The sequence below is a fragment of the Solea solea genome, chromosome 2 (genome assembly GCF_958295425.1).
Source record: "Solea solea chromosome 2, fSolSol10.1, whole genome shotgun sequence".
In the NCBI taxonomy this organism is placed as follows: domain Eukaryota; kingdom Metazoa; phylum Chordata; class Actinopteri; order Pleuronectiformes; family Soleidae; genus Solea; species Solea solea.
This window is the reverse complement of record NC_081135.1, coordinates 32,641,933-32,761,242: the sequence shown is the minus strand read 5'-3', so window position 1 is coordinate 32,761,242 and position 119,310 is coordinate 32,641,933. Positions and strand designations below refer to the sequence as shown.

Here is a 119,310-nt window from a genome sequence, read left to right as displayed (position 1 = left end):
CCTAGTGTAGTCACTTTCATTTGCCTTTTTTCCTCCCATTTTTTTCCATATGAACCATCAGAGACACTCACTCAAATCAAAGCACAAGAGCTTAAAGAGAATGATTTGAAAAGAAAAAGCTGGTGGATGGACATCTTTATGTCAGCTTAAATAAATGGATGCCCCCTGCAGGCCAAGAAATAGAAGTGCATGACCTAATTCTATCACAGCTGGTGTTGTGTGTGAATATACATATTTTTTTCAACTTCAGTCATAAGACAACATTTTTTTCTTTCTGCTGATGTCTTTTCATTGACGATTACAGTCACAGCTGCCAAAGAGAGTATAATCAAATCTGGTTTGGAAAAGAATTCAATGGAAGTCTGCCATGGGTGAAGATTCCTCAAGAGAGGAATCCTTCACGATACTCCATCATTTCAACAAACATGCCACTGCAAGTTGGATCAACTCAAAATGAGATTTGCATCCTGGGAAACTCAGGACGATACAAAAGTTCCAGTAGAGCAGAGTGAATGGGTGCGGCATCGCTGTAACCGTTACCGGCTGCTGGCGACCTACCTGAGAGAATGACTAGGTTTCCAAAAGGTTGTTTAACAGGTTTCTTAAATGAGTGTAATGTAACATACTTTATTGGAAGCCAGTGAAGTTGCTGTAGAATGGGGGTGATGCGGTGGAGGGAGGGGGTTTATGGAGCTTACGGAGTGACGTTTTGAAGATCGTTGAATAAATCGTTCTAGCAGGTGGAGAGGGAAGAAGGTGGGAGGCTGGAGTTGGTTTTATTGGAAAGGTAGAGCTGGGTGTCATCCGTGTAAGAGTTTATATTATATTTACCGAAAATATTGCCAAGGGGGAGGTACATGATGAAAAGGAGGGGCCCCAGGACAGAGCCCTGGGGCACACCTGTGATAGGGGTCACATCTCGTGCCTAATGTCCAAGTGAGCCCATGTGAGAACACAGCAGGAAATGCTGTTCTGCAGCCTTCGGCACACTCAAGCCAGGCGTAACCCCTCACCTGGAGAATCTCTTTCTATTGTGAATGTGTCTGACCCAGACAATCACAGAAACTCTGAGAATAACCAGACCTAGTTTTCCAGACTTTTTCTATAGTATATGCCTGAAAATATCTTAAAACACGCACAGTTCTCAGTCTATAGTTTCTTTATCTTTACTTCATTCCCCCATGCGATGCAGCTCTTGCCCTTGTCTCATCCATTTTATCTTGTGTTGTTCCAGGATGCATGTTTGTCTGAATGACTGCTTGTTAAGTGTAAAGGAATGCATGTGGAACACCCTGAGATAGTCTTTATGGGGACGTGAACAATGGTTTTGAAGTGATATGGAGACAGTATGTTCTACTGTAAAAGAGGAAACACTAACTTGGGGTGTAGTGTCTGCAGTTTTAATTACACTTACACAAAATCACACAAAAACAATATGTGTGCTTACATGTTGTGGTATAGTCAACTATAGAACTGAATGATTTATTTATTTTTGGCACAGGAAATCATCCAGTGTAACACCCTGTTGTAAATTGAGGAGCGATTCTGGCATTTATTTGGAGTCATATGTCTGTCTAAATGTTTAAAACACAGATTTGGTTGCATCCACCGTACAGTAATCTCTTTGAGACGTTGCAGCACAGGTCTCAAAGGTCAGTCATGAAAGCATACTGAAGTCTGGATGTTTCCTCAGCTCACTGATAAAGCATACTTTTAAAATGGAATGCTTATTATATCAAATAAAGCCATGGCTTGGGACCCAAAATGGGCTCCATTTTGAGAACCACTGGAGATCCATAGCAGGTTCAAGTGCCCCATGTCACAGGCACGTTTTTATTTCAAATTATTTGTGCAATATGTATTTCTTTGATGAGAATTTGGTCATCCGCCTGCTTCCTCACACGTCTTGTTTGGTTCTGTGATATATCTATAAGACAAACAACGAACAGGTTCCCTGATTAGTGTTTGAGTTGGACCCCCGATGCTTGTGATTAACACCAAACAGTCGCACTCTGCTGGTCATATAGCTGTGATGCGACGATGGATGCCCGGCAGTGTTTGATTTGTGTAACCTGCTCAGCCTGGATGTCTGGTTGCACAGTGGGAAAGAGGGAAGCAATGGTACCCTTTTGTCGCTAAATCAAAGGCCCCCACTGAGGGGGAAATAGCATGCTGCGGCCAAAACAGATGGCGGTGGATCTTTAAATGACCCTTTTTCACAGAGCAGCGTGTGTTAGACACGCGCTCGCTCTAAGGCTGTCTTATACTTTATAGTGGAGCGGTGTGCGCGGTGTTGGGCGGTGGGTAGTTTCTGTGATGCTATCAATTCTGAATCTAATGGCCCCAATTTTTTGAAGTGTTAAGATTTCGCACACATACCGTCCACACTGTGTGTTTGCTTGTTTGCTCCTGTGAGTGCACGACGTTTCACGTGTGCAACAGCATCAATTTTCCAACCAATAGGCCAATCCTTCCCTGCCAAAGGAGTGGAGTTGCACTTTGTTGATTGTAAAATCAATATGAGGGCTCTTCTGGTCATCCAGGCTGATCCCTCCCTGAGTGAACGACAGCCATGTCCCTCCCAGCAAAATGATTTCATTTAACTGTTATTTCATTTCACCACTTGAGCCTCTCTCCACTCACTCAGTCACTCCCAGGACAAAAAAAAAAAAAAATCTATTAAATGGAGTATTTTTTTTCTTTTTCTTATTTGGATATCCATTGGTATGACCTGTGCATCATCTGCATGTGAATTCCTCCGAAAAAGAAGCTTAACAACAAGTTCCAACACGCTGTCTGAAGTAGTGAGGAGCCTTTGTAGAATAGGTGTCAGATTCCAGTGCTTAGTAAGAACGCTGCCATATCTGTCATGCTCAGTCTGTGTTGGTTAGGGAGCGTGCACATGGGGAATGAGGCGCTGATGTTGTGGTGTCTTTAAACAGATAGTGTCCAAAACAGAGAAGAACTGCACATTTATGTTAAGTTTTCCTGTAGTATTAAAAGGAAAACCAAGTATTCATGAACTCCCATCTCAGATTATTCTTGGGTTTGGTTACACTACAGGTGATGCTGTTTCTACGTGCCATTATAGGAGGGATATTTTGACAGCTTAATCCCTTATCTAACAAGTTGTTTGCACTTGTTTAGTGTTGACAGACAGTAGTTCTGAAGAATTGCTTTTACAGTAAATCATCTTAATTTCATGTACTGCATTTGTTACATTGCTGGTTGTTGCTGCCAGGGGACGCTGTGGTATCATGAGAGAGGATGAATAAAGAAATATAAAAGGGAGAGCGAGACACGTGCTGTTGTAGTCAGCTGTGCTTGGATCTTACTACTGGCCAAGAGAGTAACATGGTGAAAACAAGATGGGGGGACCAATGCAAACATCAATGTTTTTAGCAATTTTAAACCAAAAACTTGTTTATTTCATTTTGTACATTGCGGTAGTTTTTCCTCCTTTACACTGTTTTACAATTGTTTATACAGCAATGTCACAAATTATAGGCAATTCCCTATTTAAACCACAATTGTACGCATTTTGTTCCTTTTTTAAAATAAACAACGCTGCTTTCACCGCTTTGTTGCATAATTGAGAAGTGAAGAATCTGGAGGACCTGAAGTCTCCTCCTATAATGAGGTCTGCACTTGGGATGCTTAGGCTTGCATCACTCCCAAATGGTCACATTGTTGGCAGCCGTTTCATGTCGAAATTGAATCTAAAAAGACAAATTAAAAGTTGCCTCCGTCGGAACATATGGTCCCCTTTAACACTGGTACAGAACAGTATGTTCCTTATTACCAACCACCTCTTGCAAGCTGCTATTGGAGCACACTTTGTGCTCAGTCACCCTGCACTTCACTCTGTTTAAACATCATCTAGCTCATCCAACTGACAGATGGCAGGAAAAAAATCACATCACATGCTGTCTGCTTGTGACTAAAGTCATGTTTTCCTTCTGAAAACAAGGTATAATTTAGTTTTTTTTTAGCTGGTCTGAGACATGATACTGTATATATCTACGAGGTGGAAGCTCATAGGGGATCAGGGAATCCTTTCCGTTTAGCATGAGACGTTGCATTATTTTCTTTGTGTCTCTCTCTTTTTGTGGTTAAAATGTGAGATGTTTTATTGTCTTTTGCCATTTTGGACAACATTCACCACACATTCTTTCCCCTACGATGAGAGCAGCTACTCACAGACATTCACAGAGACTTCTTCCCGGTCCTCCTTGGCCTTGGGCCCACTGGATTTGAGCTGAAACCAGCAGGGGAGGACAGGAAACTGACAGGATTACACCGACTGGGTCAGCTGTGCAGACACACAAATGTGAATACAAATAGGGGTGTGCCCAAGGCTTGAACTGCGTGGGACTCTGACTATGTAGGTTTCAAATACAGGATTGTGTTTGGGGGGGGAGATAAAAAGGGAAAGTATGGACTGTGGGAGTAGAGCTTTGCACTTTGAACAACCTCACATACTCTTCCTAATGGGTTTAATGAGGTCACATAGGAGGCCGATGAGGGAGGGGGGGAAAATAGAGGCTCTCCGCTATTTCAGGTATTTTTGTCACACAAAGTATAATGAACATAAATACCTGTATGTCTGTAAAATCAGCCTTCATTTCCTTGTGCTTTAGTAATTTCAAAAAACAAACTTTTCAGACAAATACATAACAAACAACAAGTGTGTTTACAGACAGGCTGGGGAAACCAGAATGACCCATGGATGACTCTGAGCACTGTCTCACCTGGGAACTTAATATACACTATGAACTATAGTTGTTTCCTCCCCATTGAGCCATTTTTGAGTCATGTGGTGTCTCTAATAATAAAGTGACTTTGATGTTTTAAAACCATGACCTCGTGGTGGCTCCTGTGTACTTTTAGTCAATTGGATTTGTTCTGTGTTGTTGTTTAGCAAAAACAGCCTCCAAATTAAAGGCATCCATTCATATTTTATTCCTGGTCTGTATTTAAAAATGCAAATTCCTAAAGGAAAAAACAAAATGGTTAATTCCTGTAAAAATACACTTGCTTACCTTGGAGTTCTTGAGCCGAGTTATAAATAAAAAAAGCTTTAAGATTTTGTTGTGTAATATAATAACTCAACAAAAATGTATACTTGGAATTATACTAACACAACAAACAGTACTTCTTCCATGGTGTCAGGTAACGTGATGTTCCCGGTGACCTGAACTTTGTGAGTTGCTGCATGTGAATGTGGACACACCTACTGCACAGCTGTGGACCATCATGTCATTGGAGCCTCATTTGAGCACTGTGTCTCTTTATGAGGGTCGTGTCTTGAGAACAGTCTCTAACAAAGTGAAACACTGGCTTTTGTTTTAGGAGGTGATGGAGATGAGATCATTATTTATAATCTTGACTTAGGTGAAGGGGGGGGAGACTTCATTTATAGATTCCAATAAACAAGAAGTGTATGCGTCCTGAGCCAAAACAAGAGACAGAATTCACACCACTGGAAGCTTCGAGCTGAGAAGATTACTTTTGTTCTGCCCCTACCATGCCTGTGATTGATTAGGTTTAAAGGGGAAGACGGTGCGGGTAAGAATTCCAGGGGAAGCCAAATAAAGGCAATATTAGAGTTAGGTTTCATCCTCCTCCTTGAGTCTGTTGTGGTTCCATCTGGGCTGGAGTAAATAACCTACAGCGTCATGCAATAAGTAATCTGTTGTTACCATAGTCAGTCACAAGATGGCTTCAAAATCTTGAGGAAAGTCTCCATATTATATTGTATATTCACTTGAATACGTCATTACAGTTGATGTAATGGTCCGAATACTATCGCCCATATAGTGCATATTTTTTTTTATCATGAATGGTAACATTCCATGAAGGTAGAAACAGCATATTTAAAATATAATTAGTTCAATCCATCTGCTTCTGTGCAGAAAATGACTCCTGTGAGTGTTATTACATTATAGAATTAGATTTTTTTTTTTACGCCTCATTCCAGTTTTACTGTTGTAGATGATCAAGGTGACACCAGAGTTAATTACTTCATATACTATGTACAAGCTCTATAGAACACGCTCCATCCTACCTTTTTTTTTATGCATCTATGTATCTCAAGCTGTCTTTAGACATGAATAGATAAGTCTCAGATATTGTCCAGGGAGTCGTTTGTGGACATCCATCCTTACATGAGACCCCTTCTCTATTCCAGGAAAATGTCCAGGTTTTATTGCATGTTTGCTATGAATCTGATACTAAGGAAACAGACAGAGAGAGAGACAGAGAGACAGAGCGAGAGAGAGAGAGCCAGGCATGACGGCATGTTACATTTCGTGATATAAATTATTTATTTACATTTACAGAAAAATGACCCCATCAAGACAACGTAGTAATAACTATTGGAAATAGAACCCAAGATACAGTAGCTGACGTCATCGTCACAACCGAACAGAGAGCTCTATAATAACATTGTGCCCTCTGTCAAAGGTCTCCTATAACACAAGGTGCAAGGCATCACGTGTAGCCCCGAAAACATCCCCACCCCTCTACCTACACCACCACCCACCCCCCCCACCCCAGACCATACAACACACACACACACACTCACTCACACACCTCATTTAAAGCCCCTTACCCTGCTTTGCACTACCCTGATTTTGCTTTAACCCCTCATCTACAAACGACAGATACTGGCTAGCTCGTCTCTACCAAAGCTCACACTTCTAACTCTCACTCACACACACTCAGACTCACACACACTCAGACTCACACACACACATTCAATATCCTCAGTGTCCCCAAACACCTCATGGTTCATTTTTTTCAGGAAAACCCTGGAAGTGGGTGGAAGCGACAAGGTGCGAGGAGACACGATTCGGTAACTGGCGACTGATTAAAACATGACTCCAAGGGTGGGGGTCGCCGGTGACCAGTGCTGCAGCTCTGTCCTTGCCATGTCCCCGTCCTCTGCGGGCATTCCTAGAGTTCGTACTGGGCGAGAGGGCGAGGAGTGAGGGGAAGCAGTTCCTAATTTTCAGGGTTGGCCTACAAGGGGGGGAACATCAAACGCCTTAGCACTCCGTCAAAAAACGGAGGAGGACCGTGTGCCCGGGCTCAGATAAGTCGAGTGGAGGCGCGCATGGTGTTCTCTGAACTGAAGTGGACATTGTTCTGCTTCTGCCGGTTGATCCTGTTGGTCCGTGGACACTTCCTGTACAATGAGAAGAAGAGGGTTGAGGAAAGGAAGCATGGCTCGGGTTAGCAGTGATACAGCAGGAATCTGCAGCTATGGAAGTACAGAACAATACATTTTATACATGTGATAATGATTTTTGGAATTCTGCAAAAAATAAAGATCACCGAAAACAACCTCGTGGCAGAGGTAATAAAAAGTTCTTGCACTACCATGGAGTTCTCAAATTTGTTAAATTCATATTACTGTAATTAATTCTGTCATTTTTTCTTGCTCGATTTGTGGCAACAAGACGAGTCGAGCTTGATATGAGAATAGAGAATAGACTGCGGGCGTTTGCCTCGACTTCCATGGGATATTTACACCGATCGCAACGGAGTGGCGTTTTTTCTGTCGCCCAATCGGCACAGTACGAAATAATTAAATGTTTGGAGTGGGGTTATTTCGGTATAATTCCTAATGGAAACGCCAGCAAATATGTAACGAACCAAACCATTCCACGGTTTAAGATGCGACAGAAAGCCTTGTTGATGCACCAATGATTCTCCACATATCTCAATTATTGAGCTCTTAAAGTATCACCATTATGGCCATTGGCCTAAATACACTTAGACATGCACACAGGTGGTTAGGCCTAACAGTAGGATTAGGATTGGGATTATAAAATTAGAGATAAAATGATGCTCATATTATTTTTTTCATATGCCACTCCTCACTCACATGTCCTCATACATAAAGCAACTATTTTTGATGTTTTGAAGTACCACTAGTCCTGCAGTTTGAGAACCAAGGTAATAGTATGTGATTAATGTTATACTTTCATTCTTTTCTATCTTCCTTGGTGTTCACTTTGTATCTGTGAACACATTTTCATTTGGAAAATAGCAGACAGAGTTTAAACACCGTGTCCGCGCTGAGTTGTAGTCTTCCAACACTATTGATTTCAGACCACCTTTAAATAATTTGAAAGATTTTACTACACAAAGGTTTTAGAGTGAGATGACCAGTTTGATGTTGGAAGCCAGTTTAACACAAGAGCTGGGCACGACTAGAGACGAGTCTGCTTCCTGTCACACACAGGAAGTACAGGACAGAGGTGGCCTTTTTCTGCTCTCGTCTCTTTGTGTGTTAAGCGATGATTAACGATGATTTACTAAAACTGAACATTCACAGAACTCACGAGACAAAAGCTCTGTCGGTTGAACAGAGACGGGACAGTGAGGTGAGCCGTTCACCGAGCGACTGAATGTCTGTCTAAGTAGTTTCATTCATCCCTTTACTCATTTATTCATTCATTCACTGTAGTCTCAATGGTAACAAGTGAGAGCCATGTGTTGCATTGTGGTCTATAATAAGGCTGAGCATTTTTTTATTATTTATATTTTATCTTTTGCATTTAAATGAATACAGCCGAAGCAGCAGGACACATTAATGCGGCTGTGGCATTATTCACCGCTGTAATTTTCTCTCTCATCTCATTCTGTACCTTTACTTCTGCGCGCTCGTTCATTTTGTCCCTCCTCAACCTCCCCCCTCCCCCCTCCTTTGCTCAGAGGAGCAGTATTTTTTCTTGCCCAAACTCTTTTAAAATCTTTTATTGAATGTAATAAATTGCTTAGGTCAGCCTGGAGGGAAAAAGGCTGCAGGGGTGTAATTGTGTGTGTGTACATGTATTTATATCTTTGTGAGGGCGTTTTTTTTTTTTTTTCTTAAATGTCTCTAAGGACATTTTGACCCTGTGTGGACATTTTGTGTGGGCTTTTTCAAGGTTAAGACCTGGTTTTAGTGTTAGAGTTAAATTTGGGTTTAGGTGACGGTTAGCCCTGTGTGTGTGTGTGTGTGTGTGCATCTTTTTGAGGACAATTTGACTGGTCCTCAGAATTTAAAGGGCAACCTGGCGACCCACGACCCGCCTGACACCCCGTACCAGGGAGCTGTAGCATTGTTCTCTTCTTCTATGGTAGGAATGCGTCCTATTCCCTGTGTGCGTCCAGACTTGTACCGCCACCTGATGGTAAAGTGGGATACTACAGGACCCTGACACGGGAGTAAACCAGGGTCTGCGATATGTGACACACAATGCGGCGTGCATGTGTGGGGAAGTAAACCAGGGTCTTAAATGCAGTATGTCTATCTATGAGTCTCCTCGCTAAGAATGCTGTACAACAATGTGTGCGTATGTGTGCGTGTGTGTGTGTGTGTGTGTGTGGACATGACTCACCTGGTAATGCAGAGCACCACCACACAGATGATGACCACCTGGAGAGCTCCAATGATAGAGGCAATGAGGACGTAGTGCAGTTTGCCGGAGCCTGGCACCACATAGAGGACGTTGTACTCTTTAATGTCACACTGAGGTCCCTGAAAACCTGAGTGACAGCTGAGATCACACACACACACAAGTGAGAGGGAGAGAGAAAAGACGAAACAGGTGATTTCTTTGCACCAAGAGACTGGTTAATTGTTCTTGCCTTTCTAATGGAAACGTCAGCTCCTGTTTGATAAAGACACTGTGTGTGGAACAATGCCTTTGTGTGACAACACCATGACTGTGCTCTTTCTCATGACTGATGGGGCTCGCAGTGAGGAAGAAGTGGCCAGGAGAGAGAGAGCGAGAGAGAGTGAGCATGCTCCAATGATAACCACACCTCATCCTAGGCTCATGAAAGAAGCGCCAGAGACATGCTGCATTGTTATTGGTCAGCTTTGGTTGTTGCCATTTTGCCACGGCCCACTGGTGGACATTGAACGTATTGCATGAGGACCTCAGACAGGGCCCAAAAAACAAACACATAACACACACAGTCTTTGTTCTGAGAGGGACAAATGACATTAAAAGATATTAAAATATGTCTCATTTTGTTTTAATATTATATGTCAACACAACATAGGGTTTCTCAGGTACGTCCAAATCAGTAATCACAATTATTTTGCACAGAATTTGTGATTATTTGTGATAAAGTCATTGGTATAAGGGAGAAAAATATTTCACTTTACACCACTGTACTGATGTGCACATGTAGAATGAGCCTTGAAGGCTTGGCAGCATTTTTAACCTCTCAAGTTTTGGAACCATGAAGCGACTCCGTGTCTCTGTCACTCTTTTCCTGGCCTGTGTGCAAGAAAAGAATAACTTACCCTCTGAGTGTCATGAGTAAGCTGGAGCCAATCCCAGCTGACACTCCCACACAGTCCCACACAGTGCCAACATTAAAAGACCAACTATTTAGACTCACCTACAGATAAGAGTCTAAAATTAATCTAACCTCAAACTGCATGTCTTTCAGCTGAGGAAGCAAGCAAGCTGGAATATCTTACAACACAGACATTAAGAGAGCATGCAAAGAAGGGGTCGCGTCAAACTGGGATTCAAACCAGGAACCTTCTTGTTGTGGGACAACAGTGCTGACCACTGCACTGTCATGCTGTGCCTTAATCATTCCAGTTAAACGCTGTCCTGATAAACTGTATGTGTATTATTATTCTGTTTTGTTATTTCTAATAAAAGACCGTATTTTTCATTTCCAATGCTCATCACAAAGTCACCTCACTTTGAGCTGCAGTGACAGACGTGTCAGACGGACACGAATGAAAAGAAAGTATTTTATGTCGTTAGTGTTGAGAACTCTTCTCTCCACGTTGAAAGCTGTGTTTAAAAAAAACAACAACAGTCTGCAACATGGAAGCAGAGAAGACTATATCACTCATCGTCCATGTCAGGATTGTGCAGGAATGATGAGCGGTCGAGAGCTGCTGGCAGGGTTTTTGATCTCGCCCCTCTTAACAGTGGCTTGGCCGCTGCAGCACAGGGTTTCCATGGTGATCTATCCAGGTCAAAAGCGAGCTAGACCTGAGTTAACATGAGATCATGGTCTGGCAACAAAAAAAAAAGAACAATGTATCAAAGTGTGAAGCATCTCTGCACAGTAATCACCTTCACAACAGACTCATTTGGTTCTCATTTAACAATGCCTTTCTAATAATAATAATAATAATAATAATAATAATAATAATGATAATAATATAAAAGATGTACTTTAATACTTTATGTATTATATGCATTAAGGGAGGAGGGAGGTCGCCTCCAAATATCCTTTATTTTATGTTACATTATTCTATATTATATTAAGTTACACTGGCTGTTATTAATATCAAGCATTTGTATCTGGCGTTTTCACATTTAACCAGTATATTATGGACACACACACACACACACAAACAATCTTAACCATACACAAATAAGTGCCTAACCCTAAAACCAGGTCTTAACCCCCCCAAAAAAAGCCCGTTATAGATGTGAGGACCAGCCAAAATGTCCTCACTTTGCCAAAAATCTGTATGGTTTAGACGATTTTAGGTCCTCGCAAAGCCCCAAATACAAGAACACACAAACAGGGAGGGAGAGAGATGATCTTTCTCCTTAGAGACAAGCTAAAATGGTCCTCCCTTTTAATCTCTCTCTCTCTCTTTTATACCTGCATTTCCTGTCTCTGGGGAGGTTGTTACCAACCACCACCTGCATATCCTTGTTCGGTACCAACACACACACACACACTCAGTCTCATTCTCTACCCCTTTGACCTGACAGTGTGTGAGATGAATGGCTGAACCTTGTGTTTTGGGAAAGGGGTGCACACTTTGTTTTCCACACACACACACACACACACACATGCATGTATGCACTGCCCCAGCAGAGAGACCATTGTGTCTGGATTATGGCCTCTGATTAAAAACACCAGCAGGGGGCAGCAAAGCCCTTTGATGCTCCGTCTGTGCAGAGCAATTTTCTGGATGCAAGATGACTGCCTGGCTGTGTGAGCTGGGACAAGCCAGGTTAGAGAGGAAGGAGAAAGCAGAGGGAGGGAGGGAGGGAGGGAGGAAGGGAGGGAGATACCAGGACCCTGTGACTGCTACACTATCATGCTGTAAAAGACAGCAGAGCAGAGAGCACACATGCACACTGACCCTGTGTAAATGTAAATGCACATCTAAGCCCTCTGTCAAGGTGCGTCGTGTTTGCTTAAGTGAATGTTATCTACCGTGTGGTAAAACTGTTGATTTTCTTTATGAACTTTGGTGTGGGAGAGTGAATGGTTCAGAAAATAACACAGATTTCATTTGTTATTTCACTTGATCTCTTAAACACTATAAAGTTGGCGTTGAAGATTTGGATTGCAAAGTATCACATTGATATTTTGTGTTTACAGCCAAGCACCATATCATGTGCAACTTGTGAAACCAAATCCCGACGCCTGCGGAAGAAAAACGACCGACATCTACATCAAGTGGACAGAAACCTGACATGGGTTTCCCTGAAAGGCAGCAGAATACATGACTGATGAAGAGCTCTGCCATCTAACTCAAGCAGGATCATTAAATCTGCGGGGGTTCAAAGACAGAACGAGTCTTGTGAGTCCTCTGGCTCAATGCACGGTTTGTTTATACCCATACTTCAGTCAGCTGCACTGCACTGTAAAAACACTGGAGCTGAAATAAATATAGTTTCATCGATTATCAAATTAGACTTCACTGCCTATAATATAAATATATATATATATATATATATATATATATATAAATATATATGTATATATATATATATATATATATATAAATATATATACATATAAATATATATACATATATAAATATATATGTATATATATATATATATATATATAAAACATACTGTAAGCATAGCCTCATAGATTGGTATCTATTTAAAAACTATGATGATGCTCAAATTATGTCAAATTTAGGAAATGATGACCTGGGCATTTCTGCTCAGTCTTTAAATATTATGATGATAAAGGTTCATTAATGTTAAGAATTGGGTGTTCCTGTAGCCTAGTGGTTAGGGGACATAACAACATGCTTTCTCTCAGGAAGGTTTGCTGTCTGACATTTCACCCTCTGCATTCCCTCATGTCCTGTCACCTGCCCAAAAAAATACATATCCTTATCCATCACTCATCCTCACAAACTGTGTAGTACAGTCATCGTGTGTGTGTGTGTGTGTATATACCTGCAGGAGGGCTTGGCCAGTATACTCGGGAACTGACACTCTCCATGGACGCAGTAGTTTTTGTAGTCATCTGGACAGGGGATGTAGAGCCCGCGGGCCAGGCCATTCCTCGGGTCCTCATTGTTCTCTGTTACACATGCAGAGATGCACACGTTCATAAATACTGAATGCACATATGCTTTAGACCTCTTGTGCATATAGTATGTGCGTAGAGATGCATTATTAAACTTCTATACTGTAATGTTTCGACCAGGCTCGGTGAAGGTTAGAGACGGATCATGATCTGGTGTAGTATGAGAAAATATCCCAGCGACTTTAGACCCATGTTTTTATTCACATTTAACCAAAACCATCTTTCCTTGACCTTATCCAAAGCGATTTTCTATTTATATATATATACATATATATATATATATACATATATATATATATATATACATATATATATATATATATATATATATATATATATATATATATATATATATATATATATATACACATATATATGTACTGGCACTGTGACTTGACTTGCGATATAGCCTTTTAGGTAACTTAAAAACAAAAAAAGATGGAACATTAACACGTGAGATACAATCAAACATTTTCACTACTATGCTTGAGATTAAAATCAAGAGGATTGAGATTAGAAGAGATAAACATTACCGGTAAAAGTGCAAATGTGATTAAATAGTCAGTGCGGCTGGGTGCATTAACAGAGGGGATTTGTACACAGTCAAAAACACGGCGTTAGTTTGTAGCTCTGATTCTCATTAGATCAAGGCAGCTGTAGGTTGCATTGATCTTGTTAGGCAGCCTACAGCCTTATTGGATGAAGGCAACCTAAAAAATGAAGCTCTTATTTTTTAGTTCAAAGTAGACAGAGGGAGAAGCAAGACAGTAAAACTACAATCACTCTTTAATGCAAGGATGAAAACACCACTTTATCCTCCACATGAGGGTCGCGGGGAGGCGCTGGTGCCAATCCCAGCCGACGAAAGGGGGCGAAAGGGCGGGGTGCACCCTGGACAGGTCGCCAGTCCATCACAGGGCCACATATACAGACAAATTTAGAGGGTCCAATTTGCCTAATCCCCAAATCTGCATTTTTTAGGACTGTGGGAGGACACCAGAGAACCCTGAGGAAACCCGCGCACACACAGGGAGAACATGCAAACGCTTTGCCGACATACTTTTTATCACCTCAAGGCACCAATTACATTTCATACAAATATTCTTAATAATAATACTTCATATACTAACTGCTTTTGCAGATACCTGGACGGAAATGTCACACGTGATGCGCACTAACCTGTGAGGTCAGTCCGTGCAAAGTGTCCATCGCCACCTTTGTTGCCGGTGATGATGTCACCTGGAAAGGACAGAGAAGAAACTGATCCCAGGTCTGTATAAGCAAACTCCTCTGACTCCTGCAGCAAGCCTCCATTAGCAGCTGCCAGGGTATAGGCAGAGACAGTTGAATGCAAATCACTGTGGCAACAAAAGGGTCCACGAGGTGTGCGCACCTGTCTCTGTAATGCATATAAATGTGAGCCACTTTCTTCAAAAGTCAGAGACAATACCCTCTAATGAATTATGCCGAGCAACGTGCGGGAAGCAGCAGAGCAGAGCTGAGCAGAAAGGGAATCAGCGGCTCTAATGTATTTTTGCTCACCTTTTTGAGTTTGCATTGAATTCCCCTTTTCAGAGCAGCTATACAAAGCTCCCATCCAATCATAATCATTTTATTGCAATTGATTTTCTTTTTTTTTCCAGTGGTCAGTGAATTTATTTGCTCAAAGTGAGTGTGCGAAAGTATTTCCTAGATTTATGATGCACGGAGTCATGTCGTAGAAGGTGCCTGGAACTGCAGTCATTTTTTTCCACCCTCCCTTTTCTTTTTCCTCTTTTATTGGCTTGTAAAAACACTAGAGGCAGAATAAACCAAATAATAAACAAATGAGCAGAAAATGGGAATCACACGTGTGACATTTTGAAGAATTAAACGCTTAATGAGTGTTGAAAGCGAAAGTAAACCTCTTATTAATTTGACTAGTTCCACACTACGGGGACACGGAGAAAAGATTTCAGCACATCCGAACACAAACTATAGTAGAAGGCTAAACTACTACACCAGGAAAAGAAAAGTGAAATGTGAAATTGTTTCCTCAGTGACACATGGGGGAAACATTATAAACCAGCAATCTTAAATGTCAAGGTGTCATTTTGAATTGTGGCTAACATGGCGTTTCTGAATTCTGCCGTTTCACAGCACACTTTGCTCCTCTCGCTCTCTCACTTTCACAGAACGAGTGGAAACGCGATCAAATCGATGACAATGGTCTGACCTGGGTGTAGGTGTGTAACATGGGAGAATACAGATTTCTATTTGTGTTTCCCAGAGCTGGTTAGCCCTGATTGCTTTTCTCCCCGTTACTTTTCAAAACTTTTCAACTTGGTTCTCACATCTCGATCAATTGCCACTCGAACACTGTACGTACTACGTGCAGAATAACCAAAGTTTTGCCAGATCTTAAAGCAAGAGTCACCGGAATGCAACGGTACCATTTGACGTTGGTGCATCAACGTTTGAAATAAAAAATATTAAGCATATTGAAAAGAAGAATGCCTCTGTGCCTTTGTCTTCTCCCACATGGATTAGCTGTGTTATTCAGTTTAAAGGATTTAACCGCACAGATTAATAAATAACTTTATCCCTGGAACCATTTCAGACAGTCACTGCATTCAAATAATTGATGGCACACTAGAAAGAGGGGATTACCATTCTGCAAAAAAATAATCAATACATGGAGGAGTAAAGGCCGTTTGTGGTTTTCGGGGATTATCTTTGCACACTATTCCCGAATATGGCAGAGTGAAAGTATATCTGTACTGATGAAATGTGGTTGGAAAAGCACACTGTCTGCATTTAGCTCTGCAAGCTGCCTCATTTGCCTCATTCACCCTCATGGCCTCACTTCAACTTGAAGTGAACACCTGCTTAGGCAGACAGAGCGCGCGGCAGTCTGTGTGTGTGTCTGTGTGTGTGTGTGAAGGTGTTTGTGTGTCTGACCTTGGCAGTGGCCCAGGTACTTGACCTCGATGCGCTCCTGTTTCTGACAGGACGCCTCCTTCACCTGGCAGGGGTTGTCATAGGAACGGCCGTCCGAGGCACACACCGGGTTGAAACTGATGTGGGAACAGTCGATGTTACACACGCACCTGAGGAAAAGTAAAAAAAAAAAAATTGTATTAGTGCACGAAGCTCCCTGGAATTTTATTTATTATCTACGTCAGGATGTGAAATAAATGAGATCTGAAATATGAATGGAAATGAGCGCGTCTTTATTCCGGGGAGACTTATGTGTGTGTCTGACTGCGAGAGACACAAAACCAAATTCATTCAGGGATTAAAAATGAGATAGAGAGAAAAAACAAAAAAAAAACCCGGTACAGCTTGTGCTCAGTGAGGATGCTGGACTGTGCATAGTAATGCTGTTCAAACTGGGTTTTGGCACATTCAATTTGACACAATGGAATATGGATTAAACATTGGGCAGCACAGAGAGCTTTGGTGACAAAAGATGTACCCTTACAAAGACAGGAAGCAATTAATTCTGCTCTAGTGGGAGAATTCTCCTCCTTCCCTGCACCTCTCTCATGTGGTGTGCCCCAAGGGACGATCCTGGGACCACTGCTATTTCCACTATGTATGCTCCCTTTTGGCTCTGATATCATTTTAAGTTCCACTAAGCAAATAGCAGCCAGTGGGCCTTGTTAATGAGGCGGGCCATGTGTTTTCTATTACTCTCACTATATCATACAAGTCAAAACTTGCCTTTACAGGATGACATTTCACACAGTAAATCTGTTGCTTATCCATATTTCTACTTTTATTTCACACTCAGGACCCATGTTCTGTTTTTGTTAACGTCTGCTGCTCATTGTTTTATTTTGTTTTGTAGAACACTTAACGCTTTGAAAAGTGCCGTATAAGCGATTACATTTTTTAAAATTATTATTGTGAGGACATTGTGTAAAGAAAACCAAACAACACTTTTCAAACATGAGCCTCATTAAATAAGGCTGACTGTGCTCTAAATGGAAAAAATAATAACTTGTAAACCGATGCTATTGCAGCACAGACAAAGAAGCAATGCCAAATGTGTTTTATTTTTGTTAGTTTTTTGGTATTACACCAAGTAATACATCCTTCAGCAAAACACAGCTGAGAAATTCCAAAAGAAAAACTTTGGAGCAGTGTGTGTGTGTGGCCTGTATTGAATTTAAATGGAAATTTTCTTTTATTTCACGAGTACCGATTAGCCTTGAATTAATGTATTCGCTCGTATTGATTAAGTACAATTTGCAAAAAGCGTTCCTGAAGAACTGAGTCGAAGTCTAATTACAAGCGCGTTGTGTTCTCGTGTTGCCTTTAAGACGAGTCATGTTGTCTTCTCCGCAAATTAAATCAGTGACTTCCCTCCGCACGGCTGATATTTCTGCCGTGTTTCCGTGGCAGCCGGCAATGCGTCCGTTTCTCACCGGGTCGGGAGCTTACTCGGTGCTTTTTAGCCCTCGCAAATGAACCAGGCACATCACACAAATGAGTGCGTGTGTGTGTGTGTTTAGGGCATACATGTAGTGTGACCCCTTGAGTGTGCGGCAGGCCTGATCAGCAGAAATTACGAGTAGCAGCGAACACTCGATTCTGTAATTATAAATCTGTCATTATTCTCCAGGTCTTTTCATTCTCCCCTGGTGCCAAGATCTCAGTAAAGCACCGGCATTCAGCGGTCTTGCAGCTGCATTTGCATATACACCCACGTGGGCATCCAACGCATTAAACATGGGCCCACACACACTCACACACACACGCACACGCACGCACACTTTTCTGCAATCAGCCATGGTGGCTCGTACTGCTGACACTAATGTTGATTGAAACGCTGCGCACCAAAGCGTGGCAGTGCTCAGCTACTGTTGTAATGAAGGATCAGCAATGTAAGAATGATGTGAAGAAAGGCTTCGTTATGCATCTGAGGGGACACAGCTGTATGAGAGCGCGCAATATCCACAAACCCACAAGACATTTAAAGGGAGGCGGCGACATAGACTATGACTGTGAGGCTTCTTCAAAAAGCCTGTGACAGCGTCTTTGAGTAAAAGCAGAGGTAGGCAAATCTGACAATTCAACAAAGTTACATATACAGTCTATCAGTGGTGTAAACTCTCATAAAGCAGAGAGGGAAAAGAAATATCAGCGGGAACAACAGCAGCAGCAGATAAATCCATAATCAAATTAAGGTTAGGCAGTAATTAAATAGCAATAATGATTGCAATATAATTTTCTTCAACAGGAGTTTAATTAAAGTTAAAGTATTTAATTAAAGTTATAACATCAATGTTGTATGCAAATGTTCATGCCTTGCATAAACACACTTCAGCAATGTGAGAACCAAAAAATTGCTTGGTTTCATCAAATTTCTTCCAGGAGGCGAAAATCAATCTTTAATTATGTGACATTCACCGTGATGACCGTGGTTATCTTCTGTCTTTCTGTTACTATGGAATTCACCTTCTATCACTCACTGTCAAGTGCCCACAGAACGGCAGATTCAGGCTCACAGACGCAGTCTTTGACAGCGACGTTTGGCACAATTATCAATCTCACCAAATCAAAAATATCAAATAAATACAAAAAGAAACAATAAAGAGTGGTGAAGAACAAACGGGAACGCGGGGAGTGGACGTAACCAGGCACAGGTGAGGGGGAATCAGGGAAGTGGGAGACGGAGGCTGAGGGAGCAGGAAGGGAAAGGGAAGAAAAACTACAGGGATTAAAACTAAGACATGATGGTACAAGACACTCTTAGACCAAAAGGAAACAGAAATCCAACAACAAGGTTCCTGAAGTCAAGTTTCAAAGAGGAAAAACCAAAAAAAAGGCTCACAATAAGAGACTGTGGAATAATGGAAAGAGTGGCATATTTGGATAACCATTAAAACCACATGTAATAATCTAATCTAATCTACTCTAATCTATTCTTAAAAAACACAACATATTGCACTGAATGTCCACCATATCTGTCAAAGTATAAAAAAGGATAACTTCATTGTTTCGTCAGCAGGTGATATCTGCAGTATTAATTGGAAATAAATAATCAGCCATAAAAGAGTCCATATTCTATCTATTATTATTAATAACAGAGACACTATCTGACGGAGGAGTTGTTAAATAAAAAAAAAAACAAAAAAGGAAAAAAAAAAAACTGTGAACAACACATTATTTCTCCTTAGCTTCCATTTTGGGGTGTCAAAACTAACACCACAGAAAATCTAACACAAATCCTGCGTGACATTTAGCAGGAACTGAGGAGGCGTCCACAAAAATCCCATCCTCAACTCCACCAAAATCATGCTGCTAATGTATGTGCGTGCCAGTCAGTGTTGTTGACCTAGCTGTGCTTTCACATATGCCAAGAAAAAACAAACCCAAAAAACCCAAACTAATCAGCATACTCTACCGTGAACAACACACGTTACATTGAAAAGACACGATATTATCATAAAAATGCTCTCGTGGCAATACACAGCGCTTCTGTTTGATTTAGGATGATGACCTCCAGGTAAACAGTAGCCAGCTATTATTTTGAGAGAAAACAGCAAGAGCCTTTTATCACTGCCCGGTAAATAGAACCTTCTTGTTTGTTCCTTCATTTCTTATCTCATATACACATTAGGTGGGTTTTGATGCATATTTCTGATTTGTGCATAAAACCAGACGCATGATCGGCATCTTTAAGTGAATAAAAGACAATGTCTAGAAATGTGGCTGGACTGGAAAAATAGTGGAGGGATGTGTGTGGACTAAAAGAGGAAATTACAACATTCATCCACTTCATTGCTACAATAATAAACAGAGGCAGCACAGTCCAGATGGAAGTTGCCACTTGTTATCTGTCTGTATGACGTAGGTCATGGACGTCAAACGTACGGCCCGCAGGCCAGAATCGGCCCACGAGAGGGTCCAACCCGGCCCGCAGGATGAATTTGTGAAAATTGCACATGATTACAATCAAATTCTAACGTAAAATAACACTATTTTTAGCTCCAGTTACCTGTGGCTAAATCTTCTCTCTCATTATCTTGTATTCAAGCTTTCCCATCAGAAGTTTTGCCTCTGACAGGTTCACAACAATCCAATCAGAGAGCTTGTCGGTTGATGACTTCAAATTCAATATATCCCAAATAAGCAAACCAGCGTGTTGATTATACCCAGTTATTTCCCAGTATTCTTCACTCAGCTCATCATCGTCACACTCCTCTACCCGTTTCTTCCACTTTTCTTCCTCTGGTCCTCACAATTTATTTGCTTAACCGCGCCATGCTTAATGTGAAGAGGTGAATAGTGAGGGTGTGTCAAATTCACTCCCGGATTATTCACAATTTCACGGCGTTTATTCACATGGCCGCTGCCGACGCGCGAGGGCCTTCAGAATGGATGAGCGCACGCTTATTTCCACTCTATTGAGACAGACGCAGGTATCCCACAAGCACGATTTTCAACGCTCCCATCAGTCAGAATCTGAAAACCATCTGCATAGCAACACACCACTGGAGGCGAGGGAGAAATAAAGCGGGTCAGGTCTTTGAAAATTATATAACCCAGACTATAATTTTGCTACAGCCTGCCTCGGGCCAAGATTAGTCTTACAATTTAAAGTGTCGGCGTTATCATAAAAAGTATCTAAATGAGAACAGATTTAACATGAAAGGAGGCAGTGAGAAGATCTGTGGAGGGCTAAGACGGAGAGCGCAATCATGGGAGTTTAAAGGGGAAATGTGCACACATCTGTGCACATGTGAACGCACACACACAGATGCAGACACTGTCACACACGGACACACACACACTGCCATCTCAAGAGGCTGCTGTTAGTCTGAGGCTGATGTCTGGTCGCCATACATTTTTAATGAGGCCTCTCACTTTCTCCATAATAGGCACTATACCACTAGACTGCAGTGCGTCAACACATCCTAATGCTACTCGTGCACACACACACACACACACACGCGTGCACATGTGAACACGCGTGCGCGAGGCGGCGATCACTTTCCTTTTCATCTTGTTTTGTGCTGTTTTCTCTCTCAACACCAAGTGATTACTTCACACTCTCTGCTGAGAAGTACAAAGGGGCAGACAAGTGTTAAATGAAAGTTGGTGCCAAGTGTGAATGTACATACTGTACGTGTGTGTGTGTGTGTGTGTGTGTGTGTGTGTGACGTGTGCGTGAGGATACAGTCTGAGCAGGAAGTGCCTTATTGATTAGCTCCCTGTGATTTGCCTCCCATCAAGCCCTCCCCCCAGACTGTCTGCTGGCTCTCAACTGAAAAGGCCACTTTACACACATGTAAACACACGCAAACACACACACACACACACACATGCAGCAGCTGACACCACTGCCTCGTGTTGTGCATTTTTCCTTAGTAGCAAACCTGCGAATGAGGGAAAAACAGACAGCTATTTATATAAAAAGCAACATTTAAGAAGAAATAAATGTAAAGAAGAGAAGAAAAGCTGCACAGTAAAAAAATATATTATAATATAGCATAGATGAACTATAGATGCCATCATTACATGGAGAGGTTTGCTATTGTTTCTTCTTCCACATTCGCAGTGAAGACACATCATAGACCTTAACCATCACAAACTCAATGCCTAACCCTAACACCAAGTCTTAACTCCCAAAAAGTTATTTTAAGGGGTGACAGAATGTGATAACCAGCCAAAATGTCCTCACTTTCCCAAAATATCTTAACTTCCGAATATGTTTTGTTATATTTATACGCCTTTTTTCGGTCCTCACAAAGATACCCATACAAGAACACACACACGCAAACTTGTTTTTATACCTTAGTGAGGACACACCATTAACCTGACCTTAACCATCTCAACTAAGTGGCTAACCCTAACCCTTTACCCTAACCCTAAAACCAGTTAAGTATTATTCATGCATAGATAATTGAATTTGCACATTTTGCTCACTGACTACTGTGTTAAGCAGTAATCCAGTGGATATTGTGAGTACGTGTGTGTACGTGTATTTATATCTTTGTGAGGTCCACAACTTTAAAGTGATTTTTCGGGGTTAAGACCTGGTTTTAGGGTTCGGCCTTTAGTTGTGATGGTTAAAGTGAGCGTAAGGAGCTAGGGAATACATCATGTCTATGAGTGTCTTCACTACGAATGCTGCGCAAACATGTGTGTGTGTGTGTGTATTGATCTACAGCTTCCCACATCTCCTGCTGCCCTGTGACTTGCCCCCAGCCAAGCCTCTCTCTGGTATTCCCTTCTGCTGTCCACAGACTGGGCCACAATAAAAGACATAAGCACTCGTTTGTCAGTAGGTCTACACCCAGCGTTTACACAGCAAGTGTCCCTGCAGCCGCTCTCTATGATTAGCTCACTGTCTGCTCCTCCTCTACCTTAATTCTATCAACACTAGTGGGTGTTATTGATGGGTTTGAAAGCATGCTCTTTTTTTTGGGGGGGTAATTACACTTTTACACCACAAATGGGTGTAAATGGTGTTCTCGTGACACTCTATTGATCCTTAAGGGGCAAATTGGTCTTTTTTGTGTCTGCAGCCTGAAAACAGAGCGCTGCGGAATGGCGGTGCGAGGACTGCAAGGCTCTGAACTACGACAGGTAACCGTATAGCTCCGCTAACAAACACACTGCATTTCACGTCAATATGCATCTTAATGTTTCCTTTTCTATTTCCCTCACAGGAATCCAGACACAGAATCCAGAGAATGTTATTACGTCAAGTTGTATCACAATAATTCAATAAACAGAACAAAATATCTCCACATGGGGACAACGAAGAGCCTTTTCTCTATGTTTACAGTTTGCGAAAAGCAATATGCATTAATTCAATGTGAGAGCCGAGAGAACCAAGTTTGCAACCTCTCAACTGCAACGGCATTTTCATATATTTTTCAGTCGCTTGGTGCTGTGCTCACTGAGAGCTGTAGCCACTGTTGTAACTGAGCCATGTACAACTTTTCCAACAGGGATGGCAGTGTGAAGGGCATCTTCCTGTGCCTGATCCAGACACAGACACACACTGCTGCGATTGTCAACTATGTCAAAAACAAGCACCGGGGAAATGTGTCACAGTGGAACGTGCTGCAACTAACAATAGTGTCACAAACAACAGGAAGAACACATCACAACACGTTTGTCTTTTCCGCGACGTCTTCCCAAATGTTGACCCCGGCTGACCACACGTAGTATTTTATCTTTATAAGCACAACACGCTGGAATAATTCTGTCATTGCCTAAAAGAAGTCTCGCAGGCACCATCTTGTTTCTTTTAAAAACCAGAAGAGGCTGTGTTGTGTCATGAGTTATAAAATGAGTTTTTCCTCCTTCTGTTTACCCTGAATGAGCGAAGAATTTTGGACGAGAGGGTGAAGAGGTGAAGGTGGATGCTGAGAGTGTGAGGACTGGCAGGTCACCGGTGCATGACATCTGCTATCAACGAGCCACGCCCGACAGCATATGCTGCGTTATCAACTCATCTCACTCTGCATGAGATCATTATTTGTTAAATGAAGCGTGCTTGCATTGAAGAACTAGTCATTCAGACCGAAAAGACTTCAATCTACACAATCTAACGACTATCAACGACCACTACATTGTAGGTGAATGCAGCATTGGCAGGATACCACAACAATGACATAGTAACAGCTGAAGTGGATGGCAAACAACCACCACAGCCTCACATGACCTCATCTTATATTCAAACTTATACAAACACTAGCAGATTCACTAGTGGCTCTTTCACGTCCCCATGACATCGACATCATAAGTTTGTAATATCACTTATATGCCCATATACAAACTCATAATATCAACAGAGTAGTATTTCAAACATTCCTATTGGTTTTATACTCTATGCCAGGGATGTCAAACGTATGGCACGTGGGTCATAACCGGCCATAATTTGGGTTTTTGAGGTTTGTTGATAGTTTGTTCTGGAAAAAAGATTCTTCATTAAATCTAAAATTTCTTTATACGTTATTATGCTATTATTTTACTAGTCCGGCCCACTTGAGATCAAATTTTGCCTTATGTGGCCCCGGAACTAAAATGAGCTTGACACCCCTGCTCTACACAGAAGACAGAGACAAATGGAGCCTTTTGTCTTTACTTTAGTCGTCTGTCATCTGCACGTCGCAGGAGAGCTTACAGTGACGGACGAAACCACTGGGAATGATGGAGGTGCAGTATGGAGACAATAGACCAGTCAGTCAGGAAAACTATGAAGAGTCAATATGGCCATTTAGAAATGTTGGAACATTTTCGAACATTCTCTTCCCCAAAAAAAGCTTCCTCTTTGGTTAACATCCCAGGTATAGACAACAGCGGTGGTGCAAAGTCCTGAGTTAAATGTTCATCTGTGCCGTCATGCTGTGTCGGAGCTCCAAAACACCAGTGAGTACGGTAACAAGAGCTGGTTTTAATCGGAAATATGTAAATATTAATGGGAAGTTTGTACCACTACCCTCTACAACTTGCTCATGTTTAACTATGGCTCACAATCCACCAGAAATACAGTCGTTTTGTTTCAAACAACATAGCGGAAATTCCTCCACCAACGACAGCACAACTGCCGTAGTGTTTTGTTTTGAACAATGACACCACTTTTTCAAAAAAAGAAAATGATGCCCAAATGTCGGAGGAAATAATGTGTTGTGTCTGTGGTCGCCTTCGTTTAAAAAAAATAAATAAATAAAAATCCTCTAGTATGGCACAGACAAGCCCCACACGTCCTTAAGCATCAGGACATTTCCCAGTCATTCATTCCTCTGAAATGTTTAAATAAACATTAGAATAATGAATAACTGAATCACTTTATAGGGTCACTTCACCTGCTCTTTGAATACAATCCCCTCCCTCTCTCTCTCTCTCTCTCTCTCTCTCTCTCCACTCACATTTTGATTAAATGATGGTGTGCTTAATTAAAATCAGCTCCCGCTTGATTGGGCAATTCAAGTGATCGGCTGCTGTCTCCAGAAAATGACCCTCTGTGATGCTGCAGTACCTGCCGGAACATTCTCACTGAAAACATCATCATGTGGCTTTGGAAGCATTAAAAAGTCACTCGTGTTCTCCGTTTTTATGTGCCACTGTGTGTCAACACCTTCCTGAATGACATACTGTACGTTACTGACAAATTGTTTCCCTTTTGTGTTCATTGTTTCCTGTCACACACTCACCGACGGTACACTCTGCCGTTTGTGACCGTGTGAATTCTCCCCCCCGGGGATTGGAATTATCAATAGTTTTTTTTGGAGGAGCATTTAGGTGCATTTGTGGAAGTGGGCGGACTCCAGCTGTTTGGTATTTGAAAAAAAATATGCATCATGAATCTGTTTCTTGGCATTACTGTTATTGCACACCATGGGCACATTATCCTTCCATTACATCGAGTAGTTTGATAGAGTCATACTCTCAGGGCACTTCTAATTCTAGCGTCTGGGATTTCTCACAGGCATTGCCTTTCTTTTTTCTTTTTTTGGCAACACCAGCTGATCCCTGTTCCACACCAAATCTGTAACGCTGCTTCATTTTAAAAAAAAGCTCCCTTTTTGGAAATGATATAGAGTGCAAAATAAAAACAAATAAAAAGCTGATATTGTCTGGTTCAACATTTAGGCCGCCATCTAATTAGGTTCAGTAGCCGCATGTTTATTGTGTAGCCCCTCAGGATGTTTTTTATAGTGCTGCTCGCTTGCTAAACGTGCGTGTATGGGGGCGGGGCCAAAAACATATTGCCTACATCCATCTCATCTGTAATAAATGGTTGAATTTATGACAAACGTTGTTTCTTTACTGAACTACTTTCCTGCCCGTGACAATGTGTGTGTGTGTGTGTGTCAAAGTCATTTTTGGTCCGACGTCCACAAGTCCTGTAAGGACATTAATTGGATTTCCAGAACAAGCGAGAATCTCCTTTCTCTGTGTGCTCTGCTCCAGTAATTGGGGTTAAATGAAATGGCCAACCATGCACTAAGCCTCAGTGGGTGTTCGTCCGCGGGTGTGCGCGGTATAAAGGCAACATCTTTATCTTAATTCTCATTGTTCAAACGCGCTCCAATGCTTCACATCGCAAAAAAAAAAACAACGTTTTTAAAATAAAAAAAGGTAACAAGGTAACCTGCTGTGTCGCATGCCTTTAATATTCAAATGTGCAGCAGATCACATCACTCCTCTGCTCGTGTAATCGCACGAGTTCCCTTTTGAGTCTCTCTCCTTAGACATCAGAACAGCCAGCACCCTGGGAATTTTTAAAACTTAAAACTTATCTTTTTAAGATGGCTTTCACTTTAGGATTAAAGGGGATATATATGTACAATTATTCATGCATTAGACCTTCTGCAAACCTGTAAGAAAAACTCTAAAAGATGTAACATCATGCATGCAATAAACGCTCCTCGATAAACTAGTGACGTCCGATACCAATACCAATATCACAATCTCAAGTATCCGATACCAGTCCGATTCGTGCCATTTCAAAGACATAATTCGCCAAATGTGTAACAAATATTCTTCTCCTGTACAGCAGAAATAAACAGGCCACATACGAACGAGTGTAAACACCTGTTAAATATTGAGATTTTAGACATTTCGCTGGTAGTTGTTGGAGATTAACCCACGTTTTTAGGATTGTTGAGTAGTTTTAACTGATCTACAGTTCGGCACTGAGTTGTGGGACGTCTCTTCCTGTGACGGCACTCTGACCAATCAGTGGACGGCAGTCTGGCGACGTCATGCATAGTACCTGCTCAGTGTGCTTGGAACCCGGCCAGAGCAGGTACTAAAAAAAAGTAGTACCAGGTACTACGAGCCGGTGGAAACATGCCATAAAAAACACAGTAGTGTACCACAAATACCACAAATACTGTATATAAAAGGCAAAATAAGGTTTTATTAAGCTCAGCCTTTATTATTTTTTTTACATATAATTATTCTGTTTGCTTGCTTGATTTTATTTGATGGTGTAAAGCACAGTGGGTTGCATCATTGCGTAAAATGTGCCATAAAAACAAAGACTGTGATAGTTTCTGCAGACTCACCAGACGTCCTCGGCGTCCACGTCGCACTCTGCCCCAAACTGGCAAATGTCACAGGTGGATGTCTCCTTCTGTCCTGCCTCGGCGGAGCCCTCGCCTCCTGTAAGTGAGAAAAGTACCAAAAATATGTCACACCTGTTTCATGTAGGACAACAACACCACCACCGCTCTGTTCTTTGTTATATATATACACTGTAACCCAGCTGTTTCAAGTGGAGTGAGGAAAAACTGTAACAAAGCCCTGTGACAATGCAATGGGACCACGAGAGATCCACCATTACATATACATCAGGTTTTATCCCTAAATAATCCCGCAGAATCTATCACCCATCATCCATCCATCCCCGCCTCCCGTCATCTCCTCCCTCCCTCCCTCCGTCTGACTCTCATCCCTCACGCCCCAAATCCCCACTGATCTTTTCGGAGTCCCTCTTTTATTTCATCGGGGCGGATTTTTCTCGCGCTGCAAGTGCGACGACTCCGGTGTGGGTGCTGGCGTCAGGCTTATGGCGGCTTAGGGACCCTGCCTGTGCGTATCGCGCCTCATGAGCCGCCGAGGGGGGAGAAGGGAAAGACAGAAAAAAGCAATCTGGCCAATCTCAAATTGCATTCTCCTACCACAGAGGACTCCTCCAGTCTCTGCACACTTGTACTCGTCTTCTCTTTCCCCCTCGGCCCTCTTCTCCATTAGACAAGCTCTATTTTTGTTTTTGTCTTTTTTTTAAATTTCAAGGACCTGTGAGGACACCTTCGGAAAAGGAGATAGAATTCGGCATAATTTGAATTTTTAATCTCCCCCCAGCACATACACAGACATCCATACTGCATGTCTCCCTTGTATTGCTGCTTCTGACACGTTGTTATGACTCATGATCCCCATGTGACGCGCTGAACCAGTGGGAAAGCACTCTTAAACATGATTTCTCCCCCCTGCCAAGCTTAAGTCGGTTTTGACACTCACTTCTTTAAGGTCAGTTAACTTCACTCTGCTTGTTTTGAATGTTAAATGGAGTCAGTGAAGAGCCTCCTCCATAACACTCAGCTGCTGGGTTCAGATTATCCAACGGCTTCATTCACCTCCTTGCTCGTGTCCAAAAACACACAATACAAGCCCAGCGAGATTGAAAAGTTCCTTTGCTAAGGATGCGAAGCTCCTTTCAAACACCGGTACCTTTACTTTCACTGTGTGTGTGTGTGTGTGTGTGTGTGATGTTTTCTTCCCCTTTAGAAGCTGCAGGTGTTGGAAGGCAGCCATGGCAGCGAGGCTGCCGTCTCCTCTGAATGCTGAACATTTGCAGTCAGGTGGCAAAATGTACATTCTGTATTCACAGCTTTACTGTCAGGTCATGGGACTGGCACGACTACAAGGTGTGAAGCTGTGTTGGCACAAAGCCCAGGGTTGGAGCCTCAATGCCACATCAGGATAGTGTTGACTGACACAAACCCTGAATATACTTGTGCACGTGTACATTTTTAGAGTCAAAACAGTTGGAAGACAGTTCGACTTTTGAGTTAATGTCTCTTATTTGACAAGATGATTGTGGAAGTAGCCCTTTTTTCTGCTTGGGGATTAAAACCGGAGTCTCGTGTTGGAACGGAGCACGAAAAAGGAAAGGAAAAGCTAGCAGTGGGGTGTGCAACTACACTGAAAAGGTGGAGCTAATTAAAAATAATGAGCTGTGTGAGTTGTCTCTCCACCATCTGTCTGTGCAACTGATATCATGGAACCCGAGTTATACAAAACTAAATATCAGTCGTACCGCTGAGATCCACCAGCCTCCAGACAAACCATTAATGTTTATACTCTTCCTGAAGGGAAACGCTTGGTCGCACATCTTATCATCAGTGTTAAAAAAACAAAAAAACTACTTGTCAGGTATCCTACTATCCAGTTCCACCACCTTTAACACTCTCATAGGCTGTATGTGCCCCCGACAATGTCATCGGTGCCATATCATAGTCGCTTGTGGTGCCGCATCCTCTTAAGTGGCTTATTAAACCTACTGCAGCTCCATGTGCATAAGAGTAACAGTCTAAGGATGTGAAATGTGTCATTGGTCACACACCTATTATGAAACCAGTGGTAAGAATGTAATGGTTCGGACAAGCTGAGCCGCTGCAGCCGAGCTTAAAAAAGCCAGGATGGCGCATTTACCACAAGGCGACTCGGGCGACGCATTACTTTCACTCGGCCCCGCTATGCCATCGCTGCATGCTGAAAAAGCGAGAGGCAAAGCCTATAATTGGCTGGAGCCTGAGCTCCAAGAACAGCTGATTAGTTCACAGCAAGTTAGAAACGCCATTAAATTGTAGGATAATTTATGCACAGGAGACATATGCAACCACATCACAGTCGGAGAGCTGGGCTCAGACCCACTGGACTGCTTCGGTTCACTTTGATCCACGAGTCCCTTTTTGCCTTTGGTGGTTCTGCATGACTAATCTAACTGCAATCACAGTGTGAGCTTATGCAATTACATAACCACACAAAAGGCAGCAATTTAATGTAAATAAATGTGCGCACAGGTGTGTGTGTGTGTGTTTGGTTACACTCATCAGCTGCTCTGACAGACTGTGACTATCCGGGCATGCCTCACCTTGGATTTCTATGAATTTAAAGTGTTCGGCCTATAGAGGTACTTCTGATGCAGAAATGTTATGCATTATAGTAGATTTTGAAATTCCCAATGTTCTATTTAGTTAAGTCTCTAAGTAGATATGCTTTCAAGGCTAATTTTCATTCTTGTTCTTTCTTTTTTTTTTGCTTCACACTTAAGTGTAGGATTCTGTCAACACTGGCAAGTGCTGCAGATTGAATTAGCCAGGTGTGACTCTGACCACCGACGTAAATGTAATTTCCCTCATTTCCACCTGTCGTGTATGTTGTGGTGTGTGAAATTTTTTCCGCCGAGCTCTCGCAGGCGCTGGAGCCACAGCCAGCCTCTCTATAGACCCTCTGTTAAATGATCATCTCCACATAAAGGCATGTGCAGGCAACCGTGTAAGCTCTCCCACGACTTTCCTCTCTCCTACACGAGAGAGAGGGTGACGGGGAGAAAGTGAGAGACAGACCAAACATGATTCTGCAACACCTCCCTGGATGTCTTCCTCTGCATGCGTGCATGTATATTCACAATGCAAATGCCATCATCGTCTTATTTTTTCCTCTTCTCTCTGTCACACTACAGCTGGTACATCTTTACACACACACACACACACACACACACACACACTCTTACACACTTACACCCAGATCCCAGTACATGCTGCTGCAGGCACAATTACCAAGGGTGACTAGGGACAGGCAGAGTTTCCCACTCCTGAAATCCCTGATAGAGTCTCCTGTAGCACTAACACAACATCTCCCCCTGTTTGTGTGTCTGCTAATCCCTGGAATCAACAGACACGGCTGTGTAATGACTGAAATGATTAGCCCTTCTAGTGCCCCCGCATTCGCCCCCACCCATGTCCACATCCCAAGCAGTATCGATCCACCCTCGTCCAGACCAGACTGGCCTCCCAGTCTCACCTTCATCTTTCTCAGTCACAGTCAGCTCTCTGTCACAAATGAATTTAGCTACCGCGTGTTTCGAGAAGGATTCAGAGGAGACGAGAAGCGAGGACGACGAGTCACAGGCGCGCAGATACGCAGGAGAAACCCGAAATGTGGCGTATGAGTAGCAGCGGTGCCGCGGGGCTCCCTCGCAGGTTAAAGAGCAGGGTTTTCTAATCCTATTACTGGTCTCTGGAGCGCCGCAGTGTTGTCAGTGCTATGCAGCCACGTATGCAGACAAGTTCATACGGAACAACAACAGAACGTGGCGTCTAAACGCAGAGGATCCACCGGGGGGGGGGCGAGTAATGCACTCACCGGGGTGCCACAGAGGATGGGAAAAGGTTTATTGTGAGGGAGGAAACCAGTGTGACACACTCTGAGGTTGAGTGGTTTCGGCTTCTGAATCCTGTGAAGCACAACCAGAGTCTACATTGTCGTCTGGGCTAGTGTGAATTTCTTCAGCTTCCTGCAATCTTCCTCAGTACCTTAAGGGCCCACTAGGGGGCCCCTCCCCCTCCCTTTGGGAATCACTGCTCCAGACTATCATCCAAATATGGCCTTTCCTTTAATGCCAGGCCACTTCTTTCTGTTTCTGCCGTTGTTTATTGACTGACGTTCCACACAATTGTGCTGCCTGTAATAAAAAAGGTTCCACCGCAGTCTTTAGACAATTTTATGATAAACACAAATCAGGGAAATACTGCGTGTGAACTACTTTCCCAGTGCATTCAGCGGGAAGACGCCGTCACGGAGCTACCCACCCATCCTTCTGATAAGCGCTGCTTTGAGATGCAGAAAATTACAAAATGTGCTGAATATTCTTCAGAACACACTGAGGTAAGAGAACATTTGTTGTTGTGTTTCAGGAGGAAAACAGCACGCGAGAGTCCTTTGAAGGAGCTCCAGGGTTCAAGGGCTGAGATGGAACGCACTGTTGCCAAAGTGATTCACCTGTCACCGCAGCTCAAGGGCTGCTGGGAAAAAAATAAAAAAAAAATTAAAAAAATAAAAATCCCATGACACCGGGGCGAGGGTTTGTCAGGCGGCACATTAGAGAGGAGATGTTCTGTGTTGCAACAACAATGAAAGTGAAACTACAGTATGATTTATGTGCTTAAGCTGTGATGTCTACATACCTCTAATCTCAGCCTCAGTTCAATCCAGATTTCACAGATTGCATGTAGGCTGTCGTCGTTCAAGTGATTTTGCAAAGATCAGGGGATAAATTACAGTAGTGAGATCTGAACCATCGCAGTAACTCCAGCTAAACGTGACTAAACTAACAGAGTGACGGCTTCTCTTATGCTTTCTTCCTTCTTTTGGCCTCATACCACTTTTCAGTGTCCGATACGATACCCACATTACAACCTTGCGTATCTACCAATACTGATATTAGTTCAATATAGTCTTCGTCTCTTTAAAACAAATTATAATAAGAGATTATCAAACATTTTAAATCAAGTACCACCTGAGAAAACATTGACAATGCAGATTTATTCTCAATAAGATCATTTTCTCCCTCATCCTCCTCCTTTTCCCCACATATACTTCACCCACTAGTATAGTGAAATTAGATTAAGACGGAGCGAGATATTAGACTATTATTATTAAATAAATGAATGAATGTATTATTATTCGTTATTTGTTTCATTTTCTATGCACTCCGGTCAACATTCCTCAGCTCCACTATGATCACATACCCTGGTTTATACAGTACTTCAATATTTCTGATTTTCTCTCCAAGTACCACCAAAGGAAGCTCGGGTACCAATGGTTGTAACACATACCACAGTTTGAGAACCATCTAGCTGTATGGCAAAAACTGTATGCGGCCCTCACTTACATTTCTGTCACACGATGGCGGCGAGCGGACATTTACATCATGGTATTTATATATATATATATATATATATATATATATATATATATATACATATATATATATATATATATATACACATATATATTATAGTGAAACAAAAGGCTTGGAACAAAATAGAGAAAGGAGAGGAAGAGATATTCAATTAAACGAGCATACGGAGAGAATGAGGGAGCATTTCTGTCAGTGACCGTACACACACACACACACACACACACACACAGGAGATGTAGGGCACTCTAGCATGCAGCTATCATACAGATGATGAATGGAGCCCACACACACCTGGAAAACAGCAAAAGACCACCACGACCTTGGTTGCGAACACAGAGGGAGAGACAGGGGGAAAGGATGTTGGTAGTAGGGGGACGTGAGAGAGATGAAGGCTGATGCATCCTACACGCGGCTGTGTGTGGTAAGTAAAAACAGAATCAGTGTAAAAACCCCACACATGACTCACTATTGTTACTGAGTCACTCCGTTTTTTTTTTCCCAAGTTTTCGACTGGTTACTGACTAAATCCATTCACGATGCTTTGTTCCAACTTGTCGAAGCGCTACGGGGGAGTGTGATGATCGCTGTGCTCATCACAAAATGATAATGCATCACTCAGCCTGCGCGACTGCGAGTGCACAGGGTCAAACGCTCTGAAAGAAATTGAATGTAACGCTCCATAAATGCCCATATACATAGTGTAAATGTCCACTTAGGTACAAGAGAACAAGGAAACACCTTGTAGACTGTAGATAGTGCACTATAGTATACATGTAGTACAATATTAGCCACACACTTATTGTAACCTTCTCAAAGCTGTTGTTTTAGGTCAATTACTCGGTTGCATTGACTATTCCAAAAGACTTGTGTACAGGATACTGGATAAATTAATGTACAAAACCAGCAAAACGAAATGATTCCTATTGACAGGCGTGATGAATCGCACCACGCGCCGGGTTCTTCCCGTCAACGGTCACGTGAGCCGTGAAAGGCGATACAGGAAGTGATAAACACGAGGCAAATATTAGCAAATGGCCTGGGATGAGGAGGCAGAATCTAAGGGTATACAGTCACATCACATTAGCATCACATGCTGCTGCTGCTGCTGCTGCTGCTGCACACAGTTGGAGTCTCACTCGTCTCCAATGTAATCTTTGAATTGTGTGGGGAGCTCCATTAAAAAGACGACAATGCTGACAATTAAACGATGAAATCCATCAATCAAAATGACATTATCAACGGGCCACTGCCCCAAGTGGCCGATCAGATACGGTGAGCTGGGCCAGAGAGTGATCCATAAACATAATGGACATTAGTATTGAGAAAATGACAGATGAGACTGCCGACAGCGGCCAGGATTGAATTTCTGTTCTTTTTCTTCTTCTATTTTTTTTTTTTACCCTGCAGGACGCCGCATTGCTTTTTCTTTTTCCTCTTTTCTCTTTTTTTACAAAGTCATTTGTCAGCCATGAGGCAGATGAGGAGACGCTGAGTTCCTCCAAAAAAAAAGTTTGATGCAAATGACTCAATGAATCAGGGCTATAATGTGTGTGATATCAATGTTAATGCCATCAAACAGGTTTGGCAGTGAAACATGAAACAAACTACGTGTAACTAATAGTTATATAACTAAGTTATAACATTTTTTATATTATTCATATGTATATAAATAAATATATATTATACATTTATTATATAAGTTATATAATAACTAACAGATGGACCTGAAATGGATTTTTTGAGCTCTTGGTGACTGCCCCTGTATCATAATATGTTTTGTCCTTGATCCTGTATCATATTTGTTGGATGCTGCTCAATTCATGTGTTGTGTATGATACTAAGCTCCATCTAAAAGTACATTCCACCAACATTGCTGTCTACTTCTATTTATTTTCTATTCATATAAACGGACGAGCAGAGAAAACCTTGCAGTCTTTGTTGAACGCACTTGTTTGAACTTGTTTGGGTTGAGTTGTTGTTGGATATATACGTATATATATATATATATATATATATAGCTCAGATGTCCACAAAAGGCTTTGTGGATCCACTTCATGAACAGAGAGAGCCATGACGTCGAGCTACAGTGGAACAGTAAATTTTAATGGGGCCAATTTTGGCTTCACTGCTCCATAGAGACGGGCAATACAACAATAATGATCACAACATAGCTTTGGTCAGTAACAAAGGTTCAATACCCTGCGATGTAATGTAACATGTAAAATATGTTTAACAAGTGCTTGTTTTTTTATACACATATTAAAAACCTCAGTTGAGTGGTTTCTTAATGATCAATCTTTAATTATCTGGCATTTATAATAATATCATTAGATAGAGATTTTCGGTTCCATGTGGGTCTGGCAGTCCACACACGGGTAAATCATTTCCCTGCAATTTATTGTGCAACCTGAAGCATGCACTTTTGACGGGGTGGATGCACATTTTGGGGTTTGACATGACCACATAGGGTCTCTGCGTGGCAATATTCATCATTCATTCATCACATGGATGTGGATTGGAGATACAAGTAAACTATGAAGTGTGTCATTAACTCTTCTGACCCACTTTATGCCACCGGATGTCCAGGTTTGTATTCTATTGAAATAACTTACTTTTAGGAATTTGATGAGTGTAAAAGTATCCGGTCGTGTCGTACAAATGACATCAACATACTTAATATCACCCCAGCATATGGTGTACAGCAATGCAATCAAATCTGGATACAACAGGAAACAGAATAGCAGTTTTAATGAGGAGTATTTGCAGAGCTTCGTCTGCTCAGAATATTTAAGCCCTAACAAATAATGCTGCTGCCATTAATGAATCTGAGGGATGCTGGCACAAAACTTGACATGGCTCTATTATCTATCTATTTGTGCAACAGCTATGTCAAAGACAAGCTTCCATTACTTGATTTGGATTCAAACGTGGTCTGACATTGACGTGCAGGGTACAGCAGCCTCTCCAAAGACATTGCTAACTTTCTTTGCCCTACTTTTCCTTCCTCAAATCATTTGCCCTCTGCTTACAGGCTCCACGGATCACACCCTTGGATAAGGAGACAGATCCTTGCACTTTCCAAAGCAGATGCTGCCTAATGAAGGCCACAACGTGCACAAGTACACACACGAACACACACAGAGTGACCTACTCAAGCCTTTAAATCCAGCACTAACAAGGTGCACCAGCAGCCAGGTACATCCACCATTGGCGGTGACCGTGAAGCTGTTAATGAATCCGTGAACAAGGTCCCCAACTGGGTCAGAACCTTTGTGAATGGATTAAAAGGAGGAGTTACGGCTTTAAAACTTCATCTTTGCCAGCTTTGAGAGGATTAGACCCCGCATTCTCCTCTCCTTTCGCCTGAGTGGCTTTTTCAATCCCGGTCACCACATATCTGCAGTCTACTGGAGCTCTGCAAGAAAAAGTAGAGGTTCTGCAGCAAAAAGCTGCAGAAAACAAGGCCCATTCTCTGCATACTCAAAGAAAACAACAACTCCTGAGTTGTGTGATAAGCTGGATGGATACTTATTGAAGTGTCCACACTCATGGCTAATTTAGAGTGTCCAATTGTGGGCCTATAATCCCCAAATCTGTATGTGTTTGGACTCTGGGAGGAAACCGGAGAACCCGCAGAAAACCCACAAACACACGGGGGAGAAGAGGCAAACTCCGTGTGGCAAGGCCCTTGTTTCCGTCTGGGTCACAAAGACACTGATATTAGGAGACAAAATATTTATAGCCACACTTTGCTATGAGCTTTCTTGTCAAAGGTGTGGAAGTGAAGATCTAACACCACCTCCATGTCTGTGGGTTGTCTGTGAAGAGCCAGGGAGCAATTAGTGGCTCACAGTCATATAACAGTGGAAAACTGCAGTAAAAACAACCTCCAGCACTCTGTAAAGTTCACCTAAGGACATGGTATATGGAGCTTCTGCTCATTTGTGTCTAGACATCATAACATCAAATAAAGTCATTTTGTCTGCCATTTGCAAGTTTTTTTCTTTGGGTAGAGCCCAGTAAACTTTCCCCTGATACCAGATGTTTCACTCACAGTATCTTTGATATCATTTTCCCGTCTGTCTTTTATCAGGGTAATAAAAAGGATATTCCATTATTCTATTCATATACATTACTATTCCAATACATGAATACAGTATAATGCAACACAATTCTCCCTGTAAAACATTTTCTGTTTTAGAAAACAAACCAACAGAAAATGTACAATGACACAGGTCAGTGAATGCACAATGTTTTTTTAAAAAACCTGACAATCTGATCAAATTCTGACATTTCATTCTAAACCTTTGGGAATTAACGCACAACTAAGCAAGTGTCATGCGACAAGTCTAATGTAGATCACAATGTAGTGGCCTACACCATTAAGACATTTCTGTGTTTGCCACTTAATCAACAACAGGACCCTGAATCAGCATGTAGGTAAAAAGGGAAGCGTTCTTCCCTTTATATTTGCTATGGTTTAAAAAACAACCTCATTCCTGTTCCTGTGTCCCAGAAAAGACTGTGATTTTAATCTGGAAACATGCTGAAGCAGCCCAGAGCAATGCACATTGTACTTCAGATAACACAGGGATGCAGGCTATTCCTAAACAGGACATTGATTCTGCTAATGCATTGTGACGGAGTCACAGCTCTGGCTCACAGCACTCACTTCTCTTCAATAAGCATTTTTCTTTCATCAAGCGCATTATGAATTATTCATCCTTTGTACTTAATGTTAAACGTTTTCGTATCAACAAGACGCGGCTGAAAATTGGTGTTTCTCTGATTATTTTTAGTTCCACCTTTCGCAGAATCCGACGTGATTATTTTGTCAGGAGAAGGATTGCCACGCGTTCGGCGGCATAATCAGTGCAAACTGTTTTTGTGCATTTTCACAGATGCAGAAAGTTTCATGGACATAAGTGCAGAGGAACAACAACTTGGAGGAAACCCCCGGTAGTGCATTAGCAACGTTAAAGTGATATTTCAAGGTTTTTCTTTTTAATTATGCTTTTATGATGTGCAGACAAATGCACTATGCCACTTTTTCTAAATAAAAAAATCTTTTGTGAGATTGCACTGGATGTCATGGATGATTTTCTGTCATGACAGACATTTTTTTTTTTCAGATTCTGATCATTTGCCAAGTTAAAATGTGTTATTTTGAGATTTGTTCAGATTTACCTCAGAGTCACACAAACCTAGTCCAGCAAGCTAAGAACAGTGTGGGGAACAAGTGGATTACGGCACTTTATCAAAAAGACCAGTCTAACAGCAAGATAAAGCGGCGAGCACATTCTCAAGATAGCACGTACATAAGCAGGCGACACTTATACGCGTTATTTTACATCAGTTTTTCTTCAGCAGCCATGTTTTCAGTGAGCCCAGTACAAACACACTGAAGTATCCACTGAAAGACAGTGTTCTGCAGCTCCAACAATATGGAGGAACTTCCACTCGTCAACAGGAGAAACCTGGACGTTTCACTCCTTCTGGAAACCCAATTGAATAATATCACTTCTGCTCATCTGTGTCAGACGAGCAGTGGAGTAATGTCATTTTTCTATTATCTATTAAGGAAGGGTGAGCAAGGAGATCAGATGATGCTTCTTATCTAAACTGGGTAATACGTACACAGTAATCACAGCTATGTTGTTTTTGCTGTATATGTAAATCTCTGATTGTTCCCGGGTCATTGTATGGAAGCAGAATAAGAGCCACTGGAATATGAAGTCAGCCTCCTTGGTCCATGCAGCTGATAGTGATGAGGCAGATATCCCCACCAGCACATCAACATGAAACTTATCACTGTTATTACGGCCAGTGGTTTTGTCTTTATCTATCCCTCCTCCTCCTCCTCCTCCTCCTCCTCCTCTCCATTACTCCATTATGTGTTATCTCGCACACATAGTGCACAATGATTTTGAATTTCCTTTCCCTATCTTCCATCAGGATGCTTGTTGGAAATTCAATTAATTTCTATCCCTGATTGCACGAGCAGCTAGGCCACTCTAACCTTGGCATATTTACCATCCAGGCTCCAGCATCCATGGCGGGGATACACTGGAATGAACTGACGGGGAATGAGCAAACACCCTCGATTCCTCTCACTCCGCTCTCACTCCGCTCTCTCTCCATCCACACTTGTGGGAAATAATGATGCGCTCTTGTTTGTTGAGTAGGTACTTCTGTAAAAATATCCCCTCTGATGAAGCTCGCAAAGGCCTCTAATGGCCCACCTGAACCTACTACAGTGTTGTGCGGCGGCAGTGGCGGCGCTTCAGCGGATAGGTGCCAACTACACCTCATTATACTGTGATTGTATGTTAAAAATACCAAAAATTATAGAAGCAACTATCTTTCAAATACATTGGCTGAACCCTTTTATTTGGTACTCGGAACACATTAGCTGTGCCGACGAGTGGCGCGCCAGAAAATACTGATGTACTGTATGTCCTCAGATGCCTTTATCTGGATCAAACACTTGAAATCCCACTTAACTTAGTGTTTCCAGCATAATCAGGCATGACATTCAATTCAATTTGAACGGTATAGCGCCGAATCACAATATACATGATCACAAGGCACTGTGCAACATTATCGAGAGCAGAGAACTCAAATAATTCACACAATGAACAAGCACTAGGCAACAGTGGAGAGCAAAAAGCAAGGACTTTTGTTGTAGAACCGACGACAGAGTGACTGAAAGTATCTTAAAGTAAAGCCTGAAGGGAACTTTTAATTTCATGGAGTTGTGGCCGATAATAAGTGAACGCAGGTAACTGTATTCACTCACTACGTTTCCATGACGTTTGTGTCAGAAAAATAACAGAAAAACTGAACACAGAAGAAGACGACAGCTAAAGACAACAGGGGAACTTGACCACTATGCTCTTCCAGCATAACCTTTTTTATTTTATATTTTAAAGTTCATGAATGGTTGAATGACTCACAAGCTTAACCGAAAAGCCCAAAGGGAAAAGGAGCGTAGTGGAGTAGAGGCAGCAAAGGCTTTTGGCAATCATTATACTGCTTTACACTTCACAGTATATACAGCACCTTTTTGCCAAGAGGCAAACCGATGATAATAAAGAATTATATTGCTCTGATATCAATTAAAAAAAAAAATCTAACACCTACAGAACAGATATTTTTTTTAATGAAAAAGTCAGGCCAAGGTTGTCAGTGTCCCTGGGGAATATTTAAGTCTAATGCAAATGCTTTAAGGACACCTTTGCTGAGATAATGAGACTTTCAAAGCCTTTACCGACCTTGGCAGACTATGAAAAAATAAAAAAAGCAATAATAAAAACTCTCAAAGATCCACTCATTAACAAATTAAAATGGACTTCCCCATTCAGAGGCCTTTATTTACTTGCTGGTACATTAATGCATTCAGTATTGACTTTACACTGGCCTCTGTCCAGCTTTGACTCACATGTCGGGGTTTAGATTTCAGGCAGAATTTCCTTCACACACACTGAAGCAGGACCTGTGATGGACTGGCCAGCTGTCATGTGCAGGATAAAGTGTTAGACATTGGACGGAGGGACAGTGAAGCAGCTATTATGAACATGAGCATCCATGAGAAGCAGCAGCAGCCGCAGCAGGTCTCCGGTGGGAAGCTACTGCTCTGTTCCTGTGGACTCTTGAGTTTGTGCCGGTTGTCTCGAAAAGCTTCCGTTTTATTTTGCATTTTTGCTTCTTTTTTTTTTGTTGCTTTGAGCCATTTAGAAGCAGTTCACTCACTCGTGTTACACCACTTATTTGATATCTGTCTGAGCCACCAAAATGTGTATTCCACCAGGGCTTTCAAAGTGAGCTGAGTTTTCAAGAGGTTTCGGTTGAGTGGTTGAGAAACATATTTGCTTGAGAGACATCAGCAAACTATCAATATGGAATATGAAATTTGTTTTTTTTCTTTATTTTTGCTTTCATGTGAAGTTTTCGCCCCCGTTTTTCTATTCTTTATTTTGCACTTGCTTCTGCATGATGTCCTCTCTCTGCTATTGTACGCTATTTAATTTGACATTTGGCATTTTGTATCTTGTGGACTTTGCCATTAGGCTTCGCCTGCATTCAGTCAAAGCACATTGGAAACATCTATTTTTAAAAGGTGCTATATACCGTATGGAAAGTTATCATTGCTGTTATAATAAAGGTTTACTGCTTGACATGCAAAAGCAACACATTGGAGGCGGCAGTTTTGCAGTAACAGGATGTCTTCTCGGCCAATACCAACAATAATAATAAAAGAATTGCAGTTTTCATTCGATTCTGGATATCGTCATATCACAAATTAATATCTGTGAAATCTTGGTCCTGGTTTTGAAGCATGTTACAGGACTGATATTAAGGTGTTTTGACACATTTTATGATGATTGGATACATGGAATTGTCATCAATTATATAAGAAACAACTCAAGGTTGAGTATTTGTGTTACTGCAGACCATAGTTTCTATGATATATTCTTTTTTTAAACATTAAAAACCAGAGAAATAAAATAAAATCTAAAATGAAATGCAACAACTGCATTTTAAGTACATCATACAGATCATAAACAGCGAGAGGTTAGACATTTTAGATGCAATACAACGCTGTGTCCTGTGAGAACCACAAATCTCTGAAAAAAAAACTTCATGAGCTCAGTCAACCTGCCTTTGTTCAGGTTTGTATTGATATATATCGAGATGTAGCTGGTTTATCGGGCCTAAAAATATTGAGATTAAAAGCCATTAGCTCTATTTGCAATTGTTATAAGGGCTGAACTCTGAGTAAGACAAAATGAAGAATGTGTAAATTTGTTACTGGAATTCAACCCTCGGACTGCAGCTCAGCCTGAATTCAGACAATAGTGAAGTCACATGGCTGCATGTCAGATTTTCAAATTTAAAAATGTTCCAGAGCCATTTGTTAAGCAGTTTGACCTCCGCGTGCCCTTGCACTGCTGCTGTATACACACAAACACTCCCTCAGCCAGGACTGATTGTCACACAGCATTCAAATTATAATAACTCCAATACAATAACATCATCAACAACAAAAATGATGCGCTGCGACTTTAAGACTTTAGCCCCACGCTATACCATAAAGCAACATATGCAGTGTCTTTGAGCAGACACTCCCCTGACATTTCCTGTCTAGTGACCCTTCTCTGGGCAAACACACACACACACACACACACACACCGGTGACTTTGGCACAGTCGTGTCCCTTCTGTCCCCATCACCTGCTTGCTCCATTGTGCATCAGTGACAGAAAATCTCAGGGAATGTCAGCTTCCTGCCGGCAAATACTCTGTCGCGACTTCACTGGTGTCAGCTGGCTGCTCAGTGAGCCACGCCATGCCACGACTAATCTCGCCACCAGCCTGTGGGGCCAATCTCACACCACTGACTGTTGGAGAGGAGCCTTGGACAGCCGGATGGCGGGAGAGTGGTGGCAGGTTTTGGTCTCGTGGGTGGAGGAGGTGGAGGAGGAGGAGGAGGAGGACGAGGAGGAGAAAACTAAGAGCTAATGGCTAATCCTGTGCGCTTCAGCAGAGAAGTTTGGCCGGGGCTAAAGTGAGAGCTACAGGGAATAGAGGAGTGGGAATCGGACCAGGACAGGAAAAAAGGGAGCAGGAGAAAGGAGAGGAACAGTAAATCCATATAAGGGTGAGGAAGGAAGATGAAGTGAGGAGTTCAGTGGCCTGGAAAAACTGACAGCACACATCCAAGCACACTGATAAACAAATACTATCACTATCACATATGACTGACAGAACATGGCAGTGCAGAGGCAACAACTGGGTCTTTTGGTGTTTTCAGTCACATTCTCCCGTTACGGCACAATGTCGTCGGTCCGAGAACGATGCTACATGTACAGTATAACGAGGAACACAGGTCATCTGCAGTGAATTCAAACCATGACCATGTGGTTTCAGATAAAATACAATTACACAAATCAAACAAAATAAAGATTCTATTAGCTAAACTCTAAAAAAAATTACAAATGCATTCAAACGGGAACTTTGAGATTCAATTCCAACGCTCCAATAACAATTATGTTTGTATAATTCAGTTAACTCTAATAACAAGCGCTTGTCCTTCTGCAATAGTCACTCTTACTTAATTTTTTCATTCAAAGAGTCTTTTTTAATATTGAGTTATTTAAGTTGTTTGTAAAGCACTTGATTTGCTCAAATGAGTGTTATGCAAGCTTAGTTTAATTGATCGCACTAAGTGCACTGACTGCAAAAAATAAAAACCCAAGCAAAAAAACTAATCGAGAAGCACACTGTGCCAGTGCATTTGATTTTGTTAGGGTTATATTTGAGAGAAAATGAGCTTATTATAGACACCAAAGTATTTACAAAAGGGAAAGAGTCCTCTCTTCCTGCAGCACAGATGAATCAGACACAGCAGGAGGGGGCAGGACTCTAAAGGGAAACCTTATTAAGTGTTCTGTGATGCAAAATTGAAGAATACGAAACCCGACTGCGACCAGAAAAATGTCAAGAGTTGTGTTTATAATGAAGCTCTCGAAGAAGACACGTTTCAGCACTCCAGTAAATATCCATCCAAACATTCTAAACGTCTGTATCTCTAAACAACGGTTGCCACCTGTGAAGTGTAATTGGAAAACATGAGCCCCGTGAACATGATTGAACTCAATTCATTAAATTGTAAAACAGAACTGTGAACCTATCTGTAACAACGCCATAAAAAGAGATTGGGATTGAGATACGGGAGTGTTGCTTCGCTCATAAAAAAAAGAGAAGACTCTTTAAAATATACATTTATATCCACCTGTTTATTTACAGCCCTATATGTGAAGAGAGGAAGCAACAGAGAAGCCAGTTTAACGGCTTGTCTTAAGACAATGTTTCGAAAAGTTGCCCAAAAGCTGCATCGTTGTGTTTACGTGAACATGACGGACAGATCATTTCGGAAGGAAAAAGAAAGAAATTGAGATGATTATTTTTCATTATTGATGAATCCGTCTATTATCGTCTGGATCAAGGGAGTCAAATTTAAATTACCCAATATTCCATCATGATATCCCAATAAAGACATTCACAATGATATTTCACAGAGTTTCAAAGTAAAAGTGCTTGTTTTGATATGGAATGATATACACTTGATAATAATAAAAATATTTATGATGCAAAATTAATATTTTAACAACACAGAAGCAGCCAGAAATAAGTCAAAACATAATTAAAACACTAAATTATAGAATGTATATCAATTATCTTAAGCTGCAATCTCGAATCTTGAGCTGTCTCAGCACATTCAGTCCGCCAGTTTGACACGTGTGTTCTAGATTCATCGATTATGTGTTAACATGTCATCCCATCTGGAAAACTTTCAGACAAGAGGAGCAAAGGAAACAGAAAACATTGACATTTGTGAAGCTGAAATCAGAGAGTATCAAAAGATAAGTCATCAAGATAAATAATATATGTATATATATATATATATATATATATATATATATATATATATATATACATATATATATACATATATATATACATATATATATGTACAGTATATATAGATAGTTTTGTCCTTCTTGGTTCAGGTGGCACCTGTCTGAGTACAGAGAAAGCCATTTTGAGACACGGCAGCCGGGAATGTGTGAGCCCTCCACGCCGCGTCCACATGGCAAACTCACAGTGAAGATGAGAGCAAAAGATCACCAAGCTGTGACTCAATCTTCTGTTATTCTCACAGAAGAGGCAAATTTGCAGAAATAAAAGAATATTTTTTTTCTTCTCATCAATCAGCACGGTCACACCTCCCGTTGATGCAATCTCGGAGTGAAAATACACACCACTTCACCATTTTAGCGCTCTAAATGATCTGACGCCCCGTTGTAAACAAACAGATAACCACAGTGGGGGTTTCTCGATGCACAAAGTATATGTTTTCCTCTTTAACACACCAGCCCTTTAGCGCGTACCCCCCCAAACACACACACACAACCACACACTCTGACACTTTATTGCCACAAGGGATTCACCCACTCATCGTGAGATGAGTGCGGAGACTGTTGAAGCTGATAAATAAACAGCCCCTCAGATGTTTACATATGGAGCACAACACCGCTTGAGGACTCCGGAGAATAAGTGGAAAGCTCATTTGCGCCGTCGATAAAAAAGAATCAGAAAATGGCTGTCCCACTTTGAGAGGATTCAAACCGAATTTACATAAAGAGGAAAATATTATAAAGAGACGGCAAAGAGTTACTGCAGGAGATTGATATCCACATGTGGTTTCATATACGGGATATTAACACTTCTGAGACGTTGTCCTAATGGTTTTGTCCTGAGGGACGATCGTCCTAATGAGGGAGTTTGAGGGCTGAGGGATGCAGGGAGTTTCATGGTGCTTGACTTTCTTAAGTACAGTATGTGCGATCTGACAACCCAACATGCAATGCGAGGTTTATGTGTCCAGTTCTTGTACCCGATGATGATAAGATTGTACACGTGGTACATTCAGCCACTTTCTGCAAGTTTCAAAAACTGCATTTTAAAGTCTTTTTGAGAGTTTTTTTTGTGCCGGTTTTGACCAGCAAACATACAAATGTTTTCTTAAGTCAAAACAAAGGTCATGGAGAGTGACCCTTAAAAACAAAATGTTATCTACAATCAACGTGTATGCTGTCAGGCGTAATTATCAGTTCCACATTTTGTGAATTTATGACAAAATGCAAATATTTGGGAATAAAAAGAACAAAAACTCAGTTTAAAGCACAACAATTAGGGATAAATGGTGTATTAACATAATTAAGACTTTTATGAAATGCTTAAATTAAGGCTTTTTCATGCGTAAACATTAAGTGTTTAAGTAACAAGAAGTAACTTGAAACAATACAATGCAACAAACAAAGGAGTCCTGCTAATAAAAGCTTTTTTGTATGAATAGAAATGACCTGTTCTGGGTTACTGCACATTAGCACTGGTGCAATTAATCTCAAGTAAATGAGAAAATATCCTTCTCCTGCTTTAATGGACCACCTGAGATAGCAAGACCAAGTGTTATGACCCTTCCTTCCTTCCTTCCTTTATCCCTTCCTTCCTTCCTTCCTCCCTCCATCCCTCATACCTGCAATTAAGGCCAACACATCTCTGTATCTGGACGATGCTTTGTGAATTAATTTTGGCTGCAGTCTCCCGCGCTTTAATGAGCTGCGCCAGCTCTGTGGTGACAAAGGAAATGACAGCCGCCGTTATTAGGATTTAACAAAACTGCAAGTTGTAGAAAAGGATTTGCTGAAAGAAAAAAAGCAAGAAGTTCAGTATCGAGATGGAAGACGATGCCTCCGCTCTTTCTACTGTTGCATGAAGGTTTGTTTCTCTCAGGTCAGAAGAATCACGGAGGGGATTGTTAGTTTACAGTCACACTCGACAGGGACGTTTACAGCTCTGGACAGAATGGGGAAAAGTGACATACGCCATTTAGTTAAAAAAGGAAAAAACGTCACAGCAGTGTAAAGAAATGAAATTGATTTTTTTTCTTGTCAGTACCAAAAACCATGAGTACCAAAAAATGAGTTCATGTAGCTATAAGTATAAGCTTTGTTTATAAGCTTCTCACGTTAACTCAAAGATAACCCTGTAACACCGAGCGTATCGCAGACGACACTGACTGAAATGATGCTAATGCCGGTTTGTGCGATCGGAAAAATTCCATCAGTTTCTGAAAAGTGAGAAGTTGCACGTCAAAGCCAACGTGTGGTTAATGCAGTGATTTCACTCACACTGTTGCAGGAAGCCGGCGGGGAGAGAGTTGGAAAAACACCTGTACTTAGTTTCCATTTTTTTGGCCTGTTTTTGGACATTGACAAATGTTACTTTAAATATGTTTTATACTGTTCACAACTGCAGTGTTTTTTGTACATAAAACCATTTTTAAACTGTTAACACACTAGTTTAACATGCAGAAAGTTGTAAATAACTGCCAGATATGGACATTTATTCTGGAAAAGTGTGCAAAAGGGACATTTTTCTTTCCCTTTTATGGTTAAAATAAGCAAAAACGGACATTTTGAGGCTTGGGCGTTGAAGGGTTAAGTTGAGTTTGGTTCATTTTGGAAGCACATGCATCACCTTCACTTTGGGAATCACTGCAGCAGACATTTAAAATCTCCGTAACAGCAGCTGCTCCCTCTCTCTGTCATGCGCGCGCACACAGCTCAAATTCATTTTGTAAAGTGAACACTTGATTCCCTGTTCTTTCCCTTAATCTGAGTGAAACCCCGCCATGACAGGAATAAAGTCCCGCCCTCTCCCTCCTCTCTATCCCAATATCTGACCATCCCTTCCTCCCTCCCTCCCTCCCTCCCTCGACAAAAAAATGCATGACAATAAAATCCCTGACACAGGGGAGAGCGAGGGCTGGCCCAAAGGTGACCCTGCTATTCTTGTCAGCCTCCGTCCTACTTCAACCGTCTCTACTGATATCTGTGACCACTTACGCTGCCTCTGGACCTCACTGCTGCTGCTGCTGCTGCTGCTGCGGCCCCACCCCGACTCATCTCATTCAAATAAGCTGCTGCTGCTGCTGCTGCTACTGCTACTGCTGCTGCTGCTGCTGCTGCGGCCCCACCCCGACTCATCTCATTCAAATAAGCTGCTGCTGCTGCTGCTGCTACTGCTGCTGCTGCTGCGGCCCCACCCCGACTCATCTCATTCAAATAAGCTGCTGCTGCACAAGACCTCGTGCATACTGAGGACACGTCATAGACATAATGCATTCCCTAGCCCTTATATACATTAACCCTAAATCCAGGTGTTAACCCTGAAAAAGTCCTTTCAAAAATGTCCCCACAAAGATAGTTTTGTATGTATACGCACACGCGTGGAGAGAGGATGGAAAAGTGATGGCAGCAGAGTTTAGAGATTGAAGACGGGGGTTTAAGCGATAAAGAGATCCAAACGACTCTGCTTCCGTCTCATTTTTAGATCTTATCCCTCTCAGTCAAATATTATGATGTTGTTCCTGTGCCAAAAAATCGGACAAGACTTCCTCATATAGGCTCTGCCGTGACATCTTCTCGATGTGACCGTGACATAGGTCTGTTCTTGCAGATGGCGACTGTGGTCAACAAACCTCATGTGTCCTGCCTCTCTATATTGTGTCAGTGAGAGTCTTTATTTCACCATCTGTGCAGACTTAATGATTCATTCCATGAAATACAAAACGGATGATTGGCACATAAACACATAATATGTATGAAGGTTACAGACACACATCTGGCAAGGAAGCCATTTTGGCCTTTTTTTTTTAGAAATGTCCTAAAAAAACAAAAAGAGAACCAATTTTGATCTACGTCAGTTGGTCACACGTTTACTTCTCTCATGTACAGATGGGATTAAATTAATTTTGTGTTGTTTTTTTTTAAACTTGCCAAACTATTTAATGAAAATATTAATAAAAAAAAGAAAGAAGACAACCTATGTTGCGCGACGTTTCCTCCACAGTTCTCACATTAAGTCGATTTAGGCGAATTCCCATTATCGGTTAATCGTAAATGGAGAAAATGTCCACATTTGGGCACACAACCAATTTGTTTTTAAAACTATGTTTGCAAATATCAAATGCTAATTATTTTGATCAGGATAACCACCTTGACAATGTCAGTTTATTATTGGCAAACCAAAAATAGAGCAACTTTCAGAAAACCAGCATCGTTCCAACCACTTAAAGGAAATCCCATTCAATGAAAGAGTTAAACAACCCCACAATAATCTCTACAAATGATGCTCTAAGATTAAGGATTGTGTTTATGGCAGATAACCTATGGTTACAGAAGCGTCAGACAGAAGCTCCCGTTTGGTCATAAAGAGGCTGCAGTTCTATCTATTGTGTAATGCTAATCACCATAATCTCCTGTACTTACTATTATACTCGTGTTTGACATAAATCAAGTCTGTGACAACCTTGTCACAGTGTCCGAGAGGATAATGACATTGTGAAAGCAAGACCGAAAGGAGATGAATTTAACCTCCATTACATATACAATCAGTTTTAACTGATTTAAACAAATTAAGGTTAGTCAATTAAGGCTTAAGGTCAGAGCAAGATCACACCACAGAGGACACAAAGTCTATGAATGCAGCATTTCATGCATTAGCCTCCACATTCTTGCCAATCTGCAGTTAGATTTAGAATTCAGAGTTGTGTAACGTACATTTCCTGGGCGACGTGTTTGAACAATGTTGGACCTTTAATTCTGAATCCTGCACGAGTGTGACAAATGGTGCCTGAAATGAACATGTTCTGATATGATTCGTTAAAGAGCCGAGTGCATGTTGTAATGATTCATAAATGAATGGGATAATAATGAAAGACAATGTCATTTATGGCCCCGTTCGTCAAAAAAAATGCTTCCTAAAATAGCACAAATGTGTCAAAACCCCCAAAAAACGTGTGTTTACAGAAATATTTCTGTATGGGAAGTCTCTTCATGAATGTCTGCTTCAGTCAGGGTCAAGCTTTTTAACGAGGTCGGAGGCCTATCTGCCCTTCGGCTTTCACCTGTCTATTAGGTTGGAACATATTGGCTAGATAGGGTCTCTGTGCATGTGTGTGTGTGTGTGTGTGTAAGACCTGCAGTTAGACTGACCAAATAGGGAACACACACACACACACACACAGGCGGGCTGGCGGTGGTGCGCCTTATCGTTATGCTACAAAGTGGGAAGATTAGATTACTCACTTCCCCAAACCTCTAACTTGGTTACCATGGCAATAGCAGTGTGACTGGGGCAGCGGTTTGTCATTGTGGAGGCTGCAGAGGCAGGGATGGATGAATGGATGCATGGAACACTCACCAGGGGAACCACAGGTCAGGCAGCTATTTACATGAGTGAAACAATTCTCTATTCTATTCTATTCTATTCTATGAAGCAATATCTTTATATAAATACCCGTGTTCGAGTGCTTTAACATCCACTTCCTATATACTAAAGACTAACATAAGGAAAGCATCATCAGAGAACAACATATTCTGTTTCCTCATCATTCTAAATGTTATGTAATACTGGTGAAAATCACTGGATCGGATATCGGACGGATACAAATGTACAATCTGATACGATCCAAACACCCTGTATACTGTAAAAATGTAAATAAAAAGAAATCGGCAAAAGCATTTTAGCTGAGTCATGTTTGGGCTGAAAAATATGTGTTGCACAGTTGGAGAATGATGTCACACAGAGTATTATGTCACAAATGTGTTGTTAACAGCTTCATACGTTCATAAATGGTCTAAAATTGGACTAATATCGGCATTGGTTTGTGATATCATTTATTATTGTGATAAATGATAAATGCAGTTAATTGTGTCATATTGTGAATGTATCCGTGTTTATTATGATGATTCATATCTTTCAGCGCTTAACCCTGCAGTACAATATGGGGTTGTTAGTGTTTTGTCATGTGACAACAGTCCATCACTTTTCAAAATATTACATCAAAAAAATCAAATAACTGTCAGAAAGACACTATTTTGGCTTTTTTCCTAAAAACTTGTTCCGCACAAACATGCGCCTTCACATTGTGATTTTTATTTTGTCATTGCTTCCTACCGGACAAGGGGGATCGATTGAAATAAATTCATAATTGTACTATAGTGGGGCCTTGCAGTTAATTCAAATTAATGAAGTGCTTGCAAATCCATAGTGTTGTGGCTCTGATCATTAGATTAATTACCCCAATCATGCTATTGTATTTCAATTAAGCCAAGTGCAGTGTTTATCTTTTCATTAGTCAACATTCAGAAAAACTACAGGCACAATAAAGAGTGGAGACAGCGGCACGCGGCCAATCATGTGCATGAATATACAAACGCAAATGTAACACCATGATCTGTCCAAAGACCCGCTGCTTCACCAACACGTGGCTTTAATGTGCTCGATAAAAAGTCTCAGACTAAACACAGATCAGGAAATAATTAGAGACACACACACAAAGGAAATCAGGTAGTTGGAGAGACTGAGAGATACACTTTGAAGAATGCCCCATAAATACTGGTAATTAGACCGCAGACCGTCTCGAGGCTCCCTCTCCCTCTCTCCCTCCCTCCCCGCTGCCCGAGACTCGTAATGGACTCATTTCTTTCCATTCAAAGAGAAAAATGGCTCTGATAAGTCACGGGACACCATTTTGACCTTGACAGAGCACTTCATTTAGATAAGAGTTACCCTTCCAAACTGCAGTGAAAGTAGGTCACTTTGATGCCGGCAGCCCACAGAGCCCACAGAGCCCACACAGCCCACACAGCCTGACGCGGGATTTGAGACAGGAGTGTCCTGCTGCGTCCCCGTCTCGTGTCCTAGAAGGTTCTTTATAGGTCCAATTTCTGTCCACGGATTTTTCAGAAAGCACACATTCATTTTGGTGCATTTAAAAACATTTTAAAAAGAATGATCAAGGTTATTTTATGATGGATTCAATATAACAGATCTGATGATGAAGGTTGAAAGATTTGGAGAAATTGGAGCATAGAGCAGAATGAAAATATCAATGTATCAACTATTATACATTTTAATGCAAGTTTAAGAAGTTAAAGATGTGAATTGTTTCATGTGTTACATTTTGATGAAGAAAAATGATTCAATTGTTCAGCCCGACGGAAGCTTTTAACCAAAGTTGGGAAACTTTACATTAAGTCAAGGACACGTTGAGGATTGAGGGATTTAGGAGCCCCCACACACATGTTGGGTTCTATTAAATATCATCAAAGTCAAGGTGATAGTATATTATAGTGGCATTTGTGCATCAGCAGCATAAAAAGAAGTTAGTCGTAGTAGTATTGATGAACTGACAACCAACCAGCTCAAAATGAAACCCTTTATTCAACATAACACAATCTCACTAACTTGTTTTCATATGACTATTTTGGCTTATCTAACGTCTCCTGCACGCTCATGGAGATTAAAGTTGTCATCGTGGATTCAGCCGTTATCAGTGGGCCTTTCTCAGCTCGGGGCCCCCGGGGCGACTCTCTGCTTTGCCCACCCCTTCTGCAACTTCATGCTGAAACATGGCTAAATATACCTCTGCAGCTTTATTTTTTTTTACTTTCAAATTTCAGATGTGCAGTGTAATATTTGTCATCTTTGTTTACATCTACGTCTACATTGTGACATCTCAGGCCGCGTTCGCCCTTTGTCCTTCCGCGCGAGTGCAATTCAATTTCTTCCACGGCAGAATTTGATTTTGACAAAATGTCCGATTCTGACTAAAAGGGACCACGTGACCGAGCATCTCACTGCACACACACACACTTGTGTTCTCGCTTATCAGATAAAGCACACAAACACACACTCACATCACAGCTGGTTCACACACACACACAGTGAACTGTCTGTAACTGTGAAGACAAACACACAAGTATAAATGAACAATATTGATACAGCAAACACGCAGTGAGAGGAGAGAGCTTGCCTTTTTTGGGAGCTTAAACATCATCGCTTCAGGACAGACTTTACAGTGTGTGTCGGTTTGAGGACGCTCTTGTTTGTGTGTCCCAGCTGTGCACATTTGATTTGAATGAACAACACACATTCTGAAAGTAGAGGCTATTGCTTTACCCTCCCCATGAGGGTCTTGCAGTGTACACCTGAGATATAGAGACCAACAACCATCCAATCACACACTCATCCAGAGAAACCCAGAGAAAACCCACAAACACACGGGGGAGAACATGCAAGAAAAGGCCCGGACCAGGACCAGGTTTACGTACCAGCAACCTTCTTGCTGTAAGGCAAAAGTGCCAGCCACATGTGCCCCATCCCCCCCCCCCCCCGTGTGAGGCCCTGGCTGCAATATCACTCAGTGAAATGTGAAAGTGTGCATTGAGTGGAAATACGTTTAAAAACTATTATTAATGTACAAATGAATCACATAAAAATAAACTATGAAAAATGTCCTCACAAGAATGGCTTTGAGGCCAAATTGGAAACACACACACACACACACACACACACACACACTTTGCAGCCAATGAAACTGGCAACTACCCAGCTGACCCAGGTTTTATGCGTGTAGATTTATCCTTGGCCATTAAAATACATTTGATTTTTACCGGGCTGGCTCTACACTGCAGGTTTCCTCAATAGGAGTCCAACTCGCCTTTTACAACCACTTTCTTTAACCTTCTCCCCTGCTCATAAAACTCCAGCCGCTCTCTTCCTTCCACCTCTGCCAGGCCCGCTCCTCCTTCTCTTCTGCATCACTCCATCTATTCTGACCTCTGCAATGATTCTATCTTTATAGCGGATGCTTGTGTCCCTCCTCCTCCTCTTGCCCTTGCCCTCTCACTCCCATACTCGCACAGATACCCCTTTCTGCCCCCAAGCTATTTTTCCCATAATTGTCTCTTTTCCTCTTGAATGATCAGGTTGTTTTATATTTCTCTGACAGTCGGAGAATAAGGAGAGCTCTCAAGGCTCCACTTTGAGCCACCAAGAGGTGTCAGAAGATTGGTGTTCATTGTGCACCATCATTCACGGGGGGGAAAAAAAACCAAACCGCTTTAACTCGCTTTGAGTGGATACTGGTCCATTCCCAGACGTGAAATGATACTAAACTCCTCACCCTCACGTTGCCTGATGCATGCCGGATATCACCGTTCAGCCGCCACTGAAGGAAATCACCTGTCGTTACAGCGGTGACAAAATATAGAAAGAAAGAAATGGCTAAATGGAATTGGATGGACACAATTCTTAGCTCTAGTTATGTATATAAAGTAAAAATTAGAGAAATGAATGAGAGGCAACAATACTGCTGTATCTGCTCTGGGTCTCATCTCTATCTCTAGTCCTTTCAATGGAATGATTGCTACTCCAGACCTGGTAATAACGACCAACACTGCAAAAAAAAAGAGAGAAAAAACCCAAAACAAAGGCAGTTGGACAATAAATGTGTCAGCAGAGATAGAGCAAGTGCTTCGGGTCATCTGTTGCGTGTATAATGAGTGCTGCTGTCCACACTCGTATGATGAGAGGAGCTCCAAACATCAGTATTTGAAACACTCTGATCTGTCCTATTATAGCTTTAATCCCCCTTTTAAAGTTTTACATGGTTTACTATCCACGATGCATGCATGCATGTCAGAGTTTATCACAGAGACCTGTGTCTTTACTTTAGGCCCTGTAAAGCTTTGCCATTAATGATTTAAAAGAAACTACAGTAATGATTTTAACAGAAACAGCGTCAGGTGTTGGCTGAAAACCACTTCCACTTACAATTTTCTGACAAAAGAGCTCCGCCTTCTCAGCAGCAGACGACACAAAGCACACAGAAATCAGACATTTTCATTAAGGAGGGGAAAAAAGAAAAAAGAAAAAAAGGAATGACTTCATCCATGACTGGGGGCGAGTAAAGGGTCAAATCCAGACGCATACAAGGACACAAAGAAGCTCTGTTTCTGTCTGTTTATTGTAATGATGTTGACATGGAAAATGAAAAGACTGGCCACCAACTGTGAACAGGCGAGAGTCCAGCAGCCACAAATCCCATGGGGCCACAAAAGCCCCATGTTTACTCTAATGTTTTTCTCTTTGTGAACTATGATTAATTGCAAATTCTCTCAGAATTTCGGCACAAGATCCTCATATGAGCGTCTTTGCCGGCTGTGCCTTCAGATAAGCGCGACAAATGTGAAACTGCTCCGAATATTGCATTCAGAGGACATATGTGGAAATGTATGTATTATTTTGTTCCTCCTCTTATCGCCGCGTCCGCTCCTCCTTTACGTTATCTATTTTGCCACTTTCCTCGGGCCATTCTCTTTGACCACCCTCTCTCTCTCTCTCTTTGTTGACCTAGCACCGGTTTCATTTCCGCTCATTCATCCGTCTGTCTGTCTTTCCCACCACACAACTAATCTCTTTTTCCAATCTTTCTCTCATATATGCTTGGAGAAGCGCCATGCATGAGATTTAATGAAGGGACCGTATGGGTAAACACGGCAGGACAGACAGACAGACAGAAAGACAGACAGACGGATGAGTGTACATGGAGCACACGCACAAAAACAACAAACTGACAGCAACTCCACTACCGACTGTGTGCCGTCTGTGGCGACGTTATAGCTGCGTCTTGTTAACCAATTAGGCAACAAATTAGAGTCTCAGTTGACTGACACATTATTAATCAACTGGAGGTTTTACATGATTAGTTACTCAGCAAAGCTATTCATAAAAAAGTCACTCATAGCCCACAGCTTTTTTTTCTTCCATCTTATTAAAAATAAACCCTCACACATTTATCGTCTCCTAAACTCGCATCTTCTCTCGGCGTCGCCGTTTATTAATTGCAAAAAAAAAAGAAGAAGAATACAAAAGAGAAAAAAAACAAAAAAAACAGATCAAATATTTTCCTGCCTTCCAGGCTGTGAATTCCACGACGTTATGTAAAGAAGCTCGAAGACACGAGAAAATGGCTCGGACGGAAAATCCATCACAGCGTTTATTTTATTATTCCAATTATTTCTCGGAGCTGCATTATCATCCGCTGTGTTTGCTGTGAGGAACGACTCTTTCCCAAACTCCCCCTGCAGCCGCCATGCATGCATTTTTGACTAAATTAATAAACCCACGGAAAATGTGTACTGCAGTTGATATTACAGCGCTTAGAACACAACATTGCTGTTTTTATATTGGATTTTGTTTTATTTTAGTGCATATTAATGCTTCACATGTCGGCAGGCTGAGCTGGTGCAAATAAAAAAAACGACAAAAAGAATTCACAGACACTGTGATCAGCGCGACGCAGCACGTAATGGCTTCTTTGTGGAGTAAAGCGGCAAACAACAGTGACATGAGCTACTCTGCACTGAGTGGAAGGCTGTCTCATTATGGGCTTTTAAACAGCAACTGTCATCGCGCGCTGTTGCTAGGTCACTGCTCGTTTCCCATGAAGTACACAGGTAGGAAATCAAAGCTCAGCCAGCAAAATAGAACTTTAACTCATGCATTGTTTCAGAAAGAATCCGATTGTTGTCCTTCTGTGATCGGCTTTATGTGTCATGTAGCTACGGCACAGGGAGAGAGAGAGAACTAAAGTTTCTTTAAGACTCCGCTTTATCCTCCACATGAGGGTCGCAGGTCGCTGAGCCAATCCCAGCTGACACGGGGCAAAAGGCCACGTGCACGCGAGACAGGAGGCTAGTCAACACACAGATGAGCAATCGCTCGCACCTACGGGCAATTTAGAGCGTCCAATTAACCTTTGTGTGTTTTTAAACTGTGGGAGGAAACCGAAGGACCTGAAGAAAACCCACGCACACAGGCAAACTCCACGCAGGGAGGCCCTCGTGTCCGAACGGGTCGTGAACCTGGGTCTTTGTGCTGCAAGGCAGCAGCGCTCACCGCATCGTCAAACTGAGGAAACACACGCTGGAGATACTAATGCAGAGGCACAGCTGACATTTCAGCTTCAGCAGCTGATGGCGCCACAGGAGCCACCGAGCCAAACAAGCCCGACCACTGAACCAACAACAGGGAGCGATGAGATTATCGCCAATCGTCACTAAAAGGCAGGAAAAAAGGTGAATAAACAGATAACATGTGTGGGTGACGACACAGTGGGTGTGATAACGCGGCATAACTGCATTACAGCAATAACCACAACAGCTCAAACACAGCAGCTGTAAAGTTCTGGAAATTCTCATGAAAGCTTCGCTCCTGCAAACCGCTGTGCGTCAGGTCCGCTAAGCTGCAGTGGATACGTCGCACTGACGCTGCAGCAGAGCCGCATCAATTCGGCAGAATTCAGCAGAATTCAGCAATTCTGCATTACTTTTCAGAATAAAACATCCCGTGTTGACACCACAGCCTCACACAAAGAATCCTTGGCAAGCCCAGCGTGCTCCTGTTTCCTCTGGTCGGTAGCAATACTGCTCCGTTTGTTGTGTTTACAACACATGCAGTGTTTTTCCGTGCGAGAAAACCTCATCTCGCGACTCTAGCTGTCTGAAAATGGCCTTACTTAAATATTAAAACTCCTGTTGCCTAAAATAACAGTACTGAAATAAATGCTCCCGTTGAGAAGGTTATACTTTATTGTTCAGTTTTGGGTCCGTTCTCTTGTGCTGTGGCATTTCTGTGACTGAGCTTTGCCGCACGACTGCATAGCCTGAGAATTTAGGGCCGCAAAACTTATTTTAACCTTCAAGAATAACACTTCACATGTTATGTTTGTCTCGCTGTGCAAAGCAGAGGAAGAACTTATTTGCAGGGGACAGGAATATGCACACAGAGAATCTAATGAGAAAGCAGTGTGGGGGGTGGCAGTGAGTAATCTTACCGTCATCTCCTGATCCTGAGCCGGCATCTGCAGAAAAGAGAGAGTGTGGGGGGGAGGGGGAGAAAAAGAAAATGCAGTTATTAGACACATGATCACGCAGTCACAGACATCAGCTGAGTAAGTGCACATCTGCACACGGGCCTGGAGGAATGGGTGTGAGACGAGAGGTCTTCTCAGATAAGTCAGAAAGAGTTTAGATTTCAAGAGACAGAAAAGAGCGATTTACAGAGAAAGAGAGGATGCACTGAGGCCGGAAGCTTCATGCATCTTTCCCACTGTGTAACTGTACATTGACGATAACACCCCCAGCTGTGGACCTTTCCACAGCGAGGGCTGTGGGAATGTTCTTTTTCCGGTTTTCAGCGCGTTCTCGCCTCATCAACTTCTCCGCGGCTTTTCCGCCGATGCTATGTAAAGCTCCCTCGTGCACATGGAGCTTACCCCGAATTGTGCAACAATATGGCAGCGAAAAGGGATACTGATGAGCACTCTGAAGAACAGCCCTCCGTGTAACCTGAGCCGCGGGATAAAATGATCTCCTTAAAATGCACGGGGCCAGAGATCATGCAGGATCTCGGAGGAGCATGTGGTTATAATAGCTCAGCTCCGCAGGAATACTCAAGTGAGGAGGCTTAAGAGGTGCACACACACACACACACACACTATCGGGAGCATCGCGGCCATCACAGCTCCGCAAACAAATAAGAGTCAGACCGGCAAGCTGCCCTGATATTGATACTTTCATGACATAAGCTTTGGTTCAATAAAACACATTTATCCTGGGACAAAAAAACATGTCTGCAGTGCAATGGTTTATTAAGGTCAGAGCAGCAGATGGTCAGACGGGACAGCGCTCAAAGACAGCAGTCCAATATCAATGGAATCAGTGGGGCGACAACCCCAGGATGAAAGCTTCATACGTTTGTGTTATTTTCCTTTCTTTTGCTTGACAGATTTTTTTTTTTTTTTATATATAACACTATCTTATCAGTGGGTGGAAGATATTCTTTCTTACTTTTTTCCACAAATTAGAATATACTTGATAACTCACCATTTATCCAAAGGCTGTTTAATAGCCCAATTTAGTAACCATGGCGACATGTAATATTTCAATCTCAGCCTGGCAAGTTTGTAAAAGAAACTGACGTGTAGACAAAGTTCACCTGGTCTAATCAAGAAAGCCACATAATGTGCAATAAATGACGTCAAACCCAACAGGAGAATTCTACACATTGTGGCTTTATACAGTCATCAAATATTCTGTAATCAATTAATGTGAAGCACCAGCAATAAAATGTAAAGTGAATCTAACCTTGTTTGGAGATTGATTCATGAGGTAATGTGAGAGAGCGTGCAGCTGCCTTAAAGTGATCCTCCAACTGCAACAAGAGGATTGACCTACTGTAAGAAACTGATCTGTGGTTTTACAACGACAAAAGCCTCATGGTCACGTTCCCAAACCCTTTTCAACAAGATTATGTTTGGGGACCGCCGCTGTGAAGCTGGCAGCATCGAAAGAAAACCACGGTAAAATCTAAGCCAATAGAATCCCTGTCAAAAAATAAAGAAGAAAAACCCTGGACCAGAGCTTTCAGAGACCGAGGCCACGAAAAAGAATTCTCCCACAACAAACATTGGAATTGAAATGCTGTATTTTCTCTACTGTTAATGAATAAAGTTATTCAACATCATCTTAATATTTCAAAATGGTACGCAAATATATTTAAATATTTTTATTATAAAAAAATGATGTTAAAATGTTACACATTTTTACATATTATAAAAAAATATATTAAAATAGTTTTTATTATAAAAAAATTATATTATAAAAAATGGTACTCACATTTTTTTATATTCTAAAAATGTGTACCATTTTGAGAATCCTTATGTATCCTAACAGTCTAAAGCCCACCTGCAATACCTACCAGGCCCACTGACAGGCCGCGCTCCACATGTTAAGAAGCAATGCCCAAAAAAGTAACCAATGTATGTGTCTGTATTCAAAGATAAGCTGAGTCATATCATAAACAAAGAAGAAATGTTTAGAATATATAAAATCCTTAAACTAAAGTGTGTCATGTTTACACTGAAAACATCACTGACGTCATGTGTTCATGTTGTTTCAGTAAGGATGCACAGAAGGAGCACTTGTTGCCTAGGTAACTAATAATCCTCACAAAGTAAACAACAACAATAACCCCTTTCAGCTTTGCAGAATGCAATTGCAATATATTCAAAATTCACAGTAATGACTGTCTTTTCAATCTTTAGATGGCCATGAGGTACATGTATACACACACATACATATATATATATATATATATAGCACAAACTTAGACCTCAGACAAGGCTGACCTTCAAGTTGCTGATGTTTGCTGTTGGACAAAGTGCGACCAACAACGATCGAGATCACCTTTACTTTAGCGACATTAGCAACTCTCGCTAACCCCCACCAAGCATCAGACCTGTCTGCTGTCATGTGTTAAAGCAAAGCATATGCGCGAGTCCATCAATGCAGTGCATCTTTAATGTAAGAAAACAAATATTCGACTTAGAGTGCAGATAAATGATGTGTGTGCTCAATACTGGTGTATAAAAAAGGAAGGGTCAAATTCACTATATTGTGTTTGAGTAAATATTTGCACTGACTATAGTGTTCTTCGGTAAGGATGCCCAGATGGAGTACTTGTTGCTAAGGTAACTAATAACCCAAAGTAAAGCAAAAAAAAACAACAAATTCTAATCAATGCACTCTGTTTTCCCAGAAGCTGCCCTCTACTGTCATTTCTACTTTTAACGCCAGCAGAGTTGTCGTGACTTTGGGACATGTTGGACACTGAATGTGCAGCGTTTCATGCAAAAAGCTTCGCTCAAGGGCTTAGGCTGAAGTCACAGGGATTCATAGGAGATCAATAATAATATAAAAAAACACTTTTCTTATGTGTGCAAGGGCAGAAGTTTGAGGAGGAAGACACCAGAAGGAGAAGATATACAAAATGCCAAGGAAGAAGGGGACATACTTCTTTTTGACCCTTTTTGCGTTGTTTTATTATGGGAATAGTACTGAAGAGAACAAGAGTGAGGCTGACTGATTCTGCTTCAGGACAAACTTGATGCTTCCTTTCAATTTTAGAGGGAAAACACTTCTTATCGTGATCTTAGACACCAGATTTGTATATATAATACATGCTTACATACATAATACATGCACGAGGTCTCCACTCTACGGCAGTCCATTTTGTGTTAATGCCGTCCAACACATGCAGGGGAGCACTTCTCTGTTATGCTTTATTGTGTCCTGTATGCACGGCGGGCACATTTTGGTGCACTGCACCTTGACAAACAGAACTTAATTAACTTGAGTTTTGGGGTAACTGCAGCCGGCGGCAGCGACCAAAGGGCTATTTTCGAAGTGCTTCTGTAGGTTTAAATTGTCTTTTCCAAAGCGAGCAGCTCATGTATTTTCCAGGCAAATGATAGGAGACAGAGCTATATGTATAAATCCATACTTTTAATGAATAAATATGTTAATATACAAACCTTAACTAAAATGACTCAACCCTGAAGGAGAGGAACGGGAAAAATAGTTTATTGAGCTCAATGTGCTGCAGACACCACAGGCTATACAGTATACTGCACTACACACACACACACACTCACACCTATGGTCAATTTAGAGTGTCCAACTTTGCCTAATCCCCAAATCTGCATGTCTTTGGGCAGTGAGTGGAAGCCAGGAGAACCCAGGGAAACTCCATGCAGAAAGGTCCTTGTTCCGACCGGGTCGTGAACCCGTGCTAACCTAAACTTAACTATAAGCAGTTAATCCCTAACCCTACCCTTAATTTAACCACAGTTTAAATGTTAACCCTTAACTCAACCAGATCCTCAGAAATTAGGTTCTGCCATATTAGGACCAGGTTTTGGTCTCCTTTAGGACTACGTATCCTGACATGGTCAGTGTTTAAGCACACACACACGCACTTTTGTACCTTGTACTGCAAATAACTGGTTTAATGTTGGCAGTACAGCCAGTATTGTGTGTATAAGTACTTGTGGCTCTTTGAGGAGGTTATGCTCATATTGTAACAGGACATTTACAGGCTTCTCATCCTCAGACACGCAGGTCAACCTGGCAGCACCGCTTCCGCTCTTACGTAGTAAATAATGCGCATACATTTGCGCGCACACACACACACGCACACACACACACTAGTGTGCAATAGTTCCAGCAGCACTGAAGCACAGTGTTATTGCCTGATGCTGCGCTTAAAAAGATACTGATGTTGGATTCTAAAATCTGATTTCTGCTGAAAAGAAAAAAGCACAGAACATCTTCTACAGGCATCTATGTTATGCAGAGACTTTATTTTTTTTTTTTACACCTTTATAATTATGTTCCATGTTGTAACTTGATATTACCAGCGTGTCGACTCTGAGTAAGAAAACAGGGGCTTTTAACCTACTGGCCGTGAGGGCTGGTAGATGCAGTATTCAGCAAGAACTTTTACTATCTTACTAACCTTTATAAAGAGAACAGATGGCCCACGGGACACCAGAAAGTGTTAAAGGCCAACGATATATCTTTCTACAGTTAGGCAGAATTACTGGAGTTAAGTTTCCTCCCTGATAGAGAAATATTCAGGTTCAACCAGTTCATGACGCCAGAAGTTGCTCTCGAACTGAACGAAGTGATAATTTAATGATATTTATTTATTCCAGTAACTTCATAACAGACATTTAAATCACTGCTCGAAACCCACCTGTTTAAAACTGCTTACACCTAATTGTCTATTTACCATTGTTTTACTTCAGTCCTGTCCTTTGTTTTGTAAAGCGTCTTTGAGTGTCCAAAAAGCACTATATAAGTATGATGTATTATTATTATTATTATGGATTTTCAATAGGCGACACAAGACACAAGAGACAACAGAACTTCTGAAGTGTCAACGATTGTACCTTTAACTGTAATCTATGATTGGGAGTACTGTCATTTTAACCACAAGCTTTTTAGCTGAGTGTGTTCCTGAGGGTTTGTTACGATAAAGAAAAAAACTATTCTAGATTTGACTTTAAAGAACGTGAATGAAGGGTAATGAATGGTCAAAGTTCATCTCTCGTGGTTATCTTTCACATGTGTTTTAACCAGTACTTACATTAACTAGATGAAGGATTAGTGAACTTAAGGTAAAAGAAAAACAGTCAGAACCATAGACTGTAAACAATACGTAGATGTAGTCATCGATGGAAGCCTTTAAAGCCTTTATTCCCTATTGTGAGTATTTCTGTAGAAGTAGTGATCCCATCTCTCTGTATTAGATACTCGTGACTAATTAGGCAACACTCATGTTTGATGTTATTCATTAAGGGTTTAACATCTAAAGACTGAAGCAAATCCGCTTCATCGGGACTGGGGAGATATGGTTTTAATGGGATTTGATCTGCAGTTGCCCCGAAAGCAAACAAACAATCCACCACACAACTGTTCCCGGGTTTTGATTCAACGGTTGCCAAATGCTGATTTGGGAAGATCTTTGTTCTGAGTCGTATAGATAGTACTGATACTGATAAGTGGACTTTGGTGTCACAAGAGACTTTGATATTAATTAAGGCTTCCAGATTTGCATTTTGTCCAGAACCATGTTTTGCTTTCATTTCAGAAGAAACCATATTTGGCAAAGTAAGTCGTTAAGAAGGTCATTTTCTTCCGTGAAGTCAAATTCCAAATCTTGAAAAAGGACGCCCACTTTTTTTTTTCCCGTCAGTTAATGTACGCTCCATCGCTCAAGAGGCAAAATCACTGGTCGGCATCTTTAACTACAACACACTGACGTTGCACGGCCGTGATTTAACGCGACACATTGACGACCTCTGCTGCACGGAGTGTGAGAGATCCTGCTGTGCGACGAGGGGAACTACATGCACATACATCATAAAGCATGTGTCAATGTCACCGGGAAATAACTCATGCATAGTGTTCCGCTGACTCTCGTTGGGCTCGTGGTCTGCCGATAACCCCGATCGGCCAAACATATGGCTCGTGTCAACTGTCAGTGCTCAGGCAGCGCAGTCACACACACACACAGCAGTGATTAAACCATGTCGTCAACATTTTAACAGCGTGTCAATTAAACCCTCGGCCACCTTCCTATTTAACGACTTCCTGTGAAGTTATACTGTTCACTTTGTGAGCCCAGTTGGAAAAATGCTACGTGAGCACTTGCCTTAGCGTAACTCTCTCCTTTGGGGAAAATAGAGTGCTTGGGATGGTTTCGCTTTGCTAAGCTGATGCTTAACTGCTCCTCACTGCGCCGGGCCTAGTATTTGAAGTGATAGAGAGGTGGTACCACCTTTCCATAATCAACTTTCCCCGGCTTTGTAACGAGGGAAGCTCCTTCCTGTTATCGAATCCTCAATCAGAACCTCTTTATCTGTCTGGGACATGCGGGTAATAAAGACTGGATAGCGCTGGAATAAAAGAAGTGTCAATTTGCTTGGTCACCTGACAGATGTTGGACTGGAAAAGTCAATAAAAGGGCTAAAAGAAACCCACACACACACACACTGTGCTGTCCCAAACCTAAACTTAATATGTAATATTGTGCATGATATGCACACTTTACGACGGCAGCCATGAGATGATGCGCTTCCATGGGGACAAAGAGAGGGAATGCTATCAAATGATGTTTGTCTATATGCCTCAGTGATTGTTTTCTCAGCAATAAGCACACAAGGCTAATTTTGTTTTGTGTTTTTTTGACACTGATCTGCTAATATGAGCAGTAGAGAGTTAAAGTTACATTATGAACACTACATTTAGATTTTCTTTCACCAAGTTTCCCCCGGAGATTTCATGATATCTTTCATCCCAGCAAGTGAAACACGGATCAGCCCAGGCGAGCTGACATATATCCATTACACCGTGTACTGTTGCTCCTAATGGGATTTTGGAAGATGGAAATAGAAAGCAGGACGGGGAGAGGAAAAGAAGGAAAGAAAGAGAGAGGGAGCAATAAGCCGAGAGAGAGAGAGGGAGAGAAAAACAATGCTTTGTTGCAGCATGAACATAGATTGTGTGAGATTCCTTACTATTAGTTTCATCACTTGCGTTGAGGATAATTTTACATATTCCACTGCGGTTGTCATTTTCAGGCTTAGCAGAGAACTGAGTGGTGAAGGAAAGAGACGAACGTGGCTGCCTGTCATACTTCTCCACATGTAACGTTTGAACGCAACACCACTCGGATTATATAAAGAAGCTCCCACACAGCAGAATTCCCATGTTTCACTTTTAAAGCATCGGTTAGATCACCTTGTGGTGGTCACGATTCCGCTGCTCCACTTTAGCAGTGTTCCCAATAATCCTTCATTCTAATCATAGACTGCTCCTTTTGAGTTACAGCACTTTAACACACAATGGTCAACCATTCACTAATATATTCATGTCAATAATCACAATTTGAGGATTAAAACCTTTACAGTTTTAAAGATGCAATCATGGCTTTACGAGTGTTTTTGGTTCTTTCATTTTATGTGCAGCACTTTGAGCACCTTGCAGATATTATAAAGGGCGATATGAATAGAAGATACTTGATAAATGGCACTTAAATAATGACATTTAATGACACTGGTGATTGTTATCGTAAAATGATGACGGTATAGCATACATAAGTTTGGATGAAGTGGATATCACAACACTGTAGGGAGATTTTATAGAGCTTGTGCATTTAGTGCGTGTCTGTGGTTCATTGGTGCATAAATATTAGATTTGTTCAATTTAGGTAGAAAAGTGTCTTCAGAGAGCACTTCCTCACGGTTCAGTAGTTATTTACTGCTTGTTCTGCATTATGTGTATATGCGAGTGCACGAGCACACGCGCACGCATTTATATATAAAAGCACTCTTGCACTCTCCGTCCCAGCCCTGCGCCACAAAAGCATTCTTATTCGAATCCTGCCTTAACTCCTCAGAAATATACTGCTTGTTACAAGGAAGAAAGAGGCCTTTATGTACTCTTTCAAAAGATGCACTGATCCATAACACACACACACACAGTGTAAGACTATCACATGTCCTGAAAAGGACCTCGTGCACAGCCCACAAGCGAGCAATTTAGACAGGGGGCGGGACATTGGGCCATTTCATGTGACTGCGCACAGACACCACTGCTGTTACTGTGGTAACATTTCCACCTCAGTCTCCACATGTTCCCTCCGCTCAGCTGTGCTCATTCAAGAGCCTTTTAATGCTGCCTGACCGTCAGTGGTCCAAAGTGAGTCAGCACCTGCTCAATTTGAGCAGAAAAAAATAAATGTATATGTAGATTTCTTTTCTTCATTTAAATGTGTCGCCCTAATATTAATCATGTTGCGCTGGTCAAATCTATTTGCGTGCTTTCATGCCTCACATGGATTCACTGGAGAAGTGGAAAGTTGGACAGTGTTGCCAATGAGTTCCTTATATTGTTATTGTTATATTAGAGTTAATAATTCATGTCACCAATTCAGAATATATCGCTGGCTTTTAACAGTAGTTAGGTAAGACACCTTGGCCTCATTGTACAGTCATGGAGTATTCTAATTTACTTTTACTAGTGTTCTATGATTTCCTCCTCTGCTGACTGCTGGTCTGTCTTCTTTATGTCTCCTCCTTTGTTCCATCTTCCCTTGTGCCACTTTTTGGTTTTATTGTGCAGGCTTAGTCTCCTCCAGCTAGCCTCTTTTATTGATGTATTGTTTTGTTCTTGATGTTTGTATTTTAGTGTCGTTTTGTTTTGTTCTTGCCTCACAGCAACAAGGTTGCTGGTTTGCATCCCGGTATGTGTATGTATGTTCTTCCTGTGTGTGTGTGTGGCTTTTCTCCCACATTTTTTTTAATTCCTCCTATTTTAACATACTTATATTGTTTGATTGTTGATATGTTCAATAGTTGTCTCTGTGTCTCATCTCTCCTTGTCTTTTTCTCTCTCCCCCTGTTCTGCCCCCATTTCACCTCTGTCTTCAATTTCCTTTCACCCCAACCTGCCGAGGCACATGGCTGCACATCTTTCAGTCTGGTTCTGTCAGAGATTTCTTCCTTGAAGAAGTCTCTCCACTGATGCCTGATCGAGCTTGTGATCAGTTCTTTCTTTCCTCACCTTATCAGGCAAAACACCTTGTTATATATGATTCGGTAACAATATTATTAGATAATATATGATACCAATATTTTAACAGGACATCCACTAAATATTGCTATTAATCAAACCCCACTGATGACAGGAGATCACAGTCTTTTCATCCGAAGCAGCCATTTTCACAACACAACATGTTTACCCCTCATAACTAGTGCTCATTGAATAGGGTAGAAATAAAGTAATTGCATTGACTAGAATGTTTAGTGCTGCGTATAGCGGTTAGCACCGCCGCTCTCCACAACACAGCTAATGAAGTGCTTGACCTTCTCTGAGTGAAGGCGCCCACTCAGCAGCATAAACACCAAACTATAACAGCAAACAGTAATCCCAATTATGTTAGATAATTACACCAAGTGCTCCGTCTTTCCAACCGGGGGTGAGATGAAAACAATAGGCATGTGTGTCATCATGGCTAAAGGGTATAGAAGAAATAAAGCAACAGGTGCTTGGTCAAAAAGAGGCATTTCCTACATGTTGGGGATGATTTAAAACAAAATATAACAAGTTAAAAACTATTCAGGGCCTAGTCACTTGTGGACAGGGAGCTGTGGACGGTTTATTTTTTTATTACAGCAAAGTTAGTATCCAGCATGTACCATTGTCATTAAATAGAGCTTAATTGTTCACATCTTGAAGCTGAACATTCTTCCCAACACTAAAACATTTAGATTGTCCAGATTTCACCAAGAACCTTGTCAATAACTCCTTTTACGACTTTCACAAAGTTGGATTAATGACTTAATCTATTCACAGCGCTGTCACACACACACTTGGATCTGTCGTGCATTTATTGGGCACAAAAACAAGCTCATTATATATGCCACAAGCTAATTGTGTTTACTTTCTTTCGTTCACTTTGCGATGTGAAAGGATTTCATACTGCACATAATAGCAGAACACAAATTGGTCTATCAAATGACATGCTAGTGGGTAAATTACCACTGCATCAAATCATCATATGGACAAAGAAATTATGTTGACACGCTCTCTGTCACTGGAATGGAAAGTGACAAACACAGTGAGACAAATGTTTGCTGTGGAAATGGCTTTGCGATATCGCAATGTATGGAAACAAGCGTCTTCATTATTACAGTTTCTATCAGCAGCAACAGACGAGTGGGTACAGCAAACCAAGCATTACAATACACACACACAAACACACACACACACACACTGTATATCCCCATGCTATCAAAACAAAAATATGTTACAATCCACATCCACAGCTGTGTGAGACTGCACACGTCAGGGTTAACTGCTAAATTCCTCACGTTAACATGATGACTTTAATATGCTGTTGCTTTGAAGATAAAATGATAATGGTTGTACAACATATTGTGGATTAATCTAGGGATCAGTCAATACGATACTCAGTATCAGCATCAGATATTGGTCAAAATCACTGGATCACAACAAATACAAATGTAAAATCTATATGCTTCACTTTGCAAAGACTGAATGTCCGTAAAAATCAGCAAAAGCATTTTAGCTGAGTCATGTTGAGCGTTGTTTATGTATTCTTTGTGTTACACAGTAGCACGGACAGTCTAAAATAAGTGATATCGGACTGATATTGGTAGACACTCAGTATTGGACATGGAAAAGTGGTATTGTGCCATCCCTATATAAATAATGGCCATTGTTAAAAAGAGAAAAGGTCAGACAATAACCAATGGCAGCTTAATTTGGGGATAAATATCAGCCCAGACGTAAGCACTGGACCAATTGATGGGCCAATCAACAGGTTCTCTCAAAGAGAAGCTATTAAACTTCAGCTCAAATACCAAATACACACTTCATTTTCTTTTGTAAACAAAAAAGCAAAGGGTTGGTTGTGAATATAAAGCAATGGGACCTGAAAAAAGTACTTGAAAATAAAATCCTTGTAATGATTCTTTATAGCCTTACTTGGAGTACTCTTTAAGAAAGATAAAATAAAAAAAGTCGAGCAGAGACACAAACTAGAAAAAAAAAAGAAATGAAGTGGCCATCAAGATGATGTGTGACTCAGTCATTCGATTTTCTGCTTTGTTGAGCATGCCTCTTGGCAACAACGTTACAGGAACTACCTTTGACAATTTGGCACGAGAGTTATTTGCATTTTATTCCTTTTGACATTATTTAAGCGTTACATAATGAAAGGTCACAGCTGTCACAACATCTTTTACTTCCTGTTTAACACATTGGATTTGGAATCAGCCGTGGAACAAACTGCCTTAACACACTCGCGCTGCAAAAACAGGTCTCTTGTGAGGACATGATGAAATCTCTTTAGTGAGAATATTTGTCACTGTCATTGTGTTTGGGCTTGTTACATCAAACTTCGGGGGATTACATCAGACTGTCACCTCTGGCAACATTTCTATCCTACCGGTTTAGTAATTCCTTTGAAGTTGTGCGTCAGTCAGTAATTGCTATCGACGAGTGTTTGCATACGCCGTACTGTACTGTGCACTGCATATGCGACACTGAAGATCCACTTGTTCTGTTCCGATGTTCTTGTTACTTGTGTGTATATTTAGTGCATGTGCAGCACAAGCATGTTGTACGTGTGAATACGTGCGTGTATAGGCGTGTATAAGAGTGTAAATGTACACACCAGCAGGACACGCTCCCTCCGACACGATCAGCACCTCAGACTGTTGCTTGCAGGCATCCCGACGCAGGAAACACTCGTTCTGGTAGTTCTGATTGTTGGAGCCGCACACTGGGGTATAGTCGTTGTTGCACTGCGGAGAGGAGAGACGGAGGGAGAGATGGGTCAGTATTGGAACCCCCAAAAAGAGATGAATTCATACATGACATACATATAACCTCTCTTGACTCAACTCTACTCGTTGAGTCAAGAATCATGAGAATTACAAAAAAAAGAGTTACACCCAGCATTTTTTAAAAAGCGTTCTTTGGTGGCTGATGGAACAAAACAATGTCACGGCAGTTTCGCCGTGCTACGATGACCACGCCAACTTTGAGGAGCTACGATGTAGTATTGGAAAACAACACGCCTGATACCCAAACCAAGTCGAGTCGAGCCGAGAAGTTAGAGAACTGTACAATGGAACAAACGCCCAAATGCTCCCTCAGTCGGGTCTGATAGTATTGCTTGACAGAGCCTGTTTTCGGACACAGCATAAAAATACTGTCACATAAATAAAATTGAAATTAATGAAAGTGCTTAAAATAAACACACTTTTTTGGAGCATGATAAATATTAAATTACACTGAAAAATCAAGAAACAAGAATTAGCCTGAATTAGCATCATCCAAGGAGATTCTCGGTCGTATTCAGTCGTTATCTGTCGGCAAGCGGACTTGTTTGAGTTTGAAGTGTGAAGACTTTTCACCTCTCATCCAAGACGCTTCTTCAGTTTCTTCAGTTCTGAAGATGAGATTAAGTATTTAATGATGCATCTGAAATAATATCGGGTCTAACAAGCGGGATTAAATTAGTACCAGACAGCTCTGATGACGCAGTGTCTGCAACCCTTGATAAAGTAAAACCCGCAGGGTTTGTTTTTAGCTTTGTTCATGCTTAAAAGGGAGATGAGAGAGAGTAACTAAATAAATGCAACAACAATTTGCTCATATTAATGACTCACGTTCATATATATCCTCAGAAAAAAATACAAAGAAAAAACATTTGCCAGCATCTGCTGTGGCTCACCTCTGCGGTTGCTCCACTGGAGCAATACGAGGTTAAGTGACTTGCTCAAGGGCAGTGAGAAAAATAGCTGCTAAGGTCCGGGAGAACATTACTCATTCATTTACCCACAAGTTTGCTGGCTACCAAGCAACCCTTGATGTTTCAGATGACTGATGACACCACATTGCCTTGTCACACTTCTCCCTTCTATTTTTGTAGGAGGGGGGCGGCTGCATGAGACAGATATTCATCTGCTTTCGTATTGATTTGCCTGTGTTACACGACAGGAATAACTTATGTCATTATTCGATTGAGAAAAACCCTGGAATGGAGTAATGGTGATCAAAGATCGGAGAGAAGTCACCTGCTCTGCAGTCTCGGCCAGTAATCTGATTAAAATTCGAAGGTGCTGAAAAGTGAGGAACTTGTTAAAATGTGTTCCTGCAGGGTGCAACATCACAAGGACGATGGGCTGCACTGAGCGTGTCCCCACAGGACACGAGGCAGGGGAGATCATGGCTCTTTGTCTCCACTTCCGCTCTCCTTGAAGTCTCTCATGGACTGAACTGGAATCTGTACTCGTCGGACCATTAAAGCGCCTACTGTGTTCCACTTTACGTGTGTGTGTGTGTATACAAGCGCTAACACACAAGTCTGCATAATATCACACATACATTTAGAATGCTGCACTTTCAAATTTTGCCAATTCCATTGCTCTTGCTCTGCATCAGCTCGGCTCTGCTATATGACAATCAGCTAAATTGAACCAGAACCAGAAATAAGCATGTCACTCTCACTGTCAGTCAGAAAGACATGGGGAAAATATCAAATTGTGACAGACACGTTGAGTTGATATTTGACCTTCAATATAAACTTTTTTAGGTAAAAATATCACAGGGAATGAGAACTTAAGTTAGGAATTGTTTAGTATGTGATACATTTTTTATTTGCTATAGAAAAATCAAATTTAGCACAAATTGGTGCCTTTGCAATTTACTAATTGAGTTGTTTCAAATTACAAGGGTTATAAAACATGTTTTTCCTTAAAAAAATCTACTTTTACCCATCTTTGTGTGAAGCAATATCTAGGGAGTCAGGAAGGAACTATAGTGATAAAATTCACCTTTGGGAACAAAACAAGCCTTTATGGCATGAAGTTATAGTCACATTACACAGAACTTAAGTGATTTAAGCGCCGCTAGATGGTTGAACACAAACATCGGTCACCGGATTTGTCTGTAAAGTTATTTTTAAAATCTTGATCATATCAACTTATGGGATACCCAGCCCGAAAAACTGAGGACAACGCAGAAGACACAGGAGACGAGGAGAGTTTTAAATAGACTTGGCAAATATTCAGATACGCCACTCATTGTGTGGAGTGAGGAGGGATCTTCACGACTAACGCAAACTGCTCATTTTCAAATTTAGCTTTATCGTGTCATACACTCGCCCAGGTCTGAATAGCCACAAGGAGAAGAGCAAAAGTTACCACACAGTTGGTTTAGGAGCCCCAGAGCATCACAAGTGTCAAGTGTGAACATCATTTTTAAGAAGCTGAGTGGGAAACCAAAAAAAAAATAAAAAATAGCATATACACAAAAGGAGTAGGTGGAGTAAAAGAGGGAAAGAGACTGCACACTGGCTCCTGATCAAAGAGACTGAGACGCAGGAAGCAAAGAGGCTGCAGCGAAGACGGGAGGCAAAAACAATGAGTGAAATTGGGCTAAGGGAGAGAAAGAGACAAGAGTGAGACAGCGGGAGACTGAAATACATGAAGTGAGATGCAGACGGAAAGAGAGAGGGAGAGACAGAGGAAGAGAGAAAGAGAGAGAGAGAGAGAGAGAGAGAGCCCTGGCTCAACAAATTTGGCACAATAAAAAAGAACCACAGCGCCTGAAGAAACCAAGGCACACAGGGGGAAAAAGAACATCATAAAATAAAAAAGAAAGCGAAAGAGATGAAGAAATGGGGACAAAGAAAGGGAGAGGAATCGAAATCCCCTCAAAAGAGAAAAAGAAAGAGAGAAAAAGAAAGAGAAAGGACAAGAATGAAAAAATGGCAACTCCACAAAGACACTCGGAATAGCCGACTGCAGGGCCTGTGCTTCTTTTTGCCATTCTCTATATCTTTCTTCTCTCCATCTTCTGCTCTCACTCTCTCCCGCCTGGCTGCGGGTTGCTCTTAACCTGGGGACTCTCAATTTCTGCCAAGTGAAGGGAAAGCGAGCCGGCAGGAGCCCGTGGCTGCATTATAAGAGCACATCCTTCTCCCACCGACTCTCACCCAGCCCCATCTCTTGATCTTCCAGAAGATTTGGCCTTCAGCCCCACGAGGAGAGGCGAGGACAGTCGAGAAGATGGAGAAACTTCAAAACTTGCATCTCCGTAAACGGTGGAGTAAAAACAGAGGCTGCAGCTGTTCACAAAATTAAAGTCCCACCCAGAACTCGCGCGTCTCATGGGGCTTTTAAAGCATGTTTTATATTTCAGGCGAGGCACGCAGCGTAGGCGAGTCAGAGACAGGTATGGTATGGAAACAGAGAGCCAAACATCAAACAAGGCCGTCAGAAAAACATGAAACTTTGCGCATCTTTATCATGACAGTCTTTCAACTGATCTTCAACCAAGCTTGTTGAAAAGAGGAGAAAAAAAATGCTGACATTTATCTGTCAACTTATTTATTCATCTGGGGCTTCTCTTGATGTGGCAGTGAAGACGAGAGTGAGACGAGGTTATGGGGCTTTTTTTTTTCTTCTTCTTCTCCTTCTCCTTCTCCACATTTTCAAACTGACTCAAGTTTTCCTCACACTGAGCCTCTTCACACAGCATATGACTTTTAACAGAGACAAAGGTGTTCTTGTTACAGCCTTTGTCAGACTACTGCACAGCTTTCATCCCCGCATTTTTGATTAGTGGCAGTTTGGATGTGGAGCATGGGTGTCAGAAACTATCAATACAAACATTCAACACTATTTCATGGTGTTTGTTTCTGTGTCGAATCTTTTTAAGTGCTGTGTTGATATGGAAAATGTTCTTGACAGCGGTTTTGTGTTGGACTTGAACATCCGGCCACTTGTTAGCAGCAAACGTTTGGCCATTCTCGCCGTCCTCTTACAAAATACAATATAGATATCACATAGTTATCTTTTTTATTCAATTTGAGAGTGGCTGCAATACGATTCTTCTACTTTTGTTGTTTGTTGTTGTCGTTTGTTTGATGTAACTTATGCGTACATGTTGGAAACATGTCATTCTTGCAATAGAACACAGAGTAGTTCATGTTTTAATGGTGATTTATCTTCATCTATTACACCCTCTGATCAAAACAGCACACATATAACACATTGTCAACCCCTGAGTGAGGTTTATTTCTTAAAATAGACAATATTTAAATTGAAATGAATCAACTATCCCATTATAATGACAAAACCCCCATATTGTATAATTTCACCCCTGTAATACACAGCCCTAGTGCGATGTTGGCAGCCAACACATGAGCTTTGTCAGCTAAGTTGGCCAGCTCAATGTAAATAAAAATGTCAAAAACAAACAAAAATCTAAGGTCCATTTGAAGAAGGACTTAGGGGGGGAGACACAATATGAAGCGGGCATGTTCATGAGGAGGGGTGAACGAGACAGAAGGTGAGAAGATTTGATCCTTTACACCTCTCTGCAGACTGGGAAGACAGGGGCTATTGGCCAGTGCCATATGGCACAGCCTTATGTGCCCGCTGGCTCAGGATTTGCAGAAGTCAAGAGACGCTGGCCCACATCTCTGCTGTGTGACCAAACCTGCGCTGCCGCGAGGAGTCTCCACCCAGACTGTGACAGCAGAGGTGTCCACGGTCCCTGTGCATGTGTGTGTGTGTGTGTTTGTGTTCTCTCACATGTGGCTGGAGTGCGTAAGTGACAGGAAAGAGAAAGCATGCATATTCATGCGCAAGGACCTAAGTGCACTTGACTGTACGCTTGTGCGTGAGCCGGATTTCATTCTTCTCTTCGTGCCATTTCACATTCCTGCCCACCCACTCTGTGTTTTTGTCAGGGATATGATTTCCGTAAACTTCCTGCAGGGGCTGCTGTGGGTCTGCCTGCCTTCCCTCAACTCTCCTTATCTGAGTTTCAAGAGCTAAGATTTGTCCACCTATACCTGAATGGGATCATACAAGCACACACACACACACACACACACACACACACACACACACATAAACACATGCACAGTGTGAAAAAAAAAAAAAGGGCATCCGTGCCATACCAGGTCACAACACATAATAATCTAACAAAACAAGCAAAAGCATCATCCTTCATTCTGTGCATCTATGGCAACTCGCTGTGCTGACTTGACTGAGCGTCCGGCATAACTGCTGGCTGACTGAGTGGGACAAAGGCAGGGGAGGAAGGGGGGGGGGAATAAAGAGGAGGTATGGGGAGGCTGCTGTGAGGTAAAGACGGGAAGAAAGGAGCTACAGAATAGTGAAGGAAATAAATGCTTGCAAACCAACAGCATGAACAGGTAGGGGAGAGGAGAGGATCAAGGCCAGGGTAACTTTATTTATTCCCGAAGGTAGATTTGGTTTATCACATTTATAGATAAAGCGACAACAATTAAAGTCAAGTGACAACAGCGCTTCATACGAAAAGACGGGGATCGAAAAGATAAGAGTACAATACAGGGTAAAAACCGTCAAAGTAAGATTAACAAACAAGATTCAGTTGTATAATAATTGCTGGGTTTTATTAATCACAATCCTTTGTGGTCTGTGGTCTGATCGGAGAGGTTGAGATTCACTAACCAGCCATCCTCTGTAGCCGCCTGGTATGATATAGAGATTCTGAGTTAAGCTGTGGTTCTCCAATCAGCCTACGAGACTACTTCACAATGTGATTCAGAGAGGTTTTGATTTTTGGGGGGTAAAGATTGCTGAACCAAGACACCAAGCTAAAAGCTAAAATGGATTCAATAAATGAGGGTCAACGGTGTTCTATCCATGTGAAAAGAACACAGTATTCTCCTTTTTTATACACGGCTTTGCAGTTTGCCTCAAAACTCAGTTCACTGCCAACGACTGTTCCAAGATATTTGTATTTTTCGACACACTCCACTGGACGACCCTTTACGACAGTGGGTTCCTGAGCCTGGGGGAGTTTTCTGGAGTAAATCCACATGTCTTTTGTTTTGGAAAATTCATCTGCAGGAAGGAATCTATCAACAGCATTCAACAAAGTCCTGAGTGACTGGGCCATGGCTTGTGGCATGGCATTTCCTTGAAGTGAGCTTAGAGTCATCTGCGTATTTTAAAATAAATCTGTCTGTCCTGCTGCTGCTGCTGCTGTGACACATTATTCGTATAAAGGATGAACAGGAGAGGGGACAACGTGTAACCCTGAGGGGAGACAGTGGATTACTTTGTGTCCAATTTGTAAAAAAAATATAAAATCCAGCCCCACAAGATTATTACTTAATCTAAATTGCTCTACAAGTTCCTTTCCCTTCCAGATGTTTGAGAATCGTGTTCGTCACATTGACTTATAAGCAAACTGCAAGGGATCAAAATCAGACTCCGTGTTCTTTAAGATTTCTGACCTCACTAGTTTCTCAAAAGGACGGGTGACGTGTGCAAATGGCCCTAAAACCACGCCGCCGCTGTCAGGTCCATGGCTCCGTTTGTTTTTAACTGAGCTGAACGCACGAGATGGAAAGATGACGAGCGCGATCGCACCGACGGCAACTGCGAGCTAAGGCAGGCCACTGTGAAGGAGTGGAGCAGGATATGCACGACAGAAACCACACAAGAGTGTGGGAGGAAAAAGAAAACATGCAGAGATGTGAAGTGAAGGTGGTTGCACGCATCAGCGCGTGACTATGAAGGGAGGAGGAGAAGGAGGAGGAGGAGGAGGAGGAGGAGGAGGAGGGAGCCTGCCAGTTTGGGGCGCAGAGCTCAGAGAAATGTAGCAAGAGCAAACATGAAAAGATATGAGCATCAATGACTGAGAAAACAAATAACTCCATCTGTCCAGTGACGCTCTCTCTTCACCCTAAACCCTGCAGTCTCCACTAAGAAGAGATGGGCTCAGTGGAAATTATTTCTGGATATGAAGTTAAATTTAGGATAAAGGAGTAAAACATGGTTTGACTCCGGCTTTTAAAAGTATAAAGCAGCAACACAACGCAAACCCCCCTCTGTGCATGTTCTCAGCAAGGTGTTGCCTTTAGTTGCCATATTGAACAGAAACACAAAAATGACCAATAAAATAATAAATGCAAGAAACTTGACTTAATTCTCTCTCTAGAAAAAAAAGAAAACAATAGTCTTTTCTGTCTATTAAGTTGCCTCTGCTCTCTTGTGCTGATGTCCTGGAATAGTCTCTTGTATATTAGAGGACATATCAAAGAACTCCGAATTAGCAGATAATATAGCTTATTGTTTACATTTATGAATGAGTTTCCGTAAACATCAGCTGGGGAGACCCAGAGACCAGTGCAATGCATCTCTCTCTTGGCCACCGCTTCATTTCAGACAGCGCTGCACTGTCTTCACAGTTGTCTTAGCCAGTAATTTTATTTATAATCAATAAACTGTTAGACTAAATTAAATCTGTATTAAATAGCGGCTCACATTAATTGTTCTCCCTGTTCCCTTAGAAACATGTACCGATCCAGAATGTACATATGAGTGAGAATTAGTGACATCTTCTGGTGATACAGAGAAGTGTAACCCCTTCATATTCCAGTAAGGATGTCAACACGCCCTCCACTTTCCAACTCTCTCTCAAGTTTCCTCCTCTTTTGTTGATTTATGAATCAAGTTCATGAGTGCAGAGCCAATAAATCCTTTAATAAAAGATAATGGAAGTAAAGAATTATTCAATTATGGATCATTAAATTCAGTATTTACACTTGGAATCTAATCTCGAGGTACCTGCAGATTTCCAGCTCTAGCCAGTTAGCTCCTAATTGTGCAGTCACTTCAGCGAATGCATTTCAGGCTTCTGCTCCGAACGGTCTGTATTTACATAGAACCCCTGTAGTCTTTGGTGACCACTCAAAGTGCTTTACACTACGGTTTTTGTCATTCACACGTTCACACGTTCCCCATCTACATTCAACACTTTTTCTGTCACACATCTATCAACTCCATTCACATGTTGCCAGCACAGCTGTCAGGGGAACCTTGGGGTTCAATGTCTGGCCCGGGGAAACACGTGCATGTAGACTAATGGAGCCAGGGATCGAACTCTGGCCTTGTGGTCGGAAGACGACCAGCTCTACCGGTGAGCCACCTTTCCAACAAACACATATTACGTGACGCGCTATATGGCGTCAAAGATATTCAGACAAATGCAGACCAAGCTATGCTCACAACACCCTCTGTTGGACAAGTTGGTAATGACAGCTTGGTATACTGAATTCAAACTTAAAGGAATACTTTACATTAGACGAGTGGGTCTAAAAAGTGCGGAATTAGCGTTGCAGTTTCAAGCCTCGGACCAAGAAACTGAGGTTAGGAAGCACAATTTTTCAAAAATACTACCCCTATTCTAATAATACAAAGCTAAATGCAAATCGGTGAAGTATTCCTTTAAGGTTGGAGGTTGCACTTCCTTCTCTGCTCAAGATACCGTGATGTGCACATCAAATGTAGTTATTGGTTGTTATGTTAATGTTCTGCAACCTTTAAATAACTCCCTGGTTCTGTTTTGAAGTGAAAATGATCAACGACTACAGTTCGAGTTACAGTTTCGTATGTGGTCAGACTGATAAATGTGCAGCTCTCATTTTAATTCGAGGCAGTTTTGATAACCCAGTGGAGCTTTGCTTACTTTGTTGGTTTCCTACTGTTGTACGCTTTCCCGACGGGATTTATTTGGACAACAGTGTGCATGGCTGGCACTGAAATCTCATTGCAATTCACTGGTATTGATAATCAGTGAAACATTTAGTGTGCGGAGCTATTACATTAAGTTTCAGAGAGTCACATTCTCTCTCTCTCTGTCTCTCCCAGACGGTATTGTTAAAACACATTGATCTGAAATATGACCAAAATATTGCAGACATCATTGTGGTGGAGTCGAATTGCAAGAGCAGAGCTGAGGCGTTTCCAGACATTAAAGACCTCTGGAGTTTTACCAGGGCTACGCTCAGGTTCCAAGATATCTCAGGATATTTAGAAAGCATTAAGTACATTGATTTTAACATTCAGTTTCTAGGATTACTACAGCAACACATTCTATGCAATTGGAAATGTTGATTTTGAATCAATTTATTAATAACACATAAGTTAAAAGGCATCAACAAATAACAAGATTCACAGTCAAATATAAAGAATATCCTCATAAAAGCACTAGATTGTCCGTATTCACCAAACAACACATAAAAGACAAAGACGTTAACATCAGAGTGTGGTGAGACATGTCTTCATGATGACAATTCAGACGAAAGAGACGCCTCTTAGATGACGTATAAACACATTAATTGAGTGTGGAGATCTAATTGTGAGAAGATCTAATTGCATGACAATCTAATTGTTTGTTAATTTCAGCCCCAACACTCATGTAGAAGTGGGTGCATAGAATGCAGAGTAATGATTGGTCAGCAGCTCTGAGGGGTCTGGGAATTAAAGGCGACGAGGCTATGCAACGGTTTAAATACACAAGAAAATAGTCGTAAAAATCAATTCAGTTCAGTGGTGAGAGGTCGACCGGTGGTAACCGGTGAAGACAGGCCAGTGCATGCGTTAAACGGAGAAGATTGGTCACTGCTGCTTTTGCAGAGCCGACTAATTTCTACGTAGAGAGACATATTGAGGTAATAGGCAATAAAAATACAAACTAAAGTCTCCAAATGTAGCACAAGGAGGAATGATGATGAAATTTAACATGTCATCTAAGTTGGAAAAAGCCAAAGCTGATAACGGAGTTTGTCATTTGATGTGTGAATCAAAGACGACACATGAGACAGATAAAATATGCATATATATATATATATATATATATATATATATATATATATATATATATATATATATATATATATATGCATACTATACATACACTTAACAAAAAGAAAACATGTTCCAGGAATATGAGATATGTGAGAGGCTGAGGGGGACATTTAAAACAAATTAGGGAAGAGAGAGGTGTGTTCAGCTACTCAGCATACACAAGCATGAAAGCCAGCAAATAGACAGGAACTCGTTTGACAGTTATGCAGAGAAGCACATTTTTTTACACATGAAACGACATTTTGGCACAATTGTGCTTTTCTTCTGAAAGACGCCCAGACTGAAAGAGACATAACAAAAAGACAGCGAATGACAGCCGTGTCACTTACGGTCATTATGCATCTTTTCTGATGTCTGTGTGCGGTTGTTTAAAGTGTTTTGTTGTTGTTGTTTTTTTCTATTCTATCCGTCATCCGTCATCATTTTGCATTCAGCTGCATTGATATTCATATCCGCAGACCCTCTGTCGGCTGAAAACCAACAACGCTGGGACAATCTCAAAACCCATTGAATACATCATGAAAATTAGCCTCTGACTGGTATTTTTGGGGGTTCTGGTGTTGACCGCAAATGTCTCTTTAAAGTTTTCCATTTTCTGACCATTGCGAGATGTGGTCCATTTAGTGACAGTTCAGACACAACATCTAGGCTCACATTTTTCCTCGCTAGGGAGATTGTGGTCAGCTACCTGCACGTGAATGAGGATTCATTAAAAAGCTGATAGCTGATGCATTTTAATCACGATGTTCTGCATCATTTGTTCCCCACACGGACTGTTCACATGCAGGCAACCAAAGCTGCTCTAATGTCATTGGTCGATGGTAGCCAGAAGGTTTATGGGCCCATTGTCTCAACTACAGAGTCTGCATATTCATGCCAAATCTGTTCATAGAGAGTAGGGTTATGTCAGCAAAGAGGGTCAATCAGATGCCTCTCACTATCTCCTGTTGTCGTATTTCACTCAAAATGGCTTGGAAGGTGCAGCCTGGGCAAAGTTGGGCTCATCTTTAAGTCTTCTCTAAATGTGTTTAGAATTCAATCTGTTTGATGACACCATGACGATTGGTCTTGATTGTGGTCAAGATCTGCTGCTCGGTGGATATCACATTCTCACTCACTATGTATATTATACATAACATAGTGAGTATACTCTTCAACCTAGATGTGGATATTGCTTCTAATATTGTAAACAGCACTTGTAAAGTAACTTGTTTTCCCCTTTACAGAAAAGTAAAGCTATTGTATTTTTTAAATAATACTTTTGTCTACTTTATTCTTCAATACAGTGATACAACTCTTAAAGCAAAGAGTGGTCCTGCATATAAATGAGTAAAAGCAGTGTAGTGAGGCAGGTTCATATAAGTAAAGACACAGTCATGGCATCTAAAAGCATTCCACCAAGACAGCAGTTGCTGTTTGTTGTACTCTTCCTGAGCTCTGCCCTAAGTTCAGTCGCACAACCCAACTTTAATGGCTAATTTACAGTGCAGGCACATAAAGACGAGCAGCTAAGCTTACACAGCCCTATTATAGCTTCCAGTCTGCGATGATTAGACATAAAGCCATACACTACATAAAGATCATTGGTATTCATGAGCAGGGTTCCAAGGCACAGCTGGGATGTAAAGAATGTCCAGACACTACTGGAAAATAAATAACAGCAGCCATGGCATCAATCTACAAAACGACCCGAACCCTAACCCGCTGGCGCTCATTCAACATGGTTATATATGAAAACACCTCAGGAACAGAAACATCAATAATGACCAAACGCCACAGCACTCAGCTGTTCATACGATCGCCTTGGAGAACCATATTAATCGCACGCGCTCCGCAACTTGCAATCACCATTATTCATGAGCTGCTGTTAGACACAGAATCTCCTCATCAATGGCCAATTATAATGTTCCAGCAGGTGTAAACACCCAGCCAAGGCAGCCACGCAGCGAAATCCTGTGTTTTCACGATGAAGATGTGTTTGGGACACAGAGACAAAACGACATCAATATGGATGTATATACAGTATGTGCAGTGCATTTGGGTGGGAAGTACCACACTGATGTGGCTTCAAACACAGGAGACTGAACTTTTAGAATTTAGAAAGCAAGTGCAACCATTTCAGAAGCCGGCCTGGTAGATATTATTTCAACTTGAGCAGATGTAGTGTTGTAGTCAACGACTGTGAATCCCGCTTGTACTGGAAAGGACTTACAGTAAGGCAGAACTGTCCAACTTAATAACCTGACTAAAGTTTTTGGTGACTTAAAAAGTAGAAGATGCATCTCAATCACCCATACTGTTGATTCATGGTGTGTCTAAAAAAAAACTAAAAACAAGTTCAACTCAAATGCTGCTTGGTAAAACTCTTGGTCATTACTCTATATTCAGGGCAAATGGTTGTGATGAATTGCTATTCAGTACAAACCAGGTTCTACTTTCATGGCTGCTTTCACTCTGTGCTTAATTGTTCAAAATGCACCTGCTTTGGTCGCCGCTCCGTAGCGTTAAAGCCGCCTGAAGGTTTTACACTTGGGAGAGGTGCAAAAATATGTGCATCAACACAAGGCAAACGCAAACACATGTAGGTCAGGTATTCAGGACTGAAAATACAGACGTGGGATATTTAGTGTGCTTAAATGGGCTGACAGATTATCCAGTAGGAGAGTCGGCAGGCATCCCCAAAAGAAAAAAAAAAAATCAAAGGAACTAACGGTAGGTAATAAAACCTGAAAGTAAGGATGAGATAATCCTTTATTACTCCCACAATGGGGACATTTGCAAACGCTAGGTAGCTAAATGGACTGTGAGGTCAAGGAGCAGAAACAAAACACACAAGCTAAATTGACAAAAGGTGAAACCCATTAAGGGCAGGGCAGACGATCCAATCTTTCCATCACATTAACACGTTCCTGTTTTCTTTTCCATAAAAGATGTGTCTGTTGCTACTTTCTTCCAGTCATCTCCCTGCATCCTCCTCTTCTGCGGTGGTAATAAAAAAAAAAAAAAAAAATCATACCTCACCAGAAAATTAGCCCACCCTGCTTCGGAACTTGTCAAACTCTTACTACTCCCACGTCAGTAGAGGATGGATACGCACTCATATTCACATGTTCTTTTTGCAGATTTTGTCAAAGGATTAGTAACATCTAATGGTGCGGCTCCAGTTTAAGAATACAACAAAAGGACTTTCTCAGCACATCACAGAAGTACAGTGGCCTTCACATACCAAGGTGGCAGCCTCTCTAAAGCATGGCCCTTGCCTCAAGTACACATGAAAGGCTTTTTAGCAGGTAGCAAAAAGCAATTATTGAAATACAATTATTCATTCTAATACAAACATACATATAGAGAGTATATTCAATTTCTACCAACAAACCCTCCTAAATGTTATGAACTGGACCTGGTTCCCAAACTCTTTCTGCAGGGACACTGTTCGGCGTTAAAGAAAATTGTTTATTTTTAAAATACACACTAGAATGCAACTATCTGTTGTGCGAAGTACACACAGCTGTAGGCTGTTTTACTCAGTTTTGCTTGCCAGCCACTGCTGATGGCCAGAAAGATCGCGACGATAACAAAAGGCCTCGTTTGATGACATCGAGAAGCAGCGAGGAATCGACAACGCAGCAAGCGGCGACGAGGAGTCATGATCCATTAGTGACGAATGACATATTAAAATGAAAAGAAAATAATCAAATGACAACACACTGAATAACGAGCAGCACCGAAATGCTTTTCTTCCTCACTCTGATGTTTCATAGTGAACTGGCCGTGGAAGCTACAGCAGAGCGAAGGACATAATTAAAAGGCGACCAAAATCAAACAGTGAGTGATTATATGACATTAGTCTGTATATTAGAGTGTAAAGATCAGGACTGTGGCAGGACGATAAGAAGGACAAGGTATTTCTTATTCCTTTCACACAAGATCTACAGGTGTGCAAATCATCATGTCCCAAAGTTGCTGCTATTTGCAAACCTTAGGGGTGGGAATCACAGAGTATCTCACGATACCTGGTCCATGACAGCAATAAGATCACGATACATGGACCACGACAGCAATAACGTCACGATACCTGGTCCACGACAGCAATAACGTCACGATAACTGGACCACGACAGCAATAACATCACGATACATGGTCCACGACAGCAATAACATCACGATACAGCACTTGATAATCAATACGTGGATTTATTCACACTAAAGAGAACAGAGTGTATAAAGTGTATGTATTGAACATGGATAGGGCATCTCCACTATTATCCCACTGTAAAGTCCTTCTGCAGCCAGGTTCCGCCCAAGTTTCCCATTCATTTGAGCAGAGCCGCCACGAAGTAGCGACATCCTGGCAGGGACTGTTTACTTTAGAGCGCATTCATTAATTAAAATATCAACATTTGGCAAATCGACATTCTAAAAAGGACATTTCATTCCTGTCAGTCTTGGTTAGAAAAAAAACCAAAACAGAATCTAAATGCACATCCTTAATCATTACAAATCACAAGCATTCCCTCAAACATTTAGTGTCAAGGCTACATGACTGTAATACAAAAACTTCTACTCAAACGCTCATATCTCAAGACTCGCTGGCCTGTTCTGCATCCTGCTCAATACAGACTCAGCGGCTTGGAACTGCTGAAAAGGGATTTCATTCACATGAAGGACACTCTTGGGGACCTTCCTGTGCAAGCATCAGAGGCACTACCCTAACATAAAACACATTTAAAATGCTTCACTACACTGGCCTCCCTTCATCAGCATATCTGGCATATAGAAAGAATTTCAATGATAACTTTGACATTTTCTGGGGGGTACAGTTTCAAGAGGATGCAATCTACTGATCCCAGCTGGGAACTATGGTGCTGCTGAAGAATTTATTACATGGCCTTCAAATCCTTCCTTTGAAAAACCCACGTGTATCCAAATCAATCTGGAGGAGACGTGCCATAGAGCTGAGAGCAAATCTGGCATTGTTTGTGCATCAAAGACGATGACCTAATAAGGTGCCCTGTTCTTATACCCGTCCGGATTCTTCCTCTACTGTCGGGGGCATAAGTTAAGAAAGCAGTGACATTTGCAGCATCACTCAAACACACTCCTTCACTCTCCAAACCCTTGCAGCTTGGCAAGGTAATCAGACTGCCTGCCATTTTGTTTCATCGCAAACAAGTATGTGCCAAATTTAAGAGGTGGTATAATTCAAAGATCTGGAAACGGGCAAACAGGCTGAGAGGCTGAGAGGCTGAAGCTTGTCTGTTATCCTGGGAGCCTCCATCAAGGGGAAGACAGAAGTTATATTAACTGAGAGAAATGAAAGGGCTACTTATCTTTTAGGAGTGTCCTGACTCCTCGCAGTCATTGAGGCAAACGCCCCATGATAACATTTTTACACATTCAATCGACCTCTGGCGGTCTACGGGTGATAAGGGAGTAAGGAGACGAGTAAACAAAACGTAGGCAACTTCAGAGACTGCAGCTCCTTTCTTAACAACACACACACACACACTCATTAATTTATCTACACTTTATCCTCCACGTGAGGGTCGCTGGTGCCAATCCCAGCTGAAAGGCGGGGCTCCAGTCCATCACAGGGCCACATCTCACACAGGTTACTTTCAGTTGTGACCCCAATTATTATCTGACCTCACAGAGCTCATATTGTTAAAGTCACCAATGCCATGTTATTAAATAAAAAACTAAAAATACTGAAAGCTTCTACATGTGTTGGTCTGCTGAGAGGCTGCAGAATTCCATATTTTGTTTTTCAAAAGACCCGCTTGAAAAATGTAGTGGCATCTGAGGGTCAAGTTGCATATTGTGAGCACATGAATACTTTTTTCTACTTCACATCGTCTGTCCAGTGTTTGGAAAATTACTCCGAAAGTGTAATAAGTTATTGATTACATGTTAAGAAATAAAAAAAAAAACCCTTCCTCCTTTTGTAAATACAATGGAAAAAGTAATGCACAACAAGTTCATCTTGACCTGAAACCATTCTATTGAAACTCCAGTGTGACATGCCACGACTTGCAGCGCGCACACATAATAGCCTCGAAAAAAAACTCTACTACATTCTGAACAAACATGGCAGGACAACATGACCACGTCCATGAAGGAGGATGTGCTTCTGTGCTTTTTGAAGGCCTCATTCAAACTCTAACACAACAATTCCTAATTTTCCAGTTATAATAAATGAGAGAAAATGTCTAATTCTTGTATTCTGTCAATAAAAATGTTGGGAAAATCCCTAAAATTCAAAATACTGCACCTTTAAGTTACACGCATTGCAAACAAGTAAACGATCCCTATGTGTTGCTTAATTCAGTGTGCAGAAAGGTTGCTGACAGGGCCACCCTGTTGGTCGGGAAAACTGCATATGCACACAAACACACAACGATGCACACACAGGAAGAAAGGCACATACAAAGACAGACACATCCTTCATCCACAGAGACCTGACTGATAGCCTGATCCATTTCCTGTTTCCATTAGAGGCGGCTCTAGATTATGCAATTCATCCCAAGGCTATCATCCACCTCTATCAATAATAAACATCTCCACGAAACTAGGGCTAGCCTCGGAGGACGGGAGACGGCGCCGCCCAGCACGTTCTACTTCTGCTGAATCTCCTCTGCCTGCTCGGCCCACACGGGGTAATACCTTTGCTTTCCACATGACCCGTTCCTCTGTCGCCGAGACCCTCAGGCGTGATCTTTATTCATGCTCCGTCGCGCTTATCAAAGCGGCCGTTTTATCGCCTCGCTCAGAAATGTCTCTCCGCCTAAGTTGGTGGCGGAGAACACCTGTGGCTCATGACAAGAGACAGACACTCTTTAAAAGAAACCCTTTTGCACGTGTGATGTAGCCTCATCGCTTAACCCGCACCGCTGCAGTGTTTGTCACATGACCCCCGGAGTGGGGGTTTTGAGACAGATAAGAAAAGGTCTTTTTAACACGCAATTGTCATGTGGAATGTTAATGGATTTACAAGCTGTGTGAGCTTTTCATGGGAGAAAGTGTCAGAGATTAATTTCTCATGTCGCTCTCTGAGACTCCCATCTGCTACTGTGACATTACTGCAAAATACTCTGCTCTGGTGACAACTGAGACATAATGAAATGAAGCTAACTTTATTTCTATTTGTCTTGATGTCTATATATCTGTGCTTTTTTTAAAGATCATATTAACTATGGTTGAGCAATGTGTGCATATATGACATTATTAATCTGCACACAGTTGTCCTGTGGCACTTCAGAGAAACAGTTTCCAGTTTCATATATTTCTTAATGTAATATATAATAAAAAAAACTAAAAACATTTTATACTATCATAGCACATTTTGTGAGCTTCTGATCACGTACAGGAGTTGCACTCAGACTTTAAAACACTGTTAAAAGCACAGCATCTTATGATAACCTGCTTTTTTCGTCGATGCTGTTATTTAGAAATTGGGGTTCCAGCATGCTTCTATTTGCAGCTCCACCTTTCTTCATGCGAGATAATGCCTCGTGTCTGACGCAAAAAATAATCCTGACTTCTTTGAAGGCACCATTGTGAAAAGATTCCAAATTCCAAGGAGAGAGTTCTATCAACAAGTACAGTCAATCAGTCAATTCCAATGGCAGTGACTGAAGAGTGCTCACAATAGTGGAAAAAAAATATAATAAATCATCATCATCATCATCATCATCCTCCGCTTATCCGGGGCCGGGTCGCGGGGGCAGCAGTTTCAGCAAGGGACCCCAAACTTCCTTTTCCTGAGCCGCATTGACCAGCTCCGACTGAGGGATCCCGAGGCGTTCCCAGGCCAGAGTGGAGATGTAATCTCTCCACCTTGTCCTAGGTCTACCCCGAGGCCTCCTCCCAGCTGGACGTGCCTGATATACCTCCCTTGGGAGGCGCCCAGGAGGCATCCTCACCAGATGCCCGAACCACCTCAACTGGCTCCTTTCAACGTGAAGGAGCAGCGGTTCTACTCCGAGCTCCCCCCGGATGACCGAGCTTCTCACCCTATCTCTAAGGGAAAAGCCAGCCACTCTCCTGAGGAATCCCATTTCGGCCGCTTGTACCCGCGATCTCGTTCTTTCGGTCATGACCCAACCTTCATGACCATAGGTGAGGATGGGAACGAAGACTGACCGGTAGATCGAGAGCTTTGCCTTCCGGCTCAGCTCCCTTTTCGTCACAACTGTGCGGTAAAGCGAATGCAGTACCGCACCAGCCGCTCCGATTCTCCGGCCCATCTCCGGCTCCCTCGTCCCCTCACTCGTGAACAAGACCCCTAGATACTTGAACTCCTTCACCTGGGGCAAGGAGTCATTCCCTACCCGGAGAAGGCAATCCACCGGTTTCCTGCTAAGAGCCATGGCCTCAGACTTAGAGGTGCTGATCCTCATCCCGACCGCTTCACACTCGGCCACGAACCGATCCAGTGAGCGCTGAAGGTCGCAGGCCGACGAAGCCATGAGGACCACATCATCTGCAAAAAGCAGCGACGTGATCTCAAGCCCGCCAAACCACAACCCCTCTCCCCCACGACTACGCCTCGATATCCTGTCCATGAAAATCACAAACAGGATTGGTGATAAAGCGCAGCCCTGGCGAAGGCCAACACCCACAGGAAACAGGCCTGATTTTGTGCCGAGAACCCTGACACAGCTCATACTTTGGGCGTATAGGGATTGGATGGCCCTAAGTAGTGCCCCCCTCACCCCGTACTCCCGCAGCACCTCCCACAGTATCTCCCTGGGAACCCGATCATACGCCTTCTCCAGGTCCACAAAACACATGTAGACTGGATGGGCGTACTCCCAGGCCCCCTCCAGGATCCCTGCAAGAGTAAAGAGCTGGTCCGTTGTTCCACGACCAGGACGGAATCCGCATTGTTCCTCTTGAATCTGAGGTTCGACAACCGGTCGAACCCTCCTTTCCAGTACCTTGGAGTAAACCTTACCAGGGAGGCTGAGAAGTGTGATGCCCCGGTAATTGGCACACACTCTCAGGTCCCCCTTTTTGAAAAGGGGGGCCACCACCCCAGTTTGCCACTCCTTTGGCACTGACCCCGACCTCCACGCAATGTTGAAGAGACGTGTCATCCAAGACAGCCCCTCCACACCCAGAGCCTTCAGCATTTCTGGGCGGATCTCATCAACCCCTGGGGCCTTGCCACTGCGGAGTTGTTTAACCACCTCAGTGACCTCCCTCAGGGAGATTGACGATGATCCCCCATCAGCCTCCCTCTCTGCCTCCACCACAGAGGGTGCAGATGTCGGATTCAGGAGTTCCTCAAAGTGTTCCTTCCACCGTCCGGTTACCTCCTCAGTCGAGGTCAACAGTGTCCCATCCTTACTGTACACAGCTTGGATGGTCCCCCGCTTTCCCCTCCTGAGGCCCCGAATGGTTTTCCAGAAACGCCTTGGTGCCGACCGATAGTCCTTCTCCATGTCCTCTCCGAACTTCTCCCATACCCGCTGCTTTGCGTCTGCCACAGCAGAGGCTGCCGCCCTTCGGGCCCGTCGATACCTTGCAACTGCCTCAGGAGTCCTCCGGGATAACATATCCCGGAAACACTCCTTCTTCAGTCGGACCGCTTCCCTGACCACCGGTGTCCACCACGATGTTCGAGGGTTACCGCCCCTTGAGGCACCTAAAGCCCTGGAGCCACAGCTCTCCACTACAGCTTTCACAATAGAGTCTTTGAACACTGCCCATTCAGGTTCAATGTCCCCAGCCTCCACAGGGATACAGGAAAAGCTCCGCCGGAGGTGAGAGTTGAAGGCCTCTCGGACAGGGGCATCCTCCAGACGTTCCCAGTTCATCCGCACTACACGTTTGGGTTTACCAGGTCTATCCAGAGTCCTCCCCCATCCTCTGACCCAACTCACCACCAGATGGTGATCAGTTGACAGCTCTGCCCCTCTCTTCACCCGAGTGTCCAGAACATGCGGCCTTAGATCAGATGAAACGATCACAAAATCGATCATCGACCTTCGGCCAAGGACACTCTGGTACCAAGTACACTTATGAGCGTCCTTATGCTCGAACATGGTGTTTGTTATGGATAGTCCATGACTTGCACAGAAATCCAATAACAAACGACCACTCTGATTTAGATCAGGTAGGCCGTTCTTCCCAATCACGCCTCTCCAGGTTTCCCCATCGCTGCCCACGTGCGCGTTGAAATCTCCCAGCAGAACTATGGAGTCCCCCGACGGAGCCCCTTGCAGGACTCCATCTAGGGCCTCCAAGAAGGCCGGGTACTCCGAGCTGCTGTTCGGTGCATAAGCACAAACAGCAGTCAGGGCTTTCCCCCCCGCAACCCTAAGGCGCAGGGAGGCGACCCTCTCGTCCACCGGGGTAAACTCCAACACAGCGGCGCTCAGCCGGGGGCTTGTGAGTATCCCCACGCCCGCCCGGCGCCTTACACCCTGGGCAACTCCAGAGAAGAATAACTTCCAACCCCTATCCAGGAGTGTGGTTCCAGAGCCAAGGCTGTGCGTGGAGGTAAGCCCCACCAGATCTAATTGGTAGCGCTCCATCTCCCGCACAAGCTCCGGCTCTTTCCCCCACAGCGAGGTGACGTTCCATGTCCCCAGAACCAGCTTCTGCCGCCCAGGTCCAGTACGTCGAGATCCCCGACCTTCACCGCCACCCATGTGGCAGCGCACCCGACCCCAGTCGATCTCCCTGCAGGTGGTGGGTCCACAGGAGGACGATGAAGAGGCCACGTGACTTGTTCGGGCTGTGCCCGGCCGGGCCCCGTGGTAGACCCGGCCACCAGGCGTTCGCTCACGGGCCCTCCGTCTGGGCCTGGCTCCAGGCGGGGGCCCCGGGCTTCCTCCGGGCAGGGTCACTCTCTTCCTCTGTTGTTTTTTCATGAGGTCTTTGAACCATTCTTCGTCAGGCCCCTCCGCTGAGACCAATTTGCCTTGGGAGACCCTACCAGGAGCACTAGGCTCCAGACAACACAGCTCTCAGAATCACAGGGGCACTCAAACCTCTCCACCACGGTAAGGTGATGGTTCCCGGAGAGGATACCAGAGAATATAATAAATATTTTTTTTTATTTTTTTTTTTACAGTTTGTGACCAGTTCTTTGGTGGGAAAAAAAGAAAAGTTTGACCATGCTGCCTAATGTGGATTGTAATGCCAGTTATGTACGGATTAGTATCATAAAAGCTATACTTTCAAAAGGTCATTTTTAAATGTAAATGATGCTGATCTTTATATGTCAAGGCTGCATCAAAAGTCAAATTGTAATGTGCAGTTTATGTGTGTGTGTGTGTTGGTGTGTGCATGCGCTGGCATTATGCATGTTACATTTGTTTGCCCTTCACTTGAATTATTTAAAGGACATCAAGGGAAAAAACATCAAACAAAGAGCCAGGTCATCATTTTTACAATAGCTCACATGGGACACACTTACATTATCTTTTAAGTTTTGATGCTAACTGGAGCCTACATACTTTCTTCAACACACAATTCAAATGTGACTTCATCTGTAAATAAACTCTGTCATTGAAATTAAGAATATTCCTGAGAATGATTCCTGACAACTTTACTTATTCCCAGTGGAATTTATCTTATAGAGAGTGAGGAAACAGGAAACATGTGTTACTAACTACCATGTCTAATTTGAAAGACTAAAATATTAGGTTTCAAATCATGTAAAATGTAGTAACATTCCCTGCTCTGGTGCATGTGTACCAGAGCAGGGAATGAAGGAGTCTAATACACACTCCAAAGCAGCTGAACGTTGTAACAGAATATAAATGTTAAGGATCTAGTATGAAAACATCCTGTTCATCATTCACCTGCTTTTTCTTTTATTCCCAGACACTATTTTCCATCATATATAATGTGTGAATAGGAGAATCTCTGCATTTGCTTTACATGCACTTGAAATATCATGACAAAAGACTAGGAAGGTCACATCAAGGCTGTTTTGATACAACATGCATTGTTGTCGGGTCACGTCAGGTCAGAAAAAAGTGAATTGTCCTCTTGAGGAAATGAATGACTGTTAGTTAGACACAAAACGTGTATATATTACCCTGCAGCATCTGTATGTAAGCCCTGTGAGGAAGTGACCTTGTGATGGTTAAATAAGGAAGAAAAGGACTGGTGTCGCTGAGGTAATAGCTACTGACAGACTTGGGTCCAATTTCCTTTCAGTCAGAATTATACCAAACTTGATTTCCCAAACTGAAAAGACTCACGGTTTGGACCAAATTGATTTACGTTCCACACCAACACTGTGTTTGGTCTGTCTGTTCTGAAAAGATTTATTTCACTTTTGAAAACTTTCGCACACATTTAGAGGCACCAAATGTCAACAACAACAACAACCAACCATAGATCCCTGAGGAATGCCATCACAGTGACAAATGTGTTTTGTGCCTGTCACTGTGGAGTATCCCACAGATCACCTAGGCAGAGGATTGTCAGGTGTTGTCTGGGTAAGTGACAAACTCTCTTCCCATGATGCAATGCCATGTTTTACAAACACTGGTCAGATTCCTACACTGGCAGAGGGAGAGAGAGGGAGAGAGAGGGAGAGAGAGGAAGAGAGGGGCTGTGGATAGAAACAAGGGAGAATGAGCTCTTTGGACAAGTGAGCAGAGAGAAAGAGACAGCCAGAGTAATGGAAGAGATGGGAGCTACTGTGACAATGAGAAGATGGAGAGAGATGGAGGGAGACCTGGAGGTGGCTGGCTCATGCTTCTGCTCTTTAACCGCTTGGCAGTCTTCTCTTGATTAGGGCCGGGCCTGCCAGTCCCTGTGGAGTCTCCCCAGCCTAGTCGCTGGAGACAGGCTCCTCTGTAATAGTGTCTGACAGGCCAGCCAGAGCCACAGAGGGGCTGACACAGACGCTCCGTTTTACAGGAGAGGCGCCCGACACAATTCCTACCCCAAGTCCTGTGTTTTATTGTAATTTTAATTAGAAGAAAAATGAAGTTGTGATCAGAATAACCTAATCAAAGGCTAATGTGACTGGAGACAGTGCAGTAATATGGCAACCCCGAAGGCAAAACACATAAATTACACATCATACGTTTCATTTTCACAAGACAAAGAAAGCAGAAAACACAACATTGCAGAAAGTGCAATAAATCAGAAAATCTTTGCTATTTTGTACTGTAGCCTTGTACCAATATTGCATGAGAACCATTAACTGCAACACTAATATTAAGACAAAAAACTGCTCCATAAAACCCCCATTGTGTCCGTACTGTGAGGAATGTAACCTCCTCGAAGGAGCGACTGAGAGAAATGAGTATCCTGAACCTGACCTCTCCAGGAACAAAGGCAACGCACTCCTTCCTGTTTCTCTGTAAAATCTTCCCACATGCTTCACAAACTATCCAATTCAAACTTGCTTGTAGATGCTGTTTAGTATAGCTCGTTGCTTTCGGGGAAATAATCCATAGACTAAAGCACATTATACTAATGATGTCAACACCTCACCCCAAACACCAAAAATGTAATTGCTTCATTGTCATTAGCTACGAGCGCTCTCGTTTTAAAGACCACAAGCATGCAGCTCACAAACTTGCCTCCTGTGCCAACTCACCTTTGCTGATTTTAATTGGTATATTTATCATGCAAAGAGAGCGGACCGTGGAGAAGTCTGGAAAAAGAGATGCAAGAACCCGAACAATCAATTGACCCAAGTAATGCAAACATATTTGCTCACGGGTGGTCTGAGACGGCACAGATTTAGGTGTTGAGATATCCAGCTCAGATACTTCTGCTGCCAACACAATCACTTGTCCTTCACACAACATTTAAAAATCTTACTTTAGAAACTTTAGCAACACCTTCTTCAAGCACAGAGAATATAATATTAAAAAACAAGAAAAAGAAAATGGTCGATGAGGGGATGGAAGACATGACAGATGTTGTGCAGATGTGTGGGAGATACGGGGAGAAAAGAAGAGGATGGGAAACAAACACGGAAACATGTATTTGCTTAAAACTGAACATTAAAGTCCATTTAATCTAGTGTGTTTCTCCTCTTCACACATTTTACACACACTCTGTCAGAAAGTGGTGGCTGAGAACGTGGACAAAAATGGCAAATGTGGAGTAAAGAATGAAAACAGCTTCTCTCTGGGATTTCTCCTCACGATACAAAGACCCTCAGCGCTCTTCATCAATGGTTTACCTGCTCCTACAACACTGAAAAGTCTTACATTGATGAATAACACGCAGAAAATCTCTGCCAGTTTTACTTCAAATTCCTAAACAGAAGACATTTAAGTAGAGACGAAGAACAAACAGGACAGCACACTCGTGCTTTGAGACTGCAGGTACCACTGTTACAGAAAGAAGCAGAGAGGGCAGGACTGTAGCTAAACCAGCTCTGTGTTTGTGTTCAAAATGTTGTTAAGGCCTTCTCTACATATTTGTTAAAAGGAGGTTTGATCCCGATACATTCATGTTATTATTCAGTACAAACACTGACTATCAGTGACGTTCAGCTGCTATGGTTCCCCATGAATGTGTGTGTGTGTGTGGACAGTGGACACAGACACACTTTAGTGGGGACCAAAGCTGGTGAACAACGTCTGCATATATATTCTGTAGGGCTGAAAGAATTTCTCATTGACTCGATTATTAATTGATTACTTAACTAATCATTATCTATTTTGATAATGGATGAATTAGTTTGAATCAGTTTTATGTCTGATTTTTCAGCTGTATGAATATTGTCTGGTTTCTTTGCTCCTTGAAAAACACTGATCAACATTTTCCAACAATTTCTGACATTTTCTGGCCTCAAACAATTACCCGATTAATTGAGTGAATCATTGACATATTCATCGATTATGAAAATAATCGTTCATTCTGTACAAACACTGACAAACAGTGTAATTCACCTGTTTTGGTCCACACTAAAGCACAGAAGTGTATGTGTGTCCAGTGTACCCATTTTTGTAGTTTCTTCATTACATGGAGCAAAAAAAACATCATTGCCAGATAATTTAGTTATTGATTTATAATCAATCAATCATTGCAGCCCTTCATAGATGAAAGTCTTATAATAAGTGTAATCTTTGTCAGTGAAGCAAAATCTCTAGTTATGTCAGTTAACTGAAGGCAACTAATGACTGAGTGAGTAGGTTAAGCTTTAATTTGCAGCAGTTAGGATCATGTCCGCAGCTGCTGCAAAGTCACTCACTCACTCACTCAGAAAATGTCACATCTTCATGTCGGGAGTCAGACAACCTTTGAGATCAGTAAGCCTATAAATAATACATCGCTAAAAGTGCAGTTTATTTCAGAGACGGGACAATTCACAGTCGATCTGATTTACAAGTCAACCTCCACATTTAACTACGCCGTGATTCTGAAAACTATAATGCGCACCTTCATTTTCCATGACGAGTGCCTGTCGCCGTCTTTCACTGCCGCTGCAGCATCAGAGTGTGTAGATTTGACACCAGGGGATACAAGGAATTCACCATCATCCAAACTCTCAGTCCCCGTCCGTTCACATGGCCTCAGATAAAAAGGATGAGTAATGAATGCAAATATATGGAATGGGGTCTGCATCAGAGGCTGGAGTCCTACCACCTGGGCCTGTGTGAATATGTGTGTGTGTCTGTGTAAATGTAAGTATTTGGTTCTTCTACCTCATTTGTGAGGACCTCGAGTTTGTGTGTTTGTGTGTGTGTGTGTGTGTGTGTGTGCACGTGAAAGTGAGTTGGAGAGAGTGGGATGTGGCGATTTGCTTTTTGGAAGGTCCATGTTTAGTGCAACATTAGGGACAGTGCTGCCCACTCTACGCTCTCGCATCAAATGAACCCACATTAGTCCTCATCGCTCTTTCAAAAGTGCTGCAGGCTTCAAACGTCGGACGACTCCCGCGAGTGAGAAACGGGGGAGCGATTTGAGGTCAGACATAACAGCGAACAGTAGCCACATCAAACAACCAGCAGGAAGCATACGAGAGACCTCATGTGCTGCCAACATTATACTAAATTCTTTTGTATAGAGCCATTAAAAATGGCTGTGCTAGCTGAATGCCCATTGTGACACTAAATGTGTCTGGGATTACTGTCTGCACGTGCAGGAATGACTGTGAGTCAGTGTTGTGTGATCTCATGTTACATAAGCTCCAGATATGTCAAATATTCATAACGGTCTGCTAGCATTTCTATTATGGACCATGCAAACCCTACACCACTAAAAGTGTTATTCAGAATAGCTGCTGGAATATACTGTATATATACACAGTGTATATATATATATATATATGGAGTGTTCAGTTTATTTTCTTAGCAGTGTAACATTTGCAGGCTGGGTTGGATGCTTTTTAAGTGCCATAGCGGAAAACCATGGAGAAACTGCTCCAGTCATCAAAAGGCACCGTGTATAACGAAAGTGAAGTGCAGTGCCACCTCTGCCAGGTGAAGTAAGCATATCCCAACACAGGAGCGAGTATGCACAGCTATCTGCGAGTCAAGCACCTGGCACACGGAGCAAGTCAAGTTGCAGTTCAACAAACCAAAGGTTGTAAGTTTTGTCACCGTACGATGCTTACAAGTTCTTTCCAGACCTCTCTTTTACTGTAAACCCTAGAGATGGTTGCAGAAATTCAAGTAAATCAGCATTTTCTGAAATACTCAGTCACTTAGGGTGCTTTCACACCTGTATAGTGTTCTGAATCAGGGAGTAACATGTTATAATGCTGCACTTTGATTCATTTTCACACTGCAGTCTCGACTCGACATGCCCTCAATGCTACATGCCTGTGCTTTGCCGATCTCTGGATGAAACATGCCAGTGTTCAGTAGATGAACATTTCCAATTTGACATATATGTATGTATATATATATATATATATAGTTATGCTGTAAATATCAAGGCCATATTCTGCTGTCTATAATGTACATTCAACATTCTATGTTTAACTAATTGTTTATAGTCTAAGGGTTCATTTCTTCTTATATTGTAATTTTTTTTTTTGGTCGTGCATGTTTGTTATTTATTATCTTTATCTTTACTGTCTTGCTGCTGTAACAATGTAAATGTCCCCACTGCGGGACAAATAAAAGACTATCTTATCTTATCTTTGTCCGTCCTACTGTGGATTGATACCAACAACTCAGTTCTTTTGCAGCACTTGAGTATTACACCGCTCGCATCTGAAACACATACATTATTTGCAAGGCGAACAGGTGCCAAGCTCACTGTCTGTGTACCTTTCAAACAAGCTGTGTTCAGCATCTCGCAGTATTGACACTGTCACACCCTGCTCCCTATTATTATTATTATTTTTTTTTAACCCCTCTCTTCAGATCCACACTGATCTCATACGCCGCCTGTCTGGAATCCAGTTGATGGAAATCCATTGTGGCGATGGAGAACTTTAATCCCTGCATCTGTGATGTTTTACTACACCATTCGAAACGGCATTAAGTGAAATCTTTGGAGCCGTTTTCAAAACAGCCAGAGGAAAGAGACATCAAATTCTCGATGTTGTACTGATTTTACTGCCTCTCCCATTTAAATTGAACTACCGCATAAATACTTCTGTGCCCCCCCACGTCGCGCTGTCGATACAGAATTCAGTTTGAATGTGGGTGAAATCTAATTCCTGTCAGCTGGGGTATTAACAATTATTGCCTTTTGCATAGCATCACATTTTCATTAGTGCAATAATGGAATTTACCTGCATGGTTATGAATTATTTGTAAGTCATCTGACAAATGATAGTGCTATAATCATTCCAGTCAAACATATTTCATGGGTACACTGTTTGACTTTATATCACAAACATACGCATAACCACAAAGATATGATACTTGTAATTAAACGTCCATGTAAGCCTTGTTTATTTAAAAAAACAAAAAAAACAAGAAAGCATTACTCTGCTGTCAAACCCTAACACATCCCATCTGGCTCCAGGCTCCCTGACGGCGTCATATTTCTAAGACGTGACAATAACAATTCCTCACATTGGCATTATGAACTTTCTCGTTCTCACTTTATTGACATGTGCACTAAATCGGACTCGGGGCCCACAGTCGACCGCACTGAGCTGCGAGTAATCCTGCTATAAATGACCCATCACATTACTTACATCTGCTGTGTTAACATCTGCCTCCAATTCATCTGCAATATCTGCCGCAGGAGTCTCTTAAAATGCTCGGCATCACCCACCGAGATGTGATGTCTGACCTGTAAGTAAATGGGCCGCATCTACCCAAGAACTACGCGCAGCGCTCTGCATCCCCCCTGTCCTTCAAGTCGCCCACATCTTTCAAAAAAATATTGTAAAAATGAACATAAAATAACTTCAAACTACATTTTTTGTGAGAAATGTGTGTTCATTCATTTGATGTTAATGAAAAACAAGTGTGAACGATGTCCATATGAACTGATTATTGTTAATATGATGATGAAACCGCTAAATGACTGGGGTTTTTCACAGCTGAAACTTTTCATGGCACAGTTTTTTTTTGTCTTTTCAGTCAAACTCAGACCTGTTTGCAGCTGACTCGCTTTAATAGCACAATGTTGTAGTTGCCTCCATCTGTTTTGACATAAAACAAATTGCTTCCTGTGTGCAGTGCTGCTTTAACACTGCTATACTGAGAAACAGGAGCCGATATGGACTTTAAATGGTGTTTTTAAAAAAAGAAGAAAAAACAAACAAACAGAGAATTTACTGTCAAATGGTAAGAGAACAGAGGTACAGTTTGTGTGTAGTTCTGAAAAAAATAAAAATACTTCCAGGAACTCCCAACATTAACAATACATTGCAAAGCACCATTACAGAAGCAATAAAATGAGCCATTTACCCTTTGCTGGACAGTTTTAGTTGGAAGTGTTTCACAGCGCTCTGGGCACACATTTTTATACAACAGACGACCCATTTGGGAATCAGCAATGTGACCTGACATTAACAAAACCCAACTGGCAACAATAACTTCCCCCAGCAGCTATTGTGGACTGAATTACAAAGAAATGTCACATAATTAGTCAGGGAGGGATATCAGTTGACAAATAAAGCCAGCCATTTTCTCATATAGGACAGAGAGAACATGTTTCCTTGGCCCGAGTTTGACTTGAGTTACTGAGTGAAGGTCTTGGCTCTTTCACGAGCCAGTGTGAGGGAAATCTAATGCATATTGGCAATGAATAGTGTCCATTGATTCCACCACCTCAAACTCACTTCCTCTTCACACAGCCCCATGGGCCTGTCTTCCTCTTAGTGTGTGACAGTGTGTGTGTGTGTGTGTGTGCACAACGATTCTGATTCTGTTGGAAAACCCAAGCAAGCTCACGTGACTTTCATGGGTGTTCTGATAGGAGTGACACCATTACAGTCCACGGCATTGAGCAAGAAATTGGTATGACCTGATCCTTTCTTGGAGTGTCTCAGTGTGTAGCTCTCACGCCGCTATCCGTGTGAGATCTCCTGAAGAGAAATGGAGCGGTAATGTCATTTATCTATGCATTTCTGTTAATGTTGGCTCCCAGGGAAGTGCACCAAATTGAGATAAAAGCTGGTGACCAATCGAGTGTCAGCCCTGCATAGTGCCTCCTGCATGTGCCGATGACACGTCGATAAAAGCGACGGATGAGAACATGCGCCCGTGCCTTCAGATCTCCGTGACTCTCGTTTATCTCCGTGTTCTGCATAGCATATAAGCCTGCAAACGTTATACCAAAATCAATTCTCAGCTGACTGCTTTGCTTCTTTTTTTATTATGGGTCGGCTGTAAAAGTTAAGTGTGAGCTATAATCAAGAACGGCATGATTTTCCAGATTTATGCCAATGCTGAGAGCCTTTCAGTCCTGGCGTGGAGACTGGACCAGGATAGAAACCCGGGGTCTCATAGTGAGCCATAAACATCCACTTTCCCCTCTTAGGGCTAATATTGTCCAATCAAGATGATGGACTTTGATCAGATTTATTTGACGTGCCTTTTGTACCTTTTTCTGCCAAACATTTTCACCATTTACATAAGACAATAAAGTTATATTGATATACTGCATGTGTTTTTTTATATAGATATTCAAGAATTTGACCACCACTGTTCACCTATCAACTCCTCAAGCACATATCTCATAGGAATGGAATTTAAATCATAAGCGATAAGCATTACAAGCCATCAACGTCTTAAGGTTACAATGTACAAGGGAACATTTAATGGCCATTCAAATCATTACTGGAAAACTACAGTGCAGCCTTTCTAAGAGTTATGGCACAATGAGGGACCATCAGGAGCAAAGATATAATAAGTAATAGCAAGGTAAGTTGAAGAAGGATAGCACAGAGTGGTCAAGACAAGTTAGGGTAACTTAGAGAGGTGTTCTGCTGCTCTGATATCATGAGGAAGCTAGTTCCATCATCAGGGAACCAACGGATCAATATTTCTATTATTTATTAATTTGTCGGTTATCTTCTCAATTCATCAATTCATTGTTTTGTCAATAAAAGGACAGGAAATTGTGAAAAATATCAGGTTTTTTTCAAAAGAAATATTAATGATGAATCAGCTGAAATCAGACAACAAACACAAAAGTAGCTAATTTGCAGCCCTCAAGTCTTAAATTCCTCTTTCATGCCTCTTCTCTGTTGTGCCTTTATGAGGTTTACTACATAATACCTCAGTGGCCCCAATATAAAGGCAGTTCATTTAATTAACCATCCTTTGAAGTGACACATACGCATTACTACTATAGATAGTAACCTACATGTATTACTCCTTTTTTTCTCTTGAGGTTTTGAAAAAGCTATAAAAAGAGCCCATAATAATAACAACAGTTGCTAAGCTCTGAGGACAGAGAAGAACCTTAAAATGGAATATGGCATAGTACAAACAAAAAAGATCCCATCTTACCTTGAAGTCACAAATGCATGTCACCATGTTCCCAATCCTTAGACACTCGCCGTCAAACTTGCACGTGTTGGTGTCACACAAGAAAAGGTCCGTGTCCCGGTCATCGAAACCTGGAGGACCAAAGCAAACAAGAGCGACATGAGTGACTCAGCGTTTCTCTGTCCGGCTGTACAGCGACTCCGACCTGAGGGTCTTCCAGTCGGGGTCTCTATCATGACGAGATTCTACCGTTAGTCACGACACAGTGCACTCTTTGATCACACACAACGTGCAAGACAAAGGGATACGCAGCACAGTGCTAATTAAGAACTACAAACGTGTATTTTATGAATTTTTAGAATTCATTAAAAAAAAAAAAACACAGAAAAATGACATTTCTCCATTTGGTGTTTTGATGACGGTTGAAAGCACTGCCTGACACGTGGGACCAAAATGTGCCAGTTGTGGTCAACAGATGTGACCGCAAAAGCCAAGGCAGAGGACTTTGTGCCGTGTATGTAAAATGTTTCAGTACTACAGATCAACCAATTCATCGTTTCCGCTCTGATTGGACATTTTACAACCTACTGGCATCATCACACCGTGGCTTTGATAGGGACTTGGCCGCACTGCCCCCGCCTGTCATGTGGAGAGGTTGATCACCGCTCAACATGGAGGGCGCCGCAGCCATGCGGTTGAAGCTATGGTGGCTACTTTTGCTGGTCTAACATGTTGTTCTCCCAAAAAAAAACTAAAACCCTACTGTTTATAGACTCCATGAAATGACGTTATGCAGACCGCTGCTGGATCAGCTCATGGGAGCTTACTCCACAGGGTGTTGAGCTTAGAGGTGCATTCATTACTCCTGCAAACACACATGCAGACCCCTAAACCAATCGCCTGCTAATGATGTGTGCAAGTAACCATGGAAATGTCAACACTTCTGCAGCGCACTAAACATATTCTTACAGTTGGTGCCACCTACACACAGCTAATCACGTAATCATTAGGTCACTGAAGAAGTATGGCAATTCACTTCATTCATTCATTGTTAAGATTTTTTTTATATACATTTTCAATAGTGTAATTAATGTTGTTATTGCAAGATTTTCACCGGAATATCATGACATTTACTGAGCTCCATTTTCCATTTGTGATGCCATTTGTGATGCAACTGGCCTGTTGGCTTCAAAGTACCCACTATGGGTCGACCTCTGCTTTGCATTCTTCTCCACACATTTATTCAGGTTGTTCAATGTCATGTTTGTCCGTCTAAATCAAGGCTAACTCCTAGGGCGTTGTCCTGGAAAAGCAAACCTGGGACATGATCCGATTCAGGCTGCGTTAGGGCTCTCAAATGACTCCAACAAAGCATCCTGAATCAAATCAAAGAGTCACATGGACTATAGACTGAGCTCAAGGCCATTAGTCTACCTGAACTGATTGTTTACCGAAAAAAAAAAAGAAAAAAGAAACCTGAATGTGCTTGCAGGCATTTGCATTTCAAAGAACATACGTCTAAACTCCAGCTGACACGGAGCAGGAAATGTTCCCTGTTGAATGGTTTTTGAGTTCTCTCGTGGAGAAAAACATCACAGATAGCAAGGTGAAAGATGTAATGACGATGTTTGCCAGGCAAATTCAAATTACTTTTGAAAAGTCAAACTCATCACAGTAGAATACTCAGGGATATTTAAATGTGTCACCCTAATTTACAAGAAGCATATTCAAAGCAGCATCTTTTTTCTTTTCTTTTTTTATTGAAAGGTTACAGCAAACAACGGGGAATTTCATTAAAAAAAAAAAAAAAAAACATGTACCTGTTATTTGGATGATAACTAACTATTTCAGTCCCTTGTGTTTTGGGATACTTGTGTTGTGCCAACTAAAAAAAAAAAATCAATCTGTTTATACTGTATGTGTGTGGTCCCAAAAGAAAATCCAATGTGCTGGATGTATTCAGAGAGCTTAAATTAATATTTGTGAGTCTAAAACCTGCGACAATGCGCTTTAACAGACTCACACGCTCCACTGGCGTCCAATAATTATTACAGTGTCTGTAAATCTTCAGACATGCAAAAGCAAAACTGCATCCAATTCATGGGTCACAGGACACTTTGAATGACTCCCGAGAGTTTGAAATTAACATTTACTTTTTATGCATATGTTTAGCATTTATATTCATACAGTAAATATGACTATAAATGATAAAACAATCCACGTAATGTGTTACACATTTTTACTAGCGACATCACTGATCAGATGACGTGGAGATGCAATAGAGCATCAAGACACTATATTAACTATATAAATGTGACATTGTGATGAGGGAAAATAGTAAAACTGAAGATACTTTATTTTTACTGTCTATCTTGCCAGATTTCTGATATCAGTATGTATTTTGTAGAGGAAAAATGTTGTTTTGTTATTTCTTAGATGTCATTATCAATCATTATAATAATGCCAATATTGGGTCATTTTACAAGGTTTAACCATGTATTTTACATCAAATAACTACAAATAAAAACACAAATTTGGCCTAATATGAAGGCTGAATTAAGACAAGAAAACCTATGTTTACACATTTTCTGCATTGCAAAAGTTTGTATTGATGAAACTGTAAAAAAAAAAAAAAAAAAAAAGACAAAATAGCCTTAGAAAAATAATTGAGTATTTTATTTTACCATCTTCATCAACATCTAAGTGTTGCTGGCTATCAGCACTTCACAAGGTAGGTTTTTTTGTCCCACTTTAACATCCTTCCAACTCCATGTCAGCAGGTTTCTCTATGTTCTGATCCTGCTCAAGGTTTTCACCTCATTTCAATAGTATTCATTAACCAATCCAAGTCTGTGAGAACACAATTAAAAGCCACTGAAACGAGTTCCAGCACTTTAAGATCACCTTTGTGTTCTCCGCATCAGGTGTTAAAGGTGCGAGTGACACAAAGACCCTTACAAGTGCTGAAACTCAAAATGAACCACATGCAAATGTTGACATTTGCCCCTGCAGATAAAAAACATCCACACTAATATGTTCTGTAAGTAGAAGTCTTATTACAATGGACACTTAGATTCACAACCTTGCAGCGTAACTACAATAATCAGCAGCCCCCTCTCCACTTAAAAGGCCACCACGGCTCATGGCAACACATCCAGCAATGATACCCCATGGAGGACAAGCCCATTCTGACACTAACCTGCTATTTGCCATGGTCCTGAACGACCTAAAGTGCAAGCAAATATACAGTCATCAAGCCAGAAGAGACGCCTGGTATGAGGGGGGTCATCGCTTGGAGTGCACAGATGAAACAAAGCTCTTAGACCAAAAATTGTTACCCAGGCAACTAGTATCCTTTCTGTTTGCATAAAAACAATTCTTCCATCCAATCATTCTGGCTCGCAGGGATGGGCATTTCAAGCAAAAAACATACTATACGACAGTAACTGGGGATTATCTGATAAGCACGTGTTAAAACAGCTGGTAGAATCTTTGTCGGAGTGGTTGTTTTAGTTAGAAATGTGACAGTGTGCTACCCAAGTTTGTTCAAGCTTTCCTGGACAGCCGGCTGTAGGGAAAAAAAATAAAATAAATGAAAGGGAAGAGGGAGAATGTGACTTCCTCTCGTGCCATCAAACTGTCTTCTTTAGCAAGAGACAGATGTGATGCTTGGGCATCAGTAAACAAGACTAAAACAACGAACTTTGGAGATTGTTTTTTTCCCTGATGGACAATTACAGATATGAATAAGAGTAAAAGCACTCTATCCAACACTCACATCACACAAATGGATGTTTTCTGCAAAGTGTTTAGGAAGTAAGTGACATATCAGGTTTTTTTTGTTGTTGTTGTGGATATCAAGCCTCTGAAAGACACAAGTTTAAAACATAATGAAATAAATGTCCCAGATGATCTCTTCTCAGAACGACCCAACAGGGTTTGGGCTTCAAAGAGAAAGCAGCAAGAATACCAATTAGTTATACAACAATGATTGCCTATAAGAAAATACAAATATAGATTTACAGTAGTGGGACTACCTAAGAGGCCATTTTTCATCCTGTCACGTAAGGCTCAGGGAATACAACGTTCTGAAAATGGTATTACTTTACCGATAATAGATTACACACAATCTCCTTGACATGTAAATTAGTTTTCATTATGCTAAGGATTGTACGTCTTTCAAACACAAAATGAAATCTGGTGATGGCTGCAGTCCCTTTTCCAGATTCCCTTAAAGCTGCAGTGAACAGGATCACCTGGAACCATTGCTGAACAATTAAGCCGTGTTGTTTCAATTAGGAATAGTACCAAAATAAAAAGGCCCTAACTGTTCCATTTTCCTGTACCTTCCCTTGTGGTACCAGAGTGATGGGATGGTACCATTAGGAATCCTTCCACCAATAATAAGCTGAATGCTGAGCAGCTCACTAGAACAGCCAATAGGAGCACGTCGCGCTCTCTCAGTGAACTGCCCTGTGATTGGTCACATCCCCCGTCCCCAAGGTGAAAACAGAGCTGGAGGAAGTGCAGAAGTCAAATTCTCTCTCAGATCACTTGATTTACATGATACTAAAATGCTATTGTGGCTATTGTGGAATGATTGATGAATAAAATTGAAAATATCCTACTGTACCTTTAAGATTCTGAATATACACATGGATTTTATACAGTCAATTTATATAGCGGGTCAATTTAATTAGAGTGAACAATGTCACTTAATATGTTTGTGTGAAATAAATAGTTAAACGAGTAGCTGCGGGTTTTTGTTGTTGTTGTTCAATCGTGCCTTTTAAATAATCTATTCTGCAACTACTTTGACCTCTGGGTTAATCTGAAGAAAACTGCGTTCCCTGTTGAGCAGCTAACAATACCAACCCTGACTACTCTGCACACAAGAGATTTTTTTGGCTTCAACATCCAAATCCACACCAGCTAACACCGTTGAACTTTTACTGTCATCGACTCAGGGCGAAGAAATCGACTTTGACAACTACAGTTGTGCTTGTTTGGGGGGAAAAAAGAATGGAATGTCTCTGGTGCAAAAGAAAAGAAGTTCAGAAAAGTAAAAAAGTCAATATTGCAAAATGTTTGCCACTTTATTTACAGCGCATGGGCTTAGATTTCTACAACTTTAAATCATGTCAAAACAAAATCCCTTCAGTATGAATTACCTTCTATGATGAGCATTCCAAGAACTATAATCAACTACAGACATAAATCAGCGATAACAGTCAGAGTCTCTTTGATGGAAACAAGTTTTGGAAATACATTATATCAAAAGAAGTCAAAAACAAGTCAAGATGTATTTGTTATATGATGAAAAATACTGTAGCACCATCAACACCGCTAAATGCAACCTGATTCGAACCACGGTCTTAAAAAACAACTCTTAGGTTGACATCTCTATATATGAAATGTGTGGAAAACACTGGGGTTTTCTGGAGGCTTCACTGTGCCTTTCTCTTAGACGGTTAACCAACTCAGAACAGACAAACTGAACACGTCGAAGGAGCGCAGTAAAAAGCACAAGGTGCCAGGAGAAGAAGCCAAGAGGAAATAATGTGTGGCAGCAAAACATTTACTTTGTACAGGAAAGATATAGAAGAGAACAGGCCAGGTGTCCACTGTGAGCTCCCAACTGGGTTGGATAAATGGTGCATTTCTCAATCAAAACAATAAGAGAAGAACTAGATCGATGATGTCATGTAATCAATCGTTGTCGTAGTTGTAATCTATGAGTGACATATACACTTAATTAAATGGAAAAACAAAAGGCAACGCAGTGGCTAACAAGCAGTACCAAATATTTCTTTCTTTCACTCTGATGTTTCATCGTGGGTTTGTCTTGGTGCTCATTAAATTCAAATTTCCGGAAAGCTTCCATGGTCATTATACCATAGTGTAGACAGCGAGTGGATTATTAGGCTAAAAATGATGTAGTAACAAGGCTTTAGTTTAATAATTTTTATTATCTTTGATTCAACTTTACATTTTATTATCCCTGTCTGTGACTTAAATGCATAACAAACGGGTCAAACTGTAGCCCATGCACCTACAACTCTGTTCTTACCTGGCACAGGTTTGAGTGGGTAGGAACACTGTGAGACGTATTGTAACATCATGTGTTTATAGGTCACATTCAGGCTTTAAACATTTTTAATATATATATATATACACAAATACACACACACATACATATTTTGTATTTTTATTCTGTATATAAATAAACAAAAAATTAATTATATATATATATATATACACATTGTGATGATTGTGTGAGATTGTGTTTTTATTTTGTTCTTTGATTACACGTTAATGTAACTAAACCTTGTTCAAATGCTAAATGTTAGCGTGTGCTCCTGTGACACTGGCTCTGGGCACAGCTTGAGTTGCACTGTGTGTCAGAGGCCAGGGAAGCTTACACTTCCGGTTCTTGCCTGCATGGGTGTTCCAGGAGGAAATTACAGTAACCTGAATAATTAACGAAAACAAGCTGGCAAACATCAAATATTGAAAAGGTGATGTTTATAAGCTAACGATTAAGATGGCAAGCAAAGCTCTTACTTGTCTGAAGAGAGAGCTCGTCAGCCAAATGCATCTCCTCCTACCTACCTGGAATTTCACAACACTAAGAAGTACAAAGAGTCCTTACCCCCTGTTTTAAGCATTGTGCTGATCAATAATTAAGTAGGTTAAATTAATAATGAAGGCTGAACAACCACAGTGGTGAGACATCCTTTCTTGACCTCTCTCATGCTGGGGCCTTTTTTCTTTACCTCGGCAACAGGTTTTTAAATGTTGTTGTGGACGGCATTAAGAGTTTAGCTCTCGTTAAAGTTTAGTATTTCTGTTTTTTGACATGAATCTGGGATAATTTGGACCACACTTTGCAAATTTCCTCAACCTACATGTTACATTCAAACCATTGTCCAAAAAACTTCACACACTGCTGACTAAGTGTATCCCACAGCTATAATCCCATCCTGCAAATAGGAAGTGATTTGTTTGATGTCAAGACAGACGCAACAGCACTATTGCGCTAGTAAAGCAAAGAACCAGACACAGAAACGGCTCAAAAACACTTCATGTCTAATGCTGCTCTAACAGAATCATTTTCCAGTCTGGGATCAATAAAGTACACCCATCCATCGATCCATCTATCCATCCATCTTCTTTTCTAGTCGTGTATTACATGACACAGAGCCCTTCTTTGAATGGACACGTGACGACATGAGCTCACTCAGACACTATATCCACAGGTTTGATGAGGGAGCTGGCAGAAACCTTTGGACCGACTTCTGAGGACATGTGCATTCCTACATACACAGCGCCTCTGGACAATCTCCTGAGAAATGTCTAGACTTCAGTGAATGTCTGAAAGCATCTTCGCTCTCGCAGGTCGAAAAACACACCATATTAGGTTAAACAACTTTTCAAAACAAGAGATCAAAGACTAACTTTTCATGCCCTTTTGACTGGACCTCGCCAACCCTGCCTTATCTATACAACTCTCCCTTTCTGCTTCTGTTTTCTGGCCGTTGCTGTGAACCTGCAGCACTTGTGACCTCTCCGCTGACAAAAAGCAGATGGGCAATTCTCCCCAGACCACTTGTTATTCGCCGTTTGATGGGATTTACAGGTGGCTTTGCATTCTCAGTGCTTGTCCTTAAGTTCAACTATTAAAGCGTTGCATGGCCTTTCAGAGTCAACTAAAGTATGGCAACGGGTGAAGAAAGGACTTCCGAAGGTATATCGTGAAGTAAATTAAGTGTCGGCCGATTGATTTCCCAAAATTGTGTCAAAATATTCGACTTGGCGAGAGAGGAACATTGATATTCTGAGCAGTGTTTTGGACAGTTGATGAAAACAATGTCAAAATGACATGAGCCGAGTGTAGGCAACAGAACACCTACAGTTTAAAAGATAACAGAGCAGCGAGGGGGCACCAATGGTTCTGACTCTGACAATCACACAAAATGTTATTTTAATAAAAAAGAGCTAAAAAAAAAACCCTCAAGACTGAATTTATCAATGTTTTCATGTATACGTTTGAATATGAATACGACTATGGAGACACTCAAGGTGATGACCATATAGATTTATTACAGACACTGCAGTTCCTCTCAAGTGTGAAATTCTTATTATGTATGAATAAATATGAGATGTATTTTCAAAAGGACCCTGATGTTTTCCTCAGTAAACAGTGGAAGAATATGGGAATATGAGCACAATGAGGGAATTATATTCTTCAGTTGGAAATGAACATGAACAGTCATTGACATCCTTTAGTGAAGATGTGCTCTATATTCTGACAGATATCACTGATTTAGAGCATCTGTTCAGTAACATGGGTCCTCGTCTGGTTGTGTTTACAGCTTACTGTGCAGTGACTTAACCAAAGAGTGATGGATCAAATGTGCTAGTGATGCCATTGGTTATAAAAAAATGTCCTGTAATTGTAGCCAATTAATTACAGATTATTAGTTAATGATGTTGAATCATGTCAGCATTCTATTGACACATTTTACTTTAACACTGCGACTGAAAGTTCTTTCTTCTAACCAACCCCAACCGTTCCATTTTTGGCACCCTTTCCTTGGGGTACACCAGAGTAAAATGGTACAGTACGGTCAGCTGATCGGGCGACAGATAAACTTCACTCCCTTATGATTGATGTTACTTCCAACGCCTGCAGTGTATTCTCATTCAAAACTTGACGTCTTGTCGAGACAAACGGCCACAAACAGAGCAGGAGAAAAATGAGCTGCTGGGTGTCCTCTGTTGTTGTCTGTTGTGTTATCGTTCGTTTTAGTCGCACCAGTATGACATCATGCTACGTACGCTGACATAGCCATCGGGCACAACCCACACCCTGCCTACAAGTAAAGGTACTGTTCTCAGCCAAAATGCAAGCATGACTCAGGACATTACTGCTACAACACGTACCGTACTGTACCAAACCGAAGTGCACCATAATGGAAACACGGCATTAAAGTCCAAATTTGCCTCCATTTCAAGTAATTGCCAAAACTACTCTTTATGGCCCCAAAGAAGGCGACATTATCACCGTCACAACCCTGTTGGCACATTGCAGAATTCTACAACAATGGAAATCTCCTAACTCGTTTTTTTCGGGCTTGAAACTAAACTCTAATATATATTTAGGGGATCTGAGATCACATCGTTAGGAAATGGCAACCCTTTATTATATATTTTAATCATTTGTCTTTTGAGTGGCTGGTGCGTATATTGATTTATCTGTCACTTTGTCTGTCAATTCTTAACTGTTACTTCACAGTTCCACGATTTGTACAACAAGGCTACTCAGACTTGGCTTTATTTGTGTGTGTGTCTCTCTTGTTTGTGCGTTTATTTTTCTTTTTTTCTATAGGGAATTTTAAACACTAAACTGCTGGATCTTTGGACGTTGTAATTCAGAAATCACACATTCCTTCATAAAAGAATGTGAGGTTTTACTCAAAAGCTCTGTGCAAATTACAGGTTCCCACGTTCTAACGTAACCGCAAAACACTATTTCTTTGTAAAACATAGGCTCGTGCATCTTAAGTACAGTTTTTTTCTCCCTTAACGGCCAATGGGCCCTGGCAAACACAATGGCAGCCTTTGTCTGTTTTAGTCCAAGTGCAATTATTTAATTCAATATTCATTCAAAGGCGACATTGCTGCTATAACTGGTCCTCCATCATCACAACACTGCTGCTTGTGATTACAAGTGAATCCTCACCAAACCTTTACTCAATTCCGGTGTCGTTGAAGGACACGACATGCAAGGAAGACGTCAACAAACAAAGGACGACAGTTACTCCCAGCTGTATATATCAGTATTACTAATATAACTATTGTTATTATTATTTCTTGAATGGGTCTTATCTTTTGTGACTCCAACTAATGATTAGTGCATGCGTGGAATTGGTTTTGTTACAGGATCTTTTCTGTAATAAACAATAACCTTGTCAATCCAAAGCCTGGTGCTGATGAGGCATTTCTGATCCCGTTTAAAGTAAAGATTAGGATACGAATCCTGGGTTGGATTAGATTAAAGTTAGGCATTAATTGCTTATGGTCCAGTGTAAGGTCTTGGTTAGACTGTCCGAATAAATTTGAAGTGTCCCAACAAGAACAGCTCTCTGTGTGCGTGTGTGTGTGTGTGTGTGTGTGTGTCTGGTGTTGTCAGTATATGCACTTAAGCTTCCTCAAGGCGTGTTGGATAAAAGCCTTCGCCGAAATGCCTGTGAGAGTATGTCAGGAAGTGGGGGAGGCAGCAGGCAAATGTGTTATTTGGACGGGGCTCGCACCATTATTGATCATTACAGGCAAATCATCACCACCATCAACAGCTACAGCAGCAGAACGCGAGTGCACAGCACAGCACCGACAATAGTATGGAGGTCAGAACGCTCAAGTGTGCGAGGGTGAATCACCCAAATGTAACACATTCAACAGACGATCTCATTCGTCACTTCCATTGGCATTTGCGGTGGATTTTCGGTGGATTTTTCCTCGGCAAGTTTGAGTGGAATGGCAACTACGCAAAGCACCATTAGAATCAAACAATCACCCGTCACACACTCAGTTTTCTGAATATTGTTACATTATGTGTTACCTTCAAGAAATGTATAGGGCAAGGCAACATAAAAACAACTATCTCAAACTCTCGTTCATTCCAATGTCTATCACGGCACTCGATGAGTGTGTCTAGATTAGCGCTGTCACTTTACTCTGACACTTCACTTTGAACATTTTAGACTGTGGTTACTGGTTCTTAACGTCTTATTTTTGTAGCATTTCATGCTTTAGGGTTTAATGTCAGGTCCTGCCTATATTTTAATGCATTCTTTACATTTAAGTGTGTTTTAGGGCAGATGCAATATTCCGTGTTAATTGCTACTCTATGAATGATCTGTTGGAGCACTTTTGCACGAGAAAAAAAACCTGTACAGACACTTATTTGATCTGATTTGAAATCCCAATGCTAACAGACAGACCTATGCATAAACCATAGCAAAAACGTTATAATAATCAAATATGTACTCTATTCTGCAATCATACTAAAAAGCATTTTTAAAACTTTGATTTTAAGAAAGATTGGTATTAGAGGAAAGTTCACAATTGATTTCTCTTTAAATTCCTGCCATCTGCATCTCAGTATGAAGGAATCGGTCTGTGATCTGTCTGATAGATCATTAAGAAATATTCCCCTTTTCTTTCATGCATGTAGGCTGCAGCCCACAGGCCTACTCGGTCTCCGCTTGCTGTCATGACTCTGGAGGCTTTGGATGTGTGGCTGTTACGAGCTACAATATCAATACTTGTAGTGACCGTGAGTGTGTGGAATCGGCTGGGAGCTATTTTAAGGATTCAGACTTGGACAGGAGGCAGCAGGGATACATGGCGGCACAGTCTCAGGCTGATTTACAAAAGGGAGGCGAGGCGGTGAGTTCTGCAGCTCCTGTCTGTCCTCTCTATCCACCCATCCACCGCCTCAGGCTCAGAGGAAGAGAGGAAGCAAGTTTACGGCACAGTCGCCAATCATTTATAGTTCTTGTTGAACCTTATGAAACAACCAGGATGCAGTAAGCCCATAAAACTGGATTTTAATTTGATTAATTATAGAATTTACTGTAAAACCAGGGTATAAAACAAGAGCTGTTTAAGTTTGACACAAACTACATTGAGTATTTTTATGCAGCTTTAACCTGACATGTCACGTTGGTCTGGTGACATTTAAACAATCATCATTGTTGCTGCCTTCACTTTGAGCCCCCCCCCCCCCCCCCCCCCCCCCCCTTCCCCTGTCAGCTGCTTATTTGGACTCAATGTTGAATTGCTGTCAAAGTCAACCTAAATCCGCATCAAGCTGCCCCATTCCAAGAACTCTGCATCTTTCCTCTCATCATGTGTCTTCGTTATATCTGCAGCCAAAAACGCTCCGGAGCAGCAGCAGCAGCAGCTCGTGCATGGTCACACAGAGCCACACACACACACACACACACACACACACACAAACACAAAACAACAAGAAGAAGAAGAAGAGGCTGCAACTCTGCCTCTTAAGACTCGACTCTCACCGGAGCAGTTCCAACCGGTCGGCGTCTGGCAGTCGCTGAGGGAGGAAGGGAACGCGCGCAGCTGCTCCACAGGTAAAGTGGCGAGGAAGGAGACGAGGGTGATCCGGAGCCAGCCTCCCGCCGCCCCGCTCCACTGGCGCAGCCGCCGCGGCTCCGCGAGCGGTGCCGGCGCCGCCGCCTGCACGGACATGTCTCAGTGGCCCCGACAGCGGCACAGCAGTGGAGGGCAAGAGGAACACACGCGCAACTCCAATCCCAACAGGTTCAGCGGGGCGCCTACACGCCGACAGCACACCATTTTCCGAGCGACACCGTGCGCCCCATGTAGCAGTGCCCCGTGCAAGACCGACCAAATGGGTTCCGCCCGATCCAGGGGAGAGGACGTTGCTGCGGCAAGAGCACGAGAAACTGTCGAGAGGGTGTCGATGAGCGATGGAGGAGGAGGAGGAGGAGGAGGAGCAGGGTAAACTGTGCGGGATGGAGTCTGGGAGCGGGGTAAAAAAAAAAAAAGTTATCCAGGCAGGCAGGAAGACTTGCGAGGAGAGGAGGATGCTCGGGAATGATGAGGAGGAAGGAGGATAGGTGGGGAAAGAAGAGGGGGGAGGAGGGGAGAGAGAGAGAAAAGACGGGCTAATAGAGAGGGAGGTGGTAAAAGTGTGAAAGTGAGAGGATGCAGCCACAGTATCCCGAGTGCAGGGTTTGGAGACGATACGCAGATGAGCAGTAGAATCCACGGATGAGACGAGTGGCTCTCTCGCGTGCGCGGACGGAGCGGTTCTCCGTTCACTTTGAACGTGTGCGCAGACAGAGTCGCAACCAGTAGGTCTCTCTCGCCCTCTCTCTCCCTCTCTCTCTTTCTCTCTCCCTCTCTCTCTCTCGCCAGCAGCTGGTTATGATCACGTGGAATATGATGCCAAGAGGGAGGGAGCTATAGTGTATGTGGGGGTGTAGGGAGGAGGGGGGGTCGTCGGTAATAATAAGAGTATCTTAACGATGGAGATAAAAGAGAGAGGAGTGGGAGGAATAGTCCTCCAAAAGAAAGAAAGAAAGAAACAGAAGCATTATTAAAGCATCTCACCAGTGAAGGTAAAAGACCAATTGTGGAGGAAACAAGTAAAGAAACAAAGATTGATGTCTGATCATTTCAGAATGCAGCGGAGGTCAATGATAGAAACAAATAAAAGAAAAATAAGGAAAGAAAGCGATGTCTAGTCCTATTACTTGTTGCTGGCTACACCATAGATGGGCAGCAGCAGCAGCATATAGGAGAAGATGCACTGCCTTCAGCCTATAATTGGCCTGGAGGATTTTAAAAGTCTGCAGGAATGGATTCGTCCAGCCTGGCCTGAGATAATTGCTCGGCTTTGAGACGACACGGATGCCATTCATAGGTCCCAGCCTGCAGGCAACCCAAAGACACCTCAATATCATTCATATTTTTTTTGGACATAACCTCCCGCTGTCACATGGGTTGAGATGTGGTGGGTAATGGACATGCTTTTGGCGATAAAAGCCCTCGAAAAGGAGTGCAAAACAGAGTTAGACTTTCACTTTGAGAAAGTCTAAAGTGTTCACCCTGTTTGAACCGAGGAAATTAGAAGCCATGTGCATGGGAAAAAGCTCTACAGAGGAAACAAAGGGGTTTTAAAGTCACTTTAGCTGATGATGTTAAGGAAGCAAAGCCGCCGATGCTTGTCGACAAATAAAGCTCTCATTTTCTTCACGGAGTTAAACATCCTTAAATAGGAATAGCATTGTTTGTCTCGGCTAATGGGGTTCAATACGCACGGGGTCCTCGCGCAGGTGCTAATGACCGCAATGACATGAAATCACAATGATTAAAAAGTCATTGATTTCTTCTTTGGCGAGGGAGGAAACATTAAACATTTAAATACTGGCTTCACTGATAAGGATGCAGCCAAAAATATTCAGAAAGTACATTTTCATTTGCCGCCCAACACCAGCAGCTAGTAGTATTTCAACAAATGCAAGCAGCACAGCAGAGCGAGCGGAGAACAGGCAGGTGCAACATTGTTACTGGACCTAAAAAGCCTTCATGCCACTCTCAAAAACGTCTCAACCAGAGGAGAAGCAAAACCAGGGTCTGCAGTGGAGATTAACTTTTAAATGTAGACGAGCAAACACCGTAACGGACATGGCGGAGGGGATACTTTTTTGACAAGGAAGCAGTACAAAATTTCAGCCAATGTTGGAATACTCTTTGCTGGTCACTATTTAACATATATAATGCATGTGTTGTATAATAAAGGTATCAATGAAATTGATTATCAACATGTGTGTCTGATGTGCATTTATGTGTATTAGCCCTCACTAGTGCACATGTTGGAGGTTGGAAGTCATTCGACGGAAACGGTCCTTGACACAATGTCAGCGTAACTTTTATTTTTTTCTAGAGCTGTGGTTCTCAAACTGTGGTTTGGGTACCACCAGTGGTACCTGAGATTCCTCTGGTGGTACCTGCAGGAAAATCAGAAATATTGTTCAACTGACCTGAGTGTGTAGAAAATAAAATCAAACAAATGATTTATAATAATTACTGTCACCTTATCTCTATCTAATTATACCAGTATCTGAAGTATATGTGAGGAAGAGGAGGATGATGATGGGAGACCAATTGATCTGAATGGAAATAAATCTGCCTCCTGTGAAAAGTCTGTAACTGACTTTGCTCGACCTATTTATGCCACTGTATTTTAACGTTGTTGATAATAGTGTTACTGTGAGAGCTCAATATCTTCTCAGGTGGTAGTTGGTATGAAAGGTTTGAGAACCACTGCTCTGGGGTTTCATTAGTGGATGAAATGTGTTTGATTGCAGCTATGATGGTTCCATTTTTTAATTAATACAACCTCATTTTTTAAAAGTTTGATCACATTATAAACAGATGGTTGTAATTACGAGGAAGAGGTCTGCTTGCAGAATTTAGACTTTAGCCAACGGGAAAGTGGGTCTGCTGACGTCAAGGTTGCCAAATGAAACACATATTTGAAGTAATTTGTCCCATAAACTGTGTGTTTTTTAAAAACAAAAAAAAAAAGCTGTATTTATCATTAGGTCACATTGCCCACTGCCCGATACCATGATGATTTCTGTTCTTATGCATCTACTCTGTATATGTTCCTGTGTATTTGTGCGTTTTGTGTGGTGTGTGTTGCAAATAAACTTCGCCCTCGAGGAGAATAAAGATTTTCCAATCCAAAATGGAGGTCACAAGATTTGGCTGACAGCTCATAAAAAAAAAAAATATAAATATCCAGTGTTGTAAGCAGATCTGTTGCAAATTATAATTGCATCAAACAATTAAGATACAAATATAAATGCTATACAATCAATGTCCAGAGTGATATTTGTAATCACAAGCTCCTTCTGTGCTTGAACTGGACAGTAAGCCCTTAATTCCTCCAAAAAAACTTCTTCCAAGTAAAGAGTTTAAAATCGATTGAAGATGCAGGAACACTTTTTTTTCTTTGTGGTTAAAATGTTACAGGCTAAATCAGAGTGAGGTCTTGCAACAGAAGCTGAATGAATCTGTATTGTAGCATGAGCCTGAAACTATGACAAAGAAGAAGCAAAAAACAGAAGGCTAACTAGCAGACTGTGATGACAAGACATGCCAAGGCTGCCTTTGAACTGCTGCTAATTTGGATTTCAAAGCAATGTTTCCCACTTTTCTTCCAGCAACCTTCATTTGTCCATCGAAGCATTTGGGCATGGCTGACTATACTATTGCTGCAGTCCAGGAAAGCGTGTATGATCTAGTGTGTGAACAGAGCAAAACAGAAGGAATAAGAGAAATAAAATATACATAAAGTTACTGTATTGCTCTGTGAGCAATAGCAATGTGGGTTCTTTATTTTCTGAATAGCATAGAGAGGCATCTTTAGACCTGTTTTTAGATTAATGACACATGTAACAGTTACAAAACTCGCTTTTTTGACGACTTGTTCTCACTCCTGGCTGAACAAGAAACTTTTCCAGCAGGGACAGAGTGTCCTTATTGACTCCCTTTCCTATAGTGCAGCTTTAAACATTTTGGCTGATGCAACACATTCCAAAACTAAGAAAGAGAAAGAAAAAAACCCCACAACACTTGTCAACTAAGGTGACATTGAAGACTATCGCCCTGGGCCACACTCTACGTGTGTGCAGGGTGTGATGGTTGCATTGATGATTTGCCGCGTCTCGCACGCATCTGTTGTTTCACACAGTGTGTGTCTGCTGCAGAGCTGCTGCTCTGTTTTACAAAGGGCTTTGCCTTTGAAAATGGTAATAATCATAATAAAATTTTAATACGCCTCTTGTGGCAAACTAGGGGAAACAGCCAGGCTGATCCAGCAGAGGGGGCGGATCTCCAGACTCTGGCTGGAGGAGGTAGCAGAACGAAAGTCCTGTACCCAGTGCAGGTGCTGCAGCCACTGGGCAAACGGAGTCGGACACACCTGCTGCCCATCTGTTCAAACAGCATGGCGTCTCTAGCTGTGTCTCAATTCATAATCTGGATCTTCACGAGTGTGCAGCCGACAGAGAAGATATTATAAGATATGCATAAAGACATCCAGGAAGAGATGGAAGTTGGACGCTCTGACAACTCACCGATTCCCCTTCTTCTTCTCCTCCTAATACATTTTGACAGGCTGTACACTGAGAAGTTAAATGCTTCCCTCCACAGTTTGAAGTCCTGAATCACAATTCTCCCTGTCCCTTGAAGCCTGACTGCTGGTTTAACCCCTAATCAACCAAAACATCCTTAAAATCTGAAATATTTAAATATAATATCTACTATGTGTTTTTTTTCAACGTAGTTGTAGATCTAACAATAGTTTTTAGTCTGTTATTTATTCTGTCAGTTTTAATTTTATGTCACTCCAGTTTTATTAGTTTATTTATTAGTTAGACCATCAATGTATTATTATTAAATATTTTATGTAATACTGGAATAAATGGAGACGCGTCATCACACACTGGCCTGTGATGTAGCTCGGACACGGACAAGTTTAAAAGCAGTAAAATCATTTCCCTTAAATCTTTCTCTTGCAAATTCCTCACCCTAAAATAAACAAAAACATTCAAACCATTGCCAAATCAGTTCACACAACCACGATTCTTGTGCTCAGAACTGAAGACGGCAAGGAGGAAGCACAGGAGATTCTTCTAAAAACGTCTTCTCATGCTGCAGCTTTATGACACACATACACACAGAGGTTATCTGCATGCGCCAGGACGATGAGGATTAGGAGGAAACTTTTCATGGTTGCTGATTCAGCCAGTGACAGTGGGCAGTGACATCAGACATTTCCCAATCTTCAGGTGAGTCGGCAGAGTTTGCAACCATGCGACTCTGTCTTCACCATCTCAGCTTTACTGACTCATTGCATTGAGGCACGTCAACATGATCAAGAGAACCTGCTGAAGAACCTGCAGATCTGCTGTGAACCATCTCTAGATAACACCAGTGACAACTAAGGTATGTAGACCATGTCTGGGCTACAGCAGCTCAAGACCACTGCCACTTATTTACATGTCCATGAAACTAAAACAGCCATGAATGTTGGCTGGTCTTTCATCCATCATTCCATCCATCTCTGCTCACTGATTATGACACTTGGCCCCGTCTTTGGACAGAAATGTGTTCCCTTTTTAGGTTTTCTATTTGACTATCAGTGGGTGTAAAGAAAGCAGGCAAGTGCTTAGACAACAGGCCAGCTAAGAGTCAAGATGCCAAGATGTAATGCACAAGAGCACGTGGTCCAGGTTTAGAGAACGGTCTATCACGATTACCTCTTGATGAAAGGACATTCAAAACACCATGAAAAGCACTTGATCATTCACATAAATGCGTCTTAAGAAGCGAGTTCTATGGGGAAAATACTCATTGCTGTGCTGCAGTTGGCCTCAGTGATGAGGGCAGCGAGGCTGACTTCACCACATTGTAAAACTCAGCAGGTACTGCAGTGGGATTCTGTCTGAGATTAATCATCTGGGCTCAGAAATGAATCATTTGCTCTTCCAGTTAACTTACAAATTAGTCGTTCATGTGGTGGAATTCTCCGTGGGTGGATCACACACACACACACACATCAATATGTTATACTGTAAATATGCCTTACAGTATTTGATGCGTTTAACAGGAAATACACAAAGGATCAGCTCGACTATTTCTATGTTGGTCAGTGCAAATAAATCAGCAAAGCCTTTTTTGCACAAAATGTGATTGCATCAGGATTTTTTTATTTCCGAAAAGGGGATTTTGATATTAGTTGCATTTCACTTTTGCTGTATGTGCAACTAAACTGAAAAATCCAGAGAAGCACCTTATGTTTTCAAAAAGAAGTGTTAGAGGGTCAAATAATAGGAAGGTATGCTCCTACTGACAGTATTTTGTGTTGCTGTTAAAGCTTATTTAAGGGTATAAATTTGTGATTTATGCACAAAGAGAGGCCCTTAATCTTTAACGAACTACATGGTTTTCCTTCAAATTTTATGAGGCCCAGTGGTCCGTCCATTTATCGACTAATCATGCAAACAGAAAAGCAAGGATTGAAGTGGGATTAGAACCAAGAGCTTTCTTACTATGGGGCATCGGCACTGCTAACCACCGCTGTGCCGCTGAGAACCAAGTGAACACAGAGCAAAACAAATCGCAACGCACGTTGAGCAGGAAAAAATGTGAAGCGCTCACAAATCCGAGAGCAGCAAGCAAACCGTTTCACTCACTGAAAAGAATTCCAGAAGTGCTGCATTGCATAATAATAAGCGGTGGAACCTATGACTTTTGCAAAAATCAAAAAACATAATGAACACAGTGAGAATGACTCACTGTTGCCCTTTATCTTCATTTTCACCGTGGCATCAGACGGATCTCTGCAGCTGGTGATTTACAGCAAACCTCTCGGTCTACAGTTGGGGCGGGGCGGCGTGTAAGAACTCTCAGTTTGGTTCTCCTGTAGCCATGTGACAGGTATACAGAGAGTGAAACAAAACAAAGAAAGACTGCATGCGCCTTGCAAGTAAGAATGCACATAGATAATGAAATCTGTCCACCTGCTCGGACAGTAAAAGAAATGTAGGCATGTTTTGACAGCTCTCCGACAGGTGGAGCTTCTCCTGGTGAGAGAGGGAGAGAGGGGGTAAAGGACAGATAGTTGGTCTACAATCTGTAGATACATCTAAACACAATTGCTTATCGATTTACGATGCAATGTATCATTTTGCTGCCAAAGTAGGAACCAAGAAATTGTCATTATAACTCAAAAATGCATTAAACATGCAACACGACCATGTTCTGTGTTCACATACTGTAGGTACTAAAGTGGGTCTCAGCATTGCCTTGAGAGTCTATACTATATACATCTTTTTTTTCTTGTTTGTCCTCCAAAGACGCGTCTACCAATCCAACCAAAGATGATAAATGGGTTAATTACATCACTGGTGCCGTCGCCCCT

At 41.8% G+C, this 119,310-nt stretch overlaps 1 protein-coding gene across 1 annotated transcript; it reads right to left on the bottom strand.

The window, feature by feature from the left end:
* Positions 1-6,559: 6,559 nt before the first annotated feature.
* On the bottom strand, positions 6,560-112,621 carry tmeff2a (transmembrane protein with EGF-like and two follistatin-like domains 2a). The gene is made up of 10 exons (XM_058622700.1): positions 111,848-112,621; positions 99,780-99,889; positions 68,866-68,995; positions 57,092-57,118; positions 27,351-27,447; positions 16,270-16,418; positions 14,509-14,568; positions 13,197-13,323; positions 9,393-9,551; positions 6,560-7,189 (listed from the first exon to the last, which is right to left on the bottom strand). The coding sequence occupies exons 1-10, from the start codon at positions 112,035-112,037 to the stop codon at positions 7,093-7,095; spliced, it is 1,146 nt and encodes a 381-aa protein (XP_058478683.1). The 5' UTR covers positions 112,038-112,621; the 3' UTR covers positions 6,560-7,092.
* Between the last annotated feature and the right edge of the window lie 6,689 nt (positions 112,622-119,310).

What these genes read in the sequence shown, in the direction of transcription:
- tmeff2a (XM_058622700.1), bottom strand. Translation starts at nt 112,037, where the DNA reads ATGTCCGTGCAGGCGGCGGCGCCGGCACCGCTCGCGGAGCCGCGGCGG. An exon ending in GGAGGGAGCGTGTCCTGCTG is followed by an intron (nt 57,119 to 68,865) that starts GTGTGTACATTT and finishes TCTTTTCTGCAG; the next exon opens with ATGCCGGCTCAGGATCAGGA. An exon ending in TGCACGGACTGACCTCACAG is followed by an intron (nt 13,324 to 14,508) that starts GTTAGTGCGCAT and finishes CATGTGTAACAG; the next exon opens with AGAACAATGAGGACCCGAGG.